General features: G+C 40.9%; 1 protein-coding gene across 3 annotated transcripts; it reads right to left on the bottom strand.

The window, feature by feature from the left end:
• Window positions 1–45,987: 45,987 nt before the first annotated feature.
• Window positions 45,988–124,816, bottom strand: LMO3 (LIM domain only 3). 3 transcript variants are annotated; one of them, XR_012636170.1, is made up of 5 exons: window positions 124,793–124,816; window positions 111,265–111,478; window positions 84,979–85,172; window positions 62,017–62,142; window positions 45,988–48,261 (listed from the first exon to the last, which is right to left on the bottom strand). XR_012636170.1 is itself a non-coding variant. In XM_074938235.1 (4 exons), exons 2-4 carry the CDS (start codon window positions 111,468–111,470, stop codon window positions 48,156–48,158), a joined length of 438 nt encoding a protein of 145 aa, XP_074794336.1. In that variant the 5' UTR covers window positions 111,471–111,478; window positions 124,158–124,224; the 3' UTR covers window positions 45,988–48,155. The 3 variants fall into 3 exon arrangements, 1 of the variants encoding a protein (XP_074794336.1); XR_012636169.1 differs by lacking the exon at window positions 124,793–124,816 and adding an exon at window positions 124,158–124,353; XM_074938235.1 differs by lacking the exons at window positions 84,979–85,172; window positions 124,793–124,816 and adding an exon at window positions 124,158–124,224.
• Window positions 124,817–144,179: the final 19,363 nt, after the last annotated feature.

Here is a 144,179-nt window from a genome sequence, read left to right as displayed (position 1 = left end):
ATTAGTCTGAAGAATTCCATGTTCCTCTCAAAAATTCAAGTGGGGTATTGTGTTAGAGGTTCCAGTTCAGGCCCACCTCTGTTAATACATGCTAGGAATGAGACCAAACTGCAATAATCCTTTCTGCTTAGTTCTGATGAGCTTTTACCCTCAGCTTGTGGAAACCGCTGCATGAAGAAGACTTGGCCATTTAAAAAGAAATACGGTCTTCTGCAAAACTCAAAGGCAGAGCCAAGTTCAGATTTCAACCAAGTTTGTTTAGCTCTTGGGTTCCAATTCAGGTCCATTTCTAACAGTAAATGGGAGAAAATGCACCTGATAGATCTATACCACTTATAAAATCTCATGCCTTGGTATCAGGAAAATTCCACCTGTACAGTTTAAGTGTTATATTGAAGGAGTGAAGAATTCTCTGATATGATAGCATGATTAAGAGACTATATATCAAAGTACATTGGGGTAAGAAAAGTCTCTTTTAATTCTGGAGATTCTGATCTCTTTATCCTTTCTTTTATGTCAAGGAGCATGAGGGTTTTCAGGTAGCTTCCACCAGGAATTCTAACCACAAAAATATTTTTGAAAACCTTTTAATTGAGAGCCCTTTACACTAAAACAATTAAGTTCTGAGTTTCATTTAAATTTTACTTGTTTTAAGCACCATCATAAACATCTGCCATCTGGCATGGAAATTGCTTCATATGGCAGGTGGAAAGATGAGATTGATTTAAAAGTTCTATGTCTTTGTTACTTTTCCCTGCTGCATTTTCCAGTGGAGTAATTTGTACCTGATGGTATTTAAATAACCATTTATTGCCATAATGGAAGAGTATAGTAAAAAATACATACAGTAATTGCTGTCATTCCAGTACAGGAAAATAGAATTTGCCATAATGGATCATTGCTTTGTCTAGCCTGGCTTTCTGCCCCTAACAGTGGCCAATACCTAGATCATTCAGAACAAGGTGAAAGAGTGATCACTTTAGATAAGCTATTACCAGCAGGAGAGTGGGATGGGAGGAGGTATTGTTTCATGGTCTCTGTGTACATAATGTTTTCTGCAGTTTCCACAGTATGCATCCGATGAAGTGAGCTGTAGCTCACGAAAGCTTATGCTCAAATAAATTGCTTAGTCTCTAAGGTGCCACAAGTACTCCTTTTCTTCTATCTCTACTCCTCCATGCATACCTAATGCATAGGACTATTTGTGCTACTCCTAGGCTGAAAGAAAAAAACCCTTCTTTCCCCTTTAGATAACTATTTTAAACCCCAAAGCAGGGTTGGATTACACTGAGGGAATGTTTTCTCTGTACAGTTAACCCAGGCTCTTACCTGGGTTTTAGCCCAACTCCCACACCCTACCATCCACACAGGAAAACCTCTGATCCAAGTTTGGAAGTGCTTTAAGCCCAGGCTAGCTGACCTAACTGGGGGTATAGATTAGAGCTGTGGTTTAAGTCATTTTGGAACAATCATGTTGCAGAGAGGATGCAGGTAAAATCATACAAGTGATTCCAACAATTACCCCTACAGGACAGACAACTGACACAACTGACTGGGAAAGACTCCTAGAGTGACACAGCACATAGAACATGTCCCCAGACACACATCGGCAAGTGCAGCACAGTAAGGACACATTAACGTGGGTAAGGTTTTTCTGTGGGGAAGCTCACACGTGGGCTAGGCTAACCCAGGTGCTCAGACCTGATTGACAAGCACTTGGGTTAGCTGTGCAGTGAAAATATGCTTTGGGTATGTTAGTTTGCATACAAAGTCGAAACTAGTTTTTGAAGAATCCTCTGAGGCATATCACCTGCAAATCCTACTCTGAGTCTCCTCCCTACCTACAGCTGTCTTCCTGCCTATATACTTATTCAGTATTTATTTAGTCCCATAAGGTTGCCGAACACTTTAAAGACAACTAAAGATGAAGGCTAGATCCTCAAAGGTATATAGGTGCCCAACACCTATTGAAATCAATGGGAGTTAGACACCTAAATACCTTTGAGGAGCTGGGCTGTAGTCCCTATCATGAAGAGAGAATTATTAGCATAAGGCAATAAATAACAAGGGTGGTGAGAACACCAGGTTTGGGGATGGAAGAGGAAGGAAGGACAAGGTTGACAAAAATAAGACCACGTGTTTGTGATGACACTTCCTCCCTGCCTTGGCTACCTCCTCTATGCCTGCAATTGCCCTCAGGCTATGAACTACCCCCATCTAATTTGTGTGTGAGACTCAGTCTGTTCTGTTGATCCTCTTTTATTGACCAGGGACGCAAAGTGCAAACTTGGATTAGGACAGGGCAGTTTGGGAATTCAATTTTCCATGGTTTGGAACTATAAGTTGAGAAATGAGGTTAGCAATCAAACTGGCAGGTGCGTGGTGCAGGATACCTGGAAAAGCAGGACCCCCTGAGACTGCATAGTTTGCATTAAGTCTAAAGCTGCCAATGCTACGTGTTTTGTTACTAGAGATAAGCAAAGGAAGTTGCTTATGGCTCCAAATTAGGTTTAGGCTAAATTTTGATCTAGGGTAGAATTTGGGTTTGATGACAGTTCCATCATTTTGTGAGTCGTTCTCAGGAGACTTCTTCAACAGCAGAATTCTTACAATATCACCTGTCCTTGCAAAATGTCTAGCATCTTGAGCAGAATATCTCATCAGAACAGCTTTACCAATGAGATTTTTGGCTGCATCACTGTTGGTAACCAGAAATCCGTTGGTTTGGATCCAATGTAGAACAAAAACCAGAGCAAGGGAATCAGATCCAGGAATTTGCAGTTTTTGGCCCATCTATTGTAACTATAAAATTCACCTTGCTTTTCTTCAAATCCAGCCATATTATCTGACTCTGCCACCTCTTGTGTTAGTGAATTCCAGTCATTGAGTATACACTGCATAAAGCAGTATTTTCTTTTATTTATTCTGTTGTTACTGCCCTTTCATTTTAAATAGCCCTGTCTATATTAAGAGCATCCAGGAGGAAAAAAGGGGTTGATTAGTTTCCACTATACCCTTCATCAGTGTGGATACCTTAATCCACATCTTTCTAACTTTTATTCCTAAATTTTGCTGTCTCTCACCAACCTTTATTTGACTAGAATTAAACGAAAATTTGCAAAACAATTTCTACAAATATTCATTTGACTTTTTCAGTGGATTCACTTTCTCTGAGCTTGCATTCCTTCTGTGTTGCTTTCCACAGATATTCCAGTGACAGTGTTTTCTGGCAGGAGTGTTCATGGAAATTGCAAATTGTAGTCAAATATTGGAGAATATTCTCAAAAGCAAATTTTGACTTTGCAAAAGTGATTCTTTGCACTGGAAAGCTGATTCTCAGTGTTCCACTAACTCATCTAACTAGGAAAGAAAAAAATACCTGTGACTTCTGTATCCAATTAAAACTAGTGAACACAACTTGACTTCCACATGCTGAATGTTCCTGAAGTGTTCTTTGTGAGTTATCTGCAGTTTAGGATTTATTTATCAATTATTTGGCAGATTATTTTGAATAATGAATAAATCTGTGGACATCGTAGACTTGGTGAACAAAAAGGAGGTGAAATTGAATTTAATAAATTATTTGCTGCAAAGTATTAACCCAGCTGCATATTCACCCATATTAGTTACCCTTCTTTGGCCCTTTAGCAATCTCCAGTCTTTCTTTGACACAACCAAAACTGGACACAATACTCCAGATAGGGATGTATCATTGTCTGCTACAATATCATTATTAAATGGTAATGATGATGATTTCTGTATTGTTCTATCTTCCTTTCTTCATGGGCCAAGCCTCCAGTTTTCTTTCTTAACTGATGCTGGAGACTGGGTAGATATCTTCACTAGGCTACCCAAATGAACTTCTACATCCTTTCCACCCCGCCCCCAGAGGTACTGTAATAGTCATTGTCCATCAGAGGATGAGCTAATGCTAGTTTTGGTCAACAGGCCTTGTCTTACATTTGTCCGTGTTAAATTTTGTCTGCTGTTGTGTTGCTCAACCACCTTGTGTGTTCCCCCCACTCCTCCCTCATGTGGGGTTTCTCAGAACCCCTTATCATTTTACTTGGTTTCATCAGCAAACGTCACTGGCTCATTATTAATTTTTTCTTCTAAAACATTAATAAATGTCAGACCAAAACAAAAAGTAAAGATTCAGAGCCCAGGCTGAGTGGAAGGACAGTCTTTAAGGTGCTCACTTAGGGTCTGGGAAAGTCAGGTTCAATTTCTCGGCTCTGTCACAGATTTCTTTTGTGGTTTTGGACAAATCAGCTAGGGTCAGATTTGTAAAAGTATTTAGACACCTATGGATACAGATAGGTGCCTAGTGGGATTTTTTTAAAGTGCCAAGTGCCTAACACACATTGGAATCAATGGGAATTAGGTGCATTGGCACTTTTGAAAATCCCACTAGGCGCCTATCTGTATCTGTAGGTGCCTAAATACCTTTCCAAATCTGACCCTTAGTCTTTGGGCCTCAGTTTCCTTTTTGTAAATTGGAGAGAACAGTACTTCCGTACCTCACAGTGAGGATAAATACGTCACAGATGGTGAGGTGATCAGATAATATGTCAATGAGGATTATATAAGTGCCTTTAAAAAGAGGCTCCTCATGTTTTTGGGTGGAGTTCAGTGTCTGAAGCTAGATCTGAATCAAAAATGTTCAGCTAGCCCCTCTCTTTATAATGAGCAGAACCAAAACCTTGGCTATGGTACATTCAGAACACAGTAGCTGTAATGGGGATGTGATCTGAAATCCAGATCCACACAATTTTGCATCTCAGGCCCATTTCACAGAAAAGCATTATAACACTCATCCCAATATCGACCCCTGCTTCTTGTCTTTATTTCTCCTACAAACCATTATAAAGTAAACACTGGTGCTATACTTGATGGCTCAGAAGTTGCCAGATTAAATAATCTGGCATCAGAAGTAGTTTCATTCACAGTATTACAAAATATCAAAATGTTTCTTATAAAACTTCAGCAAAGCATTTTTGCTGTTGTGATCTGAACGTTATTAAGATAAATGTTTCTGAGAGCTGGAGTGTGCATCAGGTAAAAGTTTTTTAAGCATCTTTGTGCCTTTGTTGCATTACCTTCAGATACGTTGCTTAGAAAGTTCTTGTTTGTATATGGAAAGGTTAAGACACATACCTGCTAAAATGGTATGCTGTCCTTGACTGATAACCTGCAAATACCCTTACATGAATATGAAGGCAGCTGACAATGACCATTCATCACAAATTCTGAGACTGAAAGGTTGAGTTTGTTTAAATGCCGAAGGTCAGGATCCTGCCAACTGGTGTAAACTGGCATAGCTGCTTTGACTTCCATGGTGCTACACTGAGGATCCGGCCTTGAGTCTTGTGTGCTTAATAGCAGGTCAAGATATAAAGAAACGAAGTGAATGTAATACTTTTTTGAAAGGTGCCAGATGGATGGTGCAGGAGATGGAGGTCCCTTCCCCTCCATCAGAATATGTAGCATCATACAGTGCAGGCAGCAGCCACGTAGGGCTCTCCATACATCCCTTGATCCTGACCCCTAGGAATGGGAACCTAGTTGAGTTTCCACACAAAATCAGTCTGCACCTTCTCTGTTGAGGCTGCCAGTTTCAATTTTTTTTCCCAAGATGTGCCCACTTTTTCCACTGGGAACTCATTGCCCATTGGCCACATAACGCCCTTCAGAGGCTCATCCTTCAAGCTGCCAACACAGCCTTTGGCCACAAGTTTGGGCAGCTCATTGTAGGAGCTGGCTTGGCTTGTGGTACTTTAGGAAGAGACTTATGGAACTTAAGGAAGAGAGAAAGAGTAGAAATGGCCTCATTTAGATGCTCAAGAGTAGCACCTCCCCTTCAGGAAGGGAAGAGGCAACATGGGGTATCCACTACCACCACCTTCAGCAGTAGCAGCCCCTCTTGAGGAGAGGGAAGTGAGATGAATGGGAACCCCAACTGAAAGGAAGAGAAAGAAGGCAGTCTGGGGCCATGGGCCTAGGAATGGGGGGAATGGAAGAAAGATGGGGATTCCAGGGTGATGGGCTGGGGGAAGAAAAAGCAACTGGGAAAACCCCGGAGGCACAACAGAATGAGGGGGGGCACAAAGAGGACACAAAGAACAGAAGAAAAGGACTTGAGTAGGAGAACAGTATGGAGCCAGTGGGAAAGAAACAAAGAATGAGAAGAAATGAGATGGCTTAAAAATGAAAGTACTGTAACTTGCTCGGCAAAAACACAATGAGGTTATTCATACACTGAAAAGAAAAGTGTGTGTGTGTGTGTGTGTGTGTAAGCATTTCAGAATATTTCTTTGAATCCCAAAGTAAATATTAATTTGACCATGTTCACAACCCTTTCATGCTCACTTTCCATCAGCATTCTGGTTCTTCAAGTTTGGTAGCACAATTATTCATAAAAGGTGAATATTAAGCGCAACTATCTGAATATTTTTAAAATAAATTTCACGTGTATGTTGTAAGGGTCTCAATTTTTTCTCCATTGTGGGAACCACTACTTAATAGAGATATTGGGCCCAATTGTCCACTGGTGTAAATTGGTGTCAGTTCCATTGACTTCAGTGGAATATCTCAATTTACACCCAGTGAGAATCTGCCCCTACCCTTACAGACCAACCCCTCACCAACTCCTCTTATCTACCAGCAGCCTCCAAAGGAGGCAGCTAAATTGGCCCTTCTCTTTATTTCCAGCTGTTTTGACAGTCTTCTGGCTCTTCTTTTCAATGAAGAGGCTGCACATCTGAGGGAACAGCTGGAAACAAGGCAAGGAGCCAGATCCCTTTAAGTAGCTGCAAACCACAATTTGGAATACTGCTGGTTGTAACATAGTAGTGGTACCATAAGAACAAAATGGTAAATTAGTGGTCCCTTCTTATTTTGCTGAGGACAGGGCTGCTCTCTTGTAGGAAATATGTTCCCATCATCCTTTGCTAGTCTAGCCCTTTAAATCTGGCAGAGCCAAAAAGCTGCAGCCCTAAAGTGGCCATACTGTAACTGTTTGCTGCTGTTGCCACTGCCTGTATTCCTCCTTCAACCTGGTAAGTGCTTGTTACTGTTTTCCTTTCTTATAAATGAAATGGCACCATCTCACACTAGTGTATTTGGCAGCAAAATGTGCAGGGCTGGGTTTGTTATAAGTCAGGGACCAGAAACGGTACCAGGCAGGGGATTTATGTAACTAACCAACACCATGTGAATTGAGAAGATTCGCAATGATCTGCATGTGAGCAATCTACTGGCCAAGAAATGCTCCCTGGAAAAAAAATCATACATTTGAAATAACAGTTCTGTTTGAGAATTTCACAAGCTGCAGACAGTTCCCAAATGAGGAAGGAGGTGGGGGGTGGGGGAGTGAAACACCACATTTTGTTCCAAATAATTTTTTCAGTTCTAGTTGCTCATTTCTTGCTGTTAGGTTCTGAAGAGCTGTGTCTCTGCAACCAGGGCACCACATACTCCCGACGGAACTCAGTGGGGTGGAGCTGCGTGAATGGGGAACAGACTTTTCCTCCACAGTGCAAAATTACTGTCAGGGTATTACTGTTGCCTGTGGTCTGCAGCAGTCTTCACATCTGTTAGTCTTCCTTATTCTAGGCAAAGTTGCTTGGCAGATCAGTGTATCTATCTCTTCCCCAGCCTGCTCTGACAACTCCATCTGCATGAAGGGGTGCAGGGAGTCTCCCTAGAACTGTGCTCCTTAATGCCCAACAATCTTTCTGAATCCTGTTTTCTTATATTATAGAACCAATGTGGTTCTTCTGCATTCCCTTCTGCATCCTTGGGGAAGACCAATCTGACCCATGGGAGGCCAAGAAAAGCAGTTTTGCATAAAGGCAGCCTGTGTGAGTTCTTCCTGTCAGATGAATTGAAAAGAATGTGTATGTCTTTGCTGGATTACATTCCAATGATCTGTCCGAGCTGAGAATAGATAACCTACAAAACAGAATGTCAAAATTACTGTGCCCCAAAATTACAATACATCTCGCCAGTGGGTTTTTCCAGTGGGTGCCTTTGAAATGGAACATTGCTTTACGCCAGATGGTTGGCCTGAATTTCCATTGTTCCTCTCTGTTCTCTGGTGAATATGCTGATTTCTAGATTGCTTTCTATTTTCCCACAGCTCTGTCTAGTATTTACAGTCAGCTAATTCTGATGAGGAAACCAAAAAGGCCAAATATAAAAAGGATACAGAGCACGTGTTTGCCTCTGAAGTGCGTGTGTGGCATTAAAGGTGTACTAAGTAGGAATTAATCTTGTTTTATCCCCCCCACCTCGTTTTACATGAAAGCTGCCACAATTGGGATAAGAGTAAAATGAACATAAGTATGATAAATGATAAAGTGCTCATGGGAGTAAATATACCACTCAGAAAGAGCATTGCTAATCAAGCCATGCAGCAGGCTAATGCACTGTGAGAGCAACCGCCTCCAAAAGATTCTAAATTTGAAACACTGTAAAGGCTGGCATTTAGTTTGAGTAGTTTCTGGCTTAAGGTGAAACAAAGGATACGATAATGTTACACGGATGGCTCAGAGTAGCAAAAGGAACTCGCAGAAGGTGTCTTTGCCTTCTGCCTGAAGGTAAGGGTATGTGATGGATTTCACAAATGAACAGCTAAAAAAGGATATGATGCTAATTATGGGCCAGATTCTGCTGCCTTGTGCTAAGAAGTAGCTTCCACAGTAGGAAAGGGGCATGAGGGAAAAATCTGGCCCTTGTGGATTTATCACATAGCTATACAAACCATGGTGGGCATTGGGGTGGTGAATTGAGGAGCTGCTTTGCAGCAGCTAAAGGCATTCTGGTTGCCTTGGCATTCAGGTAGTCAAAGTGCCTCTGAGGTAATGCAGAGAAGAGCAGCCTCTAATAATCCTTTTCATAGGAAGCAGCGTGTGCTACACTTAGGGCTTGTCTTCACTACCAGGGTAAGTTGACTTAAGTTACGCTACTCCAACTAAGTGAATAATGTAGCTGGAGTCAACGTAGCTTAAGTCAACTTACCCCAGTGGCTTCACTGTGCTGCATCGACAGCAGACGCTCTCCCGTTGACTTACCTTACTCCTCTCGTTCCGATGGAGTCAACCGAAAAGCGCTCTGCTGTCATTTAGTCAGTCTTCACTAGACCTGCTAAATCAACACCCGCTGCATTGATTGTAGCAGCATCAATCTTCCCCGTAGTGAAGACAAGCCCTTAGAATTCCACTCCACCATCTCTTGAGGAGTCTAGCACTACCTGGTATACCCATAAATAGATGAGGATTTCCTCAAATGTGTATTCATCATTTAAGTTGATCTGACAATGAATTTTTCTTGACTTTTTCTACCTATTACAAACAGTTCACAGAGAATATTTGAGACTGAAAATTTGAAATGAGATCTGTGGTTAGGTCTGATGGTCAGATAAGTGACTTGGTATAGCTTCTCGTAAATAATTGGATGATCATGCAAGCTGTTCTGGCATGAACAAATCAGGCATGAATTCAAAACGCATTTTGCATGACTATTCAGGGAAGTCCAGTTTGAAATTCACTATAGAAGAGCAGTATTCATTTCTTGGTGGTTTGCAGAAATTGAACATAGAAAGGTGCAAGCATGGCTGATGTGAATTCATCTAACAAGTCCAGCAAATGTCTGTGGAAAGATTTTCACCCAGCTATTCATCCCCCCCGCTCCCCCCCCCCTTTTTTTTTAATGCTTGGGACTGAAGTTTCTTATGCTTGTTCTCAGGACAGAGGGGAATTTGTTTGGAGAGTCTGAAAGTGCTGTAGTTCAGTGCTACAAGGGGATGAGGCCAAGCTGCAAAGATTGGCCCTGAATCCAATCTTCAGCAGTGTCTCATAATGGTCAGAGACAGGCTTTACATAGATTTTAAGGCCAGAAGTGTCTGATAAGATCTAGTCTGAGTTCCTGCATGACAGAGGGCACAAAGCTTCACCCAGGTTTTGATTCTGCTCATTACAGTGATAGGAAAAGGGCAACCTTTCAAACAGGAACTTCAACCAAGTATGCAGGTGCTTGCCTCTAGGGCAGTATTGCCAAGCCCAGCTGTTCAAAAGCATGAATCAAGCCCCAGGAAATCATGAGATTAGTTTAAAAAGAATCCAGAACTGATTATTTTTATTTATCTTCTAGGTTTATTTTTGACAATTCTCAAACTTTTCTCTGCAACCATGAGGACTAGATCCTTTTTTTTTTTTTTTTTAAATGTAAGCTATGATTCTTGCATGATTGCTTGAACCTGATGTAAGGCTCCCTCAATCTCTCTTGCTGAAGCTGTTCCACTTGGGATAATAAATAAATAGTCTTGGAGCGGGGAGGCTGGAACCTAAGTGTCCTCCCCCGCAGGCCACGCGCCATAGAGATATCCTCTCTCTCTGGCCCAATAACTGTTTAGATATTTGCACAAAGTGGAACAGCTTCAACAGGCCCTCACTAGAATACTCAGTACCACATTGGTTAGGGCATTGGCGTGGGAGACCCCAGTTCAAATCCTTTCTCCCACTAGACAGAAAAGGGGAAATTGAACCTGCATCTTCAACATCCCTGGCAAGTGGTCTAACAGTAAAACTTAATTGTCATGCTGGCTGTGAGTGCCTACATCAGGGCAGACAGCCCAAGCTGGTGGTGTATTCTATAATTAGATTTCACCAAGCCAGTAACAAATGTGAACTATACCAGTCTTACTATGGAGTCACAGACAGTCTCCTCAGACTCTCCAGTCTATCTTGCCACCCAAACAAGCTGGATTTTATGATAAAAGGTCATTCAAACCTAAAATCATACCACATCAGGTTACTCCCAGATCAATTGGTACTCCAGATCTTACATGAAAGACAACACTGATAGCTAATAAACTTTTAGTTATTTTACTATAGAATTGGCTAAGAAAAGGAAATGAGAGTTATTGAGAGGTTAAAGCAGGTAAAATATATTAACAGGTGAGTCAGTCTGTAATTCCAAATGGTGGCAATGATGTAATAAACTGCCAGTTATCCAAAAGTCTTTTCAGGGTACTCAGATTGTCTCTGGGGATCTCTGCTTTGCATCTGGTACAATTCCCTGTATGAGTCCAAACAGTCCAGAGATGCAGGATCCTTCCTTGAATCCATACTTATAGCTTCTTCTCACAGAAAACAAGCTGACTATCACTACCCACATGGGCTTTTCCTTTGGTGGTGGTGAGCAACTTAGATGACTTAAAGTCTTTGACCTTGGATCATCACACACAATGGCCACTTGCTTTGAAGTTAGCACTTTTCTGTTAAAGTTCTTCATTTGCATTCCACAAGGCTGCTTTAATGTTTGATGGGTTATTTGGTTACATGGGTATACACAACGTAAATGTTTGCTACAACATTATAACAGGATACAGCTAAGAGAAAGCAATTCAAGCAAATACCTTTAGTTTTTATGAAGTTTAAACACCAAATACACTCTTATCCATTCAACAATCACTTTGATCTATACTAATAAAATAGTGGATTGAGACTCTGGCATGAGCTGGCTGGTAGACTGCCAGCATCACAAGGGAGGCATCATCTAAGACATGGCTAGCAGAGAGAGAGAGACGCCTATCTGCAGCCCAGACTTAGACACCTAACTCCATGAGAGGGGTGGGGCTTGTGACACACCCCTCTCATCCATATCAGCCATTGGTTAGCTTAGGAGGCTCCCTGCCTAGCATGGATCCATTGTTAGAGGTATAGCTCTCACCATGTATTGTACAAGGAGTCTAGGGACCTAACCGAGGCTTTGTGGATCCCAGTGATTTTTCAAGGTATCAAAAGTTAGGTGTTGCAATCCCTAAGTCCCTTTGTGGATCCAAGTCTTAGTGGCCCCCTAAAGCCCGTTATACTGACTGTAGATCAATGGAGTGCAGTATGGTCTGCCCCTTCGGCCCTCTGCATGTACCCTACTGGCTGCACCAGCCCTACTCCAGCTGAGTATTGCCCTAGGGTGGAGGAATCTTCAGCTGTACATTTAAGGCAGTGTTAAGACTCATTCACTTGACCAGCATAACACAAAGGGCCCAGCATGTGTATCAAGATCTTATCTTTAGATAGATGGGTTAATAAATTGGTTTATGTATTCATTTAACATAAATCTTTTATAGTGAAAGACTGTTAAATCCACTCCACTTAAAATAAAATGTAAAGGGATGCAGCCTAGCTAAATATCTAAAATTGCTATAAAAATTTCCTTCTCAGTTTTACTAATAACATCTTTGATATTTAAAAGTGGATGAAATTTACACACCTAATTTACTTATCTGCATTAACTGAATTATTAACTTTCTGTATTTCTTTTGGCTTGGACAATGGAAGTAGACTGGTTTCATTTTTTATTCTGCACAGTTCTCTTCACTAGTTCTAATGCACTAACAAAATGCTCTGGTGTATGATTAGCAGACACAGCAGTTATTTATGCTTAAATCTGGACAATTTTTTAATAAAATTGTTAAAACATTTCTAATAAATACAGTTTTGTTAAACAAAACTGAAATGTTGAGCCTAAACTTCACAATATTGTCTCTTTAACATGCTTAACTACATCTTGAGAAAGTGGCTGCATGCTTGATTACATCACATAGTATAGGCTGCTAGTAAGAGAGACCACGATCTGGCAGCTTGTAGCTCCATATTAGCGTAGTTTGTGTTATAGCCAATTGCTGTCTGACCTCTCCACACAGCAGAGGCAATGTGGTGCCATCTGTACATCTCTTAGTCACGTTAAATTATGTCATTTATATCAGAGTTTACTTTATGCTTTGGAGCTTAAAGTAGTGGAAGCAATGAGATATAAACAGAAGCACATAAGTGGAAATTTGTGGACGCAATCTTTTGCCTATAGGCTTTGATTCTGCCATATGTTGGGCTCTCCCATGAATTCGGTAGGACTGCTCACATGGGTAAAGTTACCTGTGTGTGTAAATGTTTCTAGGTATGAAACATTTGGGCTGGATCCTGCTCCCACAAAAGTCAGTGGCAAAACTCCCATTGACGTGAATGGAGCAAGATCGACTCCGCTTTTATTCAAACAACCTTTACATATACAGTATTTACAGGGTCAGAGAAAAACCCTTGCTATTTTTAAAAATGGAGTTTAAAAAAAATAGATACCATTTAAAGGGAATTCTAACAGAAACTGGAATTTTTAAAAAGGGAGTTATTTTAAAAGCATTCAAATTGATACTGTCTCTTTAATACCAGAAATCTGGTAAATAATTATTTTAATTAAAACAGAAAAGAGGTCGATGTACATTTCACAACTTCAAAGGCTATGGGGCAGATCTTCATTTGGTTTAACTTGTCATAGCTCCGTCAACTTAAATGGAGCTATGAAAATTAGAGCAGAATCTCCCTCTATATATTCAACAGCTTCAGACTGGCCGTTAGGAAGCTTTGGTTTGTCAAATCCTACCTGTCACCCACAAGCAGGTTATTCTCCATAATCCTCAAATTCATTTCTTCTCATTGCTCTGCAGCAGACAAGTTTCGGATTGTTCAGGGTACATTGCAAGGCTCATTTGTTTCATTTAGTGTTCTCCTGGTTTGGAAATGCAGCTAAACCGAATTTATATGTGGGGACTGCAAGGAGTAGGCTGAATCTGGCATGTTGCCAGTTAGTGGCAACTTCTCTTTGTCTGTTTAGTTGTGTAATGTGGACTGAGAACAAATTGACCCACACAAAAAGAAACTTTTAAATACATAAGCTACCAGGAAAAACTGTCTGTGATTGAGCTCTATTAGATTGTGGAAGGCCACTTACTCGAGATGTTTCGAACGGAATAGGACAAAACACGAGAAAATATACTTTATTGTGAGCAATCTTGCACTGGCACATGGGGATGGACTAGATGTATGATACCTAGGGTAGATCTTCATCTGGTGACTTCAATGGATCTATGACAATACCATCTGGGAATCTGCCCCCTAGTGCCTTATACCTAACTAATAACTGAATGAGTGAATATTTGTATTTCAAATATTAAGCTTGTCTTGATAGTAGGTATTATTATGTCCTAAATATCCGAAATACTAGCTATGCCCTCGTTCTCTAGGTGTGAAATCCTGATTCCTGGCCCAAGTTAAATCAATGGGAGTTTTGCCATTGACTTCAGTGGGGTCATGATTTCATCATACATATCCAATCCAACTGCTGTTGATGTAGATGGAAAAACTGTTACTGACTGCAGCGGGATGTGCTTTTCTGTCTCTAATTTCTGTGAGTTCCTATATATGAATCAGTTGTGTACTGTTAAAATAAAATGTTATTCTTTCTGCTACATATGAGTCACATTCAGCATGCGATAGTTTCCAGAGGATGCCCCGATTTTACTATAGCTTTGTGCAAAATGAAGAGGCACTAAGACTCTCAGTTATGTTCTACACTCATGCATTCTGAACAAGATCCAGCTGCTCTTTGGACATTTATTGCTTTGGTCCTTTCCTGTTAAATATCCATTGTCATTTTGGTTTTATGTGGACCTCTTCATTAAAAAATATGATCACAGATTAAAAATGGTCTTAAAATGCAAAGCCTTCCATGTGTTATCTGATGCAGAATTAAACCATGGTGGGTTTTATCATTTTAAAGATATTTTAAAGGTTAATTTCAGTTTAACATGTTTGTAAATGACAAAAAATTCTGTGCATCATTTAACATGATTTATCCTATATTTTGTTTTATGAGCACTTTGAAAGCATTCACAAGATAACAGGATGTGCATGGTCTGAAGAACTTCATACTCTTTCCATAAAAGGATCTACAACTTGCATATTGCATGGTGCTGTGCGCATTACTTCGTTCTTAAAAATAAATAAATAAGGCCGGGGAGAAACCTCTTCTTGCCCCATTGAAGTCAAAAAGCAAAATTCCTATTGACTTAATGGGATTGAGGGTTTCACCCAAATCCTCCACTAGTGAAAACTGGCACAGTTTCACTGGAGACAATAGAACAACACTGAGGAACTACACTAGAACTGAAGATCTGATCCTCAGAGTGCTAGTTTTTTAGGGTAAAAAATTAGTCAAATGGAAACATCTCAGAAGACAAGGGAACTATCCTAACTTGGGCGGAAATCTACCCCTGTGCTGAGGAATGGAACAAGGTCTATACACCACTTAAGTGGTGCATTGGACTGTACTGGCCATCATTTCTGGGGCAAATATCATCTTAAGTGTACAAAATTGTGCCAGCTTGTGTTCGTGCCAGGTTTATATCCTAATTGCAATACACTAATAAGCAAAGTGATGATGTATTTGTGCACATTGTGTAAGCTCATCTGAAATCTTGGTTTACACACATACACAGGGTTGTACTGATTTATAAATTATACTTGTAAATCACTAGTTCACAGAGTGCCCCATCATACATTCATAGAAATCAGTCACAGAAAGGACTGATTCATTTACCTAGTCCATCTGCCTGCTAGGGCAGAATTATTCTTGTTCATTCTAATATTTTCTAGTGCTCTGTCCAGTCAAATCTTAACTACCTCCAAAGATGGGGATTTTCTTATTTCTCTATCATATTTAAATGTCATTTTTCATGCAATGATAATTTAAACTCTGAGGCAAGTAGCAGTAGTTAGGGCCTGATTCTGAGAGCTACTGAGCACCCTCTATTTCCAATACATGCAGCCAATTGAAGGGGTGAGAAGGATGTGAGCTATTAACATGTCTAAATAATTCAGAGTGAACGTATCCTATGCATATAGGGCCATCTGTTTCCTCCATCCATGCAAAGGGCCCCCACTGATATAAATCCACTTGCAGTTGGGTACATGCAAACAACTGGGTTATTTAAATTTCTGCACACTAAGGGCAGTTGTACACAAGAGGCTTGGTAACCAGGTGCTGAAGTCAAAAAACTAGTTATGAAGCTGTTTGAGGTATATTTGTCTTGCAGCTTTTGATTCACACCCTGTCTTAATGTTAGGATATACTTGATTATGTTTTATCTTGTTTCCATTTGCACAGATTCTATTTCCCAGCTCCGGATGTACTGGAGATTCTGTGTAGAGATCTGACACCCGTCTCTAGTTGGCTGTGGAATCTTGGCAATTGAGGCCATTCATACAATAGCACCACATACTTTTGCAGCCTACAAGAGACTTATACACGTTTTCCCTAGTGCAGATTAGAAGTAAACCAGCCAAGTGCAAGACAGACATTTTCCACAGTTGTTAGTGACACTGACCAAATACAGGCTTTGTCCAAACACCCTTTCCTGCACAGTTTGACGGATTGCCTGTTACAGAGAGAGACTAATATATACCGATACGGTGAACTTATCCATAATATGAAAGATAGTGGAGGCCACAGCTGGGTATGGACATTCGTAACTAGTATATCATTTGCTGATCACACCATCCTTATTAAGACAGTTTGAGCCATCCTGCATAATAACTGTTGATCAAATTATAAAATGGCCCTATTTCAGTCAGTGTACTGTAACAGGAAGGATATATGGCCTTGTGGTTAAGACTTATGCCTGGTAGTCAGAAGATCTGGGTTCTTTCCCTGGCCGTAATACAGTTTCTATGTAACTTCTGGCAGCCCGTTGACTAATTGGAATTTTAAATGCTTAGCACTTCTGAAAATCAGACTCCTTCCGTGGTTATGGCAACACGGCAGTCGAAGGTGGGATTGCAGCACGTATACACATACCCAAGCTAGCTTTAAATTGGCTAGGGTGAGCATGGGCTTCAGCAGGGAAGCCTTCCCAGTACCCTGGGTACGTACTGAAGTCCATGCTGTCAGGGCTTCCCTGCTATCATACTTGTGCTAGATTAAAGCTAGCTCAGATATGCCTATTTGTGCAAAAGATATTACTTCACCCACCTCGTCTCTCTCATCATTCAAGTTTGTAAACCACATTGAGGTCTTTGGGTGGAAATTGCTAAGTAGTATTAGGTGCGTTCTCTGTTTCTCCACTTTTCCTCTATATATGCTCATGGTTTGGGTGCTTTTAAAATGTCTGAACTATTTTCATTTCTCCAGATTTGTACTGTTCCTTTTCAGAGAAACAAGACAGAACATGGATGGTCACATGACACAATTAAAATAAATTCTGTAGTGCGTATTGTTCTTTAATGGACGGGTACTCTGAGTTGATCACAAATGCACCATAACCCATTATCCACACCAGATCTGATTCTCCTGTCACTTACACTGGTGTAAATCAGGAGATTCCACTGAGGTCATTGGAGTTAAACTGGTGTACGTGAGAGGAGCATCAGGCCCTCCCTTTATTCAAGTATGCCTTACTATGACATGTAAATTGACTAGCTAGTTATAATAGAAACCATTTAGGAATAAATGCTCAATGCACTGCATGACCATTAGACTGGTATGTAATTCATGTGCACCACTTTGAAAATGTCTGTGTCCCTTTGAAAGACTATGAGGTAAACTGATTACCTTTATAATGCTATTTCAAATAATTCTGTTTATCAAGAACTCATTGTGTCATGAAGACAGTGTTAGTGCTTAATGCAGAAAAAGCATACATGTCTTTTTGTGACTGATTTACCTATGAATGAGCTTTGTATAGCAAAAAGCTATTCTGTATGTAAAATAGGGAAGTACACACTTTGCCCCATCGCTAATCAAACTGTGTGAGCTCCATTTTTGCTATTTCTGAATCTAACCTTAATCTACAAAGCATTAGAACTCTTCAGTGGGGGCCAGTGGCTGAATCGTACTCTTGCATATTGCCTGTTTAAAAAAAAATCTGCCATGGTTTAAAATGTACAGTATCCTTCCCTTCCTGCCCTAAACTTTTGTGTGGCATTTAAACTGTACGTTCATTGGAGAAAGATTTTTGTCTTCCTCTCTTTGGAAAGCACCCATCTCATTTTGGGCACAACTGAAATCTAAACAATAAATTGTAATTGCTGTGCACTGTTTTTAACAAATGATCCTATTCCATCCCCCAAAGTGACTGCATTTCAGCACTAACTCTGGTACCTGTATTACTTCATTGTTTTAAGTGTGTAAAGAATTTTGAGATTTTTGGGGGATAAAATGTGTTACACAGTTGAACAAAAACAAATGTTGTGATTCTCAGTTGAATTCGCCATTAAACAATTATGATGTTACAAATTTGAAGGTGCTGATAATGCATTGGGATCTCAGAGCACAAACTTTTTTTGCCCATACGGTGTCCCGTTGAAGGTGGTGCTAACAGATCTCAATAAGAGATTGGGGCTTACAACTCCCAACAATCATTCCTTCTTTATCAGTGGCTCTGATAACCTGGTGCATCACAATAGAAGTGTAAAAAAATACTAATTACAATTTTACATTTCTTAGCATCTAATACTCAATGGTGCCTAGGCATCTTAACTATCTATATCTATCGAAAGAAAGAGAGAAATTATAAACTGAAGCAACCAGCCCAAGCAAGATACGAGAAAAACACCCCAAAACTTTACAATCTGATGCCTCCTACCTACATCCAACCCCCTTCCCAACCTCTGAGCAGGTGGTCTGTTTGAGGTGTGCAGAGAGGGTGCAGCTTCTTATTCCTTTGGGCCTTCAGGATATGTGACAAAGTGAAGTCCTAGTCCTGTATACACAGATGCATCTGCAGAGGGGTCCAATGGGAGGTAATGCTGCTTGAAACTGCATTAACTAAATGGCATGAAGTCCTGATTTGATTTCCAATTGGAAATCTGATGGCACAGTAGGGCGTAATGCTGCAGAGAGTGCCTGGTCCATTGCTCCATCCCTTCCTGCCTGACAAAATCCTGCAGACCATGTAGCAGAGGAGCTTATATGGAATAAATGGGAATGGGGGCACTATGCCAAACATCCAACATTCCCCCACATTCTGATCTCCCAAAGCACAAATGCTGGATAGATCCCTTCATTTTGTTGATACAAAAGAGGGTAAATCTTTCCTGTTTAGTTATTATATTATTGTTGTTATTTAATAATACTTGTCATAGAAACACATATTTCTCATTGGGGTCAGAAATGATTCCCTATTTGCAGAGTGTTTTGATTATTTATTTATTTGATTCTTTTCATAAATCAAATGAGGAATAAAACATTAGGTTATGTTTTAAATAGAAATGAGTTAAATAAGATTTGTTCCCTATGGAAGGAGGAAAAGGGTGGGGATGGGGAGTGTCTGCAAATCAAATTCAAACTCCTAAAATCCACATTCTGCAGTTTGTTTTACATGGATGTGGGAAACTGATTTCAGTTTGTAAAATTGACCTGAAATGTAGGGGCTGTTTATGGCTCCTTTTGATATTTTGTTGAAGGTTTGCTTCTTAGCTTTTATGACCAGTAGCAAAAGAGTCCTTGTGTGAGAAAATAAATTTGATCTTCTATCATTTTAGATACTTTTCTACTTTGGCAGTTTTTTTCAGGTACTGTAACTGAACCTAGAAAACCTCAGAAACTGCAGGTCCTTTCATTTTAGTGTTTGAAAAGATCTATCCAAGTCATTGGTAAGAGGCAAGATTATACAGAGAACTCTTTCTTGCTTTTCATTTAACTTTATCTAATAGATACCTTTCCACTACGTTGTGTCTCAGGTCACTTTAAGAATGGCTTTAATTTTTGTAGCAAAGGGGAGATAACGTCAGTTTTGCCCTGATAAAAGGAATTAATATATGAACTCTACTGCATGGAAAATGAAGTAAAAAATAAAGTAGTTTAATGTAGCTTTTATTTCTGCAAGCACAGCATTTGCCTTCCCTACCATCCCAAATATAATTTAAACACATTTATTGATAAATCATTGGGAACCAGTGTATTAAGCCTCTTTTGCTAGTGTTCAGTTTTTAATACAGATTTGAAAAAAGAAGGATATTTGGTGGTGGCGAAATAATACAGAACATTAGCACTTGAGAATAAAATAGGTTAGATAATTTGTGGTTGAAATTAAGCATCAAAATGCTGGTTTTATTATTATTATTTATTTGTATTATGCCAGTGTTCAGAGATGCCAATCAGGGAGCAGGGCACCATTGTGCTAGGCACTGCCCACACTAGGGTTGGTTGAAAAATTTCCATAGAAACTTTTCTGATGGAAAATGGGGTTTCCAACCAAACAAAATTTTTCACAAAAAGTGTGTTTTCCATGGAAAAAACATTAATATTTTGTTGAAAAACAGAACATTAAAAAGCTGAGAAGTCTTCAGTTCTCAACCACACACTGAAATATTTAAGCTGAAAATGGAGATATTACAATTCAGAAGGGCACCACTGTGCCTCATGGTGCCATCCACTCCCATGCTTCCCTGTGGAAAGGTTCTCTAGACAAATTACACCTCCTCTGATGTAGCTAGGAACTACTACAATGAACTCCCTCCCCTCACCAAGAGGAGAGAAAACAGTGCATCAAGGGAGATGTAGTGTCACCACAGAGTCCAGCCGAGCGAAGAGAATGGGCTCATGAGGCACCGAACTACAACTCCCATGAGGCACAGTGGTACCATTTTGAATCGAACAATTTCAGTTTTCAATATTTTGCCTAAAAGTCAATTTTCCATTGCAATTTCAACAAAACTGAAAAATAAATAAATTCATTTGGGTCATAATTTTCCATGGAGGATAAACCCCCTATTTTCTGACTAGCTTTAGTTCATGCCTATATCGAAATGATGGTTTCTGCCCCACAGAGATTTTATGGCCAAACGAAAATCACTGTGTACAAAGAGAATATAGAAATCAGGGTGCACTACATCAGTGCATATCACAATTTACATCCGTGTCATGCACTATTGTCACTGGTGCAGCTATATCAGTGGTTAAAAACCTCAGTGTAGTCAAGCCCTTAAACTAGTGCTAGGTCCAAGGTGCAAAATTCAGATCCAGATTTCATACCTGATAAAGTTTGTACTGTTGATAGCTAAGGTCTTTGGTTGATTAGCTCTGTCAGAGAAAGGGGATCGTGACAACATGCAGATCAGACCTTGGGTTTGGATCTCAAGCTACATGGGTGGAGCTACACCAGTGTCTAAAAACCCTAGTGTAGACAAAGACCTAAATTCCACTTCTGGTTTTTAATGGGATGCTTTCATTAACACCTTAACAGGCATTGCTCATAAATCACCACTTCCACTGCTAGGTTTAATTAGCATCTTGAGGCATCAGTTTAATAGTGCAAGGTCATTGTACATTTTTATTTTTGTTCTATATTCTCCCTTAGAGAAAGAGAGCAATGTTGCCAGAAAATACCTACCTCCTGCCTGCCATATGAATATCCACAGACCTGCTGCTAGCATAGATGCAATGCCTCTTGGTAAAACTGTGTGTTGCACAAAAACAATGAGTTTACAATAGAGACGAGATAATAAGCTCAAGTCCTCAAATTCATATGTAGGATTGTGTTTACAGGATTAATGATTAAAAAAAGCTTCTTCTATACAAATGTTGGTATTAGTATCACCTTTCGTAATATGAATTAGTGCTTTTGAGGTACCTGACAATCCTGGAGGCAAATGTACATAGTTACAAGGACTTCAGTCTGTCATAGGAACGTATATGGCACCCTCTATTGTAATATCTGAGTGCCTCAATCTTTTTTGTATTTTTCCTCACAGCATCCCTGTGAGGTAGGGCAGTGCTGTTATACCTTTTTCACTGATAAAGAACTGGGACGCAAAAGGTATTTCTATACTGCAGCTCAAAGATGTGATTCACAGCCTGGATAGACCTATTTATGCTAGTTCAGCTTGTGCCAATGTGCTAAAACTAGAAGTGTGGATATTGTGGCACTGGCTAGCCATCTGAGTCCAAGCTTGCCCAGCCCCCTGAGTCTGAAATCAGATGGCTAGCCCACACCACCACCTGTAGTGTAATATCCACGCAGTTATTTTTAGAATGCCAGTCTACCAAGGCTGGGAATCACACCTTCTAGCTGTGGTGTAGATATACCCAGAGAAGCTAAGTGACTTACCCAATTCACACAGGAAGTCTGTAGCAGAGTAGGGAATTGCACATGGGTCTCCCAAGTACTAAGGTAGTTCCGTAACCACTGGACCATACTTTCTCTCCTACAGAAGAGATATAGGGAAGGCAGTAACAGCACAAGCTTTTCCAACATGCTACAGCCATAATGTCTCACCCCTGACCAGAAGAAACCATCTCAAGAGGGTGGAAAGTAATTGAGTCTCCAGGTCCATTCAGTCCGTGGCCTCCCAGCTGAGAAAGCCAACAAGAGAATCCACTGAGACATAGGCCTGCCTGTCTGGTTTCCTGCTTGTTCATCTGTCTGCCTTCCCAGGCTTCTTGGCTCTGACTTATTCTGGGGGATAGAAATTCCAGCTACCAGACAGCTCCTCTTTGCTGCTGGAAATTGAAGCAGCAGCTGTGGTGGTCTGATCATTTAAACCAGAAAGGAATTTGGTGCATTTTTTGCCTGATCCACACCCACCTCCCCCACCCCAAAAAATCACAAATAATGGATTAAAAATGTAACCAATTTTAATATATGAAACTTACAGCCATATACAACACCAATATCTTAAGACATCACCTAACCACATAATTAAACCCCAAAAATAAGTGTTATAAACAAAAGGCAGCCAAGCACACTGTATCTTATGAAACATGTCTTCTGTCCCTTTTATCTGCCCGCCTCACGCTCTCCCCCTCTCTCTCTTATATAAGAAAATAGAAATAAAAGAAAGTTAAGGTTGCAAAATCTCTAGCACACAGTAGTTAGGAAATGCCAGACTTAAGATTGTCCATGAAACCTAAATTTATTCTGCTTGTGCACATGTATGATTACATGATCATATACTTTTTTTCCAGAGGAAAAAAGTCCTTCAGTGGACAGGATTGATGGTGCTCACTGAATAGGTAGGCATTCAAAATTGATGGATTTGTGGGTGTTGCTGTAGGTGGAACTTCTTCACCATATCCTTTATCTTACTGGGTTGATAGATAGCTTTGGATATTTTCCCAGTATACCCCCCCCCACCCACATACCTTTTTGGTGAGATGGTGGGACATGCAGGTGGTTCTTAGAAAATGGGCAGTGCCACATCATGGACTTTTCTGCTATGCAAGTCTGGATGCGCCTTTTTCTGTCTGTTGGTCTTCTTTGTGAGGTGGAAACAGATGCAACAGAAGCCATTAACTTAGCAGTAGGGTTAACTGAAAATTTTCAAAAAAAACATTTTCCTGATGGAAAATTGAATTTATTGAAATAAAAAATTACTGCAGGAAAAGATCTGTTTCAGTTTAATTAAAGTGAAACAAAACATGTCATTTCAGGCTAGATAAACATTCTCTGCATGTGCCTAATCCACCACAGTGCCTTGTGGGAGTTGTAGTTCCAGATAGTTCATGCCCCCATTCTTCCCTATAAGCCCTTTTCTCCACGCAGACTACATCTTCCATGGTGCACCACAGTCCCTCCCTGTGACTGACATTTGAAAATTTAAATTTTGTGGAACAGTCTGTTCCATGAAAAACATCAATATTTTGACTTTTTGTCCTGATTTGGGACAAAAACAAATGTTGAAGTATCAGAATTTTCTACAAAATGGAAAATCCATTTTTGATCAGCTCTGTTTAGTAGTATTACCATAGGGCCTGATCCAAAGCTCACTGAAATCAATGCAAAGACTTTCTTTGACTTGAGTGGGCTTTGGATCAGAAAGGTAATGAGCTTTTGGTATAATTTAAAGTAGATTTAACGTGAACGTATTACCTGACTGCTTGCCTCACAGGATTCATTCAGAGAGGCTTTGAGTGGGCAAAGAGAACTGCAGGCCCCTGTGGCTCAGTTGAGTTGTCTCCTGTGCACTGGTTTCCCTATTTATTGGTGGAAATCAGCCTCATGAATTGCACATCATCACAAGTTATTGTTTGTTGACACAGGTTCCTGACACTGCTACACTGTAACACAGTGGCTCTCAGCCAGGGGTATGCAGGTGTCTTCCAGCTCATCTAGATATTAGCCTAGTTTTACAGCAGGGACGACATAAAAAGCACTAGTGAAGTCAGTACAAACTAAAATTTTATACAGATTTTTTTATACTGCTCTATATACTATACACTGAAATGTAAGTACAATATTTATATTCCAATTGATTTATTTTTTAATTATATGGTAAAAATAAGAAAGTAAGCAATTTTTCAGTAACAGTGTGCTGTGACACTTTTGTATTTTTATGTCTGATTTTGTAAGCAAGTCGATTTTAAGTGAGGTGAAACTTGTGGGTACACAAGACAAATTAGACCCCTGAAAGGGGTGCAGTAGTTTGGAAAGGTTGAGAGCTACAACAGACCATCTGATGGGTGGGTTGGGGGAGCAGGTAATATTTGGGAGAAAAAAAGATAGAGTTGTCACATCTGCCCTGGTCTGTGTTTGAACTGGTGACTTAGATTTGAAAAGTTCTATATATCCATAATAATCCCCTGAGGCTTCCAATCTGCCTTGTAAACATCCCATTTTGTTATATTGGTTCACATTTTTATTAAAATGGATCTTTGTTTGAATTTTAGACTTGCAGTATCTCATCCTTCAATTAGCATTTGAACCCATCGCTTATAGCTAAGCACAGGATATAGCTACGGCTTGAATGTATATATTTGTTTGAGTTAAAAAAAAAATCTTAATCACTTTTTTTATCGTTATGACTACTACCCAATACTGGTTTACTGCTGGGGGATTTCTGAGGCTGGTTTTATGATCACTTGGCTTATCCTGAAAATATATAGTTTTTCTATAACCTACACTCTAAAATCCATTTATGTCTTTTTAGAAAGGGAGAAAACAATTAAGATTATGTCAGTGCTGAAGATATTAAAGAGTCTTAGGTCCTACTTTCTGTTTCCACCTGTCTTTCAAAGATGAGCGGGTCAAAGGAGTTAATGGCCAATATCTGACTCTGAGCTAATTTTGAGAAGAGAATGTAGAGTAATGCTACTATTATTTCCTGATTTTTTTTTATCACTTTAAGCAGCATTTCAAAGTACTTTACAGGGCAGACTCCCTGGAAGACAGATGAGTTAAGAGGCAAAAAGTGACAGATCAGATCTGACAATTATGCCTACTATAAATATATATGAATTGGCAACTTATTGCAAAGAAGCTATAAGCACGTGGGTGCTAGCTCATATTCTAAGAATACATTTTTTAAAACGGCAATTGTTTCTCATTTCTCCCTTTTTGAAGTGAGTGGTATAACCAATACAGGTAGTGCTCCTAATGATGATGATACCAGGAGTATAGGGAACTAACTGAGCAATACAGAGCATTCAAGGCAGATTGTGCCAGGCCTCTGTGAGTGCATGCAAAGAGAGGCAGAGAACCCTAAATGGGCTGTGTTGAGACCCTTTCCGTGCTGGTTCAGCTGATGTGAAGGAGCCACAAAGTTAGCTCAACTGGCCCCTGTGGAATACATGTGATATGGGGAAGGAGGGTGTTCACTGAGTGGCATATGTGAGGCAAAATGACCTGGTGCTATTCCCTTGCATAGCCCTTGATAAAGGGGGTATGGTCCGGGCACTCTGCTATTCTCGGTCAGCAGAGCAGTCCATAGGAGGCCATTCAAAACCACTGCAAGTCAGAGAAGCCCCTTGGGCTGTGCTAACTTTGTTGAGAGAAAGAACATTATGACATGGGATTGGGATTCAGAACCTCTAGGTTCAATTCCTGGCTGTGCAACAGATTCCCTGTGTGAACTCTCACAAGTCACTTAATCTCTTTCTGCTTCAGTTCTTATCTGAAAAATGGGGATAATAACATTTCCTTTCTCCCACCCTTTGGCTGCCATGTCTATTTGAATTGTCTGCTTTCTGGGGCAGAGACTTCCTTCAGTGCCTAGTCTTCCAACTCCGCGCGTGTGTGTGTGTGTGTGTAAGAGTGATGGTTGCCTCCGTGGCTGACACTGGGAACTATAGCCCTAAAAGCATGAGCTGCTCCAGCTTGACCTAAAGAGCCAAGCTTTTGTAGACAGGGGCTATAATAACTCTTATTCTCTGTGGATTGGCACACAGGTAACTGTAACACACACTCACCAGTGCATTACACAAACAAATGTTCAGTCTCAGGAAGATATACTATATTGTCAGTCTCTGTTATGCAAGGTTCGTGTAGAGGCAGTGCTCCTTGGTGAGGGAGTTGTGTGAGTGGCCGGAGAGTTTGCTTTTTGTTTTGGTCTCCAATTAGAGTCAATACCTGAGGCAGATTCTTGCGTTCTGGGAACTGGGCACTGGTGTTGGGCTGAAGTTCCTGAAAGAAAGCATTGCCTTGCTTGCTGCTTGACCATATCTCTTCCAGGATTGATGTCTGTGTATAAATAAGACAAGTTACAATTAGAATGTACCCAGGCTCCACTTCATGGCTTTTTCCTTCATTGGAAAGCCAACCTACCAGGGCTTGGATGCATGCTGCTGCTTGGCTGAGGGGTGATGCTGGTGTCAGAATGAAATGCTGGTGTTAGAAAATGGAACAGCATGCTTAGTTTGATGTTAGCATCAAACAAAACCTCAAATTTCACATGATTTTTCTAAGAATACCATATAATTTTTTTCCTCGTAAGGAAGACAAGCCCTGCTGCTCTTCTGGGAACAACCCACCAAGCTATTTACTTTCTTGTCCAAACATGGACACACTCAACTTCCTGATAAGTATTTTAGGTAGCCCGATACTGAACAGTATTATGATTGGGACCAGTACCAAAAAGTATTCAAAAGCACTGTGTGTATCTATTACTTTATTACAGGGACTTACTTAAAAAAACATATATCAGCACAGTTCTGTTTAGAACGGAGTCCAAGTTGTCTCAAAAGATTTGCAAACTTTGTACTGAACTTGAGTTGAGTTTATAACAAGGCCAGAAAGCAGGCATGTTTGCTTGGGTTTGCATTTCATCTGGAATATTTTGCACAGCTCTAATGCTGACTAGTGTCCACAAGGGATTACTTTGAGACCACCGAACATCATTTCAGTTGTGATTTATGACACATAAACCTTAATCTTTCAGAGATGAAAGGCTAGTGTACTAATTTGGTGCAGGAAATTGACCAGGACTCTGACAGAAGTTGAGGGCACTTGGCATCTCTCATGAAGTGCTCAACATCTTCTAGGATCAGGCCTGTAGTGTTTATGTCACTTAAAATTTTGTTTTAGCAACAGTTAAAGCTCACTGGGTTTAGGAAACATTTTGATTGCCAACTCAAAGATCAAAAGGAGGCAGATTAACTTGTGAGTGTGGCAGTGTTTGGCTGAAATAGCTGCTTAGCATTCAGAACTGCCAGTTTTGCTGCTTTTCCCCCTTTAGCAGGAAATATCCCCTCCTTCTCAATAAAGATTTTTTTTTCATGTGGTTGCAATAAGACAACTCCAATGAAAGTGGTTGTCATGAGATAATCACACCTCTGGGGGATTATAGGCATCTGGCTATGATTCATAAAATCCCTGAGGATTGTTCCCCCACCCCACCCCCTTTAAAGATAACCACACGACCTGCTGTGTTTCATGACTTGGAAAATGCAATCCATGTGATTACTATGTACAAATATTATTTACTTTGAGTTATTTTCTTTCACTGTATTGTACATTTTAACTAACAAACAGATTTAACTCCAGTGTTTAAAGGCACTCCACTGCCAAGAATAAACAAGCAGCTGATGATTATTTCACAATATTTCCCGAGCCCCCAAACTGCTCTCCCCTTGCCAACATGAATTAATGAGGTATGCTGACCTCTTTTTTTAAAGGACGTTTGATATCTCCCTTTGTTATGTATTTTGTTGTACAGTAACATTGAGACATATTATGGGCACTCTCTTTTATGATACTTCCTGTACCATATCTTAACACCAAAATTGCTTGGCTTATCCTAAATACACTCATAAACCTTGCTAATAAACTTCAGAATATTTGCTGCAAACTGTGCATAAACATAAAATCCTAAAACAATCCGGATAAGATCATGTTCTCCCCCAATCCCTCACCTCTTTATCTCTCTTTCTCCATTAACTGAGAAATTCTGAAAATGAAAAATGAAAAATTGCTGCTTTCCTCCAATTTTGCGTGTGTGGAGTCGAAGAAGCTCTTTGACCAGAGATGAGAGCTACTTTAAGCCAGGAAAAGTGGGAGAGTCTGTACAGCAAGAGTTGCTGAAGGCACGGAAAGGTTTAATTGAAACATATTTTACTCTGACTTTGGCTACAGATCTCAACATTTAGCTCTATGAAAATTTTAAATATATCATCTCTGGCAAGGTTTTAACAATCCAAAAGGCACATTGTTTTTTGTTGTGCCTCTGCGCCCTACCCCTCCCCCCCCCTTGTGTGCCAATTGAAAATCTTTGATGCTCTCAGTAAAAAATAGGAAGAGAATTACACAACCACCAAAAAAGGTAAAAACAAGTTATAAATCTAGATTGGAACTAAAAAAAAAAAGGGTGTGTGTGTGTGTGTGTGTGTGTGTGTGTGAAATTCAGAATGTGGCATTAATACAATGCACTTTGCACGCTGTAAGTGCTTTACTGCTTCTGAAATTCCCTAACAAGGTGAGTGAAACTATTCTAAGAGCACTATTATCAGGAGATGCCTTTGTACTGATCTATCCTGAAGAATAACCCCCAGAAAGGTAAGGGGGGGGGAGGGGGGAAACAACTTTCATATGTTTTTTCAGCCACACAGTGCAGCTCTGACTTTTGAACATTTTTCCCCAATTATTTTTGTAAAGTATTGATCGCAATTTAATTTTGCAGTCCCAACATGAGAGGCGCTTCATGCTGAAATGTCTCACAGGAGATTGTAATCAGGGTCTAGCCTGAAGGTGAAGCACTAGTACATAGGTTTTACTCTATTCCTCCACTCTTCATCAGCTCTCGGATTGGAGCAGAGGGCATTCTCAGGCAGATTAATTTTTGACGATGGGATCGATGGAAGATGTTTTTTCCTCCTGACATTGAGTCATCTAATTTGCTGTTTATCTTTGGCTTATTGAGTTTTGAGCATTGTTAAATCATACCTTTCAGCTGTTTAATTTCATATGTGAATTTTGCATTCCCCTCTTGTACTTTGGCATAACTCTTATACCTAAAATGAGCAGGGTGATGGGCCTTTTTTTGACACCAGGTTACTGCTTTTGAGTCTGTTAAGTACTCCAAGGTAATGTTATAGTACTTTCTAGCCTTTTTTCTTTGCTGGTGGCTATAGATCAGACCATCTCTAGGGAAATCATTACTTGCCATCATTATTATCCCTAGCACCTTCATCTATTCTCCCTTGTTTCCTGACTCCATTGCTTGATGAAGTGCCTAGATGTGAGGACACCTTTAACTCAGGTCTAATAATTAACCCCTTCATTGCTCAGGCTGGATCATTTTTCCCTCACTCTCCTTGATACCTCGTAATCTAGGAGTGTAGCTTTCAAAGCAGTTGATAGTAACAACATACTGGACCTAGCCGTACAGTTATTTTTTACAGTAAAGTGCACATTTTGCCACCTATATTGATAGTAGTAAACAAAATGCTCTCAGCCTAAAGAAAATTGGCTTTATTTAATCTCCACTAAAGGATAATATATTATTGCATTATATTTTTATAGATAATCAGACTGTCTTCCTATCTTGGTCAAACTCTATATAGCCTATGAAAATTTCATGCAGTTGTAATATTACACTATACCTACTCGACATATATGCCTGTGTGTGTACCATAGTGACCGTTAAAATGAGTACAGATGTGATTTTTTTTTTAAAAAAAAAAGCCATTTCATGGAAAGTGTATTAAAAAAAAATCCCTTCACTCTGATTTTGTGCTCTGTATCTGTAATGGTGAAAAGGAAAACGTGTTCATTTTCAATAGTCATTATCCTACACACAGGGTCAGATTGTGTCCCACACTGCACGGTATATGAAGACTACAGGGAGAGAGTGCAAGGAGACGTCTCCTTCCTTCCACCTGGCAGCCCTGTTCGGGGGCCCAGCACAGTCTAATCTTCTGTTTCTAGCTCATAAGGACAGAGTGACTCTCCCAGTCCCAGCAGCACTATAAACCCATAGGAGGCAAGGGTGGAGTCATGGCTGCTTTATATGTTTCCCAAGATTCCCAGGGAGCAATGCAACCTCTCAGGCAATAATGCCTCTGTGAAAGTCTGCCAGGGTGAGAGTCCCAACACAACAGGTTACTGTGGATTGTGTCTTAATGCAACATTCTAGTCATAAAAATGTAAATGGGATATAAAATGACCATAGCTAATCAGGGCCAGATTAACTTTTTGTGGGCCCGGCGCCAAACATATTTGTGGGTCCCCATGGGGCAAGGTGCAGGGGGGCGGGATGGTCAGTCTCCAGAGTGAAGGGCAGGCTCGGGGCAATGAGGCACAGTGTGGCGAGAGCAGCCCCGCTCCGTGCAGCCCAGCAGGAGGGCACTGTTTACAAACCTGCAGCTGCCAGAGGCACACTGGCCTGCCCAGCCCTGTGCTGCCAGCAAGCCCCTTCCCCTTGAGGGCGGGCCACCCTTATGCCCAGCGCCCCCTTGCCCAGAGACCTCCACCACAGATCTCTATGCCCGGCCCCCACCCCTCCCAGAGACCTCCCCCACTGGCCTCCCACCACAAGTGGGCTTGAGATCTTACCCAGTATGGCAATTCCATGTTCTGATGTACCAATCTGTATGTCAAGTCAACAGATCCCTGGAAATTAAATCAGAGGGACACCTGCTTAAATGTAGGCATAAGCTTAAGTACCTTGCTGAATTGGGGCCTACATGAACAACCTAATAACAGATACAGCATCAGTAACAGAAGTCATTGTTTAAATATAAAGCAAATTGCAATGTTCATATCATTAGACTATGCATATTCAGACACATCTTCTGAAAGGAGGTGCGATAGTGATGAAAGCCAAACAAAAAATGCTTATCTATTAATTAATTACATTGAAATAAATCCCATTTGATGGTATATGGCAGGAGCAGAGTAGTTGCGGCAGGAGGACCTTTCATTTCCAGACCTGGAAGGTTCCACTACACAAATATTTAGCTTCTATGCCTATGTTTAAATATGCTTCCCACCCATCTCTCTCCCTCCCTCCCCCCACCCCTGCAAAAAAAAAAAATTCTTCCCAAAGGACACATCTGATCCGAGGAGCTGCTACCCCTTTTGATATATTTGAGTGTACGTATATGAGCACTTGAACATAACTAAAAGAGAGAAATTCAGGATTGAGCTAATGAGCCACACCTGCCACAATAAGTCCACAAGAATTAGCACCTTCCTGCAAGCATCCATCACCTGCTGACTGGGAGGGTCAATGGAAGAACCTTGCCCCCTGACACATTTCTTTACTGCCTTGGTTTTTTTCCCCAATGCTTGAGTAATTTCAGTCTATGGCTAGATTTATTCTTGTCACCAAACAATTAATTAAAAAACCTAAATCTATCCACATGCACACTGGAAAATACAGCAGGGTTTTGTTTCCAGGTTAAAATGTTCATATGCTTGTGCTAAAATATAATTTCAATATTAATTTGCCTGAAAAATATAATCTGAAGCCTTCTTTCAATTTCATTGTTGGAATTTGGAGACCTACTGAATCATACAGTTCATCCGCTTATCAGTGCAGTATTGTTTTTAGTTCTTTCCCCAATCGAGCTTTAAATTACAATTCACTATTCTAACTTCTTCCTACAGCCAGCACATGTAGTTCTACTTGGCTTCAAGCATCTGTGATCAGTGTTTCACTTTGTACTCTACAGCTGTCTAAGGGGGAGACTTTTCAGAGACACAAATGGGAGAGGTAGGTGTTCAACTCCCATTGACTTTCAACTCCTTGCCTAACGCTCTTAGAAAATCCTGCCATAAAGACGTCCATCTTGGGACTGGATTTGTGCAGGCAGACTTTTATGACTGCGTGAAGTACCACTGAAATCCGTGGGACTTCAGTAGGACCTCACATGAGCACAGGGGCCAGCCCACATGGATCAGATAGCTGGATCAGGGTCTCAATCTGGATGCATCTGCAGAACTGCAGTGACAAAGGTGTAAGTTTGAGGGGTGCCTGTCACATTGGGAAAAGTGGCAGCTATTTGCTATGCCTGAAACTCTCTGCAATTCTCTCTTTCTGAGTTAAATAAAAGCTTGAGCCTCGTTAAGGAAATGCAAGTAGTAGTACTTCAATACCCACATAACAGATCCCAATTTAAGAAAGTCAGGAACTAAGTGTGTAATTACTCCTTCTGGCTAAAGAAACCACAACACCATCATGATCTCCTTGGCCTTCAAAAATGTCCCTGTTACATTACAAAGTATAAAAGTGATCTATAGAGCAGAGGCATTTCTAAAAATATGTGCAGTAAGATACTCCAGATAGAATATCTCTGAACTGACTCCAAAGGGGTAGCTATCCCTCACCCTCTTCAGTGGAAAGGATGCTGGGTCTTTCAGATGTTGGGGAAGCAAACCAGGAAAAAAATAGAGGCAATGGGATTCTCAGGGTTAGAACTATATGGTGGACGCCTTCCAGGCAGGTTTCAAAAATCTTTTAGGAATTTTTGCATTACTTGTGTTTTAGACGGGATAGGACCAATGTCAAGACTGGGCTAAAGATTTTCAATAAAGATGAGACATTCTGATAGAGCAGTTTAGTTCTTTAATAATAGCAATGGAACCCAAAGTATGTGGAATGATCCTGTACAAATTCTGAGCAGTAGTGCCCATCCAGACCCTAGGAAAAGCAATGTCATTTCATGGAGTGGGACTTGGAAGACCTGGGTTCTGTTTGCAGCCGCTGCCCTGCTGTGCTACCTTGTTCAAGTCATTTTACTTCTCTGTGCTTCTGTTTCCTCTTCCACCTTTTGTGTGTGTTTGGAGTGTAAACTCTTCAGGGCAGGAACTGGCTCTTAATGTGTGTTTGCACAATGTTTAGGACAAAGAAGCCTCAATCTCAACTGGGGCCTGTGGTTGCTATTTAAATCCAAATAATTATAGAGCAAAAATGTTAAACCCTGCAAAGAAAACAACCTTTGGTTAGTTTAGCTTTGGTTGGAGGTTAGATGATCTGTACAAGAAGAGACTGTAGTTCTGTAAAAACAAAGATGGGATGATGGAGTCCATTTTTTAAATGTAAAAATCACGGCCATTAATTCTGTGATTTGAAAGTGTGCCAGCACAAAAGCGGAGAACCATTTGGATGCATTCTGAGGGTTTATTGCCTTAGGGTCATTTGAAGCAAGCAGATCCATAGGGCACAGCAGTGGAAAGAGCAAGCAATCACAGGTGCAAGTATGCCGTGGACTTGTCTAACTTCCATTTAAAAAAAAAAAAAAAGAGTTGATAGAGCTAATCATTTCTGTCCCCTTACATTTAAAGCAGCCGCTGGCATCGCCTAAGTTTTTAACTGCATAGTGGCAGAGTTGTGGGCCTCTGGTTTCCTAGGAACAGACATCAAAGAGATTAATAATGTCTTGAAGGAAGCAGAGGTGCAGATACTGGACTTTCAGGTGCAAAAGCGCTGAATGGAAGTCAGAAGTGCAGGAACGTGGAGTAGGCACTGAACAATCACAAGTCTCTGCCTCCCAGTGCACTGAAGAGGACACCTATTTACTAGCATTTTTTCTTCTTCTTTCAAATGAAATCCTCATGTTGTTTTGTTAGTGGAAACCCCTGTTGGGTGACAGAGGAGAAGAAACCACTCTCCCATCTCTGACCCCATCTGAGACACTACAGACTTAGTTTCACTAGCTCACTTGCTTACACAGAGCATAAGATGCTCTAAGGCTCGTAAGTGCTGAATTCCCTATCTTTGTGTTAGTCTGGCAAAGCTCAATATTTCTACGTAAGCCCTCACTGCACGACTTTCCTACTTGTAAACATGGAGTATTCTGCAGACTGTAGATGGGTATTGGTTAGCAATATCTCCTGGACTGAAATCTAATTGTAGGCAGAGCTGTGAACATACAGGAGAGGAGCCCGAAGGAAGAACATTTTTCAGTATCTTTAAGGGAGATGAGGACAATGGGAGGTGGGAGAAGTTATCATACTAACTATTTAACTCTGAAGACCCATGTTCAAATTTTGGCTTAGGTGATGAGTGAAAGTGAGCTTGCTCCAACTTATGTCGGTTCCCAGTTGTACACATCACAGAACATCTCATATTATGCACTCTGATGAGCAGCCTCTTCTTAAGAGACTCAAAAGAGAGGACTAGCAGTGGCTCTGGCAAAGCAACTGAAGTAGACAGGAAGAGCTGCCTGAAGAGGGCTTAGGGCCTGATCCTGCAAACCAACATTCACACAAGGGGTGAAATCCTCGCCCAGCTGAACTCAGTGGCAAAACTCCCATTGATTGCAGTAGGACCAGAATTTCACCTCTTGGATCAGGATCTGGATTGTCACATGAGATGTTATTGGAAGTTAACTCATTTCGAGCTGGCATAAACAAGAGGAAGAGCACAAGTTCAGTGCTCCACAAGACTTTCAGCTTGATAACCCATAGTATGGCCTGTGTGGCCATGCAGCAAGTAGCAGCAAACCTCAACACAGGATTGTTTCTGACCCCTGCACAGATGCCCAAAATGATTGCACCCCCCAAAACACCCAGATCCACACATAATTTGACCCCCCACAGGACCCCAATACCTCCCCCTGCCGGAGTCTGTCCTCCAGACCCAATTCCAAACAGACCTTCTGTAACTTCTTGCTAGGGTGACCAGACAGCAAGTGTCAAAAATAGGGACGGGGTGGGGGGTAATAGGAGCCTATATAAGAAAAAGACCCCAAAATTGGGACTGTCCCTATAAAATCGGGACATCTGGTCACCCTACTATTTGCTGTTTCTGCTGCTCTCATGTGCTCTGGGCCCTGCAGCTCTATTCCTGAAGTTAGGGTGACCAGGTGTCTGGTTTTCGACCAGAACACCTGGTCGAAAAGGGACCCTGGCAGCTCCGGTCAGCGTTGCTGACCGGGCCATTGACTGTCCGGTTGGCGGCACCGCGCAGTGGAGCTGCCAGGCTTCCTGCCTGCCGTGGCTCCCCATGGCTCCCGGAAGCAGCAGCATGTTCCCCCTCCAGTTCCTATGCATTGGGGCAGCCAGGGGGCTCATCGTATTTCCCCCCACCCCAAGCGCCACTCCTGCAGCTCCCATTGGCCAGGAACAGTGGCCAATGGGAGCTGCGGGGGTGGCACCTGTGGATGGGACAGCCCACAGAGCCGCCAGGCTGCACCTCCACGTAGGAGCCAGAGGGGGCACATGCTGTTGATTTCGGGAGCTGCTTGAGGTAAGCGCTACTAGGAGCCAGCACCCCTGAGGCCCCCTCCCCGTGCCTCGCCCCCCGCCCCAGCCCTGAGCTCCCTCCTGCCCTCTGAACCCCTCAATCCCAGCCCAGAGCACACTCCTGAACCCCAAACCCCAACACCCCAGAGCCCACACCTCCAGATGGAGCCCTCACCCCCTTCTGCATCCCAGCCCCCTGAGCCAGCCGAGTGAAAATAAGCGAGTGAGTGAGGGTGGGGAGAGTGAGTGACAGAGGGAGGGAGGATGGAGTGAGTGGGGGCAGGGCCTCAGAGGAGGGGCAGGGCAGGGCAAGGGTGATCAGTTCTGTGTGACTAGAAAGTCTGGGCCTTGCTACTCATTCCCCGTTCACTTCATTTCCCGTAAATAAGCAGCATTTCCCAGCTGCTCTGCTAAGGAGAACATGCCAGCAGTACAGAATCTTCATCTCCTTCTCCCAGGTGTGGGGAGTTGGGGAGCTTCAGCAGTAGTGGGTGCTCTTCACAGTTCCCCCCAGGCCAAAGGAAAATGGGCAGCCAAATGAGGACCCGCTGAACAGGGCGGAGTGGTGCAGACCAGGAACACTCCAGCCCTATGTTGACAGCGAGGAGGGGGCACTAACTGTCCATTAGCACATGGAGCAGCTCTTATTAGCTGCTTTTCCCCGGATGCAGGGAATGGAGAAGGGCAGCCAAACAGACAGGGATTTTCCCACAGGCCAGAGTGTTTCCCAGCAGACCTGTAGGACAGTCTGTATGCCCAGTCTACTGGGAAACCCGCGGAGGTGGCAGGTCTGAAGATAATTTTTCTAAGTGAAGTGGTGCAACAATATGGTCTAATGTGAATTTACTCATAAGGCCCTTACTCTCTTTTTCTCCTTCAAGTAGCTTCTCAAGACACTCCTCTGCTGTATGTATTCAGCCAATTAATAATGATTTGAGAAGCAGATGGGAAGAATGGACACCTACTTTATATCGCTTGTAATTTTCAGAAAACATAATTGGAAGTGTTTTAATGTGGCTAAATGTAAATGTATACTGTGGCAGACTGACCATTTCCTGTGATATCCTGAGCAAACTTTATGGACTTCAGATGAACCTTATTGAATTAGGGTTAATGCCTTTGGGTACATTGCATTAAAATGCATTTGTGTATGTGTTAGTGGACCATTGTATTTGCCTTCTTCCTTTGGGAGAGGGGGTGCTATTGGGATTATCAACCTTCAGAAGCACCCTCCTCCCTCATACCCAAGATGTGTGCATATACTAGTTCAAACTGGATCCTTCAGGGACCAACAGGCAAAGACAGGGGTTTTGGGATAAAAACAGCCTGGTTTTGAACTAGCTCAGGTCCTTCTTCCTGATCCAGCAAAAGGACAGGGCCCATAGTCCATGGAGGACCCCAATCCTTAGGGCAGGGTTGGAAGGACTGGGCCTACTGAATCCTCATAATACTGGGTGCTTATTCTGAGCTGAAGCTGTGAGGAACTTTGGCCACAAAGGAATCCCCCTTTATTTGGGGGGGGAGGGGGCCCAACTGAAGGACTGCTCTTGCCAGAATCCATGTTAGGGTTAGGGTTAATTCTGGTACACCTTTTACCATGTGTGCAGATTCTTTTATTGTTTTTAGTGTGTTCTTTCTATGTTGATTTTAACCTTAAGAATAAAGTAGGCTTGCCTAGAAAGTGCTGTGTAGTACCTTCTAACTGTAGCATTTACACCTGTTAGTCTCTAAAGAGAAAGCAAGCATGTGTCCTGGAAATACCTCACTGAAGGCAGGGAACTGTGAAACATGGAAATACCCCAGTCAGAAGGGAGAGGGACATGTCTAGATTGAGTGCCCTTGCTGGACCACTGAGGGGAAACAGAGGTGCAGTTACCCTGAACTGTGACACATACATCTAGGAACAAAGAATGTAGGCCATATTTACAAGATGGGGATTTTACTGCAGGCTTAGGCACCGACTCCAGGGGTGCTGTGGGGCTGGAGCACCCACAGGGAAAAATTAGCAGATACTCCACACCCACTGGCAGCCAAGCTCCCCCCACCCCCACCCCTCCTCGCCTTCTCCTACCCCGAGTGTGCCGCATCCCTGCTCCTCCCCGCACAAGCACTTCCCACCTGCTGCCTAAAAGCTGTTTGGCGGCGCTTAGGACTTTCTGGGAGGGAGAGGGAGGAGTGGGGGCATGGCGCGCTCCGGGGAGGAGGCGATAAAGAGGAGGGGCAGGGGCAGGGACTTAGGGAAGGGGGGGTAATTGGGGTGGGGCAGGGGTTGGGGGTGGGGGTCGAGCACCCACGGGGCAGAGGGGAAGTTGGTGCCTTTGACCCCAAGAAGCAGTGACTCTGAAAAAGATTTGGGGTCATGGTGAATAATCAGCTGAACATGAGCTCCCAGTTTGATGCTGTGGCCAAAAGAGCTAGTGTGATTCTGGGATGCATAAACAGTGGAATATCAAGTAGGAGTAGAGAGGATATTTTACTTTTATTTTTGGCATAGGTGCGACCACTGCTGAAATACTGTGACCGGTTGTGGTGCTCACAATTCAAGAAGGGTGTTGCTAAATTGGCAAGGGTTCAGAGGAGAGTCATGAGAATGATTAAAGGATTAGAAAACCTGCCTTATTGTCATAGACTCAAAGAGCTCAACCTATTTATCTTAACAAAGAGAATTTTAAGGAGTGACTTGATCAGTCTATAAGTATCTACATGGGGAACAAATATTTAATAATGGGCTCTTCAATCTATCAGAAAAAGGTATAACATGATCCAATGCCTGGAAGTTGAAACTAGACAAATTCAGACTGGAAAGAAGGCACACATTTTGAATGGTGAAAGTAATTAACCATTGGAACAATTTACCCAGGGTCATAGTGGATTCTCCATCCCTGACAATTTTTAAATCAAGATTGGATGTTTTGCTAAAAGTTTTGCTCCAGGAATTATTTTGGGGAAATTCTATGGCCTGCGTTACATGGGAGGTCACACTAGATGATCACAATGGTCCCTTCTGGCCTGGGAATCTATGAAACTATTAAATAAACTGAATATATTTGATTGTATTCCCTCCCCTCTCTTTTCTGTGTATGTCATTTGTCTTCAGGGGAAGGGTCGTGTATATCTTAGGTACTTATATGGCTCCTGCTGCCATCATATCTGACTATCTTACAATCTTTAATGTACTTAGCCTTCCAATACTCAGTACTCCAGTACTCAGCCCTCTGAGGTGGAAAGTGCCATTATCCCCATTTTGAAGATAGGGAACTGAGGCACAGACAGAGACTAAGTGTGGGATTTCTGGAAGTATTTAAGCACCTAAATCCCAGAGCTAGGCACCTAACTCCCAGTTTTGGCTCCACTGATCCAAATATTTCCCGCCGAATTCCCTATGCGCTTAAACTCACTCAGCACCTACGTTTTCAGAGTAAAAATTCCCCTTGATGCCTATGTTTCTGCCTCTGCTATTGTAAGACAAATATTAATAATAACAGATGCAGCTAGTGGATTCTGGCAACATCTTCTCCAACCTGATGGCACCTACCTGACAACTATAAAATTTTATAATGCTATTCAGAAGATGCTGTTTTTGTCGCCTCCCCTTCTACATAACAAGTGCCTCAGACATCTTCCAAAGGAAAACTAGTGAGATTCTGCAAGGCCTGAAAAGAGTGGGAGTTTCATACAGGTGACGTTTAAGGGAAGTCTTGGGACAAATATGACGTAAGGTTAAAACATGTTCTGAAGGTAATTGAAGCTGAGGGAACAAAATTAAATGGAGAAAAAAATGCAGGCAAAAGCCCTTAGGATATATAACTGAGAAGGAGGGCAGGTGAGGGCAGTTGCAGAAAAAAGCCAAAAGCTCTAGTTGAAATGCCAACATCACCTAAAAATATATCAGAACTGCTGCATTTTCGTGGCACAATAAAACATTGGAATGAATTTATAACCAAACCTGCCCTCAAAAAGCCAAGCCCTTTGTAAACTGCTTGAAATCAATGGAAGTTAGAAGCCTAAGTTACTTTGATGATCTGGGCCTATATGACTTGTCCAAGGGCACACAGCAGGGCACTGAACCAGGCTGTCTGAATCTCAGGCTAGTGCCCTAACGGTTGAACCATACTTCCTTGGCTAACCACGCCCTGCCTACCTACTTGAGAAGGGCGGGGGTGGGGGGAGTAGTGACCTATGGAAGCTGCCTTCCCCCCTCCCCCATGCTGTAGCCTGCAATGTGGGTCAACTGCACAGAGGGCACCTTACACCCACCTTGTACCCCTGAGTTGGTGCTCAGGAAAGCCACACTCTTGGTCTATGGGTGCGTACATTCAGCAACAATGTGTGTGAGGAACTTTAGGCTGGACACTGGTCAATTTGCCTAGGTCAATAGAACCACCCCAGGGTGCCCTGACTTAAGGGTTGTGTTCTGGTCAAATTGCTATTTGATATATTTGTAGGCCCATGGGAATTTGACAGGCTCAGTCCAGTTTCCCCAGTCTCTTAATGTGTACATAGCTGCCATGTCCCAATCAGCTCCTTGAGTGATATGTGTGAAGGGAGCAATCGTCTTCTGAGTCACTCTTTCCCCTCCTTTAACATTAATTTATTAATGATATGTTCACCTGAGGCACTTAAGTATTTTCATCTGCCTGAGAGCTAGGTCAGTTTTCTTATCCTCATTTTATCAATATGAGATCGGAGGCACAGAGAAGCACCATGACATCCTAATGGTCTTACAGGACATCAGTGGCAGAGCTGCAAATGGAATACATGAGTTTTGGCTCCCAGCCCTATGCATTAGCCTTAAGACCATCCTTCCCCTATTTGTACTTACGCTGTTTGTTCTCCTCCCTATCCTTCTCCTGGTGCCTGTCTGTCTTCATTCTCTCTGGGTTCACTATTGTGCCTCTCTTCAGCTACTACCTGGCCTTTCCTCCTCCCCTTCCACCATGGTGGTGCAAAGTGCTCTTGCTTAAGGCCAGAAAGCAACAGAGCTGGCCACCTACTTATCCCCCTTCCTACCCTGCACCACTGAGACCTACTGTGGTGGATGGGGGCAATGAGACGAGGAGAGGAAAGATATCTTGCCTGTGTGCTCAGAAACCCCGAAGTATCCTTAGGGGCTGGGAGGAGGGAGTTGAAAGGGGAATCTTCCTCACTGCATGCAGCCCTGCTTATAAGTGACATTTCAGCTGGCATAACTGTGTGACAGCAGGGCCAAATCTGTGACTGCCACTCTCAATGAGTGACGTTTGCCAGTTACATGTCAACAGTCCACCTAGTATCTTCACTTTCAAAATACACACACCCTTATCTTCCTAAGTATTTGGGTAGCAAAGTCCAAGAGCCATTTCCTACACTAGGTACTCTATAGTGATAATTCTACTTTGGGTATTTAAAATACTGTTACAATTGTTGCTATGTTATTTATACCTTTATATGTCTCCTATGTCAGCTGAACTTTGCAAAACCATTTTTGGACACCTGGACACTGAACTACAGTAATGGATGGCCTATAAAATGTGTGCGATAAATAATAATTTTAAGTACAGAAAAGTTCTTGCTAATATAATATGCCATCTTTTCAGAATAAAAAAGCTTTACGTACTCAATTCTTTCATCTATTCTGGGGACTGGTGTACAGGTACTACCAATGACTGGTCTGGCTGTGGTTAATATAGACATTAATGATTTAGATGGAGAGAAAGGCCTGAACAATGGGCATATATTATAAATAAGAAATAAAGATGTGTAGCAAAACCTACAACATAACCTAGTGGATAAATGTAATACTAGAAATATATATTTTTTTAAAAACAGAAAAAGTTAATAAAATCCGTTCGTGCTTTCTGGGAGTATGTGAATTAATTATGCGAGTAAAGAATGTATGTATTTTTTCTTTAATATAACTATATTGATACTATTTTTCATACGTGTGTGTGTGTGTGTGTGTGTGTGTGTGTGTGTGTGTGTGTGTGTGTATAAAAATACAGAATACACCTGTGGAACAGAAAGTGAAGAAAAATAATCTAATTTACACTGCTGTAGACCCGCTTGTAGAAAGAATATGTTCCCATATTAGAATTTTACAATACTTTTGTCAAAAGCATCACAGGGTCTTGAAGAATTGGATCCCAGCTGGATGCCAAGGCAGATCCATAGATTGTGTTAACATAGATGTTCATTGCTTTGCTCAAATACAGTTTGTTTTATACATTTTAATTTAAAAGGACAGCAAAGGTGTGTGCATGTGTGGGGGGAGATTTGAATCATAAAATGCTCCTGATCGTGATATTCACAGGCTGGGGGTAAGGGGAGTGAGTTACTTACATTTTTTAAAAAAAATCAGGTATTAAACACATTCCTAAAATGCTTGGCCTTCTACTGTGAAGCTAGCTTTCTTGTTATTGCTCAATGGCAACAGCAAATCACATCATTAACTATAAATTGCTCTTGGCTATTTCTTCAAAGTAGTTTGACATTAGAGTTTGATTTGTCTCTAGCATAATCTAGAAACTGTTTCCCACTGTGGGACAAAGGGATGTGAACAAAATATGAGGCAGCATTACTTGCATTTTTACACCCCTTCACACAATGCACATTATATTTGTTGCTTAAATTCAGCCACCTAGGCTATGCTCAAATACTTTTCGTTAGATGATGTTCAGTGATCACATGAAGGCAGTGAGCCGCACACCGTAGAATACCAGTTGTACGTGGTTTAAAAAATTGCACTGAAACCCAATTCAGTTTTGATTGCAATAATCTGGAGTCAACCATGGAAAGCCTTGCTAATTTAAGGTGATTTTATCTTTATCATTTTGCATGACAGGACCTGAAGCCACACAGACGAAAGCATGTTTGGACTTACCATGCTTTCCTTTTTCAGACAACAGAATTCTTTTTAATTAAAAACATTTTTTTTAGAAAAAAATTTCGGTATGTGTAATTGCTAACACCTGCTATGTGTTACTAACAGATGTTTCTTACTTACCTAAGGGAACTGTTATAATTACACTATAAGCTTATTGGAATGGCATTTAACCAAGCTAGTTTAGGAACTGTATGTGGTGACTTTGTAGTCTTTTACTAGGCTTGCCTCTTTTTTTTTTTTTTTTTTTATTTTAAACACCTTTAGGTGACAAGAAAGCTTGAAAACACCATAGCTACCACCCACAAGTCACAAATAGTGGGTTTTTAAAGCATTATTCAGATTGAAAGTACTAAGCAGCTTCAGGTCAGAAAAAGATGCTGCTTTTGTGGAAGTCTCAAGAGATCAATCTACAGTATACGTTACATTGTTCATGGCCTCAGCCCTCCAATCAGCTTTGTAAGGGAGGGTGTCTCTGTGCCTGCCAGAACCCCACTCACATCAGTGGGGCACTGGACAGGCAAAGTGGGGGGGCTGTCCAACTGGAGGTCATTGCAGAATTAGGGCCTCTATTGATAAAGGATCCTGGTAAAGTGATTAGGGCAGCACATTTAGGAGCCCTGCTAATGCTGGGTTTGGGTTGCATAGATTGACATTGTGATCTTGGGCAAATCCTTTAACTTCTGTGCCTCAGTATTTTTCCCCTGTCAAATAGGGATAATGCCTCACAGGATGTTGGGATACATAATTCAATTATGTTTGCACTGGGTGGAAGGTGCTATGGGAATTGTAAGCATTAAAATATAATAAAGAACCTGCAACACAAGTGCAGTTCACTGCCTTCATGCGACAACGGTTTGCAAGCATTGTGGGAATTATTGTGGCTTCCTGATTGTTTAGGCTTCTCTGTAAAGCACGATATTGTGTGTGCTGCCTTCGCCTCTTCATTTATGAAACTAATCACACAATTACCTGCAGGCATGTGTTAAATATGACACCGGTCTCAGCAAAATAATGGGCCAATTGCAAACTGAATAAAGCCAGGCAGCTCCATTTATAACTGCTGTTTCAACAGAGCTGTGTTGTAATCAAAGTGATCTGAGGGTGACTCATTAATTAATTGATGTTCTTTTTTATTATGTGCTATTGAGTTAATGAGTAATTTGTGCTAGATAACTCTCTGAACACATTGATTACGTGAGATATTTTCTGGTACTTCCATACCAATGACATGCTGAATAGGTAGAAGATATTTGCTTATGTATACTCATCATTAGCAAGTTCAGGATGAATATAAATCAGCAGAAGGGCATTTTAAAGGTACTGGGTACATCCAACCTTTCCATTAAGGCTTTAAACAGACACGCCTTGGCTTTAACTGACTTAAACAGTGTTAAAATCACTTCCTTTATAATACTTCTATCACCCACCAGTGGCAGCTTCTAGAAAGGGTTCTTATACAAAAGGTTTGTATGAGGAACATGTTTGTGCTAATGGCCTATTACCTCAGGTATATTGTGTTATGGTTTCTTTTTGCAATGCACTGAAGCGAACACTAAACAGGTTTTGGTCTGTATATCTGGGGTTGGGGGAAGAAAGGTATTTAAGTGAATATGTAATTGGCTTTTTACCTAAAGTGGTATTTAAAAGAATAAAAACCACTGCTTTTGTATATAGTACACACTTTGCTTTCTGTAGTTTGCGTCATTAAAGCTTATTGTTTATTGAAACCACAACATCTCCAAAGCCAGTTTGATAGGATTTAGGAGGATTTTTTTATTCATTAAACAACAAATGGATAAATTGATAATTTAGTCTGACAACAGCAGCACAGTTGAAGCTTTCAGAAGAATCAGTTAAATGTATAAAATTATACCCAGCAATCACTACAGACCTTCATTTTTTGACAAGATTTGTTCTAGGTACAGATGACTGTAAACTACCGACCGCTGAGAAAATTATAAGAAGCTGCTGCATATTATGTTTCAAAAAGCCTTTAAGTACTTTGTCTGTGCAGGCTAAACCTTACCAATCCCCCTTGTTTTTCACAAACTTCCTCCTCGCTGCCCACTTTTCTTTCTATTTTATTTAATGTGGGTAGTGTTATTGTAGCTGTGTTGGTCCCAGGATATGAGAGACAAGGCGGGTGAGATAATATCTTTTATTGGACAAACTTCTCTTGGTGAGAGAGACAAGAGCTCTGTGTAAGCTCGAAAGGTTGTCTCTCACCAAAGAAGCTGGCCCACTAAAAGATATTACCTCATGCACCTTGTATATCTGTTTTCTTTAAGTCATTTCATATGCTGGCAATTAAGTACATTTTGAGGGAGTGGTGGTAGGTTCCCCCATACCACTTTTTTGGTGTGCACAAATTTGAGCACTGTGGAGGGGAGGGAAAGGTGTCTGTGAAATTAACCAGAAAATGCATTAAGCAAGATGAAAGTGTAATTACAAAAAAACACTGATCAACTTTCAACCTCAGTCACTGCTCTTGCAGAGCCAAAGCAGTCTTGATTTGTCAGCAGCAGCAGAGACACAGCATGTTAAGGTAGCAGTTGGTAGAGGGTCTTTCTACAATTGAAACAATATGGTTTGATTGTTTTTTTACATCACCAGGTGGGTTAGAAAACAGTAGTGCAAGAACTATATAGATATATAATTTGTCTAAAACATCAGTTTACCTCTATTTAGAGATTTATGGAGAGAAAATACAGCCAGGACAGAAGATGCTAGTGGAAGCAGTCTTGGCTGACAAACAAGCACAAGCTGAACCACAGAAACGTTTCTTCATATGCAGAGAATTTAATCACAAGCAGTAACAAAGAGGCCAAAACAGAGGTGGATGATTAAAAAGAAAATGAGGGCAGGGTTAGGCTTCAGCTAAACTGATCAGTAAAGCTTCTCAGAGAAAGATCACCCCTCTTTAACATTGTCTTTTGTTCTCTGGTAGTGGTTCAGTTAAAACATTTTAGATTTCCAACTTTTAAAATTATGTAAAATAGGATGTTGCACATTTTCACATACTTCAGATTATTTCTTCTCTTGACCCTGCCCCCAAATCAAGGGCTATATATATATATAAATATCCTCCACACACTTATTTTATGTGCCTGATACATATATCTCACACAACAAGCTCACACATGAGAGCCACTTTTCTCCCACCCATACTCCACAATCCATTCTCTTCACTAATCCTGTACAGATCTGAACAGTGGTACTTTGTATTAACAAGAGCTTGCTATTAAGTTTACAACACTAATGCCATTTATCTGCTTTCAATCCTTATGCCAAAAGTCTTCAATGGATTATTAACTGTTTTCAATTTGTTTCTCCCTCATGTCTATGACTGACTTTAATTTACAAAAGTGACCGCCTACTGAGCATTTCAAAAAATGCTCCCCTGACTTTTCCCAGTATAAACTAATGCTCTTAATAATACTTTGCACATATACCTCTTGGCATCTGAAGAGCCAAAAATGCTTTACAAAAGCAGTGTAAATATTACCCCATTTTACAGATGGGACAACTGAGGCACAGATAAGTTGAGTGACTTGCCCATGGTCACAGCAAGTCAAGGACAGAACCCAGGTTTCTTAATTCCCATCCCTTGCCCTGACTCTAATAGATTGGAGATTCGCAAACTGTGGTCTGTGAAGAGCTAGCAAGTCATTCTTGTTTCTAGCTTGAAAGTAACAAAACAGGTTGGAGTGGGGACGTGGAAGAAGGAACAACAGGAGACTGTGATTTATGTTTTTCTAAAAAGGCAAAAAGACTTATTACTACTGAAGCAAATATGTAAATACCTTCCTAATATGACCCTTCTATGTAAGCAAGTGCTGTAGTCACTACAGAGGTATTATGTAATTGTGAATGGGAGTGGAAGAGGTAGATTGGGATCACAAATGGGAGATTTGTGATCCCACGCCACAATCTCTCAATTAAGATGTGGTCTGTACTCTGAAAATTTTGAGAAACTTTGAACGGGACTGTTTCCTCTGACTAGAATGAACTATGATATTAGTGACCATTCATTTCCTCCATGTTCTAGATCAGTGAAAGTTAAGTTTTGTGACTAGCCCTTAGTTTTAATCTGGGTTCATATCCATACCAAAAAGCCACATTATTATAAAGCTAAATCTCTCTTAGGACAAATTTGGAAATTCAGATATCAGGATTAAAAATCCATCTCCAAATCAATCCATTGTGTAGTCTACTCAGAACTCACACAATAGATACTAAGGAATCTCCTCCCCTCCACCATGGGGACCGCAGAAAGAGATAGAGGAGCTCAGGACAGCATTGCAACCATAAATCAAACCAACAGAGGGAACACAAAGATCTTTGATGTACCTTGTGTAAAAGATTCTTAGTGGAAAGAAAACCCAAATTTCATGGCCTCATATGAGACAGTCATTTAAACACAGGCTATTTTCCTGGTGAGCTTTAAATGTGCCAAAGAGGAAAGGATTGACTGTGCATTTAGCCCATTTGTTACATGTTATCCCTTCATAGTTCTCACCTCAGCCTAACTGGTCATTAAGCTCTGCCAGGAATATGAATACTTAGGGGCCTGCTGCTGAGGCATCAGTCTCTTGGCTTTAAAATGTAGCTCCATCTACATTAGGAGATGGACTTGCTCCTGACCGTGATTGCCAGGAAAGGGGCCCCACCACTCTTACCAGGTGTTGAAGATTATTTAATTGCCAGCGTAGGCAGGACAGAATTTTTTGACACAATCGGAAACAGTACAATTGGTACGTGGAGGAATGTGATATTTCTTGTTTTCTGTAATGATATTTAAAAGTATTGTCCCATCTACGTCAGTGTTTAAATTGTCTTCTTCAACCGCCACCAAGGGTAGTTGTCAGCAACAAGTCACTTTCCTACTGTCAGCCAAAAGGGTCTTTTCCCTAATGTATACAGACCCTATAACTGAAGCTGTTCTTGATGCCTTCTAACCTCATCATTTTGGAACAAGTCACTTAGGACACAGCCACACAACTCTCCATGAAAAGTTAGGGTTAAGTCTTGATGCAAAAAACCAAAACACCACAAAATAACCCCTCAAAAAACAAACCTCAAAGCCTAAGAAATTTGATCTTACAAAAAATCTCTGCACAAGAGCAGAAGTCACTTTTCCAAATTAAACAACTTCAGAATATATATATGTTACAAGATACCCAAAGGCACTGGTTTGCATTAGGGCCTAATTTCCAGCTAATTTAAAAATAAAACAAAACTTATTTTGAACAGCTAGCAGCACAAAAGCAGCACCCAAAATCATTCACTTTTGTACCTTCTGTAATATGTCCCAAACCAGCCAGGCATGTTTTTCAAAAATTTGTAATAAAATAAAAGTGCTCTTGGAGGAGATCTATACAATTAAACAGCTGAGGTTTAACCCCTGAAAAATAGAGGCTTATAACACAAGTGCTGATAGACGTTTAACCGTAGCATTGTTTGCAGTGGTTGCTGCTAGAATTATTTTCTTTTAAATAGTTGTAATGTAAGTAGTATTTTAAGCTCTTAACTGTAGCATAATGGTTGGGATTTGCTCTTTAATTCTTTTTTACTAGAAAGTTACAGCTAATTTAAAATAGCTGGTAGATACAGAAAGCATAAATATACAATAAGTTTAGACAGTGATTGTACTAAATGCAACAATACAAAGAAGCAAACAGGAACACAAATGGTAACACAATAAAACTGTATTACATTTGTGCTTCAAATATTACAATACATTATGTACAATAGTCCAAAATAAACATCTCATGCCAAATGACACAAAAAGGGAAAAAAAAAACAATAGCAAGCCCCCCAAAATAAAATAAAATAAAAATCCAGCAGTATGTACAGTTTACCTTTTTTAATAAACATTCAACTCTGAACTGGAGCAATTTTCACTACATACATATGCAGTCCACCTTTTATTCCACACGACCATCCTGTCTCTCTATATCTACGCTATTCAGTAGGATCCTGTGTCATTTCTTATATACATGTTGAGCAAAAAAGATAAAAGAACATAGTGCTTTATATTCTTAACGACGTGGCGGCAGATCAGCGAACCTGGGGTGCGTAACCTTCTTTCATTAAACCCTCCTCATAGTCTGTCTGGCACAGAATCATGTTGTTCTTTAGGAAAAATTTGTCTCCAACACAAAATCTGAAAATACAACAACAAAGAAAAGAAAAGGTAGTTTTACAATGGAACAATGTGCTCTTAAATCTAAAAAGTTGTACTGTAAGTGTTAGTAATTTTGTTGTACGGCCGATGCGGCAAACATTTATTGTGTCTAGTGCAACATTCTGCAAAACAGTGCATGAAAGCCCAGCTTTGGATTTGTGCTAAATATATTCTTTGCTTTCAACAAAATTTGGTGCATAAGAGTGTTTTTTGGTCCCTCAACCAAGGGCTTGACTGAAAGCCCACTGAAGTCTATGAGAGCCTTAGATCAGGTCACACCTGCACAGATAAAACAGGATAATATCCAAGACCACGAGCTGAATGCAAAGTTAATCTCATTCTTTACACAAATCAGAGAAAGGATGATATCATCATATGCTGTTGAATGCTTAACACACGGTTATGTATTACACAAATAGTAAATTATCATACTATATTCCAGCTGAACGTTCTTGCCAATAGCCACTAAATTCAAATGTCCTTTGAATCAAAACATTTTAATGTGTGTGTATATATAATTACATCTATATATGTTTGTGTGTATACACACACACACACGTAAGCATATGTAGACACACACATAAATAGGTTTACCTGTAGGACTCAACTGTACGTTTAATTACTAAATAGCTGTAATTTCTTCCCACTTTGTGATACATCAGTCTACATATCCCAGTTTTCTAGTAAATGTCTCACAACTTGGTTGCCAAGAAAATAGTATTTTGTATTTTATTGTCTCAGAGAAGTAGAAAGCATGTTTACTCAACTATCTAGTTTCAAACTTAAGTAATTTCAATCTAAGAGATGCGTGCATGATTATCAGGCTACTTATAAAAACAAAGAAGTGCTTTTTAGCACATCTAGTGAACAACAAGGAGGGGCCTAGTATACAGAAAAAAGTTTCATTAATGACCGATTTTGCAGCAGGATTATATTCCTTTGTTTACGGCAAACTCTCCAGCTATAAAACATATCAGGAGTCCTTGCTTACAGCATTCCAATTAAACTAAAGAGAGTAACCCAAATGAACCCCTTTGCATTGATGTGGATAAATGAAACCAGTTTCCATCAGCTAATTATGCATCTTACTATATAAAGTATTGTTTCATGTGTAACAGATTATAATGTTCTTTCCTGTATAATTTCCAAATGGGGACATCTTGGACACAATTAGGGTCAGAAATGAATGCTTGTGTTGTTTACGGTACATTTAACAACAGAGTAGCTATGGGAATAGCTGTATATGTATTTAATTGTAACAATTTAACCTTCAAATAGTGGTGCCTGCTGTAGTTGACCCAGTAAAACTTTGTATAATTACAGAAAGTGACCCTCATGACCTTTGCTAGTGGTCTCTCTTTATCAGATAGTCAATTTCTAATGATGTTCAAGCAGAAATCTTGGTGAATTGTCACAGATTAAATTGTGTATTGAAAGCAGCCCTTTAATGTTTTGTGAAGTTGGCGGTTTAAATGAGTAGCAGTTGGACTGATTTACATTTGTAAAGACTGGAATGCTAGACAAACAGTGAACCCATTTATTTTCCAACTGGGTAGCTTTGGAAATTTATCCTTATGCTAGCTAAACAGATAGAGGGAAAACAGTGCAATAAAAACGTGGATTGAAAAGAATTAGCTTTGCTCTTAAAGGAAAATTGGTTTGCCTATTTGTGGATTTTTTTCCTCTAGGATTACTGCCCGCTGCGGATGATGATTGAAAATACAGATTATGGAATGATCCTGAAATCTTTAAGTTATTTATGGTCAAGCCTATTTTATACAATTTACAGGTTTCCCCCAAACCCACTATATGGGCTATAAGCACCAGAAAAAATATTCTGAGTCGATATATTGAAAAGGAGTTTTATTGAAATGAACTAGTTCTCTTCAGGTTACTCTTGATTCTTCAAATATTCCCAAAATCAAACTGAACCCTAGTCTATCTTTTTGCCTGAAAAGTGGATGGATGTGACTGCAGCTCCCCAGATTAGATACAGAAGTCATACATAGGTTGCCTTTTCACATACACGTTCATTTTCCAGAAAAAAAGCATGTTTGACTTTAAATACAAAATTATTAATTTATATTTTCTATTGCATGAGTATTTGCACTGGATGATAAAATAAAGAAGACACTGAAAACAATATCCGAGTGTGACGAATATATGACAATTGATGTTGACGGGGACAGGTCGCAGGAACTCGGTACAGAAAATGCAAGCTCCTACTATTTGAAGAATATGAGTAAGCAGCAGGCTGTCACTCTTTGCGGGCCAGCCACTAGAGGGAGACATGATTACATCTGCTTGTCTAGCAGAATGCACTATTTCAAACCCATACAATCATTCAAATACTACTCTGGGGTCCCAGGGTAACAGAAGGATTATTTCCAGAATCAAACAGTTATGAAAGGAGAAAACAAACCCAGGGATAACTTGATTAAAATGTTTAAAATACATCATGAAGCAAAACTAACTTAAGCTGCAAAGCTTTTGATTCTTTTTTCTTTAAATGTTTGCTTCTTTCCTTCCAAGATGACAAAATCCTGTGTCACTATTTTATTTAATCTTTCAGCCCTAAAGACCTACCTTACCCGCCAACCTTATAATCTGCAGGGAGTGCACTGTCCTATTCTAGAAAGGAGCAGGGACACTTACACAAACTGCAGATTTGTTCCCATCACATTTTGCTTTTGCAATGTTATCTCCTTGACCTTAGTTAGGTGCCTACATACCTTTTGAAAATCTGGGCCTATGTGTACCATGGTAAATCATATAGTTTTTTTACGATTTCATATTTATACTCTTGAAGAACATTCAGTAATTTTAAATACTAAGGCCCAAATTCTGTGCTGACTTACATGCTGTGGAACCTCAGTGACTAAATCATGTTTGCAGGGGCAAGGGCTAGTCTTGAATTTTCCCTTCAATGTTATATCTGTGAACTGTATTTGGGTGACAACAGAGTATCACCAAATGGAAGCTCAACTCACATTCAATGACACTTTGTACTAATACACTAGTAGGATATGAAAAGACTAATCGGTGGAGATAAGGTAAAATCTCTTATCTCCCTCCCCCCCCCCGCACCATGTTCCCAAACTTCTGATCTTATTTGACCCTCAAAAATAGGTTTGGTATCTTCTAGTTGAAACTGGACTGGAACAAAGTGCCAAAATCTCATTAAATTTTCAGACCTATGGGTTAGCTAGATCAGCTAAGCATCTGAAGCCCCAAATCTGAATTTTGGAGATTCATTCATTCCTAGATGGGATTACATTATTTCCACTTTCATAAATTAGAGACTCAACAGAAAGCATTCACATCTCCCTTTGGAAAAGAGGGGAAGGAGAAAGGGTGGAAACGGACTGCTGGTAAAGCAAAGGGTTTCTCCTTTAATTGGTGTCTGCAAAATGAGGTAAGGCGTTTACTTCATCTCTGGCTATGTCTGGCAGATGGTAGTGGCTGGTGCTGTGCAACATTTCTTTCCTAGAATCTGTGTACATTTCATCTAATAAGCATGCAAAGGTGGGCAGGAAAATATACTTTAGGCAGAACTAACATGACAGATTGGACTTACTGGCCATAAATTGACGATAATACTTTTGACATGTCTGTGATATTAGTGGAATGACCAATATAATTAACCTCCATCCTAAAACGCCTGTCATATTTTAAAATGGTAAAATGAAGGCCATTTATATCATAAAATGACCTCTGTTACCACCTTGTTTGGAAACAGATGACATGCCTGGATCATCACAAGAAGTATAAAACTTGCATTCCAAGAAACAGCCACTTCATTTTCCAGAGCTGAGAGCTAAAGGGATCTCACAATTACCTGCCATCTGTACTGTAGCAGTCAATACAGGATTCATGACAAGGCAGTGGGGACTTCTTAGGAGAAGGTAAGAAAAATGGCTTGGAACCAAGATGGCTCTGTTCAAAGTGCCTCCTCTGTTGTTGTGGCGCAAAGTACGAAACAGAACGTGGAAGCATTTAATAGATTTTTCCTAGGATCGGCAGCCAGACAATCTCTCCATTAAGATACAAAACACCCTTAAACTTTTTCTTGCACCCAATTACAGTTAGTCCCCTATTCTCCTCCCTCCCAATTTTTGTAAACGTTAATTGATCTGTCAACGTACCTCTGATTAATGCTTATGCACACATTTCAATAGAATAGTTTTTATTTTACCTCATAGTTCATTAATATATACCTACGGTTTGCTAATTTTAGGGTCCTGTCAAAAGACCTAAATGTCTAATCAAGGGCTAATGTCTAATTTGTGACTGGCATTACATGCTTTCCTTGATAAGAATTGGTACAATATATATATATCACATCACTCACTGCAGCCCAATAAAGCACACCTCTTTTTGCTATGCTTTTCAAAGATTATTAAAAGTTTGGTATGAAAAATCTTAAATTCATAAAAACACAAAAATGGCCATACAGGGTCAGACCAGTGGTCCATCTAGCCAAGTATCCTATATTCCACCAGTGGCCCATGCCAGATGCTTCAGAGGGAATGAAGAGAACATGGCAATTATTGAGTGATCCATCCTGTCATCCAGTCCCAGCTTCTGGCAATCAGAGGTTTAGGGTCACCCAGAGCATAGGGTTGGATCCGTGACCATCTTGGCTGATAGCAGTTGACAGACCTAGTCTCCATCAATTTATCCATTTCTTTTTTTGAAACCGGTTATGCTTTTGGCCTTCACAACATTCCCTGGCAACAAGTTCCTCAGGTTGACTATGCACTGTGTGAGGAAGTACTTCCTTATGTTTGTTCTAAATCTGCTGTCTGTAAATTTCACTGGGTGACCACTGATTCTTCATTACGTGAAGGGGCAAATAACACTTCCTTATTCACTTTCTCCACACCATTAATTATTTTATAAACCTCTATCATAGTCTCCTCTTTTTCTAAAGCTGAACAGTCCCGGTCTTTTTAATCTCTCCTCACATGGAAGTTGTTCCATACCTGTAATCATTCTTGTTGCCCTTCTCTGTACTTTTTCCAATTCTAATATATCTTTTTTTGAGATGAGGAAATCAGAACTGCTCACAGTATTCAAGGTATAGGTATACCATGGATTTATATAGTGGCATTATGATATTTTCTGTGTTATTCTCTATCCCTCTCCAAATGGTTCCCAATGTTCTTTTCTGTTTCTTTTTTTTTTTTTTTTTTGGCCTGCTTCTGCACATTGTTTTCAGAGAACTATCCATGATGAATCATGATCCGTTTGTAACTTTTTTTTGCCACTGCTTTGCTTTGGACTTAACTATCTCGAGTAATTTTGTCTCATCTGCAAACTTTGCCACCTCATTGTTTACCCCCTTTTCAGATCATTTATGAACATGCTGAACAGCACTGTCCCAGTACAGTTCCTTGGGGGACCCTGCTATTTACTTCTCTCCACTGTGGAAACTGATTCGTACCCTTTCCCCCTTATCTTTTATCCAGTTACTGATCCACAAGAGAACCTTCCCTTAAGACTGCCTACTTTGCTTAAGAGCCTTTGGTGTGAGACCTTGTCAAAGCTTTTCTGAAAGTCCAAGTATATTAGATCAGCTGGATCACTCTTGTCCACGTGCTTGTTGAAAACCTAGAAGAATTCTAACGGTGTGGAGAGGCATGACTTCCCTTTACAAATGCTGTGTTAACTCTTCCCCAACAAATTGTGTTCATCTGTATATCTAATAATTCTGCTCTTTAGTATAGTAAAAATTGCCTGGTATTGAAGCTAGACTTACTGACCTGTAATTACCAGGATCACCTCTGGAGACTTTTTTTAAAAACTCAGCATTACATTAGCTACCAGACATCTGGTACAGAGGCTGATTTAAATGATAGGTTACATACCACAGTTAGTAGTTCTGCAATTTCATATTTGAGTTCCTTCAAAACTCTTGCATGAATACCATCTGGTCCTGCTGATTTACTATTATTTAATTTATCAATTTGTTCAAAAACCTCCTCTACTATTGACACTTCAATCTGGGATAGTTCCTCAGATTTGTCACTTTAAAAGGATGACTCAGGTGTGGGAATCTCCCTCACATCCTGTGCAATGAAGACTGATGCCAAGAATTCATTTAGCTTCTCCTCCACAACGGTCTTGTCTTCCTTGAGTGCTCTTTTAGCACCTCAATTATCCAGTTGCTACACTGATTGTTTTGCAGGCCTCCTGTTTGTGATGTACTTAAATATTTTTGCCGTTACTGTTCATGTCCTTTTGCTAGTTGCTCTTCAAATTCTTTTTTGGCCTGCCTAATTATACTTTTACACTTGACTTGACAGAATGTCTGCTTTTTTTCACTTTCCTCAGTAAGATTTGACTTCCAATTTTTAAAGGACGTCCTTCTGCATCTAAAAGACTCTTGTACTCTAATTGTTTAGCCATTGTGGTTTTTTTTTTGGTCCTCTTACTGGTTTATTTAATTTGGGGTATACATTTAGTTTGAGCCTCTATTATGGTGTTTTAAAATAGTTTTCATGCAGCTTGCAGGCATTTCATTCTTGTGATTGTTCCTTTTAATTTCAGATTAACCAGGACGAGCTGATCCAAGAAGCAGTCATTAACGGTGTCCAGAAATTTGATCTCTGCATCCCATCCTGACGTGCCATGTACTCAGTAAATACTGGGATAGTTGAAATCCCCCATTATTATTATTGGGTTTTCTGGTTTTGTAATCGCCCCTGAGCATTTCACACTCACCATCACCATCCTGGTCAGGTAGTACATTCCTACTTCTAGTCTTTTTATTCAAGCATGGGATTTCTATCCACAGGTATTAAACTATCAGAGGGGTAGCCGTGTTAGTCTAGATCTGTAAAAGCGGCTAAGAGTCCTGTGGCACCTTATAGACTAACAGACCTATTGGAGCATAAGCTTTCGTGGGAGCATAAGCTTTTCGTGGGATGCATCCGACGAAGTGGGTATTCACCCATGAAAGCTTATGCTCCAATATATCTGTTAGTCTAGAAGGTGCCACAGGACTCTTTGCCGCTTTTACAGGTATTAAACTGTATTCTAAAATAGTTGATGAATAACCTCACCATTCAGGTCTTGTAGGAATCTAATGCTAGAGTTAAACATATACAAATCTAATATTATCATCCACATAAAATTATGTCTGCTAAAGAATAAAACAATTTTGTCAGGTAGTGTAGGCCTTCTATATTTTTACAGGATGCCAGATGAAAGTGTTTCTAGACTGGGACTGGGACTGGAATGAAAGTTTGGCCAGACAAATTAAAGCCCAGTTGTTAAGATAAGGCGTATTTCCAAGAAAGAATAAAAGGAGAGAAGACAAGGTTTAATGTTCCTCAGTGGTGGTGGTCAGATGGGAGTTTTAGACCATAGCCCAAATTGGTCCAGCAAGGTGGAGAGGAATTATCTAGGAGGTGATGAATGGGCTGGAGCCTATTGGGTCAGGCTGCTAGAAAATGAGACGAAAGAGGGAAAGGAGGAAGACATGCTCTGGGATGTATAAGAGCTGAATGCTGAGTGAGATCGGCAAGTTTAGCCCAGGGGGGTCAAGCACAGGGGACATGGATGAACCCAGGATGTAAGATTTTCTATTTAAACTTCAGCTACCACACACTCTCTTTCTGCACACTTGTCAGAGTTTGAGGGAACATTAATCTGCAACATCAATCTTCGTCAGTTATTTATTTTAATTTGTTCTCTGTTTTCCATGATGACAATATTTGTTCTCTAGAAGCTACCCTGGATCAGCTGATGGGTTTGAGGCTATTGCTGAGAGAAGGAAAAGGATTCTTCTACTTGGGAGAAGAGGTTGAAAATGGTTGTGGGGAGCAAAGGGCAGCATCTGAACCATGTAAGTGACTACATCATAGTGACCACCATAGAATTCTTAGGGGAGGAAAGGTACCAAGAATTAGCTCTCTGATATGAAACTTCAGAAAGATGAATTTTTTAAAAAAATAGAGGAAGCTAGTCACAGCAACCCAATGGTCAAAGGTGAAAAAAATAAAATTAAAATCTTCAGACCCAGAATGGAGATTACTTAGGCATACCATAAGAGACATACAGGAAACATCCATACCTCTCAAAAAATAAAAAGTAGCAAAAGCAGGAAGGAAAATGAAAGGAGAAATGGCAAGGTAAAAGATAGTTTGAATCAAACTTATCCTTCAAACTATGGAGATCTAGCTTAAGTGAAGTCAATAAAAACAAATAAGTAAAATAAATGGTAGTTCTCCTATCTAAGCGTGAATTTAGGGCCTGATCTAAAATATATTGAATCTAAGGGAGTCTTTCTATGTCTTCAATAAGCTTTGAATCAGGCCCTTGAAGAGAGAATAGTGAAGATATAAAAGCACCTAACAAGAATATATGGCCAAGCAGCAGAATTGCTGGGTCTTGTCCCTGGATGAGCTGGTCCCTAAGAGGGCTGGGACCCTGTGTCAGGCTTATCCTCCCTCCCCCATAAAAGGGTCATGTGATGGAGAGCATGTGTCTAAGAACCAGGCCTGCTGGGAGATATGATGGCAGCCCACGTTAAGTCACAACAGAGACTCCAGGGAGAGCCGACCGGGCTGTGCACGCTCCATTAAAGAGCAGGAAGAACAGCCAGGAAAGGGCCAGTGAGGAGGACTAGGTTAAGTGACTCTCCAGAGTTCGTAAGAAGAGAGCCTGGGAAACAGACATGCAGAAAGCAGGAGTCTGCTGGAGGCAAGCCTGCACTCAGGGTATGAGCCAACTAGGAAAGATTTTGTGGGTGTTTTGACTTTTATGTTAATAAACCAGACTTCCAAAAGGGGAGAGCTACTGAGAAAACACTTGCAGGATGAAGTCTAAGTTGTTAACCTGGGGAAGAAGGGGAAACTGAGTCAGGGCCCAGTGACACACTGGGTAGAACCCTGATGGAGGTCTGATGGACTACCAGAAAATAAAGGGAACAGTTAAGGAGAATAAGGATATTGCAGATGAGTTAAATTGTTTCTTCACATCACTTTTTGGCACAGAGGATATTGTGGAGAGACCTACTGTAGTCTTCTCAAGTAATAAAGATGTATTTGAGTGTTAAAGAGAAGATGTTGGAATAAACTGACATATTAAAGATCAACCAGGACTAGACTGTATAAAGCCAAAGAATTTAGGAATGAAGTGAGTGCCAAAAAATAATACTAATAATAATGAATGCCTTGACATGGAAATTGGCTACCTGAGCATAGCAAACATTGTACCTATTCTTAATGCCTCTTAGCACTGAAAAAACTTAACACCAGATTGCACCAAGGATCCACAGGATGTGGCTTAGTCTATTCATTAACGACCTGCAGAAGAGGTTGAACAGTCAACCTGCATTTGCAGATGACACAAAATTATTTAGGTTAGTTAAAGCTAAGGAAGACTGAGGAACTTCAGACAGACCTGACAAAGCTAAGCAAGCAGGCAGCACAATGGCAGATGAAATTCAGTGTTAACTAATGCAAATTTAAAGAAATAATTTAATCCACTCATCAACATTGCTGGGTTTTAAATTAACTATATTCACTTAGGAAAAAGACCTGTTAACAGCTTAATGGGAACCTCTTCCCAGTGCACAGCAGTACCTGAACAATTAAAATGTTAGCACATATGAAGAGTGGTATATTGCTATTAGTTATGTTCCAAGAGCACTCCAAATATGCTAAAGTCTGCCCTAAAGACGCAGACCCTGCCCGAAAGAGTTTACAATTAAAAGGGACAAAAACAGAGAGTGGGGAAAGGGATCTAATATATAAGCCGAGAGATAGTTGGCATGTTTTGTTAGCTCAATGCGTACGTGTGTGTGTTTAAAGAAAATATTGATCTCAACTCATTTCATGTAGGGATAGTAGTAGAAATGGGTCTTACTTGAATGGGAACAGTGGGTTTAGTGAGTCAGCTCAGGAATGATATTTCATACACAGGAGGCAAGCACAGGAAAAGGGAGAGAAGTATAATGGCTTTGTTGGCACAGAGCACATCTGTACAATTTATGAATTCTGTGAGATTATGAACTCTGTGTGTATCTTCACCAAGATGCAAACTCCATTTTGAATGTGGGGCAAGCTGCTTTCTCTTTTGTCTTTTTACCTCCATATCGTACTGAAATTCCAACAGAGACTACTACAGGGCTGACTATAGAGGGTTGTTAACTGGGGATGTTCCTCTATTCAAATACAACCATCCTAGAAAACAGACTGGCTCCCACCCAGGAGAACTCATTTGTCAGGGGAGAGGTCACCTGGCAGGGGTCTAGGATCACCTGAGGAGGCTGATCTGGGAGTGGGAGTCACCTGACAAAGGGACTGGAAGGTTATAAAAAGGATAGGAGCTGATCTCTTTGGTGTCTTTGGCCATTTTCACCAACTCAAGCAGAGAAAAGCTGCTGCAGCAACCTGATGGCATGAAGCGGAGGAAACCCTGTGTACTTGAACTCAGAAAGTCCCCTAAGGACCATTCAGGATGTATTTTTTCTTATGTGATCAGTACTCTCTGTGCTTTATCTGTTAAGAAAAGAGCAATGGTGGCTTAGACTCTCATGCAAAGTCTGTCTCTGTGTGTTAAGCATTACACCCACCACATGACCCTTTGAGGATGGAGTTTTGGGAGAGGATGTGTTTACGCTATCGGGGCTATGGGTGGAGCCTGAGGAGTCAGCTCTGGTTCTAGTGGCTGGGCAGGGAACCATGTAATCACAATTCTCAGGTGGGGATACTAGACACAGGGTCTGCACCCCGAGAAGGAGCTCAGCGACTCCAACAGAGCAGCAATGCCTGGACTGTGTTCAGTCTCCAGTAGCTTAAAACACACATGGTGTCAGTGGCTGGATCCCCTCAAACCAGTCTGGTGAGTGACCAAGAGGGGGTGCTTCACTACAGTTGTGACACACCCTCACCTGAAATTTGGTGTTTAAAGATGAGACAGAGGAAATATAAGGGGGCCTGAGATGGGCAGTGAAAATTATTGGAGGTATGGAGATTGAAAAGAGGAAGAGGAGACAATGAAGTGTGATGATAAAGGTATACAAAATAAGGAATGGTATCAGGAGGTCAATCCAGCACACCTTAACATAATACAAGAATGCAAGGAAATTGAAAGGAAATAAAATAACATTGATGTGATTCCTTTAATATGAAATACATAAGCAGCAGAACTCATTGCCACAAGATATCGTTCAAGAGTTTAGTGGGATTAGAAATTTGTATGGATAATATGCACATCTACAAATTAGAATTTATAAAACAAAATAAAAAAGAGGTACAAATAATCATCCTTAAGATAGTCACAAATGTCAGGTGGTGAGGAAGAAACATACTCTATGGGTAGGTTATTTTGTTGTTGTCCATTATTATTAAATATTTATATTACAATAGTACCCATAGACTATGATCAGGATTGTGCCCCATTGTGTTGTGAGATTACAATATATGGAATTCTTCGAAATATCTTGGTACTGGCCACTGCTTTGACTAGATGGACCATGTGCCCACCAGGTATGGCAATCCATGTGTTCTTACTCTAAGGCATGGATCAAGGATCCCTGACTCTTCTCATAAGACTTTCTACTTATGAGCAGAGGTGCTGGAACAATTTTTATAGTGGGGGTGCTGAGAGCCATTGAACCAAACCGTAAACCCTGTATATAATGGAAACCACTTCAAGCCCAGGGATGCTGCAGCACCCTCAACACCCCTAGTTCCAGCACCTATGCTTATGAGTATCAGCACTCTGGCCTGCAGCTTGCCCAAAGCACAGGAAAAGCCTAACCCCCCCCAGATTGGAGGCTTAGAGATGACAGACCCACAACAACAACAACAAAGTGGATCCAAAAATATTACACCCCCCACTAAAACTCTTCATTTAAAAACCAGCAGATAATATTCCTAATAAGAACCTAAATTGTCCACGATCATCACTCTGATGCTTTTTGTACTATGAAGACACACATTAGTTCACATTTATGGCAATAGGAAAACGATCATCATGATTATTGTTAATGTTTTGGGGGGTTATTTGGGGGGTTAAATTAAAATATACCACGTAAGTTGGAGTCTTTCGTATTCAGGGTAACAAAAATTGTCTGCTTTGCTTGACTGATGAAGATTAGCTGACTTCTTGCATTAAAGAAGTTTGTCTTATATGGGCTGAAGTGACAAGACAATAACTAAGTGCTAATTGTGCATAACCAACACTAAAGATATGCAGCCCCATTATGGCATGTAATAAATGAAGCGAACAACAGAAATATATTAGGCACTTTAATAATGATACTAGAAGAGTGGTTTGCAGCACTAGGGATGTGAAAGTTTTAGAATCTGAATTTAGGAGTGCGTGTGTCTTTCTTCAGTGGGTTCTACTGGTAGGGTAGACATTATTTCGAATACAGCCTTTTAGTTCTGTAGCAAGGTAAAATTGATACAGGATCTGTAAATAGCATTACAACCTATAATTACTTTGCATTATTATATCATTTAAGCTGCGGTTATTCTTTGTCTGATATTTTAATTTCCATGCAACATGATGAAAAAGGTCAATTTAGCTTTTTTAGAGTGTAATTGTACTGTGCTATACTTATTAGCAGTTGTACATTTTATGTTGCTCTGGGGATGTTGATTTTTAAATTACTACAATGCTACAGAATAATACACTGCAGTACAGGGTAAGTTAGCAAGGCTTATTTAGGGCTAGATTTACATTTGGTGAATATCACATTAGAATATTATTGTAGTAATTTTTAGTTACTACCTAAGAAAGTTGTATCCTGAGTATTTCTTCTTATGCAAATATAAAAGAAATGTAAACTGTAAAATGTGATACTAAATGTAGGATTATATAATAATTGAGGCAGTGTAATACATACATAAATTAGTACACGTGAATCAGTTCTTTAATTTCCAGCGGTGACATCCTGGCCCCATGGAAGTCAATGGCGAAATCCCTATTGACTTCCATGGGGCCAAGATTCCACCGCAATGACATAGGTTGAGATTTTCAAAGCACAGTATAGGATTTAGCTGCCCACTCTGAATGAAATGACTGGGAACTGTGTGACCAAATATCCTAATTGACTTTAAAAATCTCAACCATTGTGATTTTCCAGTTTTAAACCCCGATCCTGCAACATGTTCCACCTGGATGAATGTCAATGGGGCTCTAAGTAGCTGCAGGCACATGCTCACACAGAACAAGTTTTGCAGGATTGGGGCCTTGGAGTGTTTATAATGTCACAAGAACGTGGTACATGATTCCAATACTGATTTACAAAGAACAGTGGAATGCAATGTCATGTAAATTCAAACGATGAGAGTTCTGTCAACAGAAAGAAATAGTATGTATTTTTAAAAGAAATTCAACCGACAAAACTGAGGATTTTTAAATAAAATTAACATAATAATGATAAATGGTACTGCTTTGCACTTTTCTACAGCAGAGGATCTTGGAGCACTTTATAAATATTAATTAATTAAGCCTGACAGGCACCCTTGTGAGTGAGCAGAAGTATCATTATCCTTGTCTATTGATGAGGGAACTGTGGCACAAAAAGTTTAAGTAACTTGCCCAAGGTCACACAGGTTGTCGGTGGCAATACTGGGAAAAGAATCCAGGTGTGACTCCCAGCCTTGTATTTCAACCCCTAGAGAATGCTTTCTCTCCATTAAACAAAAATATATACATCAGGGCTCAGTTAGTTTTAGCCTATGGAATTAAACCAAGAAGTCCTCTTACCTCTGATTACAAAGTTGACATGCAAAGCAGTCCAGGTGGTAAACATTTTCCTTGGCTCTCATCACCATCTCAAAAGCAGGTATTAGCTTACTGCAAGCAGCACAGTTTCCTGTAACACCAAATAACCTGAGGACACACAAAGGGAAGATATTCAAGGATACGATTAACTGATAGGGGGAAAAAATTATACTTCCATTTATTTTCTTGGGCTTTATAAAAATCTGTAATTGTCACTCAACTTCCCAGTGTACCATTCTTTGGAAAGGCTGGTATTTAGCAGAACAAGAGCACTCATGAAACAATCCCATTAGAAGCCACTTGCCGATAAAGTGTGAAAGCATTGGGAAGCTCTATAAACCAGTGCCACAGTAATACTGTGCCTTGCAAAGTAATTTTTATGATGTTTTTATACATAAATATGCTTCTTTGGTACATACGTCACTGACCTTTCTTAATGGAAGAAACATCTTGTTCAAGCAAATGAGGAAATGACAAATACATTAGGAAAGTTACATAACCACATGCAAGCAGAGGTCAACCAGTTTGAAATATGGTAAGAATCTTTCTACTTGGACTGTACTGTAAATAAGAGAGCCACATAACCTTGGCCTCACTGCTATTTATTATTAAAACACACTATAGCTAGAAAAGAAATAACACTTAAAAAAGCCAATATTCTCCACATTTCTGACATCTAGTGCTAAAAGCTTTACCATTATTATTAAAAGAACATTTTATGAACAAGTCATTTAAATCGTCAGAAAGCATTAGCGGTTCACACACCTTACAACCCTTTACCATAGTTATAGCTATGATTATGTTATTCAGGTAGCACATTAAAGTAAATGAGGCTGTAAACTATATATAGCCACATCAGGAGTAGAGGAATAATATATTGTAAAAACAATTTGAAACGTCTGGTAAAAATGCCTAATATATTTTCAAAAAACCATTTTAAAGGATTTCTCTTTGTTAAAGATTTCTTGAAACTTTTCAAATGAGATCACGACAAAAAAACCTACGTGTATGCATGCTTTTGTAACATACGTGGATTATAATGAACAAGAAAAAAAAATACTTTAGCTACACACACCAGCAATCTTTGAAACGAAGTTTTATTTAAACTACCTAATAGTTGTGATGGATTATTAAAAGTAATGCTCTGCCTGCGTATAGCAGTTAATGCTGTTTTTAACTATGAAGCAAACTAGATGAAAACGCCACATCTGCCAGTTCTCTTTTTTCCTCAATATCAGGCTGACAGCAGAAAAATATAATGGCTCTCAAGGGAACCACCAAATTAAAAGCAGTTCTAAACTAATGAATTCAAAGGTGCTCTGTATAAAATTCAGTTTGGTAACATAAAAATGAATGTACTTTTTTAATCACATCCTTCCATTTTACTGAATTTCACGAGTTACCAACAAACCTACTTAATTCCAATTCCTTATACCTTCTGCTTCCACTTAAGATGTACTTTTTGCATAAATACAGGCATGTACTCTGCTCCTTGAAGTCCTTACTATCTATGAATCTATGTTTATTTTGAAGTTCTGAACCATTTTCCAATGATTGTCTGATGTGCTGGTTACCATTATTTGAGGAAGTTTTTTGAGATAACGAACACCACAGTTTAATCAGCAGCATTGTGTTACTCAGCTCCTATCAGATTATTCAAACCCATGTCAACTTTGTTTCTGTTAACTGTTAAAATTTACGATTAAAATTACATATACACCATGCTTTTTAATCCATGTTCCCTTTGTAAACATTCTATTCCAGCCTTAGGCCTAGCTCTGCTACGGATTTCCTGGGTGGGCTTCACTCAAACCTCAGTGCCTCATCTGTAAAATAGACCTAAAATCTACCTATTTCATAGGAATATTGTGAGGTTTAATACTTGTGAAGACTGTTGAGCTAGTCTGACCAAGGACTGAATTTTGCATTCCTTACACACTCACCTGGAGGTGAATGAGAGTTAGAGGTGTACAAGAAATACAGATCAGGTAGCAAAAGGTGGTATGTAAGGGCCATAAGTGTAAAGAATTATTATACCGAACTACGCATTATTAAGAGGTTTCAGAGTAGCAGCCGTGTTAGTCTGTATCCGCAAAAAGAAAAGTACTACTTGTGGCACCCTAGAGACTAACAAATTAATAAGACCCATTAATAACGAAGTTATGCTTTAAGTGCCCAATACAGCAAAGCACTTTAGCACACCCTTAACTTTAAGCATATGAATAGTCCCATTCCCCTGAGATCCAATTCAGCGGGAACTCTCAAGACTTCAGTGAGACTACTCGCACATTTAAAGTTAAGTGTGTGTTTAACTATTTTGAAGGATTGGGGATTAAGTGCATGTGGTGTTACTATTTACAGTCAAGTCTTTTTCGATATCAAACACTTTTGTGTAAGCCCGAGGTTCACTATAGTTTACACGCTGCAGTGCAATGAAACAATTTGGGACCATCATTTTGCATCCCTACCAATGGAAAATTGCTGGACTTCACTTTGTGTGGGTTTCATTGTACACTCCTTGGTCTAACTGCACCACATGGAAGCTGCTTCACTTTTAAGCACCAGACCTACTTATATATTTCAACTAAGCAAAGGAGAGGAAGCCTACTTTACATGAATTCTCCCCCCCCCCCCACACACACACAAACAAACTCACGTGAGATTAATATTAGCTGTGGTTCATTTTGGATAAAGCTGTTTATATGAAGAACATAGTCCCCCTCATTAATAATAAATAATAATAATAATAAAAACCCACAATGCCATTTTGAAATTCTGGACATAGTTTCCCCCAATTTCAATTGCTCTCGCTCCCTGAGCATTTATCAGCTACCTGATTAGAATTTGTTTCCACACAAACCATTGATCATCAGCCTATTACTAGGCAAATGACAGTTAATTACCCACTACATTAACCACTGGGACCTGAGACCTGCTTCTGCTGCCATCAGTCAACATGATAAATGTGGCAAGTTCAGTAATGCATGGCCAGCCCTGAGCTGCCTGCTATAGTGTGAACAACCCTCAATCTCACTTCCAGGCCCAGGAAAATCTATGGCAATCTGCATAATTACAAGCTCTGGGTTAATAACAGACAAATGATTTGTTGCATCTAAACAAAGTCCTTGGAATGGGCCTGGTCTCCTGTGGCTGCCTAGGCTGCTGTTCTGCCACTGGTGTACTTTTCTGTACAATGTGCACAAAACAGATCTCTGATGCTATATCCTTCCAATCTGTTGCCCTCCAATTTATGGATTCTGCATATGTGATTTTTAATCATTAAAGAACTCTTGAAGCAATATTATCTTAATTATGCTCTGCTGTAACCAGGGAATTAGGCTTCAGATAAAATTTTCTTCTTCTGTGCACTTTCCCTGCCTCGCTGGAGGCTCCATCAGTTTTCATCTACACCTGGACTCTGAAATCCTAATGATGAATTATTGCCCCTTTTCCTAAGAGGGCGAACCTTACAAGGGAACGTTCTACTGAACTGTCAGCTCACAGACTGAGTGCGGAGATGCGGAAATCTGATCTAATTTACTGCAAAACGATGCATTTGTTAGACTTTCTCCTCAGTTTTGCCCAAGCATCAAGAGATCAGTCAACAGCCACCTTCGGGTACTCCTTTGTGTGAGAGCATGTACCAGACTCTCCAAATAATATAGTGTGTGTGTGTGTGTGAGGGGGGGAGTTCCCCCAGAAACTGGATACTGAAACAAGGTTTTACTTTATGAATTCAGAATTTTACTATTAAAAAGAAATTATTGTTTTCTAACAGTCTCCTAGTTCAAACTGATGCACGGCGAGAGACAAACTCCCAGGTCTGCTCCTGTTTATTCAAAGAATGTCATGTATTTATACCTCTGCTCCATTTTTACCCAACGCTCATGTTCTTCTTCTCTACTGTTCTTAGAATGGTTAAGACGCAGCAGCCTCTCCCCCATTGGTGCTGGAACTAGCGGTACTGCTGCACTCTCTGGCTTAAAGTGGTTTCCATTATACAAAGAGTTTACAGTTTGGCTCAATGGCTCTTAAGCACCCCCATTATAAAAATCGTTCCAGCACTCCTGCTCTCTTCTATATTAAAATGTAGTTGCACTGTGCCCTGGCTATCCCTAGGAGACATGAAGTTGGTCCTTACTGATATCCCTTAGACTAGAGAATTTATTAGACAAGGCTAGCTTTTCTCTAGAATTTTTGAGCCATTCTCTCAAACTGTGTTTAAACTATATTTTAAGAAATTAAATACAGGTGTTGTAGCAATCATTGACTGCAAGCAAACAAACATTCATTTACAAAATACTGGAAGGATGTAGAGCATGGTGCACACAGGTGCTCAAAAAACAAAACAAAAAACGAATGAAAGCCCAACAGGTACCACCACCACAAAAACAAACCCATAAGAAACAACATGATTATGTATCATGATATTGATTCTGCTTTGGTGGATTTCCTGAATGGGAACCTGAAGGTTAAGTACAGTGTTTAATTTGTAATCAGCCCCGCCGCAAATTAAGCACAACCCCATCCCACACATTCCATACACCCAACCGTGCCTAGCCCCCATGTGTCCCCCCATTCCATGTGCACTCCCTGACCTGCCTATGCCCATACACCCCCCCAACCTACATCCCATCCCAAACACCCACCCCAAATATACCCCCACACCCTGTGTGATTGTCGTAGGGGGGCTGGTGCTTTGGTTTCCAAATGGGGCAGGGTACATGGAACAGCAGTGCGCTGCCCCCCCTCTCCCAATCACCCCCATCCCCATTGTTCTCTCAATGCTGGGAGGGGTGTAAGTTTTCCTTCCTACCTGATCCATTGCTTCTGTACAAAGGGGTTGCAGGCCCTGATATCTGAACCTGGATCGCTCTCCTCTCGGCCTGGATCGGGGCACCTGCCGGGGAGGAATCCCCTAACAGGGGAAGAACACTTCACCCCTCATGCAAGGGGGTCCAGGATCAGGCCCTGCTCTCACCTTCTCCTGGTGCAAGTCCCCTGCGAGGGTGTGGGCAAGGCAGTGGTGCTAGAAGCTGTGGGCGAAGGGGCTGCAGCCCCAGCACAGAAAGGATGCTCTGTGGCCAGCATTAGTCTCCTGCTGCCTGCGCTGGGGATCGGTAACTGACGTGGCAAGCCCAAACATCCCAGGTAAGCCCTGGCACAAATTAAGCACTGCCTAGAGGTGCTGGGGCTATGACCTGCAAGCACTGGTTACCTCAGAGTTACGAACACCAAAGTTACTAACTGACAGGTCAACCACACACCTCATTTGGAACTGGAAGTATGCAATCAGGCAGCAGCAGAGACCAAAAAATAAATAAATGAAAGAAAAAAGAGAAAGCAGCAAATACAGTACAGGACTATGTTAAACATAAAGTACTAAAAAAAAATAAAGGGAAAGTTTAAAGAAAAGATTTGACACGGTCAGGAAACGGTTTCTGTGCTTGTTTCATTTAAATCAAGATGGTTAAAAGCAACATTTTTCTTCTGCATAGTAAAGTTTCAAAGCTGAACTAACTCAATGTTCAGCTGTAAACTTTTGAAAAAACAACCATAATGTCTTGTTCAGAATTTTGAACATTTCAGGGTTACGAACAACCTCCATTCCCAAGGTGTTCGCAACTCTGAGATTCTACTGTAATTACACTGAATTTCACCACATTTCTAACTTAACTTGCATGTTAACTGTATTACATTTTCCTCATCATCAGGTAAATTACTTCCATGTATCCTAGGGTTTGTAGGAGGAAGTGAGGTCTGTGATATTAGCACAGTGCTAGTTGCCAGAAACTGAGTTTTAAGCTTGGCTCTGTCACTAACCTACTGAGTGACCTTGGACAACTCTCTTAAACTGTCTCAATTTATCCATATGTTAAATGGAGACAGGACCTAACCGTCAGACTACACTATCCCCATAGGGGAGTTCTTTGAACAAACTTTGAGAGATAATACTTGGCACATTTAAAACACTTTATTATTCTACTGCGCAGAGAATGGGAAAACAGTACACCCCAAAATGTTAAATTTTACCATACACTGACTGAAATCAATGATCAACCACTCTCCTTGTATGCATGTGTCCAGCTCATTGACTCCAACAGAAGCTTCACGTATGTAACTAAAGGCAGAATTTGGCCTTTGGAAATATGTAGTCAGCACAATATGCTCTGTAGGAAAGCAAAAAAAGGCATGTAAAAGAGCCTAAAAGTTAATGTACCTACCTCTCATAATCCAAGGCTCTAGATTAAAAACATGTAAAAAAGATTTTTTTTAAAGAACATGTTATTTTTATATGATGAGGATGGTTTAAGGAATTAAGGGGAGATTTTCAAAGGATTCTACAGGATTTAGGAGCACAAGCCCGATTGATTTTCAATTGTACTCCTAAATCCCTTATGCAATTTTGAAAATTTCCAACGTAAATTTTTACAGAAATTGAAGCAAGTAGATTTGCCATGTTTTTACAAGAGGTACAAAGTATTTCACTCCATCCATCCTCAGCTTCCTGGTACAGTTGTGTAAATGGTCACTATAGAATGAAAAGTACTTTTAGCAAAGGGGAAACTTAGCAAACTGCTTCATGTTTTTACTGAAGTTAAGCCATGCATCATCCCTGGAGGTGAAGGAGGCAGAGTTCAAATTCAGCTTGCCTATTCACATACTGCCTGATTCAGCACCCACTGAAGCCAATGGAAAGACTCCCTGTGACCTGAACTGAATTGAGCTCTTAGATTTGAGCTGAACTTTACCCTAGTGATCAGCAATGGCTGTGAAAACAGGAAGACATTGAAAAAAAGGAAAGAGGGGAACACTGGTGGAAGAACAGAAAGGGAAAATTATGAAAACCTCTTGACAGTAGGTAAAAATTACCAGTTTTTAAACCCTTCCGGATTTATTTCTATCTGTGCCTGTACTTACACTGACAAAACCAAAGCATTGTTCGACGGGGGTGGAAGGCAGGGATATGGGAAGGGGTGATGCTATCCAGTTGCAAAATGGGTAGATCAGCAAGGTTACCACAGTTATATACACGTACGCAGCCTTAGGGCCAGATGTTGGGGGGGCGGGGGGGAGAGTCTAGCATCATACACAGGGCCAGATTGTCATAAATGCTTAGCTCCAGCTTACGCACTAAAGTAGGTGGCTAGATTGTCAGAAGAACTCAGCATGTTGGGTACTAAATTATTTTGAAAAATCTGCCCTTAAGTGGCCTAGTCAAAGACGATGGGTGCTAAGTCCCTTTTGAAATCCCTTGCCACAATTTTGGGCATGGAGCATTTGAAAAATCTGTCCCTTATAACGTAAGTGGGATGAAAGAGTGCTAAAATTACAGTCCTGAACCGTGCCACAGCTCTACTAAAATCCAAGGCTGTATCACTGTTTGCCTCGTTAAAAAAGCTGTTAAAAAGGGGGCAGTTCTAGCTACACTGCAGGATTTAGCTGTGGTTTAAACGTAGTGGAGGAGCTACAATGGATAACTGAATCTCTCCCACCCCAACACCTTTTATTTTTACCTTTTAACAAGCCCAGGCATACAGTACATGGGACTCGGCCTTAGAATTGTGTTAATTTTCACAACACAATCTGTTGAGTTGGAAGGTTTAGGGGTTTGGTTTCAGACTCAAAGCTCAGCTCAGCTCAGCTCAAGTTGCAGGGCATCTGTGCATCTCAGGATCAGTCCCATGGTTGGTGGTTTTTTGTTTTTTTTTTTTTAAGTGAACCTGGGATGATTTATGGTTGCATTTCAAAGCCACAGAAAAGTTGTTGGTGAAGGATGGTTATAGCCTCATAGCAGATTCACTGTGTTTTTTTGTTTAGTCTGCTGAGTTTGGCCCCGATCTTTTGACACTATGTACATGAATTACCTGTTTTGGCTTCAGTGGCACTATTCCTGAGCATAAAATTAAGCTTATACATAGGTATTTTCAGGATGGCTTGTAACCTGAACCTCAGGAGATGAGTTTTGAGCTGCGACTGCTCTGTTTCACACACTTCCAATACACACTAATATTTTGGGCAGCAAATGAAGTGACGATAAGCAGGCCAAGTAAAAAATGATGCCTAAATTAAATTCCAATATTTAAAACATTCTTTCTTGCCCCACTTCTGTATTGCACTCAGTGTGGCACCCGCGTACCTAATTCAGTGTAAAAAAGCCATTTCTTTTCATGATGCACAGCACAGCGGAGATCAGTGTGTGGGGAGAATAAGAGTTTGTCTACACTTGAAATGCTATAATGGCACAGTTGTTGTAGCACTTCAGCGTAGACACTCACTACAGTGAAAGAAGGGGTTCTGCCTGTCGGTAATCCACCTCCCTGAGAAGTGGTAGCTAAGTCAACAGAAGAGTTCTTCGATCCACCTAGCACTGTCTACACTGGGGGTTAGGTCAACTTCACTAAATCACTCGGAGTGTGGATTTTTCACACCCCTGAGCAACGTAGCTGGGTCAACTTAACTTTTGTGTGTAGACCTGGCCTGAATGCCAATGCACTCTCCATGAGCCATGCCTGTAGAATTTCAGAAAACCTAGTCCGTCCTTTTGCCATACCAACTGCATGTGATAGTTCTCTATATAAGGCCTTGTCTGCGCTTAAAACTTATGCCAGCATAGCAATGTCAGTCAGAGGTGTGACACAAACATACACCTGATGGACACGTCTATGCTGACAACAACCCCAGTACAGACGCAGCTTGGCGGACAGAAGAGTGCTTCTGTTGATGTAGCTAGCGTTGTTTGGGGAGGTGGTGTTCCTACAACAGCAGAAAAACTCCTGTCATTGTAGGCTGACTCTGCATGAAGGGGCTCTGTAGCGCAGACATAGCCTACAATTAGCAAGGATGAATTCTGTTTTTTCAAAACCCTTGAAACAATGCATCCATGATATAATGTAGATTTTTAACTACAGTCTTTATAATCAGACTGCATTTATTTCATGGTATTTGCTGCAGAAATGTGCTCCAAAAACGCAGCCATGTCTACAGTATAGGCACTAGTGATTTAGCTATAGTGCAGTAGCTATGCTTCTCGAACCCTGCAGTATAGGCACAGACTAGACGCACAGAAGGGGTTTTTCCATCACTGTTGGAGCTCCAGCTGTGCCCGAGATACAGTAGTTTGGTTGGCTGAAGCATTCTTCCATTGACCTAACTGCATCTAAGGGGTTAGGTTGGTACAGCTACTGTGTTGACAGGTGATGATTTTTCACACTCAAGCGCTGTAGCTACACCAACCTAAGTTTTAAGTGTAGACTAGACCTCAAGCTTTCATTTTAGCAACTATTTCTAGCCTTTATCTTTGCAAAGCCTTAAAAACATGAAGGAGTGTAACCGATGCCCTACTACCTTCCTGAGTCTGCGGACAGTATGACACACAGCTGGGAGGTGTGAACAATCCCATTTGTCTCAATGGAGTGTTAACTCTCAAACCTAAATAAAACAAAGTAAATGTCTAATACTTAACTGTTTTGCTACTGATCCTGTTAGGAGAAACACCCAACTAATATGCTTATACCAAAATCACTCAGGTACCAAAAGCCCCTACTGGATCCTATTCAGCTGCTATAACGTTCATCTTAAATTAAACGCATGCTTTAGCAAGATTCTAGCCTAATTTACTGTGGTCTCTGAAAAATTTACTGTTAGTTGTTTTTTAAATCCTGATACATGCTCATCTCTAAACGCATTTAGTTAGGCCACGTCTACACTAGCGAGCTTAAAGGGGCACAGCTATGCTCATGCAGTTGGGCTGCTGTAAAATTGCTCATGTAGCCGCTCTATGCTGACAGGAGAGAGCTCTCCCATTGACATAATTAGCACCTCAACAAAGTGGAGGTAGCTACGTCGGCAGGAGACCCTCTCCCACTGACACAGGGGCGTGCACACTACCACTTATGCTAGCGAAGCTTATGATGGTCAGGGGGTGTTTGTTTTGCTGGCATAGGTGGTACGTTTGACATGGCCTCAGTTAAAAAACAAAGAAGATAGTATTGCGTAGGCATAGTGGTTCATGCACTGATATTTTGGAAATAAAGCCAAGTTAAAAACAACCTCCAAACGTATTTGGGGATCTGTTTTGTTCCACCATTCACGCATCGTGACATGCTTAAACTTCTATCGGTAAAGTCAATATTAATATTACAACTATTCTCACACAGGCCCCATGTAAACCTCATCTTTCTACATACACTTTACTCTTAATCATGCATATAAATCTATCTACATGCACAGACTGAATCTCAGAATTTGGAGATATTCAACAGATGTAGTTCTACTGTCAAACTATAGAGTAACCTAAAAACAAATTTAAGGCCATGTACCAGTTATTTTAGTATTCAAAATGGGCCTGGGATGCTAAGCTAAATTCTGGAACCATACTTCCCAAACCTGAGAGGTGTTTTAGATCCTGGCCCATATCTCTGCATTATACCATTATCCATGCATTAATTATTATGTATTAATAATGTATCTAACTTTATAGGCCATATTAAGGGCTGCAATCCAAATTACAAAAGTCAACGGCAGCAGAGAAGTTCCCTTCTCCCACCATTCAGTATCATTTGGAGGTGCAAGAAATGAGGTTAGTCAGAGACAGAGGAATATTACTCTATTTTCAGCAGCGCAAGGGTCACAGTGGTACTTACATAGGCTATAATTGTAGTGACAGTTAGGTTATTAACACTCAGTGAATGCAGCATATTCTATTTGCCTGCTTGTAAAACCCTCATATGCATTATCTGAGACCCTCACAAAAACTAATGTATGTAACCTGAAAACACCCTATGACATAGGACAGTACTAGTATCCCCAATTTACAAAGGGAGAACAAAGGCACAGAGAGATTAAAACACTTGCCCAAGGTCACACAAGATTTCCATGGCAGAGTCAGGAACCGAGTCCAGGTCCCAGCCCAGTGCTTGAACGCTTGAGCCAAAAGACTACCTCTTTGCCTTGGGGACAAGAAAGAGGAGGAAATCAAGGACCATCCTAAATGCCTCAAGAGCAGGTAACCTGCATTTAAATCACCCCTGCTCCCTATCTCCTACTACCAGCTCACTCATCTGAAGGAGTGAATTCCACTCAGTGCCTATAAAAAGGCTTGCACGTCCTTTTGTAAGAAGGCATCCTCCTTTCAAGCTCATTCGTGTTAGGTGCCTTCAATACCCAAATGCACCCCAGAATCTTCAGCACCAGCTGGCGTGCTGCTTCAAAGTACAAAATATTTTGGGGTGCATTTCAAACCCACCAGGCACACAGATGGATAGAAGCAGGCATGTCTTTCAGGTCAAAGACTGAAGGAGGAAAGCTAGGAATAGAAGGAAGGAACTGGATGGACACAGAAACCTCATAGCTAGGGTAAAAAGAAAAGGAGTACTTGTGGCACTTTAGAGACTAACAAATTTATTTGAGCATAGCTAGGGTAGTTCACAGTTGGCCAGGCCCTTACTGACTTAATTGGCCATAGCAAGTCCATTGTTTTTCAGGCAACTAAGTGTGAAGCCCTAAATGGTGCCTATTAAGCTTGCCCCTGGGGGTGCAGGAGGGACTGAAATTAAGGTAAATATAGATAATTAGCTGCTTAACTTGAGGAATGTAATATATAGCTATTTTTTATTTTGCCCAGGAGGTGACAGAGAATATAGGATCTCTGGACTGTCAGGTAAACACACCTTGAAATGGAGTTGGAGAGTGAGTTAATAGTTCTACGAGTTCATATAATAGTCTACAGCTATTTCACTGGTGACTGTGAACAATGTAGCTACTGTGTCTCTTTCCCTTGGTGTAACAGCAAAGACGGCTGCTAGACTCTGAAAATAAATTATGCCATGCTTTATTAAATGGTAAACAGCTGTTCCAGCCACAATACAGCACATGCTAATTGAAGAATGCCTTAAGCAGTCCTGTAATAAAAAGCTTTTTAAGAGTTGGAGGGGGAAAAAAAGTCTAATGCCATGACAGACTTACTATCATAGGCTCCCTTACTTAAAATTCAACACATGGGTCATTCAAGGTGAGAAGTATACTCTGAAAGAGGAACTACAGTAATGAACATTTAAGAATCATTAGCAGGCTCTTTCATGCCATGGTGCTGTAGGCAAAGACATGCTTAGGTAGAAAATGGCAGTGCAGCCACAAGCTCCTCATCAGGTTTCCATGTCTTGTTTTGCTTGGAAATTTTTATATATATATATATATATATATATATATATATACACACATACATGAATGCAAAAGCTGCAGGGATAAATTACGCCCAGCCCATAACCCTTACTGTTCATGGAGAGCTCGTGAGAGAATCTGAGCTACTGCATGTGGGAAAGATGGAGAGGCACAAAAGGGGGAAACATAATAGGAGATAGGCGGTTTTGGGACAACTAAGGCCCTGATCCTGCAACTGCATCCACATGGATGGATCCCTATACCTGTGCAGAGCCCCTGCAATGTCAGTGGGGCTCTGCAGGTGAACAGGTCTGTCAGCCAGGACGCAGTTTCAGGATCGGAGACAAAAACTCTTGTTCCTGTTGTGGCAGTAGTTGCTTCCGACATGTAGATATAATTGTGCTTTGTACTAAAACTGTTACGATGGAGCAGCAATGAAATTCTGGAAAAGGGAAAGTGTTTAAAGCGGGGGGGCTAAGAGATCACTATTTCCTGGGCTTCTATTCCTGGTCTCTGCAGTAACTTGCTGTGTGACGTGGAGCAAATCACATCCTCTATGAACCTCAATTTACCCATCTGTGAACGGGGTTTTACTTACCCACATTAAAGGGTCGCTGAGAAGTTCAGTTTGTGAAAGTCCTTTAAAAGGTGAGAATGATAGATACTATGAAAATGACAGTTATGATATTATTTTGAGCAGCTTCACATGATATAAACATTTGTCCAAGAATGAAATTATTTCAGGGACATAGTATTTTATTTCAGGGATATAATAGTATTAGGAATACAAATCATCTGCTTTACAGAAAACTGCTTGCAGAGTTAGACTCGGGTTCTGTGTGCGGGTATATACAACAATAGGAAAACATTCTTGCAGGAGAATTAAAAATAGATTTAAGGCAGCAGGGAAAAGAGCCATGTGTTCATTATGGTACAATATAATTAAATTTATTACAATTTGAAATCCTCTCTTCCTCCCCCCCGCCCCTCCCCCCACACACACACACTGTCCCAAAGATATTTTAAGGCAAGAGCTTCATAATGAGCAAGGGGAGATTTTAAAGTATTTTTTAAATAATGTTTGCTGTAAAAGAAATATTTAGAAATTAAGAAAAGGAAAGGGAATCAAACCATCAGACAAAATACATGTAATTCACTTTGTTCATAAAAATCTCACCATGTGCTTGAAAATTCATGAAGTAAAGCAATTTCTTAATAGAAATTGCCTATAGAAACGGAATCAGGTTACGTTTTCCTTCACTGGACTATGTGTGCATTTCCTTTATAAATAAAAGCTGCAGTATCCAAGGTATTTCCTTTGTTGTGTCACCTTTAGGACTTACTATTTGAAGTATTCCACTGAAACGGCTATGCTAGGTGTAGTGTTTAGAATTTTAAGTAAAACCTTAAACAGTTACAAATCAAAGCATCAAGCTATTTTGAAGAAGTGCATACACTATATTTACAGATACTGCATGCATTTGCATTGTATAAATCTATATATCAGCAACGTGTGTACACAAAACCTGATTACAGCTTTGGAGTAAAATTATTCCAACAATGAAAGTAAAATAGAAACATTATAGAAAGGCAATTTAAAACAATAATCACACTTTCAAAAGATGAGTATTCACACTCTTCACAGTTGGTTCTAGAAACATGCTTTCAAAATATTACTCAGATTAAGAGACACATTTGCCTGATATTTTTCTGCCATTGACCCAATTATTTCAATAAAAAGTTGCACTGAAAATAGGACAGACCTGTGAATTAAAAAAAATCCCAAGTAACCCAGCTTCTTTCCTCATTTATCTAATAAGCAGTTTAGGCTTTGTGATGGCTGGCATTTTCCAGACGTGCCAGAGTTTACAATGTTTTTTAACTATGCTTTTTTCCCCCTTGTGCATAGACGGTGTGAGGAAATCCTGTACCAAAAAATGCTACTTTTTAATTAAACCAGCCTGATCATGACGGGAGGATTATGCTAGAAGCAATATAAATAGTGTAAAGTTAGGAGGAGAACAAAATTTCAAACAATGGGCAGGTTAATATAACTGCATACATTAGAAACATCTCAATTATTGCACCCATAAAGGCAGAACCTAAAAAGCAGCATTTCATAAGAAGGTGTCATGTTGACATATATTCCTCATTAAAAAAGGTGCTGTTTGAATATGGGTTACAGTTCTTCATATGCATGAATATTGGTAACACACGGTGGGAAAGGAAAGCCCTCGAGATTTCATGTAGTTTGAATATTTAATGTAACAATAGTTTGCTCCCTAATAAAGAGAGGAAAGAACATTTGGGAGCACAGAACATAGATTTGCCTTTTTTTTATTTTTTTTTACACTTAACATAACCGAGATTTGTATACAAAACACCGATACACAAAGTGTGCTGTTAAAATAATAGTGACCACAGATAATAGCTGCTATTTAACCCAAGCCACATACACTGTAAATGAAGTTTAACGCCCCCACCCCATGAAAATACTGACGAGTATATATAATATATTTATATACCTATTCACATACACTAACCTACTAGTTATCTCTGCTTACACTCAGGCTGTCAGGAAACTGTCAGCTGTAAATGCGATAAGGTGGGCAGTTTAAAGAAAATACTGAAGCCTTAAGCTTCTTAATGTGCCAAGAATCAATCCCATGAAAGCAAACAACTTGAAAAAGGGTTATATGCGTTTAGGAAATCTCTGAGCTCCCCTTGCTTTTGCCAGAGCTGGAGCTAGCGCTAGAGTTTTCTCACCCTAACGACCCCTGAAGCAGCCCTGAGGGATTGTGAAACAAGGCCGTTACACAAGGCAGCTTGCTAATTGAGAAGTTGATCGGGGGTAGAGAAATCCTGCTTTAGCATGTTAAGTGTCGAAATCAAGCATGACTAGATTGACGTCGCCAAATCACTGTCTAGAGGCCACTCCAAGCCAGGAGCAGCAGGGCTTTTCACACCTGATAGGCCCTCACTCTATCTACATCAAGTCACATTAAGAAAGGAATGTATTACAGAACTGTAGCTTGTGCCCCTTAAGAGCATTACTTGTACTGTCTAATTGCGGCTTCATAGTTTCCTAAAAGTAGCAAAAGTGCCTAAGTGTCAGAACTGTGCATTATCTGTTCCACTCAGAGAACCCATTTCATCTCCCCACCAAAAAAGAAAAAGGATCCCTCCATTCCAGGAGACCGATTAAATGAAATAATTTGTTATACGATACTAAAACACACACATACAAAAAAGAGATTTGGTTAACATCACTTTGGATAATACAGGTATTGAGAAGAACTGGGGCAGTGTTCAAAGTAAGCTGCTGTAACAAGAAGCACTTTAGTTGGTGCTTTTCATAGTCACTAATCCTCAAAACAGTCTTGTGAAGTAGGTAAGCATGAGGGCAGGGCTATAGGCAAAAGCTTCCGGGCATAGCTGTACGAGAATAGTTATCCTGCTGCAGTTATACCAGTGTAAGTCCCTATGGGGACATTCTATTCCAGAATAAAATCAGGCTGATTCCAAAAGAGAGTGTCCACATGGGGACTTATCCTGCTACAGTTATACCAGTGTAATTATTTGGGTATAGCTATACTGGGAAATTTCCCCTTGTAGACAAGCCCTGACCCTTTGTCCGAGAAAGAGAGAAACTGAGGCAGAGAGGTTCAGCAAAAGGGTTTCAAATGTACAAATTAGGTGCTGAACTCTTACCAATTTTCAATGAGAGCTGTTGCCTAACTGTCCATTGTACCTTTGAAATAGCTACCAAGAGCCTGTGCATCCCCTCTAGGACTAGAACTCTGCTGTTCCCAACCCCCAGTCCTTGCCTTGCATCTATTCTAAAAGAGCTCAGTTCTCAGCTTCTTGCATCGTCATTTAATGCAGCCACACAGTAGGCCAGGTACTCTTCTCACCACATAGAGTATACTGCAGGTAAATTTTGAACAGAAAAGGAAATACATGGGCATGTGCGGCCAGCCTGTGAAATTCATTCCTGCAGGTGGCCATAGTCAAGTACCGTAGGCAACTTCTAAAAAGGCCTGAGTAAATTTTTGACCAACACCATTTGTTGTTATAGATGAAGCACAATCTAACCACTGTGCCTTTTTGTAAGTCCATTGGGGCAGGAACTGCCTTTTTGTTTTGTGTTTGTCTAGTATGTAGAACAACAGGATGCTGGTCTATGATTAGGACCCCTGGGGAAAAACCCAAGACGTTCTGTACAGATTACTGAGGCCTTTGAGCTAAAGGGGAACTATGAAAGCTGTAAGTAGCAGCTGTTGCAGCTTTAGGGGCACAACTAAGGGTATATCTACACTGAAATTAAAAACCCCTGGCTGGCCCATGCCAGCTGACTTGGGCTCGTGGGGCTCAGGTTGTGGGGCTGTCAGTGTAGACATCCAGGCTCAGCCTGGTGACCGGGCTCTAGAACCCTGCAAGGTGGGAGGGTCCCAGAGCTCGGGCTGCAGCTCGAGCTAGAACATCTTCACTGCAATTAAGCAGCCCCACAGCCCGACCCCACAAAGCTGAGTCAACTGGCACGGGCCAGCTGCAGGTGCCTAATTGCAGTGTGGGCATACAGTCGGAGGAGACATTACATTACAGCAGGTAACATTTTTTTAAATTTCATGAAATTTTTTGGAAATTATTTCTGTCCTGCAGAATATGAAAAGATTTCATTTTTCATTTGTTTAAAAATACAACTGACTTTTATCAATACTATTGAAACCAGTAATTCCTTCGCTAACAGTTCTGACAATGGCTTCAACATACATTTTGTTGATAAAAATAAAAAACGTCACATCTTTAAGAGAGAGGCCATTGGAAAAAAAATTGCTTGAAAAACATCAACCAGTTCTAGCTGTATATCATGTCTCAATGTATTACACATTTTAAAATAGGGGTCATCAAATGACATGCTTTAGGGTATCAGCTGTAAACAGTGGGGAACCAGGATAGAATCTTCCCTTCCCAGTAGCCTTCTCCACCCGTTAAAACTCACCCCAACAAATCCTGACAGCTTTTCACAAATTGGCCTGTTCTATTTCTTCCCTGCAGCCCCTTCCACCCCCATTCTTCTGAAGTACTGGATGATGGCCTGTTACTGCTAAAGCTGAGATGCCAGACTTGATGGACTGAACCAGTATGATAAATCCAGTGTTCCTAGGTATCCTTCTGGGACAGTAGAAGTAGGAATGCTGTTTGGTTCCTACCAGAGTTACAACTTCAAGTCACCAAAGATTAGCTGTTGTTACAGCTTATCCCTTCCTTTCCTGTTGTGATGGTCAGTGGCAAACAGTGCTGCAAGCATAGACAAGCTTAAAGTGATGAGAAATGATAAGAGTGCAGGAAAAACGTGAATAAAGCGATCTTTAAAAAGAAAAGGAGTACTTGTGGCACCTTAGAGACTAACAAATTTATTAGAGCATAAGCTTTCGTGAGCTACAGCTCACTTCATTGGATGCATTCAGTGGAAAATATAGTGGGGAGATTTATATACATAGAGAACACGAAACAATGGGTGTTACCATACACACTGTAACAAGAGTGTCTTATTACAGTCTGAATGGTAACACCCACTGTTTCATGTTCTCTGTGTATAGTCTTGTTACAGTCTGTATGGTAACATCCATTGTTTCGTGTTCTCTGTGTATATAAAATCTCCCCACTATATTTTCCACTGTATGCATCCGATGAAGTGGGCTGTAGCTCACGAAAGCTTATGCTCTAATAAATTTGTTAGTCTCTAAGGTGCCACAAGTCCTCCTGTTCTTTTTACGGATACAGACTAACACGGCTGCTACTCGGAAAAGAGATCTTTCTCTTCCCAGGCAAGAGACCAGGTAAAGCTCATCCCACCTGAGACTATTCATGTCATATTCCATAGGAATCTTGCTGGGGGGGGGGGGGGGGGGGGGAGGGGCAAGTGTGATACAAATTAACCAGGTACACATGATGTTAAAAAAAGCATGTTACTAATGCAAAAACTTTTTAAATAGAGTAGCTTTAAATAGGCCCCATGTTTACTGCTGTCTGCTATAGCAATATTTTTTGTTACTATTGTTTGGCTTTACTGTGGTACGGCCTGCACCTCTCCATGTCGGTTGGGGTGGGCAGAAAATAGAATAGGTGCACATGCTACTAGGGAAAACAGTTTAGGCCAGAAGGTGGTGTGTGCATTCTGGTGAATTTTCAAATATCTCGATTCTCTATTTCCATGCACCTTGCATAGTCATTTACAGCAGTGCACACTGGATGTAACATGTAACTGAATCAGAATGGTAGCATTTTCTACTGAATTGTTCACTGCTACACATGATTCCACTAAAGGGCCGGGCAACAGAGCACCTGGCCTTTTGTCTTCATATTCCAATTGTTAAAGTAGACTTCAGAGTAGCTGGAAGTATGAAGGTAATGTGAGTGAGTGAGACAGCAGCTCTGCCCTTTCCAGCAAACTTAGAGCTGTAGCATGTCTGTCATGGAAACAAATAAAATCCATTCACCTAAACTGTAGATCATTTCTTGCTTTTCTCCTCCTCACATTTCTTTACTCCCTCCCCATGCGTTACTCTACTTCCACCTATATAACTCATTCTGCCCATCTCCAGTTGTTCTCATTTCTGTTTTCTCTCTTTATTATTCTTCCTTAGAAAACAAAAAACACCCACCATCTCCTTTCCTTGTATTGTCGTCTCCTCCTCTTCATGCCTCTTCTCCAATGTCTATCCTCCTCACTCTTGCTTGATGCATATTGTTCCTCTGATGCTTGACCAACCCCACCCACTCAAAGATAGTTCCTCTTCTCCTCCTCCACTGGGGTTAATCTTTTCTCTAACCCCTCCCCCCCAAGACTGGCAGTCGTACTGCTGAAGTTAGTGAGGGCCTGGTTCCTATTTCTTCTACACCCAACAGGGTGGCTGCTGCCACTACGGCGTGTGAAGAAAGGTCAGGTCTCGACAGCCATGCAGCTCCACCAGTGGTAGTGCTAGTGCAAGTTGTAAAATCTCTGGTGGATGGTTTACCGTAGCTCTCCATCACAAGTGGAGTTGTACTGATGAAAGACTCCCTAGAAATTGCCAGTGTAATTATACTAGACACACAGGCATTGCCACAGGAGCAGAGATGGCATCTGGTCTCCCAACAGTGGTCAGCAGCATATAGTTCAGAGGAAAATGTGAAATCCCCACTATGGACAGGTATGCTCTAGCAGGTTGGCTGAAGCACAAGGGGCGGATATCCCCTAAAAAAAAAAAAATCACTGTGGCCAGCAGCTACAGCAGTAGCTCAGAAGAGAAGCCAGTTCAGATACCAACAGCCCACTCTGAGATACAAGCAAGCTTCTGGTGGCTCTGACACCATCAGTGGAAGCTGAGATGGCTCCCACACAGACACTTCAGTCAAGCTCCCCATTCCCTCCTCTATAAAGGGAACAAACCACCCCTAAGACAGGTAGGGTAAGACTACAAAGTAATAATTCTGCTTACGGTGCTGCGGGGAGAGGGGGGAAGCACCAAGTTCTTCAGGTTAAATGTGGTTCATATTTATTAAAAGTGGTAATTTTAGTGCATAGCTTGGTTTTGATTTTAGAGATGAAAAGAATCATCACCACAGATAGGTACATAAAAGAAAACCGAAAGGAAAAATTCACTCCTGCTTTTAATTTTAATTGAAGCTCAAGAGGCTGTAATCACGGGGCAGGCAGACATTTAGGACAAACAGTTACCATTGAAGACATGACACACACTGAAGGCCACCTCTGCAGTACTAAAGCAGTTTGCAAGTGCAGCCAATTCTTGTACAGGCAATTTTACACTGAAGTCCAACTGCCCCATTAGACTCAGTGCACAGACTTCCCCCCCCAGAAGTTCCCAGTGATCCACTTTGCCTCACTATGTCCCGTAATATAAAAGGCTATTCTTTCTCAGTTATCCTACCCAGTCAGACCTTTTCAGGATTTCCTACAGCTGTTCATTAACAGAGTATCAGTTACACTGAAGACTTTAATTACTGAAAGATAATAAAGAGTATGGGTCTGGTTCTGCAACCCTTAGCCCCGAGAGAAAGGATTACAGTCCCATTGGCTTCAGTAGTTTGGATTCACCAGTGTGCCCACAATCAGACTTATGTTACCACACAAAGAGTGAGAGTTCAGAACCCCGCCCCACACACACACCCCATATTGTACTTAGAAATAAAGAGGCAACAATGCTCTATTCCAGTGAAAAAACACACTTATTAGCTGACCCTTATTGAGCAAGGGTGATGCTTTGGGTTTTTTTTGGTTTTTTTTTACACTATAAAGCATTTTTCCCACTCTAACAAATTCCGCGGGTCCTTATAAAATTAAGGATGTGTTATTCTGCTTCCCAGATGCCGCTATGCATAGGTTGCAAAGTGTAGGAAGATGTGGAAGGAATCCAGTCCATTACAGCCCATTTGTATCTAGTATGTCACAGCTACAAGCATTTCCCACAGAACGTCTTTCTGCCATTTGATAATCTGTTACCAATACACTGCTCAGAGTCCAGCGAAGAGGCTCACTGCTATCACCCCATAACCACCAATGGTTCTTGGAAGCTGACAGATAAACCAGTCATGATTTCAATCCCAAGGTGGTCTGAGGATACTTGTACCAAGGTTTAGATACATTCCTGTCTTTTGGGGACCATTTTAGCCAAGTTTACACTTCTTGTGAGCACATGGATACTGCTTAAAAAAAAAAAAAAGTAACGAACTAGGGCTAAATTATTGTTTGTTACTGGTAGAATGACAGAGTACATAGTATTTGTGGAGAGATATGAAAGTTCATAGAATGTAAAATATAAGAATTGGCCAAAAAAATTAAATATTAATTCAAAATTTTCAGCTGAACTTGCTTCAACTGTGTAAATAGCCTTTTTTGCATTCACTGGAATTATTTTCAGAAAGCTAAATTAAAAAAAAAATTACTGACAGATATTGGTGAACACAGCTAATTTTAATTAATATTGCAGAATATTATAGAAAAATATGTTTGCATCAGAAACCTGATTTTATCAGTTATGCTTACCTAAGGAATGAATCAAAACATACCAGATGAATGAAATTAGCTTGTATTTTGAATATTTGAAAAAAATTGCCGATTACGCAATGAAAATAATAATTTTGCAATTTCTCAGATTTATTCCTTCTGTTCTTGAATTGGCAGGGAGGTGAAATTTGAACACACTTGTTATGAATTACTAGTTAAACTCTAGAATCTAGCAAAGGACCTGGGAAGAGGAAAGGAAAAGGAAAAGTGAGACAGCGTGACTCATGGATCACATTAAAAATGGTACGACTTAGGACCACCCTTTATTTTTTTTAGATTTGACAAGGCCTCATCCAATGCCCATTGAAAGCCTTCCATTGATCTCAATGGTATCAAGCCACAGGCTGTGACCACACTGTACATCTTTACTCAGAAGGAAAAGGAATGTGGGGGCTACTTTATTAGTCCTAAAGTGAAATCTGATTCTTTGCTGATTTACAACCCATGCAAACCCATTAGCCACAGTGTGACTGCATGACATTTAAAGTCAGGGCAAAATTTGGCCCATTGTTTCTGATCTTTATTATGGAGAATTTTAAAATTTTTAAGAGGAGGAAAAAAGGCTGTTTTCTGGAGTAGAGTGAAGTCAGTTAATAAATGCATGTGGCCATTGTAACAATGGATCACTTACAGTGCCAATCAGATATCTAGACAAAGGCATGTATCTAATGACTCGTATTAATAAGGTTATGGTGGGAGCCACCAAGTGGCTTTAGAAGTGTGAGGAAATGATATACTGCTGTTGGTTGTGCAAGCAGAAGGAGAGTGTGTTTTTTGCCATACTCTCTTTGATTAGTATCCATTCCTTCTGAGAAGCCTCTATATCCCTTTTTAGGTCTTCATAATTCCTTCTGCCCAGCTTTTACTGCCTCTTGGACAGTTTTGATTTCTGCAAGTACCTCTATATTTTGTTCCATCTCTATTCAAAAGGAATACCAGCTCATAGCTTCTCTGTAAGGAAACTCTATATCACTGCCAAAAGGAAACAGATCTGGAGGGTTTGCAAGTTGATTTTCTGCTGGAGAAGAAACCACTGGCAGAGAGCCTGGGTATTTACTTGGTGTAACTTTTTTTATTTACACTATATACACAAGCTCTTGAACAGAGGTGGACATGAACAGGCAGATAACTAAGTGTGTCTTTCAGGAATGTCAGCCAAAACACCAATGATCAATTCCCAGGGAAGAATTCTGCCCCAAGAATTGACTCTAGATAGAGAGATTAAGACAAAGAGCAAAGTCTCCTGCTGCTTGCAACAGCTACCCCAAGAAACAAAAACAATAATACAGCATTTCTGTAAAATGCTCCCACACTAAGAAACAGAACTATGTATACCAGTGCCATCTGGTGATTCCCAGCTAGGTGCTGTACAAACACAGAACAAAATGATGATCCCGGCCACGGAGAGCTTACAACTGAAATAGGACAGGTAACAGGTGAATATAACAAACAGACTGGTGAAGCACAGAGAATCAGTGAGGCAATACTGGCCAACATGATATGTAGCAGTCACAGCATACCAGCTGCCGACCTGTTGTCTGTTTATTTTTATAGGTAGATATTGTTATTCTTAGCCAACGCTTGCACCCACACCCTTTTCCTCCAGTTGTGACAAACACGCTTCTGTTCCACTCAAAGAGCCTCCAGTGTCCTAAAGTTTCCGTAATTCATGTTATGATCACACACAAACTCGATTTCTCTACTACTCTTACCAGTTTCACGTTCACAGATAATTTCCATATCCAGCACTTTCCCATTTGTTAGCTTTCTCTGCTTATCACCCACTCTGGCTATTTGCCTGTGCTCACTGCCGCCCCTTCCATGATGTAATTGCCAACAGCTTGGGCAGGTCAGCAAACAACTGGGAATGTTTTCTGCAGGTGGCCACTTTTCACAGGGGGAGTTGCTATGAGAGAGAGAGAGAGAGAGGGAGATGAAGCCTGACAGGTGCTAAAGCACGAAGAGGTGGCAGCCCATGTTTCACTCTAATACTATATTCCACCATTGTGGAAAGAAAAGCCAGGCAAACAGTGCCAAGGGTTTTATGTTATATGGGTTTTGGTCTCCAACATATGATGGCGGCTGCACTATCATAAATGGAACAGGAATCCAGTCCATTACAGATTTTATACGGATATCTTTTCCAGTCTGATTGGTCCCCCAACTAAGGTTTTTTGGGTTTTGTTTTGTGCCGATCAATAAATAGCAGTTGGTGTTTCTGCAATCAACACATGACTTAGAATGGTCACCATCAAAAAGTAAGCAACTTTCAAAGGGACAGGTTTCAGAGTAGCCGCCGTGTTAGTCTGTATCCGCAAAAAGAACAGGAGGACTTGTGGCACCTTAGAGACGAACCAATTTATTTGAGCATAAGCTTTCATGAGCTACAGCTCACCTCATCGGATGTATCACAAAAGCTTATGCTCAAATAAATTGGCTCGTCTCTAAGGTGCCACAAGTCCTCCTGTTCTTTTTTCAAAGGGAAACTGTCAACTGAAATTTGACCCAAAATTTACCTCTCTTTAAAAAGAAATCCCCATATTTTTATAAAAGCAAACGTCAATATTTCCACAATTAAAAAAAAATCCACAATCCAAACTATTTTTAAACAACTGAATAATTACCATGCAGTATTTGAAACCCAAATAATGCCCAGGGTCTAAAAGTGAAATTGACTACAAAACTGTAACTGACACACATGGTTAATTCTCTGAGAGTATGAATATAAACGGTAACAAGGAAACTAGATTTCAGGGTGGATAAAAATCAATGATTTTTTTTAAAAAGCTTTAAAAAAAACAGATTTTTTAATTTAAAAATTGGATTTTTTGATAAAATGCTTTAAGGAAAAAAACCTATCTGAAGATAGTTTTAATTAAGATACATTATATCTTCTGTATAGATTATTTAGGTTAATCTTTCTATCCACCCAATGGGACTCAGTGCTCAGTCTTGAAGATACCATCAGAGATGCTTAGTTTTACAGTTCTCAAACTGTGGATTTGTGTCTCCAGAGATAACATGATTGCAGTGGCTGATTTAGAGTTAGTGGGACTCTGTGCTCAGCTTCATTTTTGGGGCCCCTCCTTGGGACCCAACCAAGAAAAGGAACACTCTCTCTTATCTCCCCCACACCTCCATTTTTCATTCTTTTTTTTCTTCATCCTCCTCCTATAAGTAATAGGAAGGAAAATGAAAATAGAGTGAGGTACCTTGATTGTTCCTGTAGTCTAACTTATTTTTCCACAGACCACTTTGAAAATCGCTGAGCGTCTCAGCGGACCACTTAATGATCTTTCCAAATATTGTTTGTACTGTAAGCTACCTATTGTAAAGCGCTTTGGATAAGAGCGCTTGATAAAAAAAAAATGTAAAAGAACCTTGGGGTGCAGGGGCTGGGAGGAAGTTAGAGTGCAGGAATGGGCTGGGGGTTGGGATGCAGGGTCTGGCCAGGAGTTAGGGTGAGGGAGGGGGCTCAGGGCTTAGGCAGGGGGTTGGGGTGTGGAGCGCTTACCTGGAGCAGCTCCCGTTTGGTGTGTGGGTTGCAGGTCGGGATGTGGGGGTGGTGCAGGAATCAGGAAGGGCAGGTGGCTGGGGGTGTGAGGGGGGTGCAGGGTCTGGGAGGGAGTTAGGGTGCAGGAATGGGCTGGGGGTTGGGGTGCAGGGGCTGGCCAGGATTTAGGATGCAGGAGGGGGCTCAGAGTTGGGGCAGGAGGTTCGGGCGTGGAGCGCTTACCTGGGGCAGCTCCCATTTGGTGTGCGGGGTGCATGTGGAAATGTGGGTGTGTGTGCAGGAGCTCCCGTTTGGTGCTCAGAGTGGGGGTGGGGACGTGGAGGGGTGCAGGAGTCAGAGAGGGCAGGGGGCTGGCGTCATGAGGGGTGCTCTCAGCCCCCTGCCCTGAGCGGCTCACAACACGGTGCGGGGGGGGGGGGGTGATATGTGTAGGGGGAGTGCCGGGGCCCTGACTTTGCTCCGCCCTGCCATGATTTCACCCCCTTCCACAAGGCCCCGCCCTCACGTCTTCTCTGCCTCCTCCCCCGAGCACACTGTGGCCCTGCTCCTCCCCCTCCCTCCCGGAGTGACCTGAGCACTGGCAAACAGCTGTTTGGCAGTGAGGAGGAAGCGCTTGGAGGGAGGGAGGGGTGGGAATGCGGCATGCTTGGGGGAGGAGGCGGGGGAGAGGGGAGCTTGGCTGCCGGTGGATGTGGAGCCTGCAGCAGGAGCCCCAGGAGCCAGCAAGACCAAGCTTCTGCCCCTGCAGCTGCCTGGCCCTAGGGCCCCCGTGCCAGGGCACCCTGTGTTTTACTATAAATCTGCCTCTGCATGCTTGTTAACAGCAAAAATGTTTTAAAATAAATAATAGAGAGGTGAGAAATAACAGACCTTAACCCTATTATCCCTCTGCAAATTTGTGTACACAGAGTCAATCCCTTACCTCTCTCTAAAAGTGTAAAGTTTCAGAAAGTTCAATGAATAGAAGATTGTTGGGGATGGACTAGATCTGGACAAGAAGTAGTCTGGAGATAAATGTGAGAAGGAAGGGACAGGCAGTAGAAACCAAAGTGAAACTGTTTGAGCAGCACATTCCAGAAGTTTTGAGGTCTTTCCGAGTGTAGCCTTCATTGATTTGAGACCTACCATACCATTCTCTCAGTAGAAGGGAAAACCTATAATGGCAGCAGGGGCTGTAAAAGAGACCCAGTTTGGGAATATTTTAATGAAGTTCCGCTACCTGTGGGTAAGACAGGCATGCGCGCAAAATGCAAACAGTGCAACAAAGAAATGCAAGGCCTGGTTGCCTGAATGAAACAACATCATGTGAAGTGTTCCTTCTCAGGAGGAAGCTGCGTTGAAGATGAGGAAAGGAACATGTCTGAACATGCAGGATCTTCAGGTTGGTAAACTTTTTTATTTCAGACTTCTTTCTTAAGGACTGCCTGTCGTCCCTCTGGACTACTCTTGAATTCTCATGTTTGAGCAAAAATATAGTTGTTACTCTACGGTACTATCATTTTAGATGCAGTTGTGATAAAAAAATAAGTAGCTGAAATAGGCAGATCTTCCTGTTACAATTTCACCTTTAAAGTAGTACTGAGTGTCAGTGAATGCAATGAGTAATACTAAATGAGCAGTATGGTAATAATAATTAAATAACTGCATTGAATTATTTTGTTTAGGAGAATCCATCCTCAACATACAGGATTCTGAAGACTATCCACCTTCAAGATCACCATCATTTTCTATAGTTTCAGAGTTATCTGCCAATGACAGTGTTTCAGTCACATCATGTATATGATGCCACAGTATATCACCTGTAGCAAAAAGAAAAAAAAAAATCTCCATCATCCAGAAACCACCATAGATAAGTTTGTGATAAGAACCAGCAGATTACAAAAAGAGGTAATTGATGAAAAAAATGCCCAGTTTGTTTATGCAACAAACTCTCCTTTCTGTATGGTTGAGAACCCACACTTCATTAACATGGTTCAGTCATTAAGACCAGGATACAGTCCACCCAATAGAATCATAGAGCAGATGTCGCAGGCAAATTGCTGGATAAAGTGTATGAAAGAGAAATTGTGCAGTGTGCAAAAGGTCTAGAAGGTGACATTGTTAACCTAAGTCTTGATGGGTGGAACAATGTCCACAATGATCCTGTTGTATGTGCTTATGTGACAACAGAAGAAGGGAATGTCTTCCTTACAGAAACAATTGATACATCAGGAAATGCACACACAGCAGAATACTTACAAGTAGCAACAGTAAAAGCTATAACAAACTGTGAGAAAAATGCAAATGTCTAGTACGCAGCTTGGTCACAGACAATGCTGCAAATGTATCCAAGATGAGAAGAAATGTTTTAGAAGAGAGTCCCAAGCTAATAACATACGGTTGCAGTGCTCTTTTGATGCACCTCCTAGCCAAAGACTTCAGTGTTCCAGAAATAAAGGCTAATGTTGCTGAAATTGCAAAATACTTCCCTAACACCCACGTTGCAGCAGCTGCTCTGAAAAAAGTGGGAGGAACCAAGCTAACGCTCCCACAAGACGTGCGATGGAACTCAGTAGTGGACTGGTCTGAGCACTAGATCAAGAACTGGCCTAATCTGACGACAGTTTGTGACCAAAATCGTGAAAAAATAGATGGCACTGTCACAGCCAAAGTTCTCAACACTGGGCGTAAGAGAAATGCTGAACACATGCTGAGAACCCTGAAGCCTATTTCTGTAGCCTTGAACAAAACGCAGGGAAATAGCTGTTTTATTGCTGACGCTGGTGAAATTTGGAAGGAACTGAGTGAGATCTTAAAGAGAGAAATCGGCAATGACAGAGTTAAAATCACAAGCATTAAAAAAAACGAATGGGACAAGCACTATCTCCAGCTCATTTTCTTTCAGATATTCTCAATACTCGGTACCAGGGTCAAACATTAACTGCTGAAGAAGAGGAGCTGGCTAGGACATGGACATCCAGCAATCATCCCTCCATAATGCCAATTATAATAAACTTCAGAGCTAAGGGTGAACGATTCAAGAAATAGATGTTTGCTGATGGTGTTTTAAAGGAAGTCACACCAGTGAACTGGTGGAAGTTACATAAGCACTTGGATTCAGAGACTGTGGAAGTGATAATCTCACTTTTAACAGCAGTAGCTTCTTCTGCCGCTGTAGGAAGAAAATATTCTTCCTTTGGACTAATTCATTCCAAATTGAGAAATAGTTTGGGACCTGAAAAAGCAGGAAAGCTTGTTTTTCTTTTCCAGATTACAAAGAAAGAGGAAAATAAAGGTGAAGATGACTAAGATAGCTGCAGAAGCCAATATTTTAAGTTTCTCAAGTTGACCTGGCTGACATAGTCCATTTAATTTTTGTTTTGTTTTTTTAAAAATATTTCATTTAACTATTTTAGTTAAAAACAATTTTAATAAAAATGAACCTGATTTTAAAAAACTTGAATGTTTAACTAAATTCAAAAATTCATATGCTTGTTTAGGTAAAATATTATGTTTGCTGTTGAAGAAAAAAATCCAGAATACATAACATTGTTGTTTTAGTTTAATGAAACAATTTAAATGTCCATCTAGTGATATTCTCCTCCTAATACAGCATGGCAAGAAAATCCTCCAAATAGTAGTGATTAACCTGTTGAACTGGAGATATTTATGAAGTCATTGGGAGGTGAACTATCTGCTTCAATTACCTTTGGTAAATGAAATAACCAAACAATCATTCCTGTTGTGATATAGCTGTAAAACTAATCAGAAAAGTTTTCAAAATAAATCACTTAAAAATGTATAGTGTGTACCTTATGAAAATGAAACCTACATCTACCTCGGAGTTGTGAAGAATATGTATTAAGGTTTTAACAACCAACAAGAATGCACTTTTATATAGAAATCCATGATTAAATCGAGTCTTCCCGACTAGTGATTTAAATCATTTTGATTTAAATCAAATCCACCCCGCTAGATTTTTAGGTATTCCACTTTTAATAAATTTAATCTAGTGCTAGCATCACAAACAAATTCCTTTACAACATGCAGTATGATTTAATTTGGAGGTGCCTATACAAGATAACATCTCTGCTAATTTAAATGTGTAACTTTAAATTTTAATTGGTTAAGAAGAACTACTTGTTAAATCCTTAGGTCCCGATTCTGACCTGTGCACATGAGTAATTTACATGATCAGTTCCACTGAAGTCAATGGGACTACTCACATGAGTAAATTTACGGTGCACATCAGTCCCCAAGATTGAAAGCTCTTCAAAGTAGGGCCTGTTTCATCTATATGTTCTGTATAGGGCATAGGACACTTTCAGGGAGGATTAAATAAATTCATACCAGAAGGGTATGTTTTTGTTGTAGTGCAATCCCTAGGAATATACATGGTTTATTGGATAACAAGTATTCTGCTTATATTGCTAAGGTAGGGTCTAAAGAGATGAACCCCGTCATTACTATTAGCATGGTGAAATTGTACGCAATTACATTGGTACCACCTATTAAAGGAAGAGGTTTATAAAGAAAAATAATGTTATGTCATAGACTAAAAAGATCACTCTCCAGCACTCAAATCTAGATTGGCTCTCACTTTTTTTAACCAATTAATAAGAATTAAATACCACATATTAAGTCTTGTTTAGTGACGGTCCTTCTTTTTTACTGTTATAGGTATCTGTTATTTGTATTGCTATAAAAAACAAGAAAGTGGTGTTTGCCAAAAGGTGCTGTCTGAGACTCCGTGGCATTTTTTTCTACTGAGATTTAGAAATAACTAGGGTAACTGTTGACTTGTTAATAATGCAGTGTACCTACCCAATTGCACACACTTATCTCAAACCCTTGGACTTCCTCTTTCGCTTTACATCCAGAATAGGATGTAAAAGTCCATAGCAAAGTCAGAGCCCCTGCTTAAGAAAAATAAGGAGTAGTTTTGAAGGAAGCTCATCTCCCATTTTAGGTACCCAACTAAAGGGCCAGATTTTCAGACGAGCTCTTATAGAAAATTTTGCCATAAAAAGAGTCCCAATAGGAGCTGCTAGGTGCTGAGCACTTTTGCGAATCTGGTCCTTATTTCAGTGTTTAACTGGCAAGCTCTACTGACAGTGTTCCCCTATAAACACACACACACGCACACACCCCTCTACCTTTCTAATTTTTAACTTAAACAGGAAGCGCTAGCTGCACTAGGTCTTCTAGCATTTCTTGCTTAATTTGAAACTCGTATGTTTATAAAGGCACTTAAACACCACAGACTCAAGATACCTAATCTAGTTCCTATTTGGCCAATTTGTCTCACTACTGGGGTAATAAAAAACAAAAACAAAAACAAACCTAACTGAAAACAAAACCAGTATTTGTCAACATTCATTCAATGTCCAAACAGCTGCTCAATTTGAGCACATTCATATCCCTTGCCAATTATGAATGTTTGCAGTATCCATGCACGTATACAAATAAATATTTGTGCATGAACAGGAGAATTCCTGATTCATTCATTTCCTGTATGAAAAAGCTTCAGTCATCTCAGCACAGAGAAGAAACACATGTGAATTAGGTGACCAGTCATGCAACACAAATACCCAAAGCAAACATGAACACCCCACAGACTGACAGAGGTTTGTATGAACTATTTGGCAAATACACTCAACTAAAATCAGGATCAATTTGCAATTGTGGGAGGGGGACAAGGGAGGGCTAAATTTGTTCAATACTTTATTTTCAACTAACAATCTGACCAGCCCTAGACCAAACATCTGAATTCTCAATGTGATTTTAAGTGGTAGCCAATCAAATACAGTACATTGTGTGTGCATGTTGCCGAGTTGTTAATCTCAATAGGTTTCTAAACCAAATAAAAAATATGGAGGAATGCATAAACTGATTCAAATTAACCAGGTCTGACTACACATTTTAAGAAAAGCACTGGGTGTGCCTTGCATCCAATAGCAACAATTTGTTATGCACTGTAGTGTTACAGCACTCTAAATGGTAAGTAACTGTTTAAAAATTCTGAAGCATTCCTAAAATGTTTCACTTAAACATTTCTGCAATAAAATCTTATTGAACTGTTGCTTTCATTAATTTTCTTCACACTAGAGACCAAGGAACGCAAGTTCGATTTTTTCTTTTCTTCTGTTTTTTTTTTTTTCCAACTTTGCCTACTACTAGCAAATAAACTCTCTCTCTTTTTTAATAAAACCCTGGCCTTGAGTTTTGGCCTCTTAATAGTAGTCTACATGGTCGACTACCCTTGGTGTTAAATTTTCTTAAATTGTATTTCTGTCAGTATATCATTTTTTTAAGCAATGGACCCTATAATAGCAAGCACTATTCTGTCAGGAGTACATTTGAACAGCATGACACAAGTATTTTTCACTACAGGAGACAAACAATGATATGTATTACATGCAGTAAACATTGCCTTTGGTACATAGGGTTCTCTTAGCATTCATCTGTCTAAAATCTCATTGTGTCCTGAACAGGGAAAAAACCATGCCTTCTCATTAACAATTGCCCAGGGCTGTAGGTTTGTAAAGTGCCAACAATGCACTGTCGCATTTCTCATGAAACAAGAGCTTGATTGAATATTACAAGAGATGGTAGAAACCCAGCCAGGTGGATTAGGATGTATTTTAAATAGTAAAAACATAAGCAGCACCTATTTCACTATGCCGCTTACCTAATAAACATGTACTGAATAATTCTTTTTATACAAATTTTGTTTTATAAAGATTTCTCCTGAGAATACTAAGCTAGCAGCAAACGGAACATGATCTCATTTTGGGTGAAATGCACCCCACTCCAAGTGAACAGCAGAAGGTATTCTATTCTATTTCAGCTGGATGTATGGCCTCCTGTGAGCCATCTGCAGTGGTCTCCCTTAGTGAGTCTGTATGTTAGGGGATAGATTTTTTAAAATGGCTCAGTGTTGGCCTGACTCTGCTCTGATTTAAAGTCAGTGGCAGCAAATTTAGGCCAACACTGATTCCTTTTAAAAATCTTATCCTGCTTTATTAAACTTTAACCAAGCTTAACTTGGCATTCTATCCTGCAAACGTTCTATCCTATAAGCAAGTAACTACACTCCAGTGAGTAATTCCATTAAAGTCAGCGGGACTACTCCCATTGCATAAGTGATGCAGGATCTAGCTCTTGATCTGTTAATTACATTCTGACTTGGCGAGAATTCTTTAAAAAAAGAGAACTAATTCCCAATCATTCAACAGCACTTGCACTCTCCTGGTCAGAGTCTGAGATCAGTAGGGGAACAATGGTCCAGCGGTTAGGATGCTAGCCTGGAATTTGAAAGAGCCACATTCAATTTCCTGCTCTGGAAGAGACTGTGACTTTAAGTTACTTGTTTTTTCTGGCAGAGATCCTCAAAGGTAGGCTCCTAACTTCCACACATTTGAAGGTCTGTCCCTCATTCCTCCATCTATAAAATGGGGCTAATAGCTCTTCCCCACCTGACAGGGGTATTGTGAGAACAAATACATTCAAGATTGTGAGGTGCTCAGATACTACAGTAACGGGGGCCTTCGGTGTTTAGAATAGATATATAAGAAATATACTATTCAGAACTCCTGGGTTGCATTCTAAGCTTTCCCAGGACCTCAGTTTACACCTCTGTAAAGTGAAAGGTCTACGGCTCCCTTAGGGCAATTGTGAGGGCTAGCAAACATTGACAAGACACAGAGATTCTAAGATCACTGCTGCTACCTAATTAATGCAAAACAAAATTATTTGTAGGCACAGGGCCATATTCTGACTGGATCAGTAAAAACTCCTGCTCTGGACTAATAAGAGATGGTGACTGAGTAAGGGCTTTAGCCCCACATGCAAACATGACTGGAAGCAGATTGTCAGTTGGGAACTTAAACACTGACTTAAAAAGAAAGTGCAAAGATCTTGGTGAAGAAGCTTAAATACCAAGTATAACAACCTTCCATGGCCCCAGGAAGGGAAAAGTGAGTGACAACGAGGACTGGAGGTGGTAAGAGTGGGTATTTTTAAAAGTGACAAGAAAAGATGTATTTCTTAAAATTCTGCTATGAATATTCTAATGGATTCCTCCCTCCCAGGCTGCCCTAAGTCAAGCACCTGGTACGCAGCATGTTCTGCAGAGGCAGCTACACAGCTATTTATACCAGGCCCAAAGTTCATTTTGCATCTGATAACCGTTTTGGGGTTGGGTTTTTTTGTTATTTTTAAGGGGTAGGGCTGTTGGAAGAAAATACATTTACAGTCATTTCACAGTGAGAGAGAGAGAGAGAAGTGATCATTGGAACTATATAGCCTTCAAAAATAAACAGAGAGAGTAGCTGGCATTGGTAAATGCTGAGACTATTTGGCAGAATCTGTAGCCTTCCTAGATCCTCTCTACGCATTTCTCCCAACAGAGCAGGAGAAGGTCTGGGCTGGAATTAAAATTGTTTGTCTTGTTTAGACTACTGTGCGCTTCATGCGGTAACATTTGCTGCAAGGTCTGGGGCTCTCATAAGAGATCTTGCGGTGAGATTCACACCCCTCTCTGCCAGATAAAGGCACTGGAGCACCATACAAGGGTGCTAAAAGCCCTGGATCCAGCAGGGAGAGAATTCCTTCAGTGCAGGAACTGAGGAAGACAGCCACAGGCTCCCGTCCAAGGGCCCTCATGCAGGGCTAGGAGTGGAAGGGAGCATCAGGGACAGGGCTACAGCATGTAACACAGCAAAGATTCTGGGCTGTGCTGCTGCTGCTCTGGTGTGGTTAACTCTCCAGGGCTGTCTAATTATACTAGGTCTGCTTTGGCCCCTGCAGCAGCCCAGAATTGGGAGGGTACAACAGTGGCTTAAAGACTTGAAGCTTAGCACAGCACTGACTCTCACCCTTGGCCTTTTGATTGTTCTCACCGCAGTTTCTTTGACATCTGGGATGAGGGGTTGGAGTCCCTCCTGGGGGCTTCCCCACAGGGACAGCACTAGCCTTCCCATCAGGAGAGGGAAGGGGGCACACAGCTCTGCTAAAGAGAGGGGATAAGTGCTAAAGGGCAGGGATGAGAATGCCATCAGAGCAAAAGCAGAACACCAGAGAACCCTGGACAATGCCTACCCCACCGAGAAGGTATCGAGGGAGTCAGTGGATGCTGCCCTCCCAGCAGGGAGATCACCCTTGCTAACGATAAATAATATCTAATTCGTATACAGCACTTTTCATAAGTAAATCTCAAGTGGTGTGCAAAGGACATTAGTATCATTATCCGCCTTTGACAGATGGGGAAACTGAGGTACAGGGAGGTGAAGTGGCTGGCCCAAGTCATGCAGCAGGCTCGTGACAGAGTCAGGAATAGAACTCAGGTCTCCTGAATCCCAGTCCAGTGATCTAGCCACTTCCTCCTAAGTTCCAACCACAACAAAGAGAAGTGTATTGTAGGGTGGGAGGTTAAGTACCAGTGCAATGCTTCACTCAGGAAGAGTTCCTTTGCTGGATATAGGCATACAAGATACTCTAAGCAACAACATGCTCCTCTGTCTGACCTCTGGATGATGATCTAAAATCTGCAGCACCTTGAAAGCTGGTTCCATGCCCATAGCTGGGGCCAGCCCATTGCCTTTCTTCTTTGTAATTTGACCTCTCTCAGCACTTACAAGGGAAGGAGAGGAGTCTTAACAGATCTTTACTCCAGCCCAGAAATCTTTGGCAAAAGGAGCAGGGATCGGATGCTAAGGTTATCTTACACTATAGAGAAAGCCTTTGTATTTAAAAAAATTGCAGTGACAAAATGGCATTAAGAAACTAAAAGCTGTTGGTTACAGTAGTTAGGCTGCCAGCCCTCTCAACCCATGAGACAAAGATTCAGACAGAAAGCCCCATGACTTCGGTCTGTGGTACATCATCATATAGGGCCCCACTGCTGTGAAACGCTTTGAAACAGGAGACCTGTTTATCCCTGCACAAGAGCCTGAAAATATACCCAACTCAGTCCTACTGAGGGACCACTGGGATTGAAAGCCACTCTCGCGGCAGTATCCACAGGCAACACTGGTGGAAAAGGCCTATAGAAATTATATTCAAAGCCCACAGAATGCACTATAGATTTGTGTCACAATTCTATACACTGTTTTGTTTGTTTGTTTTTAAATATCTATGAGGACTTTTCCAAAGATTAGGATCACCCCAATGTCCCAGCCACTTTAGCTAATCCCAGATAGGTACATATGGGAGTAAAAGGCAGAGGCCAGCCACAAATGCCAGTCACTGTTCTGCCTGAGCGCAAAAGCTGCAGAAGTCAAGTGCCATCACTAGACATCCTTAATGGATAGAATGAAGACAAGGACCTGCTCGCCATCCTTCTGCACCAGCCAGCAGAAATGAGATAACCGGAGGGACAGAAGAGAGCATGCTGCACCCAGCCACGGTCACTACTGTGCACTCTCCTCCAGCATCTCCTGAGGCAACGTCCCTGCCTCAGGCACAATGCCTCTGGGCCCTTCCTCCAGGACAATGTGCCTCTATAGTACACCCGCTATAGGCTTTGGCCTAAGCCATAATAGAACCCCGACAGCCTTCTTAAAATTAAGTAAACAAAAGCACACATTGAAAATTCTGTGCTTTGTTAGCATAAGAGAAGCTTATGTGACTTTTTGGAATCACTGTGGCAAGTTGTGAATTATGTGGGAAACAAAAAATCCCTGCTCACTGCACATGATTCAAATAATAATATAATCTCTCTAGGTGATTTTATCTTAAAAAAAAAAATCACTTGTGTGCCATTTTATTTTTGTCCTGTGCCCAGAAGAGTCTCTTCTCTCTCCTTTACTGGGTACTGGTACCTCAGCTATCAATGAAGAAAGAGGGAAGGAAAAAAAAAAAAAAACTCTCAAAACTGATACTGGAGAGGAGCAGTTCGGTCCACAGAAAGTACCTTGTGCTAGAAGATAATGTATAGGAACCTTCAAGTAAGCCAGGTAGTTCTGAACCTTTAGCCAAAAAAAGGCCTTAAGCATCATTCTTTCTGGAAACACTACAATCAACATTTCAGGACATCAATAAATGAGAACCAGGATCTAATCTGATCAGTTTGATTTTTTAACTTGATCAACCTTTTGAGATTGTATTACAGAGGTAACAAACACCACATTCAACGTGCTCAGGCTCATCAGGAAAAGCATTTGTAAGCCCTGTAAACAGCTAGGTAGAAAAACTATCATGGCTACGATCCAATAGTGGAGATCTATACCACTGAAATACCTGCTGCCTCAGAACACTTACTTTAGTCATTTCCTGCTCTTTATTAATTCATTCAAGAGCAAAGTTGTCCCTTTATTGGATTTTTTTCCCAGAATGCCTGCTGAAGTGGGCCCTTTAAATTTTGCAGAGCCAAGCAGCTGCAGCCCTAAAGTAGCCATTTTGTAACTAGCTGTTACCTGCTGCATGGGCCTCTCTCTTCAAACCAGTGAGTACCTGTTATGTTTTTCATATTCTTAGTACTGAGAAGATAGCACATTGTTGCCAGAAAGTCCTGTGACAGAGACTATAGGTGACTTTCCCCCGCTCCAGGGCTGCGGCTGCTGGGGAGAGATGGCCCTCCTTCCCAGCCTCAGCTCTGTGACTGCTGTGGTGGGGAGAGACCACCCCACCCTTCCTTCCCAGCCCCAGCTTGTGGGCTGCCCTGGCAGGGGAGAGAGGGCACATCCATTGCATTTGAAAGGTAAAACTACTGATATGAAAATATGAGTTGTATGCTTTTATTTGTAGAACAAAAAAAGTTATTTTTTTTTAATATAGTGCTTTTACCCAAAGTGCTTTACAATAGTTAGCTAATGGTACAAACAACATTTGGAAAGATCATTAAGTGCTCTGCCGAGACCCTCAGCAATTTTCAAGTGGTCTGCAGAAAAAAAAAGTTTTAGATCAGTGGTTCTTAAGCACAGCACCTCTGGCGGTCAGGTTAGTTTAACAGGGGCTGTTAGAAATGTAGTGCCAACCACTGGAGCTCTGCTGAGAGTAGAGCATTAAGCCTCTACCAATGTGTGTGCCTAGACTTGTTTCCATGTGTGGTTACACCACTGAAAGTTTGAGGAAGCGTGAAAGTTTAAGGCTACATGACAGTCCTTTGAGGGCTGGAAGTCTATAGTGTTGGACCCTGAGTTCTTTGCAGATATGGGGTTTCTAGGCCTGCACCCAGACTCACAACTGTGATTTTCTTGGAAATGAAATGTGTCTTCTACCTCTTCTTCCATTCCCCCGCCCTGCCAAATTTTCCTTTTAGTGGAAAGGGAACACTTATCCTTGTACAAATAGACCTGTTGGATACTCCAGTAAAAGGAAGCACCAGTAGAAGGTGGTGTTCCTATGTAATTCTGACAGTGTGCTGCATTAATAATCCAAGTACTACCCCGTAAGGACTTGGTGGCAAGAATTTACTTTTCAGAAAGACAACCCATGCAGGATTATACTTACTGGGGAGGGGAAAGTAGACTTTAGAACAAAGGAACTGAGGCAGTTAAAATGAAGAATCTGCCAAGGAACTTTTAGAAAAGCAGAATGTGTGTCTGATAAAATAACCTTAGAGGCTTAAAAGCTGCTTTTTAAAAACCACACAGGAAAAACTGTTATCTATACTAGGTGTTTTATCTGCTAAGATCACAAGTCCACCTGAGTTAAAAATATATATATATATATATATATATATATATATATATATATATATATATATACACACACACAGCATATTTAGTTCCAGCGTTATTTTGCCAGACGCAGTAGGTTCCTATGAATGAATGACTGGGAACCTGCCAAACTACAGTAGATTTTTACAAATAAATGAGCTCCTATAGAGATTTAAAAACAAAACAAAAACACTACCTTAAATACAGAAGGTATATTTGGTTGGGTGGGGAGGGAGAGAAAAGTGGCAGATCTGGGGAAATGCTGCATTGGTAGAATAAGAATGGGATCATGAGCACTTTAAGACACATCTGAATTCTTAAAGGAACCTGTAATGATTAGTACCACCTCTTTGCTAGATTAAAATTTACTCCTTTAAAGCAATATAATTTTGTTCCTAGAGAGGAGAGAACTAGCCTAACAACACACAGGAGGTAAGAAAACAGGGTGGGGGCCAGATACTGTTCTGGAAATGACAGGAAAGAGATCAGACAGGGTCATACCTAGAGATGGAAGGTAACTGGGAGTCTCACATACACACATCCATGCTCATATTAAAGGGTCTCAAAAAAGCATGACACACTCCTAGTTAAACATGTATTCAATTTTTTTATTCACTGGGTGATTTTTTTAATAGCAGTTCATTCAGAATTAGGACTGAATTAGGTGAGGAGGCGCTAGAGGAAATGCTTACGGCAAATGAGGGACTATTGTCATTGATGGTAAAACAGCACGTTTGTTGGGGTGTTCATAGCATTTCCTGGTTTACATCTCACGATTACTGTGATTAAAAATTTCCTGTCTCTTGGGAATTAGTTTAAAATTACTTTGCATTACCGACTATAAATATCCAATACTATACTGAAGTGGGTTTTTTTGGGAATGATTGCCTCTGTAGAACACAGTACCTTCTTCTTACGCTTTAACAAAAATCCCCAAAACGAAAACACTTATGGGAGTCTTTGGCTGCTCGTCTAGTATCCTGGTATTTTACCATAATGAGGAAACAGGCACAGAAATTAAAGATGAGTGAGTGTCAGAAGTGAAGCCCAAAGTCCTGCCCTAGCCACTAGATCACAGTGCTTCTTGTTGCCTTTTTAAAAAAAAAAAATTATTTTAAAGTTCACCACGTAGCAGGCCTAGATCGCACAGAATTCATTTATTCTCAGTGCAGAATTTAATAGACAAGTTATTAGGGGCAAGATTTTTTTTTTTTAAAAGGGGGTCTAAAGTCAGGCACTCCAGCCCATCTTTAATCAGCCAAAGAAGGTGCCTGATTTCAGAAAGAGTGAGCTGGGTGTTTAGCATTTTTTGAAAAAAATCAGAGCAGCTATTTAAATATTTAAATCAGGACTTCTGAGCCTAACTTTAATCACCCATTTTTAAAAACCCTTGCCTTAGTTTTGAATCACTAAATTCTATTGCCCAAATTATTTTTTTTAAACCTGCCATACACATGGTGTGATCCTTTCCCCACACCACCTGAAAATGGGGGGAGGGAGAAAGACAGAATGAATCTGAGTATAGAAATCAGAAGTTTGATAGACCTACAAGAGCCACACACAGTGTGAGGCTTGTGCTATTTCACCAGACAGCTCTGGCAGCAAGTTTGCAAATAGCCAGTAGCAGCCTTGTGGTCCTGAGCCTTTCATGACCAAAAAAACCACCTCACCACCCTGTGGCTTGGGATGGTGGTTCTGCAATATATATTATGGTAAAATTAGAAGTGATAAGGTCAAGCACATGGTGTGTGTTTTCAGGACTGAGGCCTAAAGTTAGATAAAAGGAACTTGTTTTTAATGTAGCAGGTTAAAACTAAATAATGTAACTAAAAGCATTTATTGCTAGACACCCCTATAGTAAACTTTCACCCTTCCCTCTTGAGAGTGTGTCTCTCTCTCTCAGGAACAATTCAAATTTAGAAAGTTCTCTCTGCAGCAACCAGGGCTAAACATTTACCAATTAATCCCTCCCCCAAGTCTGTAGAAAAATGCACTTCCCCCACAAATTTGCAATAAGGAAAGTTTTCACTAGAAGGTGTTTTTTAGCCCTATGGGCTAGAGGATCCAAGGTTATCGTATATGGATCTTAACAAGTGGTATATATAGGACTTCTTTCTATACTAAGAATAGGGGTATAACAGTTCTGACTAACAGCCTAGGACATAAAGGAAGATGTATGGATAAAGGAACAATCCTGCATGGCAAGAAGGATAGATTATACCCAACAGTAGACCTGAGTCAACAGTTAATTATTGCAATAGTGACTAGAAGTCCACAATGGAGATCTATGCCTCACTGTACTACATACTGGACAGACACCCTTCTAGAAGAGGAGTTCAAAATCTACATTCAGTTAATGCAATCCAATGAATGTAATCCTCTCTCTCAAGAAAGATCTATATTAGCAAAAGCGATTTCCTGAATTATGGGTGTTGTTCAAGAGTATTCAACAAGGCTGTGTTGCTGTTTTTAACTGTGGATTGATGCAAACTTTTCTCTGCAAGTATTTGATACTTGCTATTTAAGCACTGCTATTTAGTTGTAATCTTGCAGGTAGGTTACATGGTATGACTTTTAGATAAACACACAAGTACTTTTGATGCAAGTATTAGGGAGCCCAAATTGTGGATTCATACACATCTATACTCACCTACGTGTGACTGAAATTTACTTTGAGCAAATATTAAAACTGGGCTGTATATATATGCAAATGTTTATGGAAAGTAAACACAAAAGGGCCACACACAGGGAATAACTGAGTTCATTTAGGAGTTAGGGAGAGTTTGGTCAGATTTTTTCCCCTAGTATTTGCCTAGTTCAACCCAAATATCTCTTTCCACTCTGGCTTCTGTGGTTCATCTATTTCTATCGCAATGTGTGGAGAATTTTTTTGTGGGGGGATGGTGGGGTGGGGGAGAGGAACAAAACTACAGGTTATCCCCTGGCTTAATATAATTGATTAACCGGCAGCTGTTAGCACATATCTGGGGTGAGAAATCTTATCTCCCATAATATAGCTCACACATAAACCCTAGTTTCAAAGGCTTGACCACAAAAACATAATGCAAAAGTAATGGAGGTAAATTCAAAGTGACATTTGCAGTTTGGTTTTGTGTAATTCCCTTCTAAATAGTAGAACATACATCCCGTTACAGTATGTCTGGATACAAAAACTTGACATCCCTTGTTTATTTCTCACCTCTTCAAAATGTAAAAGGAAGCTGCAATAAAATCCCTGATTTCTCTCCGCACAAGCAATTTCATCTTTAAATGTTGTGCAATTCTCACTTTCATCCAGTATGTGCTAACACAAGACATTATCATTTTTGCAAAAGAAAAGATGAAAAGCTTAAATTACAGTACTGCAGAATGCCACTTAACACAGAAACTGCAGGAGAATTTCCTGTGGAATACCAATCCAGGAATTTCCTGTGGAATACCAATCCAGGTCTGAACACACTTCATTTTACATTTTTCATTTAGGTGATTTTCCCTAGTGAAGACTTCTGTAACATGTTGTGTAGTTTGTTATAAAACAGAAACACAAAGTCTAATTGTAACTCAAGTACAAACCTCCTAGTGTTGTTAATTTGGGCCACTTGTGCCATCAGTCATGCAAGTGCAATTCTTATTCGAGCAAATGGTAGTTGCAGTTTTGATCTGAAGCTAGAGTTTGGTCTAAGGCCAGGGCTGCACTACAGACTTATATCAGTATTACTACATTGCTCAGGGGCGTGAAAAAGCCACATCCCCTAGTGACAGTGTTATGCCCACCTAACCCCCCACTGCAGACAATGCTGTCAATGGGAGTGTCTCCCCCATTAATTTAGCTACTGCCTCTCCTAGAGGTGGATTAACTACGCTGACGGGAGAAGCTCTTCCATCTTCACTAAAGTGCTACATCAGCGCAGCTGTGCATGAAGACAAACCCTTATGTATACATTCTTCACAGAATACTCCACCGAAGCATTTCAGCACGTGCTTAACTTCAAGCCCTTGAGTAGTCCCATTGACATCAATGGGGCTGCTCAAATATTTAAAACTTCAGTATATGTTTAAGTACTGTGATAGATTGGTCCATATCTGAAACAGATTTTAAGGCTGGAAAAGACAACCCTCATCATCTGATCGGCATAATACAGGCCACAGAATTTCACCATGTAATTCCTGCATCCAGCCCAGCACGCATTCTTGTATCGTAACAGGTTTTTAAACTCAGCATGAATGGCTTATGAGGTTTAAGTGGAAATCCTTTCGTTTTTGATAACAGAATATGTATTATTCTGTTGGATTTTGGTGGAAATATTGAGTTTACTTTTCAGTTACTTCAGTGAGTTTTGTTCGTGTCCTTGCTGTTGTGTGGTAAAGATGTTCTACTACTTTACTGCATTCCTAACCCCAAAGGATATATTTAACAACATTCTAAATATTAGAAAACTGCAGAATAAGCAGTGTAGGTAAATCCTAAATTTAGTTACTGTGGGCTGCATTTAATCCCGAGTATGCCATCCAAAACAGAGCAAACACTTTTTTTCTGCCAAGTCAAGTATGTCTAACTACATTGTCCATCTTGTACTCAAAAGATGACTTGGTGACGAAGTCGATATCTATTCTTAAAGGAACAGTGTATTCCTAGGGATGTCTTAAGCTCTAAAGTTTTTAAATAAATAGATGAATCATTTCCATGGCCACCTAAAAACAAAGAAAAGATGGGACTCAAGAGACCAATGGCTGACAGCCCATGAATTTAGAATAATTTGGAGTCTCAGCCATGGAAGGCTATAAGATAGCAGCAATACCAAAATGCCATGATTTATAACTGCTTAACTAGAAGAAGATTTCTTGGCAAGGGCTTCTGTCATTCAGTTCCTAAAACGTTAGAATCAAAAATTCAATTCAAGTATTATATTTGGGCCAGACAGACTTTAAGCTTGGGGATATCATTTAGATTTATTTAAAGGGCCTTCCATGTCACCATAAAGTCTCAACTGGGGAAAATAAGCTTTCAAAACACAAGGCATCTGGTAACAATATATGCCCTCATATTTTAGCATACCTATGACTGCTAAATGAAAACTGATAGCCTTTATCATTGAAAATATGTATTGTACATACATTAGATATTTTGGTCCTCAAATATCTATGTAAGGAATATTTTATTTCATTTTCAATGGGAAAAATACATGGTGTGTTTTTGATTTTTTTTTTAAATCCCTTTCTCTTGGGAAGATTGAGAAAAGTTTTATTAAGCCTTTTGCTTTACTATCAAATAGCATTTATTTGATCTGCCATAAATTTTGCATAAAATGTATCTTGGATACCTTCGAAATTTACCTTGGAAATTCCTAGCTTGCTTATAAGGCACCAGAAAGGTTATATTTAATACTGGGAAACAAGCATATGTTAAAGTTGAAAAAAAGGAAAAACTATAGTACATCTAAGTCACATCTGAAAGCTAGAAATTAAGCCATCTGTCACCGGTAAAAGATTCAGGAATTTATCTTCCCCAAAACAAAATCATGCTGTAGAGTATTTATAAAAATAAGTAAAATGGCATTAAAAAATAAATTAGGAAAATTGCAGACAGTAGCAACAAACAAAAAAAGATAAGATAGATGGAAATTTGAATCTGGCTTTAAATAAACCAAAAAAAAAAAAAACCTGATTCCACACTGCATTGGCAGACAAATAGTATTAAAATTTGTTATATGCAGATACTTTATTCTCAGGCATACAATTATGCTCCAGTATTTATTTTTGTAGACTACTATATTATAAACCAGCACTTAGGGTGCATTGAAAGACTATACTATAAATCTGATGCCAAAACATTGCTAAAGTTAGGAAACTTGTGTTCTATCTATTCTCATAAAACTTATTTCAGTCATATGTGCATTTGAGAGTAATTGCACCCACAAAAGCAACTTACTTAAATATAGCTAATACTTCATCTATGTATAAAGTAAGAGTTACAGATATTGAAATTCACTTATGGAGGAGTCCTATAGAATTCAATAGGGAAGAAAAATTTATATATTAAAATAATGATATAGAATAAACTCTTTAAAATCCTATAAAATTCAATAGAGAACAAAATCCTTTCTATAGAATTTTTAAACTATCCTACAGAATTTGGTTTAGCGTTGTACAGGCTAGCTTAAAATTAAACAAAAACTTGTTAATTTTATCAATTGACAAAATCCTTGTTGTGCAATTATTTGCCACTCAGATACCATATAATAGTAGTATCACAAAATGCTGCAGCAGTTTTCAAAATGTAGTGTACTTTCACATGTAAGTTCTCCAGAAATTTCGTGTCTGCTTTCAGCTCTCCTGAAATTCCTTGAGCACAGCCGCAGGATTAATGAAATAGTTTAACAATGCACAAAGTGGCTGGTTTTCAAAGAGCCCTATATGAGGGAGCATTTGTGCACTTGAAAATTAAACCCTGCATAAAAAACTTAGTGCTTTGAAATATGCCACTATTAAAAACTTTGCACATTTGAAGAAAAAAAAATGTACCAGAAAAGAGTAGCAAACATGGAACCACTGGATAGCGTCAACCTTCACTAGCAAACTTTGAGATTATGCTTTAGAGATTGCATTATAATATAGCATTTCCATGTATGTGACTAAACAGTAATTATTACAGTCTAATTGAATGTGCCATATTAAAAGCTAAAATGGATAAAATTACATACATTTGTCTAAGTAGCCAGGATGTTATTGTATCAGGGAAGTATTACTAGTAATCAATGTTTGGTAAACAAACTACACAAGCGTAATAATAGATTAAAGTGATCTGGAGATCTCACCACATGCTTTAGCAATTAGTGGAAAAGTTGTTTCCTAGTGCAATTTTTATAGAATAGCTTTTTTTTTTTTTTTTTTAAAGAAAAAGCTAACAGCACATATAATTAGTGTATGTTTTATTAACACATGCGTCTTACACACTAAAAATTCCTAACAAGCAGAAAGATGCAACGTCTGACATTGATTTTATGATATCTGTTGTTTTGGGGCCCATTTCTGCAAACTTACTCATATGAATAGTCCTGTAGACTCCAATGAGAATAATTAAATTAAATAAGGTTTTCCAGGATCAGGCCCTTAGTAGGGAAAAGTGAGCTCTATGCTCCAATCCCGCAAACACATGTAAGTAGGTAAACTTGGAGTTCAGTGCGACTTAGTGCTTCATTCTCGGACAGTTCCTTCCCTGAGTTAAGAAAGCTGATTAAGCATGGTACAGTTTAGAATACACTCCATACCCAACTACTTCTAGTGTTTTCCCTGGAAAAACACTCGAGTTTATCTATGTACGTATTTTTGGATGAGTTAATATCCTGGGTGTCTGCAGTTTTTTTAATGCACTTTCCACTATGTTAAGGAAGGGGGGGGGGGGGAAGAGGAGGAGAACAGGAGCTATTAATCAGCACGAGAGTTTAAAAGTGCCTTCTCTTGAATTTCACTTGAAGTATTCCTATTACGTATTTTTAAATAATAAATTACCTTTGGAGTAAGGGCAACTGTACAGGCAAGACTGAATCAAACTCAAACAATTCATATCTTTGCAGCCTGCAAACCTTATCCATCTTTCCACAATCTAAATATTTTACAGATGCAATATCTTTATGATGTTTATGCCTGAACGCTTTACTTTCTGTAGTGTGCTTTCGTTCTTTACAAGATCTGTGCCAATTTTTTTTGAACTTGGGTTGTCTCTGAAGTCTTCAGCCAAAAGCAAAGGAAATAAAATACAATTCACTATCTTCCCTAACTAAAAGTAATCTAGTCATCTATATAGCTGTTCAGTGATACTTTTAAAGTCCATAGTAAATTCACAAGCTAAATCATCATTAAGCCTATACGAAAAATGGAAGAATTTTAATGTTTTGTATTTCCCTCTCCAGCAAAGATCCTATATGCAAAAAAAAAAAAAAAAAGCCCACCCTAATATTTATTTTGTGAATCCTTCTCCTATGATCTGTTTGCCTGGCTAGAGAATCTTGCCTGGCAAAAGTAATAGAAGTTCTGATTATTTTTTTTTTAAATCCATCTGAACATGGAAATTGAATTAGAAAGCATATTCTCTGTGTTTACTAAGAGGTATGCACTCCAACATTTAGCGTCATGGAGCTGAGTTAAAACTAGAAATGGTGAAGATAATTTAGCTACGTGAATGCCTACTCTTCAGTGAAATGCTGCCAAAATTAAATAGGAATGAAACAGCACTTTGTAGTCACTGGTCGCTCAGCAGGGTTTGTGTAGTTAAAAACCTAAGTGAAAAGGGTGATTGACCTACATTGCTACTAGCTTAGCACAGCTGTAGTTTCATATTTTCACTGCTTCTGAGGAAGCTCATTATTTAATGCAACTGAGTTACATGTAATTGTCAGCCTTTCATTTTACACTTTGGGCCAGATATTAGTCTCAGATGTGCGGCACAAATTGCCATGCATCTGGAAATACCCACTGCGGCACATATGTGCGCAAGCAGAGTAGCAACCCTGGAGATAGGGCCACGCATGCTTTGCGCCTAAAATAAGGATGCTGCCCTGTGGTGCTAATGAACATGCAAAAGTCAAGTGAGCAGACAGAGTAGGAAAAAACCCTGCCACCTGTGAAGGGTAACAATGGGCATTTTCCATTTTAAAGTTCTTTTTGTAAAAAGTTCCCTGTGATACATAACTAAAACATATTTCATACAACTCATACCTGTGGTTTAAATAAGTAATAACCTTCCAGTTAACAACCAGTCTGATATGTTAACAGCCCAAGGGCTGTTAACATAACAACTGGTCATTAACTGCCATAATGACAGATTTCAAAGAGAATATCACTCTTGTAAATGGACATGCTGCCACTCAGAATGGAGGAGAGATTGGGATAGGTCGATACATTAAGATGTCATTTCACATTGCTGGAGAAAAACTGTTTGTATTAATAGTATGTTCCATTTACTATAATTGGATGCAAAATATGAGAGTGAACCTAAATTCGTTAAATTAAGTCTTTTTCACTTCTTAACCTAAGAGTGTGAGAGCAGGAGACAGAAGCTTGCAGGGAAACTATATTCTGCATCTCATTTTCATAGAAAGTTATTTCTAATACTGAGCCCTTTCTTTATACAAGTGAAATTCCTTCCTGGTTAACAGAATAGGGCTCATTCCTGCAGCACCCACCGCAACTGTCCCTCTAATCGAGGTGAATTGTCCCTCTGAAGTCACTGAGACAACTCACATGTGTAAGGATGAGGCCACCAATGGAGCCTCTGGGACATAGCTTGTTACATCTTACTACAGAGACGTCCCCTGCTTAGAAAGCAGGAGTTAATGATGTTAAACTAATTTTACTTTTAACTAGGAGAGTTAGTTTGAATCGAGTTCAGGAGTTCCAGTGCCAATCACAATGGTATCAAGTGCCGATATTGAGAAACTACTACTTTTCAGAATGAATTTTTAAGTACACACAAAAGATTTGAAGAAGGGTGAAAGACAGGAAGCCTCCCTGCAAACAACCTAAGTCACCCTCCTCCCCCCAGTTTGATAATCTGACCATGTAAAACGCACAGAGTGGCTCCATTATTGCTTCTAGAATTTCTGGAATGGCTTCTTATTGAAAACCAACAAACAGAAAAAAATTGTTAAACTATTTTACTCTTTTAGTATCATTTGAAGTCACATATCCTCTAGAGGGCACCACATAAATTAATAGGAAGCTAATAGAGTTTTATATGTAACTGACTAAAACGCTGTTTACAGTTAAAAAGATTTTAAGAGGATAGTTTGAAGCTGCAATCTAACCCTAATCTGTTCGTTAGCACCAAGTAATTTATTCTTCATATTCATATCAAAGAAGTTTTCATATTTTTGTAAGCTATTTGCCTACAAAGCTAGAGAACAACTAGCACCTTCATTAGCATTATAATGAAGATTACTTGTACAGGTTCACTGCATAACTAAGTGATAAGGCAATGAGGAATATGACTATCTGCAATTACCTTAAGTGCATCAGTTTGAAGTTTAGTGTAAATACGAAGTTTGAGTCTATGCACTCACAAATATCACTACAGAATAAGCACCATGACTAAATTTTGATGAATCCACAGCCAGATGAGAAATATTTAAACCTGACAGGGATACGATTTATCTCCCCTGTTGGTTGTAGTTACACCAATCAGAAAAACAAACACTGTGTATGGATGATAAACTGACTTATGTGCAGGTTTCAAGTGTGGTTATATTCAGACAAATGACTATGTAGAAATGGGGCCCCTTCGTACTTGCATATTAGGTCAAACTGTCTTCAAGCTCAATCTACTGGCAAACCAAGTTTTCACTCGAGCGAACTGTGCAGAGCCCAAGCAGCCACAGAAGAACAAGCTGGGTTCTAGTCTGCACCACACACACACACACACACACACACACACCCACCCCAGAACGGTCACCACCTAATGTTCCAAATGCTTGATCATTTTCTGCTGTTGATTTGAGAAGCACATGGAACACATTTTTATTTTGAGAGCCCAAATTTGCTTAACTAGCTGATAGAAAATACAAAGACACCGATAAACCTGTAACTCTGTAATGGCTTTTCCCATGTGACTTTTGTCCCTCCCACTACTGCATAATCATTTGAAATGGGGGGAGAAATCAATCTTAAAAATTAGTTTGAAAATTAGGAGAGAAGCTAGATTGTCACCAGGAAATAAGCTGGTTTTTTTCTGCATTTTGAGACCATGGCCATGAGCATACGACTGACAGTTGTACATTAATTCCTTTAGATATGGTTTTCAGCCCTTTCAAGCAACTGTACCAATTTGTTGGAATAAGGCCTCACTAACTACTTCACTGGCACCCTCACCACAAGAATCTCAGGGTCCAAACTCGATGCTGAGCTCCACCACACCTGTGCTACACTACCTTGCATTCAGTTCAGTGTTCTCCAACCTGTAATGGTGGGCCTCACAAGGAAAAACACGCCCCATTACACAAGACTGTGTTAGAAGCGCCTCAAGTTGTATCAGAGATCAGAGTGTGTATAACTGAATGGAAGATACCAAGCAGCAGTACAGAGCTCACACCTGTGTTCCCCTCCCACAATCTGATCATCATTAAGGCAGGGAGATGTAATGAGGCCAGCCAGCAGAGTACCAGTGACCACCAGTATAGTATTTCACATTAATTTGTGTTGCTATATTTTTTTGGGGTGTATGGCCATTTTTCACCTACCACCTAATCTATTTTAGGACTTGTCTGCACAGTGGGGTAACGTGCTTTATGAGGGTGAGAGTTCTACCATGCACTAACATATTATACATTAATGGATCCATGTAGACTTTGCTGGGGTGCACTTAAGGGTCCCGAGTGCATGTCAATGTAGTACTGTTTTAAACAGCACTACGTTAAAACACACCAGCAGGGTCTAAGTGGATCAATTAATCTGCAACATAGTGAGCTTTAAAACTCTGCACTTTTGTTGTAAGAGGTAGAAAGGATTCCTCCAAGTTTGGGGTGGAAGCACAGCAGAGTGCAAAACCTACAATGCTTACACTGCTTGCACTCCTCTCAATAGAAGGATTCAGACTCCAGTGTTGTCAGGCTGACATCTATACATTTTACACTGAGTACTATACTTTAAGAAGGTATGCAGTGGGTTATTTCAAGTTGAAGTATTTTCTCTATCATGGCATTCGTTTTATCTGTACAGTACTTAAAATATAGCACTGGGCAAAGATTTTATAGCAGTCAGGTGTTTATTGTTCCAAGGTCTCTCACGTGTAAGACAGATCGAACAGGACTACAATGCTTACATACTAGACAACAATAACTCCTCCCTCCTACCTCAGGTAGTCTCTGCGACAAAGGATAAGGTTGGCTTTGGTGTACAAGGTGGAGCCCACCTCCCCCAAACGACAGTCACAGCAAGCACACTTCAGGCAGTCCTCATGCCAATATTTGTCCAGGGCTTTTAGAAGATACCGGTCCTTGATCTTACGGTTGCAGCCAGCACAACCTTTCGGCTTGGTGTCTGGCTGGACTGAGAGCATTTGTATACCTGAAATAAAACAAATGAGACAGAAGAATGGGATCAAAAGAAGTCTCCCCTTCACAGGTGTGAATTTTTCTTCCTAATGCATAAAGCGACAGCTCTTTAGATGAAGTGTATGATCTGAATAGTTAATATCACATTGACAATAGCATTGAGATTCATTTAATCTAACTGATTAGTGCAGATCTCTGCTACGTTCCTTACCTTCTCCCTAACATCCCTGCTTTCTCAGTCACTTGGCAAAAATTGCTCCATAATGGGTTAAAAATTCTCACAAAAAATGTCAAATTTCTAATGGCCGAAAATTTGAACAAATCTGAGGAAGAGTTGAATCAGAAGCCCCCCCCCAAATATCCTGAATTTGATAATATTTAATATTCGGCACATCCAAAGGATTCACAAATATTAAGCACAAGCGTTCCAATTTTATAGGTGGGAAAAATTGAAGCAATTCGGAGGTGTAAGTCTAGATTTTCAAGAGGGCTCAATATTTAGGGCCAGATTTCTGGGAGCTCAGTTCCCATTTAGACACCCCAAAAAAGGTGACCAAATAGTGAAAGTTAGGAGGTGCTGAGAATTTCTCTGTGAACACTTTTCATCCAGACTAAATAGCACTAAAGCACTATTGGCCCTAAATGACCTGCACAAGGTCAGTGATTCGCTGGCAAGCAGATCAACAGAATCCACTTCTCCTGATTCTCCCAGCACTGGCCAGTATACAGTGATATAGAAGACGACCATTTTATGAACTAACACCTGTTATAACAAACATTCCTTAAGAGATGTAAATGGAATTATAGCAGCTTTAGATAAAACAGTAAATGTCACTTATAAATGAGATGTTGAGTGGCTGACATCTACAGGTTGCAAAACTAAGTTAAAGGGGAAATTGGGGTGGGGAGGTAGACGACTAGGAGAATTGGAAGTGATACTGTGGGCTTGTCTACACTTACCAGGGGAATCGATGTGTGGTCATCGACTGCTGATGCATAGATTTAGTGAGTCTAGTGAAGACCCGCTAAATCGACCACAGATCGTTCTCCCGTCAACTCCTGTACTCCACCTGAATGAGAAGCGCAAGGGGAGTTGACGGGACAGCGTCTCCCATCAACATAGCATAGCGTGGACCCCGCAGGAAGTAGATCTAAGTACGTCCACTTCAGCTATGTTATTCACGTAGCTGAAGTTGCTTAACTTAGATTGATTACCCCCCCGTAGTGTAGACAAGGCCTTAGTTGCTATGTGTCCTTTGGCGATAATCAGGAGTAGGGCACGACTGCACTAGTTTTAACAGTTTAAAAAACACATCTTGAAAGACCTTTTCAAGATCTTTGAAGATGCGTCTCTAGGTTACTAGTTTGAATTCCCACCCCAGATCGGCATAGTTATCAGACTGATCCTTTAAAATCCAAGCATTTCCCTCCTCTGCCCCCAGCACCTCAAAGTCCTCCCATGTTAAACGGGTAACAGGGCTATGTTATTGCTCATTGCATTACATCAGGCAGGCAGGCAAAGAAAGAGAGAGAGAGAGAGAGAATGCACCAAACACACACTGACATTACTATATTTTTTCCAGTGTTTCAAGCCAAGCATATAAGTTTGTATTTTTAATAAGAGTGCACCCAATTATAAATATTACAATCACAGGTTTCAGAGTGGTAGCTGTGTTAGTCTGTATCAGCAAAAAGAACGAGGAGTTCTTGTGGCACCTTAGAGACTAACAAATATATTTGAGCATAAGCTTTCACAGACTAAAACCCACTTCATCAGATGCATGCAGTGGAAAATACAGTAGGAAGGTGTACACACACACACACACACACACACACACACACACACACACCATGAAAAAAAATGGGTCTCATAGTCAAATGTGAAAGATCTGAGCAATACAATAAAGAACCCCAACCCAGAATCAAGTGTTACTACCCACACCCCTAGCCTAGAGAAGCTAACAGAGGGCGTTTGCTTGGGGAGAGCCCACTGAGGCTTACATCTTGCTGGCTTCTCTGAATAGTTACTACAACTCCTGAGGAAGCTAGTAGAAAGAATGGGGAGTGTTCAGCTGTTGTGACCTGCACTGGATGTGCCATGTTTGTCTTTCTTCCACAGGACAGAAGCGACTTTGTCTGTATAAAGTGCAAGCTGGTCTCCATATTGGAAGAGAAGGTTCGAGGTCTGGAGCAACAGGTCTCGACTCTGCGTTGCATAAGAGAAACTGACAATTTCCTGGACAGACGTCAGGATATGCTTCTACAGACACAACGTTCTGAAGATTCAGAGCAGGCTGCATTGTGGGGACAGGAGAAGGGTAAAGAAATTTGGCAGCATGTGACCTCCAGAAGAAGAAAGGGGAGCGTCCACGTACTAGCAATGCAGATACAGGTAAGTAACCATTTTCATGTTCTCTCCACAGGTACTAATGCGGAGAGTGGACTAGATGATATATCTGAGGGAAGGGAACAGAAGGAGACTCCGCTGATTGGAAGGCATGAGATGCACTATCCTAGGGTTGGGGATTCCATGACCACTGCTCCCAAGAGAAGGAGACGGGTGGTGGTGGTCAGGGACTCTCTCCTCAGGGGGACTGAGTCATCTATCTGCTGCCCCGACCGGGAAAACCGAGAAGTCTGCTGCTTGCCAGGAGCTAGGATTCACGATGTGACAGAGAGACTGCCGAGACTCATCAAGCCCTCGGATCGCTATCCCTTCCTGCTTCTCCACGTGGGCACCAATGATACTGCCAAGAATGACCTTGAGGAGATCACTGCAGACTACGTGGCTCCGGGAAGAAGGATAAAGGAGTTTGAGGTGCAAGTGGTGTTCTCGTCCATCCTCCCCGTGGAAGGAAAAGGCCTGGGTAGAGACCGTCAAATCTCTGCGAATGGCTACGCAGGTGGTGTCAGAGAAGGCTTTGGATTCTATGACCATGGGATGGTGTTCCAAGAAGGAGGAGTGCTAGGCAGAGATGGGCTCCACCTAATGGAGAGGTAAGAGAATCTTCGCAAGCAGGCTGGCTAGCCTAGTGAGGAGGGCTTTAAACTAGGTTCACCAGGGGAAGGAGACCAAAGCCCTGAGGTACGTGGGGACGTGGGATATCGGGAGGAAGCACGAGCAGGAGCGCGCGAGAGGGGAGGGCTTCTGCCTCATACTGAGAAAGAGGGACGATCAGCAAGTTATCTCAAGTGCCTATACATGAATGCAAGAAGCCTGGGAAACAAGCAGGGAGAACTGGAAGTCCTGGCACAGTCAAGGAATTATGATGTAATTGGAACAACAGAGACTTGGTCGGATAACTCACATGACTGGAGTACTGTCGTGGATGGATATAAACTGTTCAGGAAGGACAGGCAGGGCAGAAAAGGTGGGGGAGTTGCATTGTATGTCAGGGAGCAGTGTGACTGCTCAGAGCTCAAGTATGAAACTGCAGAAAAACCTGAGAGTCTCTGGATTAAGTTTAGACACGTGAGCATCAAGGGTGATGTCATGGTGGGAGTCTGCTATAGACCACCGGACCGGGGGGGGGGGGGAGGGGGATGAGGTGGACGAGGCTTTCTTCCAGCAACTCATGGAAATTACTAGATTGCAAGCCCTGGTTCTCATGGGAGACTTCAAATCACCCCGATAACTGCTGGGAGAGCAATACAGCGGTGCACAGACAATCCAGGAAGTTTTTGGAATGTGTAGGGGACAATTTCCTGGTGCAAGTGCTGGAGGAACCAAACTAGGGGCAGAGCTCTTCTTGACCTGCTGCTCACAAACCGGGAAGAATTAGTAGGGGAAGCAAAAGTGGATGGAAACCTAGGAGGCAGTGACCATGAGTTGGTAGAGTTCAGGATCCTGACACAGGGAAGAAAGGAGAGCAGCAGAATACGGACCCTGGACTTCAGAAAAGCAGACTCTCTCTCCCGGGGATGATGCCCATCAGTTCCCTGAGGAGTCAAACACAAGGGGGAAAGGAGTCCAGGAGAGCTGGCTGTATTTTAAAGAATCCTTATTGAGGTTACAGGGACAAACCATCCCAATGTGTAGAAAGAATAGTAAATATGGCAGGCGACCAGCTTGGCTTCACAATGAAATCCTTGCTGCTCTTAAATACAAAAAAGAAGCTTACAAGAAGTGGAAGATTGGACAAATGACCAGGGAAGAGCATAAAACTATTGCTCGGGCATGCAGGAGTGAAATCAGGAAGGCCAAATCACACCTGGAGTTGCAGCTAGCAAGAGATGTTAAGAGTAACAAGAAGGGTTTCTTCAGGTATGTTGGCAACAAGAAGAAAGTCAAGGAAAGTGTGGGCCCCTTACTGAATGAGGGAGGCAACCTAGTGACAGAAGATGTGGAAAAAGCTAATGTACTCAATGCTTTTTTTGCCTCTGTCTTCACGAACAAGGTCAGCTCCCAGACTACTGCACTGGGCAGCACAGCATGGGGAGGAGATGACCAGCCCTCTGTGGAGAAAGAAGTGGTTCGGGACTATTTAGAAAAGCTGGACGAGCACAAGTCCATAGGGCCAGATGTGCTGCATCTGAGAGTGCTAAAGGAGATGGCGGATGTGATTGCAGAGCCATTGGCCATTATCTTTGAAAACTCACGGCGATCGGGGGAAGTCCCGGACGATTGGAAAAAGGCTAAATGTAGTGCCCATCTTTAAAAAAGGGAAGGAGGAGGATCCTGGGAACTACAGGCCAGTCAGCCTCACCTCAGTCCCTGGAAAAATCATGGAGCAGGTCCTCAAGGAATCAATCCTGAAGCACTTAGAGGAAAGTGATCAGGAACAGTCAGCATGGATTCACCAAGGGCAAGTCATGCCTGACTAATCTAATTGCCTTCTAGGACGAGATAACTGGTTCTGTGGATGAAGGGAAAGCAGTGGACGTGTTGTTCCTTGACTTTAGCAAAGCTTTTGACACGGTCTCCCACAGTATTCTTGCCCGCAAGTTAAAGTAGTATGGGCTGGATGAATGGACTATAAGGTGGATAGAAAGCTGGCTAGATTGTCGGGCTCAACAGGTAGTGATCCATGTCTAGTTGGCAGTCAGTATCAAGTGGAGTGCCCCAAGGGTTGGTTTTGTTCAATATCTTCATAAATGATCTGGAGGATGGTGTGGATTGCACCTTCAGCAAGTTTGCAGATGACACTAAACTGGGAGGAGTGGTAGATACACTGGAGGCTAAGGATAGGATACAGAGGGACCTAGACAAATTAGAGGATTCGGCCAAAGGAAATCTGATGAGGTTCAACAAAGACAAGTGCAGAGTCCCGCACTTAAGACAGAAGAATCGCATGCACCGCTACAGACTAGGGACTGAATGGCTAGGCAGCAGTTCTGCAGAAAAGGACCTAGGGGTTATAGTGGACGAGAAGCTGGATATGAGTCAACAGTATGCCCTTATTGCCAAGAAGGCTAACAGCATTTTGGGCTGTATAAGTAGAAGCATTGCCAGCAGATCGAGGGACGTGATCGTTCCCCTCTATTTGACATTGGTGAGGCCTCATCTGAAATACTGTGTCCAGTTTTGGGCCCCAGACTACAAGAAACATGTGGAAAAATTGGAAAGAGTCCAGTGGAGGGCAACAAAAATGATTAGGGGACTGGAACACATGACTTATGAGGAGAGGCTGAGGGAACTGGGATTGTTTAGTCTGCAGAAGAGAAGAATGAGGGGGGATTTGATAGCTGCTTTCAACTACCTGAAAGGGGGTTCCAAAGAGGATGGATCTAGACTGTTCTGTCATCTGCTACCACTGAGAACAAGGAGTAATGGTCTCAAGTTGCAGTGGGGGAGGTTTAGGTTGGATATTAGGAAAAACTTTTTCACTAGGAGGGTGGTGAAACACTGGAATGCGATACCTAGGGAGGTGGTGGAATCTCCTTCCTTAGAAGTTTTTAAGGTCAGGCTTGACAAAGCCCTGGCTGGGATAGTTTAGTTGGGGATTGGTCCTCTTTGAGCAGGGGGTTGGACTAGATGACCACCTGAGGTCTCTTCCAACCCTGATATTCTATGATTCTATACACTCTCCCTTCTCAGGCAGAGGTTGGGAAAACTGAAGGGCTCGGCTCCATGCCCTGAAGGCTGGATGTGGGCTCTGTGAGAGCAATGAAGGACAGCAATATCCAGAGTTATGGACTCTTCACCAAGAATGCCCTACCACCCACTGTTATAAAAGCTGGGGACTGCAAGATTTAGCTTATCAGCTGATCCCTCCTGCTATGTTACCATAACAGTTGAAAGAAGCAGTCTGAGGTAGCTACAACCTGAGCTAGGTAAGAGATTAAGCTCACATAAGCCAACAGGAAGCCAGTGTAGACTTTGAAACACTGTTATGCCTTTATGACTGGCACTACTAAGACAAGCTGCCGCATTCTGCGCCAGCTGTAGATTCCAAGTGGTCTTTAAGTGTAGTTGCATGAAGAACACATGATTACAGTGGTCTGCATAGATTCTAGATCCAGTTAAGAGGCTTTCGGGGTGGGCGGGGCAGAGGGAGTAACTTAAGTTTTACCTCAGAAGCTCTGTGGTCACTGAAGTTAGAACAGGTTTCACAGTAGCAGCCGTGTTAGTCTCTATCCACAAAAAGAACAGGACGACTTGGGGCACCTTAGAGACTAACACATTTATTAGAGCATAAGCTTTCGTGGGCTACAGCCCACTTCATCCCCACTCGCACTGTGGCATGCCCCAGTATAGTCCCATTCCCCCACCATCTATTAGTCATTTGTTAGATTAACATTACATGTAAAATACTTAGTAACACAAAGCAACCCAAAATACAACAGTGCTAATTTGAGAGATGTCAACAGCTCATAAAAATTGAACAATTTTATTTTTCTCTGTTTTGCGCCTTCCCCCCGTAGCACTGTAGCATCTCTCAATAAATTGACCTTCACTGCTCCCAGCAGATATGGACATAATCCCCATTTTACATATGGGGAACTGAGGCACAGATTAAGTGACTTTCCCAAGGTCACAGGGAAGAGCCGGGGCAGAGGGGGGAAAGGGGGGAAAAAGCGCAGAATACCCATGTCATAGGCCAGTGTCTTAAGCCCTTTCTATGGCAGCTTACACCGTGCTCCTCCACCCACAAGCAGCATGCATGGAGCAGCACTTAAATGCAGCCATGAATGGAGGTTAAGGGCAGCAGTCAAACAGCACACAGCAAAACACCTTTGAAGAACTTTTGTCAAGAACACTGGAGAAAAAAACCTTATGGAAAAATCCCACTGGATATTTAATACCCACTCAGAGCAAAGAGAAACCTCAGCGTTTAAAGTTTCCTCTGACATAAGCATTTGTTAAATATCAGTGCCGTGCATGGCTTTGCACAAGGCAGTCTCCAAACCACATACTCATTGCTAACACTCTGAAACCTGTCCACATACACAATGTAAACCAGTAAAAAAAGATGGATGAATAACAAGCCTAAATTGCTTGGAATTTGGTTTTAAAAGTTCAGAAGGATGAAGGACTCTACTAGGACCTGAAACTTTAGCTTGAGGGCATCCAGGTTAAAATAAGGGCTTAAAAAAAATCTTAAGTGTAAAAATTTTCACTTGATAGGCAACCATGGTAGAGAATCCAGGCTGGCAGTCTCTGATCCTAATTGATCAAATCCGCGTGCAAATGTCCTTTTTCAGTTGGAAGTGAACAAGCTTCAAGAACGAATGCAAGGCTCAAAAATCTGAGCATTAAAATAATCAAACCTCATGATTCCCCAGAAGGCTTGTCTGAGGTCATCACGTTATAAATAAGGATGTGGCCTGCAGGGTCTTCCAACTGTAAAAGTACATAGAAAATGTAATGCAAAGGTAAGGATATGGTCAAAGCTAATGTCAAGATTTTTAACTGTATTCACTGCTCCCAAATCACTCAGGCAGAGACATGAGAAGGGAGAGCGTCCTTATGTCCCAACCCACTGACATGATCTGTTTTTTTGGGGCTGAGGTAAAGGTGGCTCAAATGCATCCAGCTGGCAATATCTGTCTTCTCATGAGGGACAACACTTGTAGGGTCCATTGGGGGACGGAGAGGTTTTTCACATCAGCTGCATTAGGTTGAAGCCTCATCCCTTTTGGTGAAAATTCATCCAATGCAATTGATGTTTAACATTGCTTGAGATTTATTTTCAAGTATTTTAATACTTTTCCTCAAAGTCGTCCTTATAGTGTCCCACTTGTCACCCCTCCCCACCAAAACAAAGGTGTTGGCATTGCCTAGTAGACTCTTAGGATACACCCCCCTCCTCTTTCTAAACCCTGGACAATTTCTATCCCCTCATTTTTCAAGCAGAGTTTCCAAATTTTTTTTCCATTGTGTGGGTCACATTAACACAGATGGCCTCATGGACAAGCTCTTGCCCATTAAGGACCCAATACGATCCTCATGGCAACTATAGCAATTGCTTACATGGAAAGTGATCAATTAAATTAAAAGATAGCCAAAAATATATTAGTCTGAAATAAAGAGTGCCAGCATCTTACTGTCAACCAGCTCTCCACGGACCACTCTCTGGATACTTCTGTTCTAAGGAAGAACTGGAGGACTCCCTGTGGATACAGTCACCACCCAAACACTCTGACTGGTCGTTGCTGAACTGGCAGAAGTAACGTGAACCCCTTTGGGGCACAAGCTACTGCGATCAGCCTTTCCAAAACACACTCAACTCAGTGAGTTGAGCAGCTGATCTGTAAAACTAAACCAAGGTTTCCCTACACAGAGTGCAGAGCACTACCAATTATCTATCACAGATCTAGAGTCGAGACTGATCACAATTATTGACCCTAGTTTGCCACTCTCAAATTAACATTTCTTAATAGTCCTGATATATCATCAAGGGGTTTTTTGTTTTTTTTAAAGTCACAGCAGATAGCACAGCTTTGTAGCTTGAAAATTTTTTTCCTAGACACCATCTTCTACCCTTTGAATTCATGGTGAAAGGGAAGAGAAGATTTCTGTCTTCTGATTTACTGATTCCTGGACTTTATCCTAGTCTCCCATAACCAAATCCTTCAAAATGACTCATTCCCATTCCTTTTATTTAGAATGTACTGTGAAATGGCTGTCAATTTGTGGATATGAACTCCACAAGGGGTGGGGGGGGGGGGGAGAGAATAGGCTCCTGAAAATAGAGTAGAGTATACAGCAAAGAATTAAAAAAAAAAATCTCAAATCTCACTCCAAGTTTATAACCATTACTCACCCTCTTCCTCAATTTGAGGGAAACAAGTATTTGGTGTAACCAGACAATAGAATATTTGCAATGCAGACCTAACATTTGCAATGAAGATCAGTGCCCCCATTGTGGAAGGTGCTGGACAGAACATACTGTTCTTCCCTACAGAGTTGATATTTAGTCTTAAACTAAAGTATCAGTCAGAGGCTAAGCATCTGACTTTTCCATTCTTATTCTGCACTGGCTCATTTGAACACTTAAGGCTAAATTTTGCGTTTGGTTAGGCACAGCTCCTACCGATATCAATGGGCTATACCTCACAAAGGGCCAAATTTCACCCACGTTTTAAAAAGACTAGTTTGGATAACTTGTTTAATTAATCTTAAAATTAAAGAATTTTCAAACAAGATACACAAAACCAACAAAAGAGTTAAAGATTCAGGGGAGGCGGAAAAACCCAAGACATTTTTCAGTATAGCTGCCGCACCCCCTTGATAGGGTTTCCATCATATACAGGGTTTACAGTTTGGTTCAATGGCTCTCAGCACCCCCACTATCCAAATTGTTCCAGCGCCCATGCTTTTGAGATGCCCTAGTTGCTTGTAGTCACACACTTACAAAGCAGCCAACAGCTTCTCTCCCAGCCATTCAGGAGAAAAGAGGATACACTAGTGTTAAAGAAGTTAAGTGTTCATAAATGGAGATACATTTCATAACTTGCTTACAGCACATGAGGAGTGGAAACTAGTTTGAGATTGGCATGTAAATTGTTCTGTGGAAAATTCTTATTGCCTCCGAGACCCTGCTATTCCAAGTTATTTGACAGGTTAAGGGAAATCATAATTAAAAAGAGAGACAAATAGCAGCCTATGCAGTGTGGTGCGCAGAAATAAGTAGAACCATTTCATTTAAACTCTGGTGAGCTTTTAATTGCCTGGATTGCATTGTGAACCAGCCGAACGGTTGATTGCTTCCATTATGCTCTCTTGTTCTGTGCCATTCATCCGCACAGGCTCAGCTTCTGTAGTTAACACAACAAAGTAACCGCAACACCCAGGGTTTTTTTTTTTTTTAAATTAAAAAAGTAAGGTTTTTGAGTACTGTGAATGTGGATTCTTTTGTATACTTTTGAGCTAATTTTGCCATAGTAAACAAAAAAACTTCACCCCCACTTCTAAAGACATGTATGAATCAGATTTTTTTTTTAAAGGGTGAATGCTGGGGGGGGGGGAGAAGAGGGTCGAAGAGAAGGGGAGGTTAGATAGATGCTAAAATAGGAACGCAGTCCCACAGCTGGGAGCACTGACACAGATTAAAGAATTTGGCCAACATGGCTATTCGATTGCCAGGAGACACCAAACAAAAGATTCCCCACCTCCCCTTTTGAAAGCTAGATTGGGCCTAAAAGGTTGTTTCTCTCTCTTCATTGGCCCGGAGCATCCCAGCAGGCTGTAGCCCCCTAAGGGACAACCGTCCACCTGCTCCCCTGAGCCCCCTAAGGGACAACAATGCAAATAGATGTCCCCCCCATCTCAGGGACTGGAACTGCTTTTTAACTGTGTTCCTACCCCGACGCCCCTCCTTTGGGGGGGGGGGGAGCAATGATGCTGGGAACCAATTTGATTCCCTTTTTCTCCAATGCAGCTGCAAGGCTCAGAGATACTGACATTTTCCCACTCTTATCAGTTTAATTACAGTTACCATGGCAGCAAAGTGCTAGTGCTTGGCAAAGGCCAACAAGAGATTTGCAAGACTGAGTTCAATTTTGATGCAGCTCACATGCAAAATAAAAATAAAAAAAAAGAAAGAAACATACATACACTCTACAACAAAGGATCCCTTTTGGAGTTAGACGCTCAAGCCTTTTGTGCTAATTCCTTTTCAAGCCACACAGGGATGGGGCACGGGGTTGCAAGAGAATGTACAATATTTGTTGCACCTAGCAAGATTAATTGGCTTAAGCAGCAGTCCTACAAAACTGTTAAAGGAAGCAAGATTTCAGATCTCTTTAGAACACACACACACACACGCTACAGCACCATATTTAGAAAGAGAGATCAGCCTTTTTAACACTCCCAGAGAGTGCACGGCAGTTGCTAAGTGCAAACTAAGACACGCAATCGAAACCTTACCAAAACTTTTCTCCTTTTTCTGCATGAGTTGACTTAAGAGCGCCTAGACAGCTCCTTCTCACTGAGCACCAAATCCCAGCCAAAGTAGCGAGTGTTTCCCCAGTTTGGGTCAAACGAGGAGCCTTATGCGCTGCAGCCAGACACACACCAGACAGCCGAAGCGGGGCTATTGTGCAGGCACTTTGGAGACGGGAGGTGGGGGTTAGGGGGACTGGTGGAACAAACACAAGCCGAGCCACTTGCAATGTAGCAGTGTGCAAAATGATGGCGAATGACAAAACCACATGCTTCCCTAACTCTGCCCGTAATCCTATAATCCCAGCGGTCTCTTTTAGCTTCGTGGTAACAAATGGATTTGATTAAACTGTCACATGCCGCGTTAGCCTACCATATCATGTTCAATATGAAAAAAGATCATAAATAGATCTAGTCTTTCATAACACCAATCTGATACCCTCTCCCCCCCCCCCCCATGTAAAAATATACTGCATCAGCCTGATTCCCAGTCTATTACCCCCTGCGTATTTGGGATTTCACTATCCGCTCTCCCACCCCATTTGCTTCGCCTTAACAAGCAAGCAAAAAAAACAACAAACAAACAAACATCCATTTGTGGCAATGGAGGAGTGCTAATTGCTGGACCCCACGTAAGGGGTTCAAAATAATAACAGAGCCAGTTACAAATTAAACAATTATAAAGAGAGGTGCTGGGATTAGAGCAGAGGGGGAAACCATCCACCTGCTCCCCTGATAATGGAGAATAAATTTCGAGACGCTCTGGGAGGAAAAATAATGTGCAAATTGCTGCAGTTTCATATTTAACTTTGCTGTTTCTCCAGACATTCAGCTGCGCGGGTCTCGCTCAGCATCCTCCGATTGCATGTATTTCATGTCTCATCATTAAAATAATGAAGCCTCACATGATTTAAACAAACCCGTCTCGCCAGAGCTGCAGCTTGAGTGAAAGTTGCAGTGCAGAGACGAGTGGGTATGTGTGTGTTGCAGCCCCAGTTTATGACTCATTAGGAGAGAGAGATGCGCACACACATAAATGACCCAAAGCTTGTGTACCCAGTTGCCTCACTTACCTTCTCAATTAAGCGATACAGGGGGAGGCAGTTCAATAAGCACAGTGGCTGCTTTGTAGCTCTTCTCCTTGGGAAAGGTCAAAAAGAAGCATTGTTTGGGGGGAAAATATAGGGAGGAGCGGGAGAGATGGGGGGGGGGGGGAAGAGCTCGCTATTCTTTTAAGTTTAAAATAATGAGGTCCTCAAGGATCCGCCAAGTAATTGTGTTGACCGCATCCGAGCTACAGGTGTCCTCCTTTTAGTATCTTGCAATCCAAGGCTGTCTCTCGCCGTCCTGGCTGAAGACAACTTACCTAAAAGCAGCGTGTGAGGAGCCGCGTTGAATGAAGTCAGGGCTTTATCAGCTGCAAAATGCAATCCCTTACCAGCCAGACATAATACAGCAAAAGAAAAGGTCACTCGGTTATTGCAGAGCCCAAGCAGCTCTTGTGGAAGACCACAGAGAAAGCAGCTCCCTTCCGATTTAAGGCTATTTACCTCTCTCCCCCCACTTTCTCCCCCCCCCTTCCTCTTTCTCCCCCCTCCCGTTCTGCAGCTCACTCAAGTACAGCCGCCCTCGGAAAGTGCAAAGCAGCCAGGAGACAGATTGGGCTTTGTTGGTAATTTCCCATGGTGAAAATTTACAAGCCTGAGAGTGCAGTCAGCAAAACCACATGCATATGCTAGACACAAACACCAGGGACAACCTCTCTCTAACACACACACAGTGACCTCTACAGAAGCCATTCAGCATCAGTCTCCACAGCCCTCCAGAAACTGACTCAGGGAAAGAGAGGGAGCGTGCACCCTCAAAAAAAAAAAAAAAAAAAAAAAAAGTTGCCCAGGCAAAACAGGAGGGGGAAAAGGCAAGATATTCATCTCTCTGACGCTATTACTTAATCCCAGGACAGACCCTTAAAGTGAAAGTGAAAGCCCATTCAGTACTAACTCTGCGCTGCCAAAATGGGATTTTCAGAACTGCCTGAGAATTCCAGTGTTTTAGTTCCTTCCTCAGCTGGTCCCCAACTTCCAAGCACATCCCCAGACTCCCAATCAGACCTGCCAAGGGGGTCGATCTACCACGCAGGCACATTGGGCACCGCTTGTCATATGCCACCCTTAAATTATCATTTAAACTGACTGCCCACGTCTCATGATAATCCCCAATGAACTCGTTTCTCTGTATGGGATGCCCAGCCCAAAATCTAATGCGAGATCTGACTCTATGCTTAAAGGGTGGAGGGACAGAATGAAATGTTTAAATCTACTTGACCAGAAGACAGACACCCCACCGCCCCCCCCCCCAAAAAGAGGTATGCCATACTTGCTAATCAGCTTTGTAACCATGACTGAACGTTTCTTGGCTTTCTACAATAAAAGATGTTGAGCCTAGTCTACTGTAAATAAAGTAAAAAATAATAATAATCCACAGCATCTTCCTTTAACAGCCATCTGCACTTGGAGAAAGACCAGATTAAGAATTTGTGAAGCCAGTTTTCAGACTTCAAAGTGATTCTCTGTTGTCTGCTATTAGAAGCACCACACTAGATTTTCACAAAGCTTTGAAAGATGTCAGCTTACAACGTACCCTAAATTTGAGTGACACTCATATTATGGAAGTCTTTCAAGCCCCAAGAAAGATTTAAAACCATTGTAGTACTCTGCCACCAACCCCTCCCCCACATAATCCAGCAGTTCTAATATAAAAAAAAAAAAACAAATCAACCTAGTAAATGCACACGGGGGGGGAGAGAGAAGAGACACACTTAGATAACTTCTGTACCTGTGAGATTCCTGATTCTGTTGCCCTCCTCTCTCTAAATGGGATGGGACCAAACTCAGCCACAACCAACCTGAGCAAGCTCCCGAAAAGCACAGTCAGAAGCAGCAGATAAATAAAAGCCCCTTCTGTTGATATGATCTGCAAACAGAGAAAAGCAAGACTCGCCAGAAACCTGCCTTTCTCGTGCACGCACCCATACGCTCAGCGAGCAGACGCACTTCCCTGTGTTTATAGACTACTTCTGCTACCTCACCACTCTGAAAATACAGCAGCGCGAGTGTCTCTCTCGCTCCCTCGCAGCCAATGCACTCAGAGAAGGAGAGGGAGGGAGAAGTTGTGTGGGGAAAAGGGAGAAATAAAATCAAAACAAATGGTACAGCTAATGAGGACAATTAAATTAATTATGTTCAAGGAGATGAGATTCCCCCCCCCCCCCAACTGTATGATCTGTTACCCCTCGCTGGCAACTGCTGCTCTGTAATTCATGGCAACTGATTAGAGCATCTATGCAAATCTTTGTTTAAATCATTCAACTAATTAAATGATGGGATTATTCCTCTGCCTACGGTGACATCATTCGCAGTAATTAGTACTCTATTTGGACTGTGGCAATAAGATACCCGATGTCAACACCAACCTGCAGAGACATTAACCACGTTGTCACTTTTTTTGTGTGCGCAAGGGACAAACACCCAGATCTAATCGCATCTTTCCAGCTCTTCCCCCCCCCCCGCCAAGATTTTTTCTTAAAAAAAAAAAAATTAGTGAATAATATGCCAAACCACATGTGTAAAGGAATAAAATGGAATAGTTAACATTCAGCTCCATGCCATTCATTTCCCCCTAAAATGTAATGATAATTAGATGGGTCATAAAATGCTCTTCTTTTCATTATGACTGATGAAATGCATTAAAGCTGACAGGGTATTACCTGACAGTAATTAGGTTTTGTCATGAATTAAATTATTTGAAAGCAGGCTATCTCCCCAATCATGCAATTTACAGCAAGATTTTTTTTTAATCTGTGCTGCAGAAGAGAGAAAGAAAGATAGAAAATAGCAGTTTTTCTCTTCATAATCATATGAATTATTCACAAAAAAAAATCATCAGAAAAAATCGTGCAGATGAAGAGGCTTGCCACTTAATGTACTGCACAGATGTGATCATCCGCGGTTGCCGACAATGAAATATACAAGTGCACACAAAAGTGATCTGGTGAACAAGAGGTGGAATTTAATCATCTTTTCCTGACACTTTCGCGAAAAACACCATTAACCCTCGGCTAACTCCCCTGTTTTTCCCTGCCCACCCCCAGCTAACACCACACACATATACACACAAAAAGTGAAAAGAAGAGAAATTGTGTTTTTGTTTACTCAGCCAACCTAAAGGTTGTTTCCAGGCAGCCAAGCAATTTCTTCATTTCCAGAGTGTAAACTATCCAGTTTAATTACAGATTCCTAGAAACATCTTTGCTAAAGGATTGCTGTAAAGACCTAGGGTGTTGGGGGGTTTTGTTTGGTTTTTTTTTTTTTTTTTGGTCCGATTGCCCTTTCCTTAAGCCACTGTTTCAGCAAGTCATAATACTTTCCATGTTATAAAAAATTTACTTATTTTTTAAAATAAAGCTTTCTGCAGTAGTCTCACTCCAGCATCTTTAGGGGAGGTGGGGGAGAAATGAATAACTTACCTTTAGGTTAAAGAAACCTGCCACAGGAAAAAAAAATTGAGGTTCTCAGCTCACTCTCTTTTAAAGACACTTCACAGTTTGAGATTTTGCCCCCGTTCAATAATTTAAGTAAATATTTCTGTATAGTCCCGAAGATGCAGCTGTGGTGCAGTCTTACTGTGCAGCAAAATATATAGAATAAAAAAATCCAATAATTTGATTTCTGTAAAGTTCAATTTTTTTAAAAATAAAAAACCACCCCTCAGTTCAAGAGGAAAAAACTAGACCTAGTACTTCTCTCCCTGGTTTAATCGAAGCAGTACAGATGAAAGGAGCCCCTGGCTTTCCTCCTCCCTCTTTCCTTTTCCCCCCGTCTCTTCTTCCTCCTCACTTTCTTCCCCTGCTGAACACAAAACCTGAGTGGGCCAGCTCTGCTCCTCCAGTATTTAAACACCTCACCAGGTCCCTAGTTAGCAGCTTCCTTCAGCTCATCCAAGAAGCTGACAAGTACTGTTAGAGGAGGCTGTACATGTTGCTCTAATGGACCTCATTAAGTTCTACTTACAGATGTTCTCTTAACATAATTGATCTGCGGTGAGTTGAGAGGACTGCAACTTATTCCCTAGCCCCCAATTATGGTTGGGTAATTAGATCCCCAACCTCCAATTTTTCACATTCACCCTTCTAACATTCCAAAATATCAAAGTATCTCTTTCTCACCAAAGCTCCCCCCCTTACTGGACTCCACTCCACTCACTGTATTGACAGTTAGATCTGCTCTAACCTTTGTAGTGACGCCAGTTTTAATGGTGCATTCAGTCCATTGACAGAGCTCTGGATTTTTTTTCCCTTTTCTCCTCTTCTCTTCTTTCCTCTTTCTTTCTTTCTTTTTTTTTTTTTAACCCTCAGAAACAAAAGGGTAAAAAAAAAAAACTTGTATAGTTTGTACTTTTGATAAAAGGCTCTACTGATGAGCTTTGGCAGTGGAGGTTCTTTTCTAATGTCTTTTTATCTGTATTAATTCCTCAGATGAAAACTTTAAGGAACAATGAAGGAACGAGGTACTGCTCTGAAACGGTGAGAAGAAAAAAATTACACAGCACACCTGGGACAGATGAAGCCAAACTAGTGCTTTTATAATGCCAATCAGCAGGGCTGTTATCATCCCTCTAATTAGGAAAGCAGCCTAAAACAGAGAGCACTTGGGGAAATGGTAATGTTATGGTTTTGCACTTAAAAGGGGAGACGTTTCCTGCACTGTAAGAATCCAGGATTGGGGCTGACAAGTCCTTTAATTAATGGGCAGGATTCCCTGTGTGTGCAAGTGTGTGTGCATGTTTCAATTCATAAAAGTGGACAAAGGGGGCTATTTGAAGGAGGTATGGGGGGGAGTGAGAGAAAGAGAAAGGAGGGAAGAAAAAAATAGTCCATTAGTTTGAAGGAGAACAGAGTTTGTAGCTACCTTCAGTTTATTTAACCCCCTAAAGGATTGAAATGTGGAGATGCAGTGAGCTGTTTGCCAGAGATTTGAAAGCTACAGTGGAAAAAGCCCAAGGTCATCAGACAAACAAAAAGTTTAAGAGATGTGCATCCTCCTAACATCCCTTACCCCCATGGTCTGTCTGTCCCCGCTACTTCCTGCTGGTGTACTCTTATCTCCCCACAGGCTGCAGCTGATGGTCCCACACAGTACACAGGATTTTTATAGTTGGCATGTAATTCAGAATAAGATCTATCCTTGGTATTTATACCATACTCACTGTGGTGGTATTTGAGGCAATTTTTCAAAGAACTGTTTCCCTTCCACCCCCCCCCCCCCAAACAGGCTATGCAGGGGAGTTCTCTCCAAAATATTTCTTGCTAAATGCTTTGTTTTTACAGTTACGTTGGATAAAGACAACGGGCAATATGGCAGCAGCCAACACTGAATATGCCACTTTTGTCAGTTAAAAAAAAAAAAAGTGTTCCCTTCCAATTTGACAATGCGCCTAATCCTTCAAATTCAAGTGGGACTGCCTGTGAGAGCCGGGGCTGCCCAATCAGGCCCTAACATTCAGTGGCTTCTGAGTTGTGAAAATGCTATTGTAATGATTGTATTGATTCTTGGGCCCAATCCTGCCACTCTTTCTTAGGTGAGTAATTCATCTTCACTGCATTGCTATAAGAAGGCCAGTGCGACTATTTGCTTGAATGAGGATTACTCACATGAGTACAGGTTGCAGGACTGCAACCTCAAATCAGTACAACTACTTCAATGACATTTCCCCCACTCAGGCTATTGAACCATTGGATTTGAAGGCCTGAGCCTTCCTGCAGCCTTAGTCTTGTAAGTAGCCCATGGTGAAGTAAGCGAGACTACTCACATAAGTAAAGGTTCACGGGATCGAGCTTTTTATAAAAAATGAAAATGGTGTGTGTGTAACTTTGGAAGTGGATGCTGGTTTCAAATATGTAAGTGCACACCTTGTAAAAGTAGCTATTGTACTTGTAGCAAATTGTATGAAACAGGTAGTAGTAAATTAAACACTCATGTATCTTAGATCAGACTAGAGTCTGCTGTATTCCAGTCAGTGAAGAGAATTATAAAAAGCAAAACACCTTGCTCGGTGGTTATATTAATTTTTTTTAAAAATGGCCTTTTCAACAGGCACATTTTTAAAACCCAGGAATGATCAGTCTTTTTTAGAAGGGAGAATGGAACGTCAATTTTAAGGCCTAATTTTAGATATTGTTTTCTACAAATATTTTACAAAGCCTAATAAATAAATGTTTTTTGTGCCTTATTTTAAATTTCATTGGTAACTCACTGGGGGACTTAAATATTTCCCTACAACCTATAGGTGCTAGTGAAGGAGAACCAGAAGGGAAACCTACTAGAAACAAAAGTGAAGCCTACGTATTTTATTCAGTGTCCAAAACTAAGTAGTGAACTGTCAAGTAAGCAGGCACCAACAATAGTGAAAAAGTGCATTAGACTTCTTTTAAAAGGCTCTTTAAATTTTTATAATCTAAAGCTCTGATCCTACAATCAAATCTTTGTGAATAGGCCCTACCTGTTGCATTGAATCCCCGAGAAGTCATGTTATTCTTAAAGACAGGTGTTAATGTTGACAATATCCCTTTAAGGATGACTTGCAAATATATGTTATAAAGAATTTAGCACTTTTAGTTCCTGATCCTGTTAGTATCTCCACACAGGCAGACCATTGTGTTCACGTGGCGTCCCACTGAAGTGAATGGGACTTTGTACATATGCAGGAGGGTCCAGCTGTGTGGAGCTGCTTGTTGGATGAGGGCCTTGTTGTAGAAATTAGACAGACACAAAACAGAACCCGGAATCTAGATGTCTGAAAACCTGAGAGAGCTTTAATTTTGGCCAATCTCTAAAATCACGACTTCAAATTTTGCCTTTAGAATGTTAGTTGTTTATAGGCTGTCAAAGAAATTAATAGTTAAGTCTCAAAAATATTTCTTTTATAATTGCAGTTAATATACAATTAGATTCTGTTCAGGTGCTAAAGAGTTAAATGAGTCTTTCGGGGAGAAGGCACATCTGGGCTGAAAAAACATGTGCACCAAGTTTTAACCCAAATTTGAAAACTGCCAAGTTTATAATAAACACCTGAAAACTGGGTTTATAAGTGACCCCTCGCTGCAGTGGAGCCTGGACAATAACAGTTTACAGAACAGCTGAAAGTCATTCATAATGAACTGAATAATGTGACTTTAAAGAAGGAGTATTAGCGGAGTTTGTGAGAATGCCGTTCAAAGAGGAAAGTACAGAGGATGACAAAATTGTTCATGGAAAAAACTTTAAAATGTTGCCAATTTTCTAAATGGCCTTTTCACATTCATTTGCAATTTCCCTCCCCTTCCACCCCCGTTATGGATATCAGAACTGAGATGGTTTGTTTCTTCTACAACTACATTTTACAAACTGTAATTTCAGTCTCAACAAACAAAATAATCAATATAATCATGCTGCAGCCACACCTACGTGCTCTTGCAAGTATTCAGACTGGGATCAAATTTCTTTTTCAGTCTCCCACCTACATCCCTTGTAGTTCTACACAATCTAAGCAGGAATTGCAGCACATTTAAGGGAAAACAAAACAAAAGGGCACCCTTAAATAGAAAATGGCATATTTTAAGTGTATTGCATAGATTCATCCCTCTCAATGTGCCAAAGCCTGAATACGAGACACGCAGAGTTTGACAAAGACTCAAAGTGAGGGGGACACAAATAATGCAGGAAACTCAAAATACTATGCAGTTCACTCTTTTAGTGGAAATGACTGAGGATAAAATTTTCCAAAGCACCTAAGTAACTCAGGACTTAGCCTCATTTTCAAAAGTTATTTAGGAAATTAGGAATTTGTCCCATTGTCTTTCAATGAGATTTAGGCTCAAGAAAGCAATTCATAGCATGTAAAATTAAACATGCACATAAAAATCTTTGTGGAATTGGGATAATTTCCAGTGATTCCTGAGTTCCAGCTTTGAGTTTACCCTTACATTTGACCTTTCCCCACCAGACTTTCCTTTTAGCTGGCCCTTTAAATCTGCAAGAGACAGGCAGCTGCATTCCTTAAATGGCCATTTTGACTCTGGCAACTGCAATCTGGCACCTCCCTCCTTACAAATATTTTACTCTAACTTACTTTTTCTTCGCTCTCTCTCTTACTCCTCATGTGGTGTTATATAAATAACAGGGATCACTTACCTGACACTGAAATGCTCCAGTTTCTAGGGTGAAATATAGCATCCATATTTAAAAAAATAAGAAAGCAAAAAATGCTATCTTACAGTTTTTAGCAGAGGATGTGAAACTACAGGAGTAATTTAGGTAGGCAGAATACAACTACTTGCCCTTAGAATTTGTTCAGGACACTGGAACTAAACTCTACTATGGGTGTCAGGGGGAGGGTAATGCTATGGTATTTCTTAATTAGCACAAGAGATTAGGACTTGAGTTTTAAGTCTCATTTGGTAGATGGTCTTATCAAATAACCCCATGGTCATGTCAAATAACCCCAAATAACTCTGGGGGAAGAGTACCACCTAATGAATTACCACCATTTACAGAAACTCCTGAATTTCTTTAGGGATTTTACATCCTGCTACTGATCCAGCCTTATCCTTATGAGTTATGATGGGATCACAGCCTTAAAGCAGGATGGCTGGAGGCTACTGGCCAATAATTAGCTGTAATTATTAATTCATTTTTGAAAATTAACATTTTATGGGCACCTGGTGCTCAGTAATGAAATGGCCAAGACTCTGGTTTCCATCTGGTTCTACTGGGCCTTAATGTGACAACTATTCAGGATGCTGGTTTGACAACTCCTCCAAAGGGTGACATCCTCTCCAGCACCTAACACCATGTAAGGTTTTGCCCATTCTCTTATATATATTACATCCCAAAAAAACTATGTTAAAACAACATCAAGTTTGCAAAGTCAAGCACTAAAAAGTTAGAAAGGGCCAGAAACAAGGTTGTATATGAAACCTTAATTTGGCCCCCTCATGTATGCACTACGATACAGTCTTTAATTACAGGATGACATACTCTTTTTTCCATAAGATCTCTGCCTTATTTGGTGAAATCAGTATTTCTTTTTATCCTTCTCACTCAGTGTGTGCTCCTTGGCCTTAAACACACTCCATCCAAACTCTGCACTGAATATAGAATTATTAATTTCTACAGGAGCATTTCTGTGGTGCTCTCACCACAGAACTGGAGTCTTTCACAAACATTTATGAATTTATTTCCACAACACCCCTGGGAAAATAGGTGGTCTAATTAACCCCATTTTACAGATGGAGAACTGAGGTCCAGAGAGATTTTCAAGTATCCGTTGATTTTGGGTGCCCAATTTGCAACTCTTAGGCTCTGACTTTTCAGAGTACTTATCATTATATAGCACTTTATATGTTCAAAGCTCAGCTCCTGTTGACTTTTGTTGCAGCTGCGAGTGCTCACCATTTCTGCAAATCAAGCCCCAGATGTCTCATGGTGGGTAGCCAGAAAACAAGGACAAATAGTGACCATCTGTGAAAAGTTTGGTTTAAGTGAGTTGCCCAGCATCAGATAAGATCTTTTTGGCAGAGGCAGGGATAGAATCCTATTTTCCAGGGTAGCATTCAACTGCCTTAACCACGAGACTCTCCTTTCTCTTCCTGCCATCCCCAGTTCTTCAAATAGTGCATGCCTTCAAAATAATGCAACAGATGAGGCAGCCTCCTTCACTACACAGCCCTGATTCCTTTGTCAGAGCTCCATGTAGGCACTGAATGAGACAGGTGTCCTGTGGAAAAAAATCGTTATGTGATCATGTAATTAAAGACAGTATCAAAATTCTTAGGCACAAGGGTAATTTATTACAGTTGCGTACTGACATTTCCGAACTTTCGAGCACTTAACTTTGCAACCTCAACTTTTCGCATTTATTAAATATAATTTCTTAATTACACAAAAAAGAAAACTGAAAAAAACAGAAAATCCATCATGTAGAACCACACTGACCCAGAGCTTAGGTCAGCAGTAGGATTCAGATGTTTAGATCTGTAGCATAGGCCTCTTTTACCTTTATGTGGACCAGAAGGGAATGAGACACCCACTTTGCCAGTGGCTTACTTGGCTATTTGGTGACAGCAAGGGAATGTAGAGACCCAGGACTCAGGGGCTCAATGCTGGGTTCAGGAGAAGAGTGTGCTTTAGAGCTTATAGACTCTTCTGCCTCTGTGCCTCCAGCCTGTCCTAAGCCTGCATCTTCTCCTATCCTAGCCCTCTAATGCTATCCAGCTCCCCCTACCCTGCCCTGGCTCATGTTGCTCTCCACCTGCCCATTCTCTCCCTTTGATTCCTGCAACTCTTTCATGTCCCATGCTCCTATTCTCTCCCTGTCTTCCCCTCCACTGTTCCTCACTCTTCTGCATTCAAGTCAGGCAGCTTCTTCTTTCTCCTCTGCAGGAGGGAAACACCAAGACCACAGGACAGACAATTTCCCTGTTCTCAGTTCCTGTGCCTGGTTCCACAATCTCCCTGGCAGCTGGGAGGAGCTATTGCACAGAAAGTTCTGCTCAGCTCCTTTAGCCCAGCCTACAAACTCAGTTGTTCTGTGGGGAATGGCGCGTATTCAGTTCAGTTGGTATGTACGTGCTGCAAGGTGATGACATGCATTCAGTAGAGGCAGAATCTTCAGAGTATTTAGCTGCTAAACTCTAAAATTGCTAATGTGCATGTGCAAACAGATTTCTCAGACGCTCATAACTTGGCCAAATTTGGGTAGATTTTTCTACCCAGCGGGCATGCCCCAGACAGCAGGGTGACTTCCCCTGACACATTTCAAGCCCCAAACTATGGTTGGTTTATTTTTTAACATTTTTATAATATATTTCCCCCTAATCCCATTCTCAGAAATGGCTGAGCAGTGTTAGTTGAAATTTAAGAAAATAAAATAAAATCAGCCTGAGAAAGACACCCGGCATGGAAAACTTGCGCCCCCTAATGGATAAAGTTTGGCAAAGTTACAAGCAACTGAAAATAGGGTTTTATAATGGTTAGTGTGAGGCAATCTTATCTGTAGGTGGAACTACCAGCCCTGCCTCTACTCCAAAAACAATGTATTTCTATCTATAATTATTTACAGATAGAGCTGGTAGCTATGCTGATAGTTAAGGTTGTCTAACATTGGCCATTATTTCAAAGGACATCCTAAAATATGTGGCATCATTTTGAAAAATGTCTTGACTTCAGTGGGAGCTGCTGCGTTCATAGCACTTTTGGAAATTAAGCCACTTAGTTAGTCATCTAGTTATGAATTTAGAAGCCTAACTTTAGGCATCCATTTTTAAAAATCTCGGCTATGTATATTTAGCTACAGTGCTAATTTTGGAACCCATTCACTGCCTACTCAAGTCTATTCACAGCCTGCCTGACTCTGCTTAGCACATGAGAGCTGACCAGAACATATGTGACAGGGCCAAGTGCTCTCATGCCATTACCATGGCATTAATCTAGATCACCCACAGGCTGGCTGCAGAGCTGAGCCCAAAGAAATTTCTGTTTTGGTCCAGACTTAGAGCTGTGATTAAGAGTTCTCCATGTACTATGATTAAGTAGTGTTGGGAAGACTACGTGCACTCCCAACCCTCTGTGTCCTGGGGCATGATACATCTGACAACCTCTTTGAGAGGTCACTGACAGCCACCTGTTGGGTTTGTGAAGCTGCTATAGAATTTTAAATCACTCCCAGCTCAGGAGCAAATGGAGCTATTAAAACCATAGGGTAATATTCAGAATAAGGTCACTGTATAATAATCTTGCTTCCAACATGAAATTTTAGGTAGAAGTGCATGCATGTTTGTTTGAAGAGGTGCTTTGGAATAAGAAATAGATGAGGGAGGAGTAAAGGTGGATTGAACCCCAACAAAGAAAAAATTAGGAATTAGTTCATTATTAGACAATTAAGTATTTGTAATATAATTAGAGATGGACCCAAATAGAATACCAGATTTAAATTCCCTCAAAGTGTGGCAAGACCTGAATCCAAATTTTGTGGTTTGGAATGTTCTGTGGTGTGCTATGGATATATATTAATTTTCAGCACTGCATTGAGATGTACCTGTAATTTTTACTGTCTTCATAATGGTGAATGGTCCTAGTGTATCTCCCTGAAATTCAAAGTAGTTATTTTGTTTGTTGCAGCAGGCTCAATGTCATTTGGAGAAAAAGGTTAAGACACATTAAAAAAAAAAAAGGCAGTTCACCACTGGAATACATGAGAAAGGGCAAAGAGTTGCAAAGAATATGAAGTCTTCACTTTTCTTAGGCATCTTCTATGTTTTGGATCACCATCTTGGCAGTCTAATAAAAGTTTTCTGCTTGTGAGTTGGTTTTGGAGAATATTATTGAAATCAGTGCATTTCCAAAATACAGTTTTTCTTCCCTTGACATATCAAATCAATCTGAGTTCAGACCTGATAGTGGGAGATGGAGCTTGTGTTAGTGGATGATACCTATCTGGCAATAGATAAAGACTATACATCCTTGCTGATTTTGCTAGATCAGTTCCTTCTACGCTGTTGAACATGTGGTATTGTTAATTTGCCTGTGGACCATGGAATATATTCAGTCATTCTTAATTGGCTGTGCAACTTTTTTCCTTGGAAGATCCCAGAGCGTAGTTTTTGACAATTACTCTTCTGCCCCAAAGATGCTGTTATGTGGCATACTGCAAGGTTTCCATCCCCAACCCTTTTATTGCATGTTGTGTATGGGTCCATTAGGAAGGTTAGTGAGGAGGCATGGTTTGCTTTGTCTTCAGTATTCTAGTGGCACCCAGCCCATTGTCCCCATTTCATCTGAGACCGATAATGTACTTGAATACTTTACTGAGTGTGTGGCTAAGATTGGGGCAAGTTAGCGGAGGTAAAATTCAGACAAGAGAGCAGTGATGTAGGTAGGTTGGGAAAAAAAAACAGAACCAGGTTATATGAGTTCCCTTGATTGCTGGTGTGTACCTGCTCTTTGTTACTTAGGTTCAGTAGATAAGGGTCTTTTTGATTCCTCAGGGATGCTATAAGGTGAGCTGTTACCCATGCTTTTTGCAGTCTCACTTGGCTAGAAGGCTGGAAATGTTCTCTTAAGTGTAGACCTACCTATTATGATCCATATATTTCTTGCTTTGAGATTAGATTTTTGCAAAATGTTCTACATCAGGCTACACCTTAAAACTATTCACTAAAACAAGTACAGAATGTGACTGTCACTGTCCGCTTGTTAAATGTTGTATCACACCAAGGAAGTATCACACCTGTGCTCTGCACTGGGTACCTGTTAGTTTCTGATTGGAGTTAAAGATGTTAACTTTGAACTATAAAAGCTCTAAGTGATTTAGGACCTGCCTGTTTAAGCGATTTTTTCTATATATGTGACATTGCCCAGTTACAATCTGCAAAGATGGTTGAGCTATCAAGCATCCCTCACCTCCAGTTCAATAGAGAGGAAACAGGATATTTTCCGTGAATACTCCTTGGCTTTGGAATTTATTATCCCCAAAGTCTGAAATAACCCAAATTGGTTAAATTTTAGAGCATGCCACAAAGATCATCTTTTTTCTCTGAGTTTGGTGAGAGTTGAGGCACAGGGGGTGGGTTAGGATTTTTAGGGACTGTATTTATCTGGTTGGTTGATTTAATTAATTTGGGGACAGGGTTATCTGGACTGAGCTAGTATTTTAAAGTTTTTTAAATTTTGCATATTTTTAGTTACTTATAAGCCCTTAGGATATAAGGGCTTTTTGTTTATAAATTGAAACAAATGAATTAAATACATACATTCTATATTTAAGATCTTTTGGAGTAATTTACTCTTCCTTAAAAAGAAAAGGAGTACTTGTGGCACCTTAGAGACTAACAAATTTATTTGAGTATAAGCTTTCGTGAGCTACAGCTCACTTCATCGGATGCATTCAGTGGAAAATACAGTGGGGAGATTTATATACATAGAGAACATGAAACAATGGGTGTTACCATACACACTGTAACAAGAGTGATCACCTAAGGTGAGCTATTACCAGCAGGAGAGCTCACAAAAGCTTATGCTCAAATAAATTTGTTAGTCTCTAAGGTGCCACAAGTGCTCCTTTTCTTTTTGCGAATACAGACTAACACGGCTGCTACTCTGAAACCTGTCATTACTCTTCCTTGTAATTGTGTGTAGTGAACAGATTATCTTTTATATTACAATTCAGTTTTCCTTGAAGTGCTTATTTCCCTTTTCTGGCACATCAGAGAAAATCTGTTGACTTTAATTGCACTCTCCTTAGGCTCATGATCTTTCTTGCCAGGCCAATTTTTCAAAATTATCCTACCTGTACTAAAAATGATACACTGCGTGGTTCTGGCTGAGATAGTTCTCATCAACCCTTCCAAATTCAAAGGCCTAGTCTTTGGCAGTAGAACCTGATAATTCCAAGAGACCTGTTCCTTGGCAGTAGAAGGTAAGAGTTCCAGGATCCTCTTCTGTTTTAATAGATTTGACATTTTTTTCTCTGAACTCCACGTTCCTGGGTTTGATCCTTTTTTTTTTTTTAAAGAACCCTTTTTTAAAAGAAAAGAATGTAACACTACTTAATCCACCTCTCCCTGCCAAAGCAAGATTGTTCCCCACCAAATATTGTTCAGTGCTTTGACCACTTTACTCAGTCAATGGCCTTTCCATCATTTCCCTTAGAAGTCTATCTCCTATCCCTCCTCCATATAGTCAGCCTCTTACATTGTGCTCATTTTTCATTCTATTTACACCATTACAAACATCAGAAATATAGAAATATTTTCCTCTCATTAGTGCTCCTCCTACTTACTCCAACAGAGTTCTGTTCCATTTTTAGTTGTCTCTAACCTTCTGGAGCATGAAAGTCCAAGAAGGGTGTGGATGATGGATCTGTCACAGGCCATCTTATTCAGAAGAAAAGTCAGAGATGCAGACACCCAGTGTCAGTGACTGAGACGTGGGCTGTAGTGCCTAGCATTTGGAACTGGAGTCAGGCTTCATGATTAGAGTAGGAGTCAATTACAGGGAATCGGAGCCCAGGGTCAAAGCTGGAGACAGGGACGGGGTGCCAGAGTCAAGGGTTGAAGCCAGAGTCAGGAATCGGAGCCAAAGGTCAGGACTGGGTTATCTGGAACAAGGCTGGATCCAAGGCTGATCAAGGCAAGAGTAAGGCTGGGAACAAGCAGATGTGCAGCCATGGGTGAATGTTTTGAGCAGCTACTGAACTGCTGCTGTTGGGCTTAAGAGCCAGTCTACTGACTCTTCTGACCAATCAGGCAGTTTAGCCAATCAGGCAGCCACTTGCTATCATTAGGGAGCACAGAGACTGTCTCTGCAGGCCCTGATTCCAGACTGGCTCTGCTGCAGGCCCTGATTCCTGACAGTATCACCCCTGAAGTGTGCCTCCTACAGGCCTTAGGGCTCAATTTCTCAGGGTACTTCAGATGGGACTTTTGTAATAGTTCTCGGGCATGGATGTTCTTAACTGGTTCCCAAGACTGTGGATCCAGGCCATAGCCCTTCCAGTTTAACTGGTACTTGTGCCTTCCCCTAAGAGTGGTGGGTTTTAGTGGTTTGTTTATGGGTTCTTGGTGTAGGGCTTTAAAAGTGAGATGTGAAAGACAGGGACTTGGAGAGCTGTAACCTGAAGGCCACTGGGTTTACTCATTCTATAATTTTGAAGGGGCCCAGGTGTTGGTAGTCTAGTTTAGTGGGTGGGTGGCTCGACGTAAGGTTCTGGACAAAGAGCCACTACTTGTCCCCTACGGCTCGATTGGAGGAAGCCTGATGGTCTTGGTCTGCATGGTGTTTTTAGGCTTATTTGGCAGAATGCAAGAGTTCCTTGAGCTCTTGGTGCACCTGATGTAGGTGGGAGGCTAAATCTACAGCAGCCAACACAGGGGAACTCCCAAGTAAGTGTCAGTAGAAGAGTGGATGAAAGTCATAGTTTGGGTTGAGGCATGGATTGCATTGTGTGACAAAGTTCCTCCTCTGCTTTGGTGGGTCCTGTGCTTTTTGGTGGATTTGCTCACCTCAGAGGTTCACGGCAGCCCTCAGTTTGGCTGCTTCTGCTAGAGGCTCAAACCTGCTGTTCACTCAGCTAACCTCATCACTGGCCAGCATGGGGGAAATGGAGAACAATCTCCGCAGTCTCTGTTGTCCTACCTAGTGGGTCGGGGACAGGCCAGATCCCTTTCCAAATTAGGCCCTCCCTTCTAGTGTTGCTCACAGACCAGGTCAACTCCTCCTGTGTCCGATCAGGAGTTGGGGGGATGGGGAGAACCCGGGCCTGCCCTCTACACCGGGTTCCAGCCCAGGGCCCTGTGAATAGCAGCTGTCTACATCTCCTGTATCAGCTGCATGACAGCTACAACTCCCTGGGCTACTTCCCCATGGCCTCCCCCCAGCACCTTTTTTATCCTCACCGCAGGATCTTCCTCCTGAAGCCTGATCATGCTTGTACTCCTCAGTCCTCCAGCAGCAAGCCTTCTTACTCCCTGCTCCTTGCACACCCTCCACTAACTGATGGGAGGTCCTTTTTAAACCAGGTGTCCTGATTAGTCTGCCTGCCATAATTGATTCTAGTATGTTCTTAATTGGCTCCAGTGCAGCCCCTGCTCTGGTCACTCAAGGAATAGAAAGCTATTCATTCAGTGCCCAGTATATTTGCCTTCTGCCAGACTCCTGTACCCCACTGGTCTGAGTCTGTAACAATTGTTATATGTGAATTCAGCATAGCACAGAGGGAGAACAAGTCATCTTGATGGTAACTCAAAAAGCAGCAAAGGTACTGCTCCAAGATTTGATTGACTCTGTTTGCCCATTATTCTGTGGGTGATAAGCAGATGAGGCCAGGGACTCCAAAGAATTTCTGCCAGAATCGGGAGATGAACTGGGGCCTTCTATCTGATATAATGCCTGTCAGTAACCTGTGAGGACAGAAAACATTTTCCAGGAAGACCCAGGCTATCTTCTGTGTGGCAGGAACAGTACTGGATGGGATGAAATGCGCCATCTTTATTAGGAGGTTAACAGCACCCAAGATTACCGAGTGTCCCTGGGAGCATGGCAGTTCTATGGTGAAGTCCATTGAGATAGTAGATCAAAGGTATAAAGGTGTGGGCAGAGGAGACTTAGGGGTTTTGATAGTGGGTTCTTAGTACGCATGCAGAGGTCACAAAACCTTATATAATCTTTGATGTGAGCTCATAGGCCTGGCCACCAGAAGCTCCTTGAGGCCAGATTCCAGGTCTTGAATTGACCAAAATGGCCTGTAAGAAGCAAATTGTGACATAGTTTCAATACTTGAAGCCTAGATTGATGATGTGATGTCCTGGGTCTTGAACCCAGGCCTGGGAGTCCTTGTGGCAAAATTTGAAGTGTCAACCTCGATTGTTTACCTGCTGTGTCCGCAGGTTCATCCGATCGTGGCTCCCAGTGGCCGGTTCGCTGCTCCAGGCCAATGGGAGCTGCTGGAAGTGGCGGCCAGTATGTCGCTTGGCCCGCGCCACTTCCAGCAGCTCCCATTGGCCTGGAGCAGCGAACCGCAGCCACTGGGAGCCGTGATCGGCCGAACCTGCAGACGCAGCAGGTAAACAAACTGGCCCAGCCTGCCAGAGGCTTTCCCTGCACAAGCAGCAGAACAAGTTTGGGATCCACTGTCCTAAACTAAAGGCTCCTAGAGGTAATTAGAACAGTTCCAGAAAACATATATACAAACACAAATAGTGGTACTTTTGAGAAAACATCTGTAGATGAAACAGAAATACATGCACACCATGCAATGATGAATCTGGAATTAGGGCAGATACTATTGAGAGAAACTATTGTAACCCCCAACCCTTAAAATAAGGAGCTGCTTCCCCATGACTATCTTTTATAAACACTAAGCCAAATTCATCAGTTGTGGCTGGAAGAGAGGAGACTCCATCAAACCCATTTGTCTGAGCACATTTGCAGAATGCATTTGTACAAATGGGTTTCTGTATGTTCATCAGAAGTGGAATAACAAGAAGAGGGGGAAGAGAATGAGTGATGACTTCTAAAAGTGTCTTGTAGTTTTAATTTAGATAGGCTTTGGTACTAATGATTCACTAGGTTATGCCCTTTAAATAGTCTTGTCTTGAAAATGCCAAGTTTTGAAGTGACTGTAATATATTTCTTACACATCAGATCCTGCACTTGTTATTAAGGTTGGATATTTTTGTTTAAGAAGATCTTGTACATTATGTACAGTGCATAATTTCTGCAGTTTTGTTTTCTGTCTCTGGACTAACTGGCAGAGACAGTAACCCACTGAATTAATGTCTGTGTTTCATTACTTTGGGTAATACTGTGGTGATGAGATAGCTACAAGGTTTGCAGAAAGAAGAACAAAAGAGTATTAATTTCAAATTCCAATGACCTGGAGAATGTGGGGACAAAAAGGAAGAAACTATGAAAGTCAGGAAGTTCTGTGTTATGTAAAGCCTCCGCTCAATCCAGTAGAATGTGATTGTAAGATTTGTAACTTTTCAGTCATTGCTAGTATGATCATTAAGTTCTGTAACCTTTTGCAAACTTTGTAACTTTAGTTATTGTGAGCATAGCCTTTTAAGTCGTGTAACTTTTGCAAGCTTTGTAACCTTTTCAGTTACCATTTGTATGAACCTCCAAGCTTTGCAATATTCCATCATGCGATCAGAGAGAGAGAGTGTGTGTGGGAGATAAGGGAGTGTGAACAAGGGAGTGTATGTGGGACAGGGTGGAGAGGAACTGCAAGGAGAAAAGAGCCCGGAGCCAGGAGTGTCTGATATAATCTGCTCTGAGAAGGCAATTATGGGGTGCTGTAAAGAAAAGAAGAACATGGTATGCATGAAAGGAATAAGGTCTGGGAATGCTTCTTGGTGACAGACACAGAAGGAAAACTCAGTGTACATGACAGGAGCCACCCAGTTCCAGTGAAAGGAAGAAGGCATGCAAACAAGCCCCCTGCATCTTGACCTACTCGCTGGCCCAGATCCGTGACCGCAGGCGGACACACCAGATCTACTATGCTTCGGCTTCTCGGCTTCCTCTGCTGTCTCCAGTAACTCTCTGCTTGCATGAGTGTGTGGGTGCATGAGGGTATGAATGCATTGAATGTGTGCATGCATGAATAAGATCCATCCCTTTTCTGTTTGATCCAATAGCGGCATTTAATAAAACCAATATAAGTGTAACCCTAGGTTGGTTTCCAGGGAAATTGAGGTAACATTCTGGGGGTTAACTCAAACTTATTCTTGATTTTGAATGTGTGTGTGTGTGTGTGTGTTTGTGTGTGTCTGTGGCTATGAAAGTGGAAGAACAGATTCTGATTCAGTTTTCTTGGTACTGCACCTTTAATTAGTGAGTCTGGCTACTGGGGTTGTTTAGCAAGGAAATTCAAGATGGAAGATCCTACAAACTGAGAGATCCTTGCTTTCTCTCTCATGTAGATTTTAGATTTGTTTATTATTATTATTTATATTATCATAGTGCCTAGGATACCCTAGTCAAGGACCAGGGCCCCAGCACTTTTCATTGGTTGAAATTTATCGTGGTGGGAGCGGGAGGAGGAGAATCTTTTCCTAACCGGCTGTACTTAAGAGAACTCTTCCTCCTTAACCATCATCTCTTCATGCCATTCCTTTTACTAAACTATTGTTCAGGGTTCCTATATTGTATTTGTCTGATGCCTCTGTTCTGTAGTGACCTCTCTGTGTGTGGACCCCTGTGTTTGCATATAGCTCACAGCAGAACCAGGTCCATAGTTCCCAGTTGTGCAAACACTAATTCCTGGGTATATGCTTTCTCCTGCACAGAATTCCACTGAAGTAAAAGTTTATGGAACTCTTACGTAGTAGATGAAACTAGTGAAACCTGTTTTTAAAGATGGTTCAAGGAATATGGAAAATAGGTGGTCTTCTGATAAAGATGGCGCAAACTTGAACGCAAGCAGCTCAAGATCGAATAATTATTTGCTGCTGAAAAATATTAGTATTGATAAAAGCTTAATAAAAACAGCTTACATGGCTGCTATTGGCGTCAACAGTTGCAGGACAATGTTTATGTGAAGGTAAATGCACTCTGACCTCTACTTCAGTACAGCATTTAGTCCAATTGGTTTGAGAAAGTGTCGTAGGTTTTGTGAGTTGATGAGCATTTGAGCTATGTTGTTTCTAATTTCATTAATTTAACCTAATGTTTCCACATGTTCTTGCTATAGAGCAAATGCTTCCTCGTGCATTTGAATACCCCATGACTTCCAAGAGTGATATTTCACAAGAAATATTTGATGATACATGTGAAAATGTGTCCATTTCATT

This window comes from Natator depressus, chromosome 1 (genome assembly GCF_965152275.1).
Source record: "Natator depressus isolate rNatDep1 chromosome 1, rNatDep2.hap1, whole genome shotgun sequence".
NCBI classification, from domain to species: Eukaryota; Metazoa; Chordata; order Testudines; family Cheloniidae; genus Natator; species Natator depressus.
This window is presented reverse-complemented; position numbering and strand designations above follow the sequence as displayed.

Excerpts from the sequence above, each read along its gene's own strand:
- LMO3 (XM_074938235.1), bottom strand. The coding sequence starts at position 111,470 with ATGCTCTCAGTCCAGCCAGACACCAAGCCGAAAGGTTGTGCTGGCTGC. Across the intron at positions 62,143-111,264 it reads TGTCGCAGAGACTACCTGAG|GTTATTTGGTGTTACAGGAA; the intron begins GTAGGAGGGAGG and ends GTGTGTCCTCAG. Across the intron at positions 48,262-62,016 it reads TGTCAACTTTGTAATCAGAG|ATTTTGTGTTGGAGACAAAT; the intron begins GTAAGAGGACTT and ends TTGTATTTTCAG.